Source organism: Semicossyphus pulcher, unplaced genomic scaffold (genome assembly GCF_022749685.1).
Source record: "Semicossyphus pulcher isolate SPU_LCO1_2020_fin unplaced genomic scaffold, fSemPul1.0.p SCAF_10, whole genome shotgun sequence".
Lineage (NCBI taxonomy): Eukaryota > Metazoa > Chordata > Actinopteri > Labriformes > Labridae > Semicossyphus > Semicossyphus pulcher.
Window position 1 is genome coordinate 31,909,814 of NW_027211604.1, and position 101,948 is coordinate 32,011,761.

General features: G+C 41.4%; 1 protein-coding gene across 9 annotated transcripts; it reads right to left on the minus strand.

Moving 5' to 3' along the window:
• Window positions 1-2,545: 2,545 nt before the first annotated feature.
• picalma (phosphatidylinositol binding clathrin assembly protein a) lies at window positions 2,546-66,890 on the minus strand. Of its 9 annotated transcripts, none has more exons than XM_069667375.1 (22): window positions 66,807-66,890; window positions 66,389-66,630; window positions 36,880-37,022; window positions 36,638-36,713; window positions 36,421-36,523; window positions 31,560-31,653; window positions 31,311-31,422; window positions 30,761-30,867; window positions 30,605-30,646; window positions 29,624-29,635; window positions 29,368-29,453; window positions 28,455-28,578; window positions 27,955-28,088; window positions 27,469-27,554; window positions 22,244-22,324; window positions 20,411-20,521; window positions 18,257-18,355; window positions 14,867-14,897; window positions 14,688-14,787; window positions 12,487-12,546; window positions 11,953-12,054; window positions 2,546-3,864 (listed from the first exon to the last, which is right to left on the minus strand). In XM_069667375.1, exons 2-22 carry the CDS (start codon window positions 66,516-66,518, stop codon window positions 3,850-3,852), a joined length of 1,848 nt encoding a protein of 615 aa, XP_069523476.1. In that variant the 5' UTR covers window positions 66,519-66,630; window positions 66,807-66,890; the 3' UTR covers window positions 2,546-3,849. The 9 variants fall into 9 exon arrangements, with proteins under 9 accessions (XP_069523476.1, XP_069523468.1, XP_069523451.1 ...); XM_069667367.1 differs by having other exon boundaries at window positions 18,257-18,376; XM_069667350.1 differs by having other exon boundaries at window positions 18,257-18,385.
• Between the last annotated feature and the right edge of the window lie 35,058 nt (window positions 66,891-101,948).

Genomic DNA, 101,948 nt, shown 5'->3' on the forward strand with positions numbered 1-101,948 from the left:
ATGACATGTATATAACGCAGTAAGATGACAACCAGGACGAAAGGTATAATGACACAATAAGACGACAACCAGGACCACAGGTATAATGACTTCTCTCCACCTCAATTCTCTGTTTCTTTTAACAATTTTTCAGTTGCTTTCTCTCTTTCTTCTTCTTGTCTCCTGCGCTTCTCCAGCACTTCTTTTAGCTCCTGAAACAGCCCCTTCTGGAGCTCTCCTCTTATCTCCTCTGGGCTCAGTTTCCTGTGACTTTTGACGATCTCCATGTCCTTTTATTGTGGCCAACCTAAGGCATACATGTGCAATAATCATGCTGTCTAATCAGCATCTTGATATGCCACACCTGTGAGGTGGATGGATTATCTCGGCAAAGGAGAAGTGCTCACTAACACAGATTTAGACAAATGTGTGAACAATATTTGAGAGAAATAGGCCTTTTGTACATAGAATAAGTCTTAGATCTTTGAGTTCAGCTCATGAAAAATGGGAGCAAAAACAAAAGTGTTGCATTTATATTTTTGTTCAGTGTAGTTTGCTCAGAGTTTGTAACATATCCCGATTAGCTGACGGCAGACTTGCCCGTGTTTAGATTGGTCACACGATCCAAACAATGCCCCTTCTATGTGAACGCACTCATAGAAACCCCGGGTTGACTTATTGAGTTGATAATAATAGCGTGATCACCTTTGTCAGGGTTACTGAAGCCAGATAACCAGAAGATACCCTGGGTATCTTGAACTCGCTTCCTAGAATAGGCCCAAGCTCATTGTGTCAGTGAACAAGCTCAGCATCAGTTCCCTTGTTCCAAAACATTTTGTTTTCATTTTGTTGTTGCTGTTAATACATGGTGTAAGTAGACAGAAAACTGAAGAGTGAAAATGAGAAAGGAAATGCATTGCTTGCCGCTAGTTAGCTCCAAGGCTAACCCAGTCCAGATAAGATAAGCTTTATTGTTCCCCCACAGGGGAATTGTACTTCTAACAAGCAGCTCACACAAAGAGGTCAATTAAAAATAGAGATAAAAAAATATAAACCTTAAGTAAATATAATATGAGGAAAAAGATATGGGGGCAATAAAAGGATAAAAAAACATGACAAAATAAATAATAACAGTGACAATAATAATAATAAAAATAAAAACTATACATACCTTTCCCTTGTAGATAGACACCCTGGGGTTACTAGCACAGAAAATTGTAGAGGCCATAACAGTTAGTTATAGCCCAATCAAAAATCCAAACCAAAAACACTGCACACACAAGGCAACTGTCGCCACAATCTGATTCATTTTCTGCTACGTTGTCTGTTTTTTTTCCTTATAAATGTTCAATCAATCAAATTTTATTTGTATAGCACCAAATCATAACCAAAGTTATCTCGAGACACTTAACAAAGAGTACGGTCTAGAACTGCTACTTTTGTAATGTCAGTTAAAAAGATGAACATGAATCACCATGAGTAGCACTTAGCAACATTTGGCATGTGACAGTGAAATGTTGACAGCAAAGGTTTGGTAGTGACTTTTTTTTTACTTGCATAATTTGTGTATTTGTTTCCTTTGTTGTATTTTTTAAAACATAGTTTCAGAAGTCACAACCGTTTCTCCCAATCAGAACCTTCTGGGCAGTTGCAACATGTGTGGCCTTCTTGGCCATCGTAAAAGATGCCTCAATTCAACAGTAAAGCTTTCATTAAAAAACAAATTAATTCTGTCATGAACATCAATGTCTCACACAAACACACACTTGCATCTTTCTACTGCTGCATCCAAAATAAGGGGAAGTGGCAGCACCACAAAGAATCTTCTTGTTGCCGTTTGAGAGGCTTCGCCAAGCAGGATGTGTCTTTTAAATCAAGATCCCCCCGTGTGTGGATAGCACATAGATGAGCTACTGCACCTGTGGGGACAACAGCAGAAGTATCCAGAATGATGAAGGGCAGGACTCTGAGTCTGAGGACCCCTCAGCACTAATTACCCAGAGTTGACGTTTCACAAATTTAATTCCACTCCAGTAATTAAATTCGTTTGAAAACAGTTATACTGTCCACTGTGGCTCTGAAGCAACTTATGCACCATTACATCTCTATGGAGTTTTTCACAGATATGACACTCAGGGTTAACTCAGCTGGGGCTGTGAGGTGACAACTTCAGAACGGATATAAGTCATGAAATGGGGTGTAAAGTGAATGTGGGCGGGAGTTTACTAGCCTGGGTATTGCCTCACAAAAATATGCTTTAAGTTGGATAATGGGAATTTTGGGATTCAGGGTTTCTGCAGGTGGACTTATACCAGTCAGACTCTGCTCCTTAGACTTTTTACCTCTAGTCTTTTTTTAAAAACAAAACAAAAATCTTGTCTGTCACAACTTCCCAAGCTTTCTATGTATAGTTACATCATGCAAAGTACAAGTCATAAATATTTTCTTCATTATAGTTCAGATTGCTTTTCAAAGGACAGTTTCCATCAACAAGTCAAGGCAAGGAACAAATATTGCGATCTATAAAGCATATATATAACTATAAATAACCACAGGGCCAAGGAAGTGTGGAAGCTTGCACTTTATTGGAAAAATCAAACCAAACAAAAATATAATCTGCAGGGACGATACAGCAAATATGCTCAGTAAATGAAGTAAGGGCCACTTTTATGTTCAGACCATATTCCTGCAGTCCTGTAAATGGCAGGATTAGTTTTATATACACTAAGCACCGATCAACAGTGCTATATTCTCCTGCACATTCAAACTGCCCCTACTCCTATGCCCCCCACATTGTCCTTAATGCCCTCGTGCTCACCTATGGAAACACGATCCGAGCATGAAAGGGACCCTGCACATTCACGTGGGATTAGGGCAGCCAGGAGCTTTGTAAATCCAAGAATCAACGGCACGCCAAAAGCTTCAAAGCATAAATGCAGATTCCTTTCCAATTTAATGCTGCCTCAATCACAAAATGTAGTGCTTCTGCTGATGTGAAAAATTATCCAACGTGTTATTCGTAGAAACCCACCCCACCAATTTGACTGTTAATTATTATGTTCACACACATCTTCAGTCTGAGCCCTTGAGTCACCATCCTGCAAGTACAGAAAATATTCAGTCCCCCAAAACAAAACATTTCAGCTCTTTAAACTTTATATTAAGTTCTTTTTCAAACAAATCGTCTCACTCAAAATCCAATTCTACAAGCACTCATACCTATGTATAAACCTGAAGACCTTCCAGAAGGAGAAGGTCAGTGACCAGTCATATACCTGTTTTTAAATGATCCTCTCTGTTGGTAATCATAAATAAATACAAACAATACACAAGGAATGTACTGCAAACAATACATACAAAAGAAAAAAGAAAATTGTGTGGTATAAAGAGAAGCTGACATGGTTTTCCTACTCTGGGATACGTTAATCATGATTGATAATAAAAAGAAGTGACTCTCGTAGCCTCACCTGGAGAAAGAGGAACATAAGGCAACTCGACAATTTGACAACAACCCAACTTTTTTTTTTTTAGGTACATAAACAGGGATGTCAGAAAGCTCTCCCTTTGGGTGTTGTGTTCCTCTTAGACCAGGATACAGTGAAGGCTAATCCATGTCCATATCGTTTTGAATGGCAGCTCACACTCTTCTCCTTCCATGACTTAGACATGACTAAATGGGCACAATGTCCACTGTGATGCCTCTCTGAGATGGTCACAGCCGCTCCTAGTCAGTATGGTTTATTCAACACGTCTTGTTTGGGGTATCCTTTTTCAGAGAGGTGAGTTCATTAGAAGCAAACAGTAGGTTTGCCTGGATATTTGACTTTGTTGTAAATCATCTTCAGACTGGAAAGACTCCTCCCCCACAGGTTACATAAACTGCATCTGGTAATAAAAAGAAACAACAGTGTTAACTCTTTTTTTTTGGCAACTGAATAAAGTTGCAGGCCAAGTAATGCAAGACCAGAATCTAGAGTCTAGTATCACTGGTCATTTTGGTTACTGTCCCACATACTCTGTAGAACTTTTTCTGTGAATGTTGAGTAAAAATTTGTCTGCAGCATCATCCGGGACTGCCTTAAACAAAGCATTTCAACCAGATGACCATGGTTTTGCAGGACTTGGCAGTGCAATCAAGCGTGAGGTCACCTGTAGGTGAATCTGTTGGATAAAGGCAAAGGTTATGTAAAATATATTATAGGTTATGGTTTGGCTAGCATTTCCAAATAGTGACGACATGACCCAATACAAGCAGACAAGAATGCACATCAGACACCAACACTGTATATGATGCAGGAGTAAGGCTCCACAACTGTTAGGTTATATACTGTGTTTTAATTGAGTGTCATTTGATGAATCCATTGTCACCAATCATTTCTTTTTTCAGACAGTGAATCAGCCATTTTGGTTTCGTCCTGTTGCTACGTACTGTGATTGACATGGCATACTACCACTTAACTTGCATATGTCCATGGACACGTCAAACACGTCTGTGTGAAAATACAGGTATAATTTAAGCCACAGCCTCAGGCTGAGCTGCAGCACCAGGGTGTGCATGAGCCGCAGGATGTGTTGCAGCCACGGGCAGAGACTGTCATCATACATGTGAACTTTAAAGCTGATAAATCGTATATTGAGAGTTCTCTTTCAAACATTTGTTCGGTATCTCACTATGGGGTACGCCCCTCTGCGTAGTCCTCAGAAGCCCAATAACATTACGCCAGCCACATTGGCTGGCAGTCGTGACGACTGCATCAAGAGGAGGGACATCCTCTCCCTACAAAGGGGCTGATGCAGTCTCACCAGATCATCCAAACACCTCTTCTCGCTTCTATCTCAGGAAGCCTTATCTCCCAACACGACTGCCAACGGGATCACTAGTTTAACGGTCCACAGATTGAGCTAACCACTCGATCGCCGGGCGCTAATTTTTCCGTGTCGTGTACGGAACCCCGATTTCTTCACCATAGAAATCGAGGGTTTCACGGAGTAATAAAGAAGCTACTTTTACTGTCTCCATACAGCTAACTGTAGCTCACCTGTTAGCCTGTCACCAAACAGTAACACCAAGCACCTTAACCAAGCTAGCCACCTTCCTAGCATTAGCTAAGCCTGCCTCCACATTAGTCACAGCAACGAGCTAGCCTCCACACTAGCACCCCGCGTAGCTAATCACTACTTCGGCTACAGTTCTGACATCGACCCGCTCACCATGGCTCAGTCGAAGCTCACTGTACCGCCCGACAGCGCACAAGCCACACAGTTATTCACGCCTGTGCTAGCAGCTAAACCCCCTCCACGGGACTGTGTATGCGGGGCTAAGATATCGGCTATGGACACTCACCCAATATGCGTTGCGTGCCTCGGAGTGCAGCACGCCCGCTCAGCGCTGGATATACCGGGCTCATGTGAGCACTGTAGCTGCTTCACTCTTAAGAGTCTCGCGCCAGGCAAGCCTCGGTATCCAGGACCCGCTGTTAGCAACGGCGGCGCCCGTTATGATGATTCATCTTTCTCATCGGCACAAATACCGCAGCCTACAGCGTTAGCTGCGGGAGGAGTGACGGACGGGGCTTCATCCCCGCTCATCAGAGGCATGGATCTGCATGAAGTATGCAAGAGTGCAGCTGAGAAGCTGGATATCCCATGGCCGAAGGTGCAGGCTGAGACCTCCTCATCTCGCTATGAAGGGAAAAGGTTACCAAAGGCAAAACGGGCAGCCAGACAGCTTCTACCCATTTTCCCTGAATGTTTGGAGGAGACAATGTGTTGTTGGAAAACTCCATTTTCTGCTGTGAACCTGGTCCAGGGGGGGTCAGCCTTTGACTGCGTGGACATGAAGGAAAAAGGCTACAACATGCCCACAGTTGAACCCCTGGTTGCCTGTCACCTGCACCCAACTCAGGAGTTATCTATGTCTTCCTCTGGCCCCACCCTGCCCGCCAAGGCAGATCGTCTACAGTCCTCCATGACTGATAGAGCTTATAAGTCAGTTGCCACATCTGTTAGGGCTCTCAATGCGTCCTCTCTTCTCCTGGCTTATCAGGCTGAACTGCAGGAGCAGATGACTGCTCTACCAGCAACTGAGTTATGGGAGGAAAGTCAGCGGGGAGGGCCATGTCCACCATGATTGCCCAGGAAAGGGCCCGGTGGCTCAACCTCTCTGACCTGTCTGACAAGCAAAAGCGTGACATCCTGGATGAAAGCGTGGATCCAAGTGGGCTGTTTGGCTCGGCTGTTGCGACCATGCAAAAGCAGTGTGAGGAGAAAAAGAAAGAGACACAAGCCCTGCAGCTTTGCCTTCCCAGGAAAACTCAGGCCTCTGTCACTCCTCGCCCAGGCGCCCAGCCCCCCAGCCTCCAGCACAGAGTCAGCCAAGGCCACCAAACAAGGGCCAAAGAAATCCTTCGCCTTGGCGGCTGCTCAGGGGGGTCCTCCTGCCCCCGGCCCCTCCCAGGGAGCAAGGAGGAAGAAGCGGGCCTAGCAACTCACTGATGCCATGTTGCCCTTCTTCAGCTCTGTTCCTGAGCCCGTTCCAGAGTGCAACCTTCATGCAGCGTGCAGGGCCCAAGTTGGCGTCCACAGTTCAACGCCCCATGAAGAGAAAGAGAGACTGTTCACCTGTGGTAGCTGTTCACATGCTCCCTGTATGTCTCACAAGCACTCACATGTGTCCCACATCCATAAAGTTGCCCCCGGTGCAGCCAGGCATGTTGCCAAGGGCACTGGGGAATACAATAAAAAATACACTGTTTAAAAACAATGTAAAAATAAAACACTGTGTGTCCCCTCTATTAGAGGTGACAGGCCATATAAGCACTGCATCAGTGCAGGCCTCCCACAGTGTTCCCCTTGCGGTCTGCCACACCGCTCCTCCACAGGGGGGCGCAATTGCACCCCCAGTGGCAGGAGCTACTGTGACAGCAACTCTTTCTGCAAGGAAAGAGAGCTGGCAGAGGTGTGGAGCATCGGCTTGGGTCCTCGGGACAATAAACAGAGGATACAGGCTCTAGTTCGCCATTGCCCCGCCCCGCTTCACAGGGATTGTCTTCTCCCGTGCGCAAGGGAAAGCAGCACTGATACTCAAGGAAGAGATATCATTGCTGTTGAAAAAAGGAGCAATACGAATTGTGCCTCAAGAGCAGAGCCAATGCGGCTTCTACTCGAGGTATTTCCTCGTACCAAAAAAGGGGGGGACAGGGCTCCGCCCTATCCTCGATCTGCTGGCTCTGAACAGACACCTAAGGTCATACAAGTTCAGAATGCTGACACACGCTGCACTGCTGCGTTTTGTGCGCCCCGGCGACTGGTTCACTTCAGTCGACCTGAAGGACGCATATTTTCACATACCAATATATGCTCCTCACAGGAAATTCCTGAGATTTGCCTTCCAAGACACAATCTACGAGTATATGGTTCTACCTTTCGGGCTTTCCCTAAGCCCTCGGGTATTTGTGAAGTGCACAGAGGCAGCTATTGCTCCTCTCAGACAACAGGGCATACAGCCTTGTACATCGACGACTGGCTTTTGGCTGCAGAGTCCCACCAGGGTGCGCTAGAGCACACAAAGTTACTCCTGCAACACCTGGAGAGCTTAGGGTTCAGAGTGAATCAGGAAAAGAGTGTGCTGACTCCAAGTCAAACAATCTCTTTCATTGGTCTGTCTCTGAATTCGGTTTCACTCAGAGCCCACCTGTCAGCAGAGAGAGTGAGGGCATTTTCAGCATGCCTAGCCCTCTTCCACAGGGGGAAGTTGTTACCCTTCAGGACATGCCTACGTCTTCTGGGACTGATGGCATCAGCCATAGTGGCTATACCATTAGGCCGTTTGTACATGAGGGGATTTCAACGCTGGGTTGCATCCCTCGGGCTGGATCGCTCATTTCACAGAAATCGCTTTGTCAGGGTTTCAGTGGAATGTATGGCAGCACTTCACCAGTGGAAACTCCCCCTATTTTTGACACAGGGGAGTCCAATGGGACCTGTCCTATCCAGGAAAGTGGTCACGACAGACGCATCCCTGCAGGGGTGGGGGGCCACCCAAGAGGGCAGAATTGTGAACGGGGTGTGGGCTCCCCACCTTCGTTTGACCCACATAAATTCCCTGGAACTCCTAGCAGTTTCCTTGGCACTGAAGCACTTTCTCCCCTTTATAAAGGGTCATCACGTGCTTGTAAGGTCAGACAATACGACTGTGGTCGCCTATATCAACAGACAAGGCGGACTGCGATCCCTTCAGTTGCACACATTGGCTCACAGACTGATTTTGTGGAGCAATGTGCATCTCCTGTCGTTGAAAGCCACCCATGTGCCGGGAGTACAGAATTGTGGGGCAGACCTACTCTCCAGAGGCAACCCTCATTACGGAGAGTGGAAGCTCAATCCAGAGGTAACAGAGCAGATTTGGGCGCTTTACGGTCGCCCGGAAGTCGACCTGTATGCCTCGAGAGAGAGAACAATCAGTGCCCCAGGTTCTTTTCCCTGAGAGACCAGGAGGCACCGATGGGGATAGATGCACTAGCCCACGAGTGGCCGCAGGTTCTGCTTTACGCATTCCCCCCTCTGGCTCTGATCCCACCCACGCTGGCCAGAGTGCAAGAGAGAGGCTTAACACTCATCCTGATAGCCCCACATTGGCCGGGGAAGCATTGGCTGGCAGACATCAGCCGACTTCTTTACGACCGGCAATGGCCCCTCCCTTTACGCAGAGACCTACTATCACAGGCGCGAGGGGAGATAGAGTGGCTGGCGCTCTGGGCTTGGCCCGTGAGAGGCTGAATCTGGATGCAGTTGGACTTCCACAGGATGTCATTAAGACCATCAGAATGCTAGAGCCTCTTCCACCAGGTCACTATATGATTGCAAATGGCGTGTGTTTGAGGACTGGTGTTCAAGGTCACAGGAGGTGCCTTTTCAGGCCTCAGTTCCTATTATTCTCAGCTTTCTGCAAGATTTGCTGGATAAGGGAAAAGCCTTCTCCACCGTTAAGGTTTACTTGGCTGCTATTGCAGCATGCCATGTAGGTTTTGGTGGTAAGGCTGTGGGACAACATCCCCTTGTCAGCCGTTTTATGAAGGGTGCTCGTCGTCTGCGTCCGGTGTCCAAACAGCTGGCCCCATCATGGGATTTGCCAACTGTTTTGGATGCGCTGTCTCACCCCCCCTTTGAGCCTTAAGATCAGGTCGATCTTAAGGTTTTATCACTAAAGACAGCCGTGTTATTGGCACTGGCGTCTGCTAAGCGGGTCAGTGATATCCATGCATTTTCAGTGCATCCTGACTGCCTTCAGTTTGCCACAGGATAGGCACGTGTGGTGCTAAGGCCAAATCCAGCTTTTGTACCAAAGAATCCTACTTTGGTGTGTCTTCCACTTGACCTAGCTGCCTTTTCACCTCCCCCTTTTTCCACCTCGGAACAGGAGCGGTTACACAAATTGTGCCCAGTGCGTGCCTTACGCATTTATGTGGACAAAACAAAAGGTTTTAGTAAAACTGATCAGCTGTTTGTGTCATGGGCAAAACCTCATACTGGTAAGCCTATTACAAAACAACGGCTTTCTCATTGGATAGTCGGGGCCATTTCTATGGCCTACAGCAGCAAGGGGCTTCAAGCCCCAGCTGGTTTACGCGCTCACTCCACAAGGGGGATGGCAACATCCTGGGCCCTGTTTAGAGGCGTGTCTATCCAAGATATATGCTTTGCGGCCAGTTGGGCTTCACATCATACCTTTGCAAGGTTCTATGCACTGGATGTCACTGCGCTCTCTCTAGCGCATACTGTGCTGAGTATGGGCTCCTATGAGGGCCGTGAGTCGTCAGCCTAATTATTGGCAGTCGGTCTTCAAGATAAGCTTGTCTGGCAATACAGGAGTCAGTATATCCCCATAGTGAGATACCGAACGAATGTTTGAAAGAGAACTTTAGGTTACAAAGGTAACCCCGGTTCTCTGATAACATGAGTGAGGTATCTCACCAGACCACCCTCCTTGCCTGAAGCGAGGAAGAGGTGTGCTTATTTTGAATGATCTGGTGAGACTGCATCAGCCCCTTTGTAGGGAGAGGATGTCCCTCCTCTTGATGCAGTCGTCAGCCAATGTGGCTGGCGTAATGTTATTGGGCTTCTGAGGACTACGCAGAGGGGCGTACCCCATAGTGAGATACCTCACTCATGTTATCAGAGAACCGGGGTTACCTTTGTAACCTAAAGTTATTACTGGCTCTTACCAGTAAGTGGCGCTTTGACTATGTGCAAGTAAAGAAATACAGATATGTTCGGGCGGGGACCCTGGTCACACATGGGAAATTTGGAGAAGATTCAACAAAGCAGATGAGAGTTACAACAACTTCCTGTTTTAGTGCGAATCATCAAACTTTGCCGTCCTGCTATGGCAACCCCCTTTGAGAAAAACTCTGAATTTGAGTAACTTTTAATCGCCAACGTCTTGTAAATACAGACCAGGTTTGAGGAGGATCAGATGAAAGGCCTAGGAGGAGTTTGTTAAAGTATGACCCCTGTAAAAACACGCCATAAATAAAAATCAAAATGGCTGACTTGCTTTGGGTTATGGGTATGGGTGAGAGGCTTTTTTGTAGGTGTCTACATGCTTAATATGCAAACCAGATTTCATACATGTAGGATGCTGGTGCTACGGGAGCTAAATTAAAAAAAAAAAAAAATTTGTGGCGAGGCACCATCGCGAATGTTGTATTCACCACGAAGCCACGGACAAGCCTTCAGACAAAAACTCTAAATCAACATCTTAAGGCTTTCCTGACCAAAATTTAAGGTTGATATGTTTTACTGACGAAGGGCACTAAATCAGGCAACATCTGGTTCTGCTAAAACACGGTCAATATAAAACATGCACCTTGTTATCACACTCAGGAGCTGGAGTTGAAATTAGGCACACACAGAAGACAAGCTGTACCTAAAGATACTCTATAAGAAATCCTGCAGAAAGAGCTGCTCAAAGGGGTCCTTCCCTGGTGCTGTGAGGGGGCTGAGACTTGAGAGAGTAGAAGTTGTGGGGGTCTGAGTCACAGAGGGGAACAAAAGAGACGATGAAGCAGAAGCGGAGAGAAACAGAGACCCAATGATGAGAGGACCTCCAGAAAAAAAGGTATAGCACAGCTGATGAGAAAAGGAAACTAATGTGACTATTATTCAGCAATGCACACTGATAATACAGTGGTAAAGTCAACACAGCATCACAGATCTCATAAAAGATTGTTACTGAAAGGTGGAGGAGGATAATGCATTACTAAAACTGAAATCTTGATCTCATCCAAGAAAAAAACGATTGAAGTAAACTTTTCATTCATAGCACAAATTTAAACCACATTTAATGAAAATCAGCAAAAACAGTGAATTAATGTTCGTTTCCACCCACTCAGATTAACTGTTGGTAGAACTTATACTTAGGGCGATGATGGTAAAATGATTGGGAGGAAGTGGAAGGAGACAATGAGATGACGATGCCATTAAAAGAGCTCCAGGCAAAGCAATGGACAACCATGTGAAAAACATGGAAATATGACATCTGTTAGTTTCATGTATTTATGTTAGGAATGTTACAGTCTCCTCTTCTCTGCACACAGATCTGACATATTCATCTCTTCAGTGTAGCCAAGGTTTAAAGAACAAAACAGTCACTTTCTTTATTGATGGCACAATTAACTCATGTAGTCTGAATTACCTGAAGCAATTCTAAATCTTTTGTACCTAAAAGCAACTCAATGTATTGCAAGGTCAAATTTATGTTTCTGTCAGAGGAGTCTGGTGTCTTTGAAGAGAGTGATGTTTCTGGTTACAAAAGGATCTGTAACAATCTGAGCCTCTCAGTAACAAAAACAAGCACTTTTAAAGGATGTACTGGATGGGGTGCATTTGTCCTGAAAGTTTACATTGCAGGCAGAATGTTGCTGGCTGAAGCAAAATATGGAGTGGGATATTGCAGATGAAGACATCCATTACCTGTGCACCTGGATTTGGCCCAAATGGGTTGGCTGGCCTCATCACAGGCTGGGTGTACATCATAGTGGGCTGTGTCATCATCATAGAGCCCATGTGAGGAGGCTGGTTGGAGAGAAAAGAAAACACAGCAGGGTGAATTCATGCCAATTCCATCTGCTCTAAAGAAAACTTGTTCAGTGATGGTGACACGACTGAGTGTCATCACTCATCACCCAAATTTGACCCGGCTGCTGTTATAGGTATCCCTCTTCAGCCTGTTGTGCTTGCTGGGTCAAGATCAGTTTATTCCCTTTAGGACAGAACATGAAATGAATTATACCCACCTTCCATGATACAATATTTTTGATGAATGCCATCCATTTGGTTCAGCTTTAAGGATTAGAAAGGATACTGCAAACCATGTTGCACACCAGTATTTATATAGGTAAATATCCCCCCATCTCGTCTTCTCGCAGAGTCTGTGTGTGTGTGTGTGTGTGTGTGTGTGAGTGTGACAGGAGGTGAAATCCTGAACACATGACCCAGCTGGCTTACCATTGCATATCCCGTCATGCCCGTTGGTGTGGTTGCAGGGAAGGCCATGACAGATGGTGCCTGAAGTGACACAAACAACAAGATGATCTACAAAATCAGGACACAGCCATACACAATCCACCCGCTAAGGACTCAAAAGTGTTTCGACCTTAGCATACATAAGAGAGGGGAGTTACTTGACACATCTCGTCTTGTCCGGACTTACTTAGCTTGCTGATGCCTTTCACGGATTCACTCAAAAGTCAATACACTGTACTCTGTACAGTTTTTCTTGTAAATCAGGAATGCACATTGAATGGGAGAAAAATGTAAGAGATTCAGCCAATATGGGGATTCATGAAAAAAGTGTTTTTGATTGGAGTTGACACAGCTGATGATCAATATAATTCTTACTAGTGTTCACCTCAAAGCCTGAAAGTGGACAGAGGATGAACAACACTATTTATGTAAGGAGGCTGGGCAGCCCCAAAAAGGCCAATGATTCATGGCATCAGTGTCAGCTGAACCTCTGCACCTCTGCATCATTTCACACAGAGCGATGCAGAAGCAACAGCATGGCAGGCTGTAAACTTCAGAAACTAAGTCTAAAAATCATCCTTCAGTGTTTACTGTTCCAAAAGGTTATACTTGAAGCTGAATTGATCGGCCAAACAAAATTGGACTGACAAAATTCTGAGTCGAGCACAGCCCTAAACGAGTACTTTCTACTTATATGTCTCAGATGTTAGCAAAGAGTACATTACAACTAGACTTAAAGGGCTTACTTCTGATCTTATTAAAGGAGATTTAAATTCTATAAAAGAGGTTAATGACAGTCAGAGGCAAAGGAATGCTGAAAGAAGAGAGTGTTGAGTCCTAGGGGCAGGGGTTGGTTCCTGGCAGGTGCAGAGCTCCTTGTGGAAAAAAAATCAAAGAGAAAAACAATGTACAGACTCTTTCTCCGAGCACCCTGCTTCTCCAACAGAGCCCGCAGTGATAACAAACCCAGATTTGTCTAACGCCTAGTCCTCTCTGGAAAGATAAGTTTCATTAACTATTCAGTAATTGGCAAGGGAGGCACAAGTGAGTGAGAGTGACACTGGTGCCAAAAGTGGAGCTTTCATCACAGACCGTACCTCTTTCATTGCATTGGGAACTGTGCTTTTGATCTCGTCCTCTCTGACATGGAAATCCAACTCGACAAATAAAGCCTTGATTTTGCTTTATAACCTCCTTTTAATGACCAATGGATGTTTAAGTCCTTCAAGTATCAAACTCTCTTTTTCTGGCTTCGTAACAGAACACTAGCCATCTTTAGATCAATATCCAAAACACTTTATCATTAACCACTCATGTGCTTTCAGCAACAGGTAATGAGGAAAAGTGGACAAATTATTTTTAGAGGCTCCAAAGTGATACTGCAGGTTAAATATTTAATGTAAAAACATCCAATTCCAAAAAACATAGTCACAACAGAAGGTGACAGGTAGAAAGTCTGCGGTTCGGCAACAGGGCCGTAACAGAAGCATAATAATCCCGCCTTAAACTAGCAGTGTATAAGGGGCTAATCACTCAACACCTCACTGGCAAGTCAGCAAGAAGACAAGAAGACAACTGACATGGAAAGCTTGGCCTTCCCTTGGCATACACAAAACAGACTCGATTTTAAGAGTAACCTCACGTTGGTTTAAAGCTTTAAAAATATTTCCAAACAAGCCTGTGGTGAACTCCATGACTAGGTCTTCCACACAGAACTGTGGGCTGAAAATGGGCTAAGCTCAAACTGCTGCTGTACAGACTGGATGCAGCTCCATTAATTCTGTCCCATACTGTTAACCTGCTACTGAGGGTGGGACTGCCCCAGTAATTTACCTAGAAAAATGCACTCAGTTGATTAAAGAACTACTAAGTATGTTAGAGCATGCTGTGATGGGGGCCAGCACCTTCCAAACAAAGAGGAGTGAAACCTCACTTATGTCCCTAGTGGTTCCCTTACATTCAAGATGGCAGCAAAGATATTGCGTCTTACTTCACTTAGTGCTTCACATACTGTCTGTACTTGGAAGGGCCACACAGACTTATTAAGCCACCAATATTTTCTGACTCATTTTTAGTGCTTAAAGGATCTGGCAGACAACAGCTGCTAAAAAGAAAGAATCTGCTTTTTTGGGGTTTGTTGGTGGGGAAATAAAAGCAAAACTTTCTGTTAGGTAAAAACATACCATGGATGCAGGGTTCCAAGTGGTAGAAGGAGCTGTCTTGGGTTGCCAGTTGGTTCCACCCGTCAACTTCTTCTCGCCAGGCTGACTCCAGTGAAGATCACTACAAAGATCAAGTCAAAATGTTACTTATTTTTTGTATGCAGTGCTTGAGTAAGTAAATATTACTTATGTGTACTTACTTTTTTAATGTACCATTGCCAATACCCAGATCTGAAAGGGACAGAGGAAAATAAATCTCTGTTTTATACATTATCTCTTTATAGATAGATGGAAAAAAGCACATGTACAGCTAATGTAAAGCCCTTTCCACGCTTTGTTGACTTTGTCTCCGTCATTTAGCTTTTATAATCAGATCACTTCAATTAGAATTCTCGTATTAAATCATTGTGTTATTAGAGCAGGGTATAATGGGAGATTGGTGAGTGTGTGTTCTAGCCTGAGAGGGGTTTGGCAATCGTTATCACTTTGGATAACAGCCAATAAATGAATGTGGCCTTGTTGCAACCAATATCAGATCCAGTAGCAAGCGATAGCTCTTTTGGTAATTTTTTTGGGTCATATCTGACTATAAAAAAAATAAATAAATGCTCAGCTGTAGAAATGACTATTAATCTCAATTTAGCATACAATGTAAAATAAAACCTATGCCAACGTTCCTCTCCCCTCTCAAATCGTCACTATAACTCCGAGCCTGACACAACCTGTCACCCCAGTAGCAGGTGTCTGGTAGTGCGCAGTGCTGGCAGGGCGCATCCTCTTATCAACAAACCTACTAGGATAACCAGTACATCCGCCACCTTAATCGTCAACATATTTACAAATTATTTGATAATTTAATAAATTCTGGATTATTGTTAACTGACATTTCTGATCATTTTCCAATATTTCAATTTTTTTCATCTCAAACTAGTCCACAAGGAAAACCTGTTGAGAGGATGAAATGCTGTAAGTTCACTAAAAGAAATGAGGACTTATTACAAACTCTGGAGGAGGAGGTTTCATGGGAGGAGGTGCTAAATCGTCATGATGCTGAATAGGCCTATCTTACATTCATAAATAAATTTACATCGATATTTGACAGATGCTTTCCATTTGTTCAAATTAACAGGAAATGTAATTCTACAAACTCTAAGCCCAGGATAACTCCGTGTCTACAAAGATCGTTGATTACAAAAAATAAATTATATTAAAAAAGTGTCGTCAGCCCCACACCATTTAATATTCAATTTTATAAAAAAAAAAAGAATAATTTCACTTAAGTACTGCAAAATGCAAAAAAAAATGTACTCGTCAGAAAATTTTGAACAATCTCGTAATGACATAAAAACTACATGGAACTTAATGAATGAATTGTTGAACAGGAAAAACACATCCTCTTCTATTCCATCTCAATTATTCGATGGTTCAGATGTTTCTCATGTCCCTCTGAAATTACTAATGGTTTCAATGATTTTTTTGTAAATATTGGTCCTTCCTTGGCTAAAAATATAGTAAATACAGATGAATTCCTCCTTGCTAATTTCAAAGAGCAGTATCCTTGCATAAGTCTGTTTGATCCTCCTACCTCTAAAGAAGTGCATGACATCATACTGGAACTGAAAGACTCCTCTGCAGGTCATGATGACATAAGATCTAGCCTTGTAAAGAAAGTAGTTTTTCCATTATTGAGCCCCTCACCCATGTATTAACTCTATCTCTTAGAACAGGTGTTGTACCTAGTGACCTAAAATAGTATATATCAGTTTTACCTTGTTTTTCCAAAGTTCTCGAGAAACTAGTATACTCTAGCATAATAAAACATATGGATGAAAGTAACATACTGTATAGCCATCAATATGGTTTTCGTAAAAAATGTCAACTGAAATGGGTCTTTTGCAGCTTGTTAACAAAATGTCTACAGCCTTAGAAAATTCTTTAGGTATATTTTTGGACTTGTCAAAGGCCTTTGACACTGTCAATCACAACATCCTTATTGCAAAATTACAAAAATATGGCTTTCATGATGTTGCTTGATTATTTAAAGGACAGGGAACAGTTTGCATCAAACAATACGACTAATTCTTACAGAGCCAAAGTCTGTAAAAATGTACTGCCAATTTTATTTGCTGACGACACGTCTTGTTGCTTCACATGAAAACTTTTGCACACTGATTCGAGAAGCAAATGAGGAGCTATCATCTATTTCTAAATGGTTTCACATGAACAAACTCTCTCTTAATATAAATATATCTAATTTTATGATTTTTTGTAATAAAAAAAATATATATACAAAAGAACAAGCTAAAATAGTCATAGATAACATTGAAATGACTCAGGTTCCTTACATTAAATTCCTAGGAGTCACAGTAGATGAAAAACTAACATGGAAATACCATATTGAACTGGTCTGTAAAAAGTCCATGAAGTCAATTGGTATCCTGAGTAGAGTTTGTTCACTGATGAATCATTCCTGTATGTTAACTCTTTATTACAGCTTAATTTACCCTCATATTATGTACTGTAATACTGCTTGGGCTGCCTCATGTCCAACTCATCTTAATAAGATCTTTCTAATCCAAAAGACATTTTTGAGAGTGATTAGCTTTTCTAAAAGGTGTGACTCATCTGCTCCTCTCTTCAGAAAATATAAACTTCTATCAATTTTGGATGTGAACATATACCAGACTTGTGTATTTATGTATAAATATGTACACTTAAGGCATGACTTGCTAAGCTCTTTCCAGAACTTTATGATTTTGTCGGATATTCACTCATATTCCACAAGGCACTCAAGTGACTTTCATCTTCTGTATTGTCGGACTTCTCTTAATCAATATTTTTTGAAATACAGAGGAGCATCTCTTTGGAACAACCTACCTCCATCACTACAATCAACATCTACATTATCATCATATCAAAAAACATCGGAAAAGGACTCCAAGACTAGCCAAGACTTTTAACACTTTATGGATATCATTTTAATGCATCCCACTGTGTTAAAAAAAAACCTTCAGTCAAGTCAATATATATTTAATAATGTTGTATTACTACTGCTTAGTCTCAAAATCACTTAGGAAACAAAAAAAAACCTAAATTTTTTTTCAGCCCATCCAGTCGAGGCAGATGACATGAGTCTGGTTCTGCTCGAGGTTTCTGCCTGTTAAAAGGAAGTTTTTCTGCCAATGTGCCGAATTTTGCTAAGTGCTACTCATTGTGATTCATGTTGGGCCTCTCTTTAAATAAGATAACAAAGAGTCGGTCTAGACCTGCTCTTTTTGTAAAGTGTCTCGAGATAACTTTGGTTATGATTTGGCGCTATACAAATAAAATTTGAATTTAAGGTGCTCTCTGGTAACAGCTTGACACCTGAAGAAAGGGACTTTAACAAGCTGCAGGGCTGACTTGCTCTCTCTCTTCAGTCTAACATTATACTTGATGCACTCCCATGTACCAAATTTGGCACAGCTTGATTTAATGTGAATTAGCAGTCAGTAGTCCAGATTTACTTAGATTGATACCCTACCCTAAGTATAATTCCATTAATCAAATATATGGGTCATGTTTGCAAAAAAACAGGAAAGGGAACTTACTGCCAACAAGATTAGCCAGTGACGAGTCCAAGTCATTGGACACCAGTTTGTGGGGCTGCTGGCCATTGGGGGTCAGGTCCTGACTGGGTGAGGATGTCACTGTTGGTTTCAGGATGCCGCCTAAAACATCTTAATCAAAAGGGGGCAGGACAAAGGGAAAGGAGAGGAAGGGAAGGGGAGGGTGAGAGGTTGGGGGTCCCCGTAACAAGTGAGGACAAAATAAAAGAAACAATAACACAGTAACGCACAGACAACATGACAGTACACACAACGCAGACACATGGACAGGGAGAGAATGGTGAGCATTGATGAGGCAGGAAGCGGGGCTGAGAGCTCACAGAAACAAACTACGACTGTGTGAGGTGTGTGCATCAACTCACCCAGTCATGCATATGCCATGCAAAAAGCCAACGCCCCAGGGAGTTTGTGTAACCCCAGGACAAGGGAAAAGAGAAAAGAAGTGTTTTGAGATTGTGAGCATGGAACCCAGTGAGGGTTTAAAAACACTGGGTGTGGACTGGTTCAAGGTGCTAAGTGGAGCATTAAGAAAAAATCAATGTATGCTTTCTAAATAATGATACGATGGTATAACTACCAAACACTAATGAGGCCAGGGTGCAATACTTGTTAACCTCAGTCACGCTGTAGTGTTGATGTAACTGAAGATGTTTATAAAATTAAGACTTACATTTCACACTTATCTCATACTGATCACAATTTATGTGATTTCCAGCAACATCAATCCGCCAATGTTTCCACAAATGGGTTTAGTAATTACACCTCTGTCTGCATACAGAGAAATGTTTACAATTCAATATAAACTAAAAACTGCATGCAAGTTACTTTTGGCAACCTTTTCGTGCCATTAAGGGCAGGTTTTAATTGTCAATAAGTAAAATCAGTAAAGCCAGTCTGGATAACCCTCTTTCTAGGTGCTTATTTCTTCCTTCCACAGTTTAATTGTACTCTCTTCTTCACCTTAATTCACATTTTAATTCACAATCTACTTTAATCTGAACACTTTGCTTTGCTTCAGTCCCCACAACACACCTGCACCTCTGCTCTCTGCATAGCTTCGCGCCCCCTCTTTCTGTCTGTCTCTGTCTGCTTTGTTGACTGTCATCAGCAGTCTGTTTAAGTCACAAAATTTATATATTTTCTCAGTCGCAATTCAGTTGTCACAGCACGTGAGCCGCAGGTGCACGAGGGAGGTTATTAATGACGTAAACGATCGATCGTTACCGAATGACATCTGCACCTTTAATAAGCTTTATAAACAGCTATCCGATGCATTTAAAATAGGGACATACGAAGATACACAGTAGGAGTGTTTACATTGCGTTACAGAACTGCATATGATTGTGTGCGGACAGAGAGCGTCCTGATGTCCTGTGACTCCTGTCACTGTTTCAATGCTCCTCCTCAACAAGGAGAGCCGGTGTGCCAGATTAACTGGTGCTAGTGTTAACACATTAAAACTGCCATGGCACAAATATAAAAAAGACAACATGAACAATGTTAACGTCGTTAACATACTTTGTTTCTGAGATTTTATTTTGGTACGATCAATCATTAAAATCAGTGAAAAGATTTCCTGAAGTGCAAAGTTTTCACTGTTGTCTATTGCACTTTTATTGACAACTAAAACAACAAAAAATGTAAAGCTTCTATGGTTGGATTTTAAATATGCAAGTGATCACAGTGAAATATAATTATAAGTAAACAGGGAGGCTTTCTTCCAACACCCTCTCTTTTATATTGCATAGTTCTAAACAGATTGACAAAGCAGGCTCTGCTGCTTTTGTAGTCATTATCAAGATAATTTCCACATTTGTTCGTCCAAATGACAAAAGCCCAATGAAGTACCACTGAAAAAACACCAAAGATAGATTATCCTGTTGTCATGTTAATGAAAGCCACTTTCATGGTCAGATGAGGCATGCACGTTTGATTTGGGATACGCTCATAACATTAATAGTTAACATAAACCACACACAACAAATGAATGTCCAGCTGTTGGTTCATAGCCACAATATCATCCAACATGCAATATGATCCCCAAACCTTCAGGTGGCAGCAGAGTACATTAGGTCTGCTGACTCCAAATAGGGACAGGAAGAAAAAAATGCCAGTGTGCAGAAGTGCAACAATTACCTGTACAATCCAGATTGTTGGCATTGGCGTTGTTGCCGAATACTGAGTCAAAGTCGACATTAAGTCCTTGGGAGTTCTGTGGCTGCTGGGGTGTTGTGGAGGCTGTAAACCCTAGTGAGGTAAAAAGAAAACTTTTAGGGTCCAAATATTAATAAAACAATGTATCTGTCTCTCCCATCACAACCACAAGCAGGTAGAAAAAACAGTAAATATATGGAAGATTCTTCTTTTACATCCACACTTTCAAACCACTTGTTTTTCTGTGTAGAGGTATTTCAAAGTGCTATCTGGCAAAACCCCAAAACCACTCCATTTGACTTACAATAGTAATCGCCACCCACTGCTCTTCCACTGCTATTCTACCTAAAAAATTGAACAATGTAGTTCGTCTGTAGAGTACATAAAGAGGGAGGATGATGCAATATCACATAGTCAATTTCTCCTTTACATCTCAGTACACCATTACATGTTTGCAAATGGCATACCAAATGGCAGAATCATGCTCATGAAGGTTTTTCACTGGCCCTTGTAGAAACAAAAATCAACTAATAAAGATAGTACATTTCTAAATGTAGGTGAATTCTAACATCTTAAACTTGGTCACTTTTTAAAATATTTTGGGTTTGGGGAATCCACTAAGAATGGAAACACTGACACCGCTGATAACATAAATTGAGCATCATTTGCCAACACTATCTGCCACTCTCAAGGTCCGATACCCAAAGAACATTGCACTAATGATATAACGGTACAAACAAGGCCATAAAGTTTTGAAGATCTGTGAAATCTGCTTTTGTTTTGCGTCTGATTGTGGAGAAAAACTGTCAGCATGTCGGGTCTTTGCTAAGAGAGCTGCGCTTAATTTATTGAGCTTCACACTGACGGAGCTCAACTCCATTCACAGATCGATGATGAGCAGGGAGAGGAGAGGGCAGATCACTTTACTGTAAAGCCCAGACTCGACAGGTGCTTTACTACTTTCAGTATAGCCAGATATAATAATCACAATCATGTGTAACGGCTCCAGACCGAAGTGTGCCCCAATGCACCAAGGTTGAGTCTCAGGAAGCCCATTTTTCTGATTATACAAAAGGTGGCATTGTGTTCATAACAATGGAAACTCTGGGTGTGACAGCCCTTATAAATGCGTATAATTCTGCACAGTTACCACCAGCTCTCTGCAGACTGCAATATTTGCTGCGTTTGTAAATTGGACGTTTCTTGTAAAGAGGAAAATTTGCATAGAAAGGGGCCAAATTTGCCCTGAATTTATACATGATGACTCATTTAAATAGGCACAAACAGCACAAGACTGAACCATTTTAACTGGCAGGGTTCTACAATTGCCAAGCCGCCTCCTCATGGCTATAAGTTGATCAAGCTCTTTAGCCCCTCCTTCCACCATACCCTCTCATTATGGGCAGGGGAGCTCCCAACTTCAACCTCACCCAACCCCTTCACCCATTACCCTCCACACTACAACAAAAACACACCACTACATCCATAGATGCAGATTTATACACGTAAACCCCTCTCATTTCACTTTTCACCTCCTCAAAGACCATTGAACACAGTTTGCATCTACTTTTTTTTTCTGTTTTAGGTTTTTGGATTGTCTAATCTCCGCCATATGTCTGATTATTTTGTAACCGAGTTTCTCGTCATCCATGTTTTGTATGTTTCCATGATGTTGCACTTGTGTTATTTTTTTTCTATTGTGCAAAACTGCGAAAACAATATAACACAAAACAACAAAAATAAGGTACATCATGTGTTTGAGGTTAAATATCTGAGCATGACTTGTGACACCTGGATCAGCCTCTGTGTACCTACCTCTAAATACACCAGCTACAGCAGGGGGCTCAGATTGGAAGAGAGGAGTGGTGTTGTAAGGGCTTGGCCCACAGAAGGTGTCTGACACAGCAACAACAGCAGGCAGGCAAAGAATCAGGGCAGAGAGAGAAGGGGAGGAAGATAAACTATGAAGGTATGAAACCAGAAAAAATATTGCAGTGAAAAAGTTAAAAAGTGACATAGAAGCCAAGCAGCGTTGGAAAAGACTTTAACAGAGGAAAACAAAGGTCAGGATTTGCAGGACAAATGTGTAGGAAGCTGACATTCGTATGGCTAGACTAAATACAGGGCAGATTCAAGGACGTGCACAACTGGTGACGAATGTCAAAGCAATGCGGGGTAACACCAATTGGCAGGGAGGAAGCAGGGAGGGAAACCAAACAGCAGCAGGAATGCTCCGATTTCACTGGCACACCACTTCAATCCAGTTGTACTCTTCACAATTGATACACATCTCAATGCTGTCATGTAAGTCTACCAGCAATTCAAATGTCCACCATAGTACCTGTGGTAAATGTCTCTATCTGTGCAGCAGTATCAAGATCAGATGCCAGAGATGAGCCTAAGTCAAAAAAAGGATCGTAATGATCTGGTGAAAGACAGAAATGCCGCTGATAAAGATGGACATTCAAGGCAAAGACTTTGAGCCTTTGAAAAGGGAAGACAGACAGCAAAAATAACATTAAGAGCTGATATAATAAACATTAGGAACTTAGCCCGATTGTGGAAGGAAACTCAATATTTGGAGTAGAGCAGCATGCCAGATCTTGGGTGAATGTGACAAGTATTTACTGACAGTGACCCTTAATCCTCCTCTTCTCACTCTGTTGCTCTGCAACATCTTTGATCTGTTCATTGCATACTTAATTTCACTTTAAGCTGTTGTAAATCATCAGCCAGAAGTTTACCAGACTTGTTACATTGGTACACTAACTAAGCAACACATTATCATGTTGCTTAGTTGCTATATCTAGACTAGAAAAAAGCAAGCAGCAAAACAATCCCACCAAACACTTCATGGCTACGTGTCCTAGAGGACATGCTGCTAGTGTCTGTGGAGGCCGTGGACGGCTGGACAGGATCGACAACAGGTAGTGTAGAAAAGGGGTTTGAGTTTGGAATGGATTTCTCCACAGCCTCTACAGCAGAGGTGAAAGGATCTAAGTGGACAGAGGGGAAGACAAACAAAGAAGGATCAGAAAGATTACGGTGGAGAGCGTGAGAATGCATGAAATGCATGTAGGGTGACAAATGAAAGTGCTGTAGATGAGAGGGATTAAAAAGGGCCCACATTAATGGACTGATGACCAGCTTTGTATCTGCTTTCAGCATAACACAGGTAAACAATCACTTTTATTTGAATGGCGAGAGTCCAGCATAACAGTGAGACATCTAACACATCTGTGCTTAAAACAAACAGCTGCTAATCATTGTGATATTGTGTTTAGTGAACACATTCACAAACAGGTGCAACCACAAACAAGGTAACCATTTATGGTAACAAAATAAAATACAATAATTATTAAGAACTTTGAAGCACATGAAAATTCAGTATAATGAGAGCTCTTATATGTATACTTATAACCTTGCAAAAGGTAAACAAGGTTATTTTTGTCAGGCCTGATTGAGGAAAAAAATCCATTGTGCCCTAACTGTTTACATCAGCTTTCCACAATACAATAAACAACTAAACGACTTGAACAAACAAGAAGGGACCGTATGTTTTAATCTAAAACCACACTTTTATTTTCCTCGCTATTATGTACTTTAAATGCAAATATTGATTTCAGCTACATTATTTGAATAATATGAGATATAAGATGTAAGAGTTTGCAACTACAACTAGGAAATATACAAGTAAAAGCTTAATTATATTCTCCTGTGTTTTACTTATAAAAATGTAAAGTCTGTGACATAAACCATTCAGCTTTACACAAACCCTGCATCACAAACAGAGTCAATCACAGTTTAAAGTACAGCTTTGTGAGTGCTCCTCAGGCCTTGAAATATCTCTAAATGTGTGAAAATATTTCGTGTTAAATATTAAAATAGAAATCTGACATGGAAATTTCAGGTAGAGATAATGGTCCTCATTTATCAATCTTGCGTGAAAACGGGTGCAGATCTGAGCGCAGAATTGGTCTTACGACAGGACACACGTGTGATTTATGAAACGTTCGTATCTGACCAATCCCAGCGTACGAACGGTCGGGTCTTGATAAATGCGGCGGCTGAATTCGATCGTCATTAACATGTTACGCCCTTAAATATTCCTGGTTCGGAGGCCTCGCCCACTGAGGTCAAACATGGAGAGAAGAAACACTGGCAAGAAAAGAAACTTTCCGAGATGGAAATCGGCATCCTCACATCTGAGGTGGAGCAAAACAAAGATGTGCTTTTTGGCAGTCTGAATACTGGAATTAAAGGAGCTCATAAAACGCTGTGTGGAAGAGGATAACAGAGGCAGTCAACAGCGTTGCCGAACAGGAACGGACTCCGGCTGAGGTTTGATTAAAATTGTCAATAACTAACTTAACCTATGCCTAATGATGATTTAAATTAATCTTTTATTCATCCACAGCCTAAAAGCTTATGCCATTGTAAAATCTATCAATTTAACTCTGACTGTACACCATTTCTTACAAATAATTAGGCTTACACATGTTACATGGGTATACATTTTTATTGTATATCTAAATGTTTCAGAGCCAGGCACCAGCTGTATGTCGGCCAGGTCTCCTCCCCAGAGCGGTCCCACTGAGTCAGACCCACCGAGTCAGGCTGCCGAGAGCAAGAGCGAGCCCTCTGCCCCCCGTGCTGCGCCCCCTGGGCATTGGCTCCTCTGGCTGCGCCGGCACATGAAAAGGCACTTCATTTACCAATGCAATGTTGTGCAAAACTGAACAGGCCAAAACAATGTCGCACACTTTCTCTGGGGTACACAGCAGCGTTCCCCCCGCTGGTCCAAGACAGAGCCACCTGCCCTTGAGCAATTCGAAGTAGCGCTCCACTGTGACCCGTGTGCGTGTGTGCGCACTGTTGAACCTGCGCTCAAAAACAATTACACAATTTTGCCATAGGCTATTTTGAGTTCATTTGCAAACACAGATTTCTGCTTGTATTTATTATTTCAAATTTTAATGTGCAATAATCAGTTGTCATGTTTAGGCTATTTAGCCTATCATATTTTTTTTTATTTTACAAAAAAGTGGTAGCTCATGTCCAAATTGATAAATGCCGAGGCTTGCGTGGAAATGGTCGTACGCACGGTTTTCAGCCGTACGTTCGTTTGATAAATGAGGGCCAATAAGTGCGGTATCAAAACTCTCAAGATTGCTCTGAGATCAGTTTCCAGGTCATGGACAGGAGGAAAGAGGACAAATAAGGAAAGAAGGCGCAAAATAGACAAACTAGAAAACTCCTTGGCTGAGTTCTACAGATTCAGCAGCAGAGACAGTGAAATAAAGACAGAGTGAAAGACAGAGGCAGAGGGGCTACAGAAAAGAGACAAGAGAAGACAAAAGAAAAGTAACACTGCGTCTTTGCTTGCTAGCAGTGCTGATAAAAAAAGAGCCCTCCGATGGGCACTATGTCCTGGGTTTGCAGTGATTTAGGAAGATTCCCTGGAGGGAATCCACGTTTCATCTCCACCTTAATTACTTATTGTTGCTGAGGAATAATGATGGAACAATATTTGTAGCCTGGGTTTGTGAAATATTTGTACACCTCCACCTCTCAGCATGCAGGACATGGATTGTAGGGCCAGTAGTTGATGAACCAACATGTTGATGAACACAACCCATTAAACACAGGCTACTAGAAATAGTACTTGCGTTTTATATTCTCAGCTTGTCTTTAATTCTGTTCATCTGTATCCATCTATAAATCTAACTTCAATAGTCATTCTGTAAACCTCAATTCTAAATTGTTATAACAGTCAAAAATAGTAAGGAATCACAGAACTCAATGGGTCTCATTCATGAAACGTGAGCAGAACGAATTTGTGTGTAAACTGTTCGCAGACGGAAATGTACGTGCATTGCTTTGATCATTTGAAAGAAACCTTTAATAAATCTGATTTGAAAAACGTTTAATTTACATTGGCTGCAGACTGACTTATTTGGAGCTGTATAAAACAGAGCTTTAGGCTATTAAGATTCAAATAATTTGAAGACGGTGCATACAAAACTGCTGTGAGCTATATGTTATCTGTATCCTTTGTTAAAATAAATGTTAAATAGCTCTACACTCGACAGCCATCACTGATTCAGATTTTATCCATTACGCCCAATATTACATTTCTGGTTTCCTGTTTCCACTTCATTCAATCCGGACAGAAAACCCCACAAATGAATCTTCTGTTTGTTTGGTGGGACTGTACGACCTAGGTTAAACTATACTGACCACTAAGCTATCAGTGATGGTTTAATGTATTATGATACAACACTTATCACCTTACCATCTGGGTTTGATGTTGACTCCAGTGGAGGCATGTCGCTGTCTCCGTCAGGTATAATGATAGTTGTGACTGTGAGCCTCCTCCTCCTGTGGCTGATGTATTTTTTTTGTGGGCACTTATGCGTTTCTTTGCCTCCAGTTTCATGTCAAACCATTTACGCTTCACCTCGGACATGGTTCTTTGGACTACAGAGACAACATTAACGGCATCTGTCACCTCCCTCCAGGCCTTCCCTTTGCCTGTCACTGTCACACCACTGCCAACAGAATGAAAATTCTTAACACCACTTCACCCAAAATTATTTCTATCTCCGCTTCGGAAAAATTATTTTTTCTTTCTCTCTCTCTCTTTGTTTGCGCCATGACTGACAGGTTGACTGTATGCATCTACACCTCCTTATATGGTGGTCATTGGCAATTCATGGGCGTGGATTTATGCTATTAGCTGATTACCGGGAGCGCGCTGTCACTTTACGATGGACTGGCATTCATGATCATACACACGTGTTTACGATCAGATCTGAGTTTCCCGCGGTGTTCATGAATCCGGAGTAGGTTTTTAGTAGCGTAGGCTTTTATGTGCAAATCTACGCACACATTTACTAACGTTTCATGAATGAGACCCAATGTGTGTACTGTTAAAAATGGCTAAGAGATGTGTGCTTGCTAATGAGTATGACGTATTTACGTTTGAAGTGTGGTAGCAGTGGTGACTAAAGTGTTGCCAAGAAGAGCGGAGCCCTCACCTCCCCATGAGTTGGTGTTGGAAAGCGGCAGGGGCTGCTGGAAGGCCGGCTGCAGGTCAAGCAGGTCGTTGGCTGCCTTTGAGTTGCTGGAGAGAACAAGCAGGAAAACAAGAGCATGGATGATAAATCAGTCACTCATTGACAAAATGAGAGGCTCTTTCCTCTGTTCCAAGGTTGCAGAATAGAACAGCAGTTTATCCTCAGCAATGTAGGAGAACAAAACCATTAGCAATTCTGTGTACAAATCCTTGTGTTCAAACAGTTGACAGTGTAATGCTCCTCTTTGCATGGGCTTATTTTTATTTTACCTTTATTTCACGCGGAAATAATCCCATTGAGATACAAAATCTCTTTTACATGGGAGTCCTGGCAAAGACAGCAGCATAAAAAGTTTCACATGCAGAACAGACAACAGACTAAAACAAGCAGAAAATTAATCTATCAATAACTTAACAGCATTCGGCAATAGGACAAATTTGGCCTCACCTGTTAGTGGAGCTGGGGGAGGAGAAGAGATCAATGGCAGGGGTTGAGTTGATGGTACCGCTCCCATGAATGCCAGGGGGGGAGTCTGTGGTCACTGTGGCATGATTTTTCTGGAGCTCCTTCAGACGCTGCTCCTACAATTATTAGGAGGCTAGTGTTAGCAACATTTAGGCTAACATGTATCCAACGCCTCAGATAGACAGTATGTTGGTTTAGAGCATTTTGCTTTCATTTGGCAGTTCACAGTAAGGACAGAGGAAGTATCGGGAGAGAGCAAAGAGGGTGACATACAGATAGATACAATGTCTAATAACATTGATCATATCCAAAGCCACTTAACAACACAAACCCCGCCTACTCACAATCCTTAACAATTATTAAGCCAATCCATTAGATAGTTCACCCTAAGGGAGTCTTAATGGTATGAATGGCATGACCACGACAACACATAAGCAAATGCACTTCACTTAAAGGAATGGAGCTGTGTGAGGAAAATGTACTTTTAGTGCTTTTAAGCGAGCCTGCTCTTCTTCAAGGGCTGCCTGTTTTTCCCTCTCGTCCGCTTTGGTAAAAGAAATTCCAGTGTTGGCCAGAGAGGAAACCGCATTGGAGAGGGTGCTAGCCCTGAATCAAGGGACAGACAAAGAACAGCAAGTTACCAAAAAACATTTTACAGCTCGGTTAAACACTGCAGAAAATTGCACGTCTGTATTTTAACAAATGGCATTGTATACAATGGTTGCTCTGGTTTCAAATTTCATTCCTACTGTGTTCTGAATTGTTACACATAAGGCCCCGTGTCCATGTAGCAGCCAGGGCGCTGGGGAGTGCTGGGATGAAGCGCTTGTGTGGTGAGAGAAAAAAACGCTGCACGCAGGTTTTGTTTCTATGAAAACAGCTAACAATGAGCTTACAACACGTAGGGCGATAAAAACACAACACTTACCAGCAGCACTTAGTGTCCGGCCGATCCGCTCCCACAAATGGGCTTTTCTATCTCTATTGTGATACTGTTAGTTTGTCACATGTATAGCTCCGGGTAGACAGAAAAGGTCAAAAGAAGTTGCTCCTCCATATTTGGTGGTAACCAGGGTGATGAGTGGCGCCCCATCTGATTGGTTGCCTGAAAAAGCGCGGTGACGACACCAGCGACTTTTTGAAAAGTTCAGATTTTCAACTTGAAGTGCTCGGAGCGGCCGCACAAAAAAGGCGAAGCGCTCTGAAAAAAGACGGTACATGGACACGGGGCCTAAATGGATAATTAAACTCAGAAGAAAAAAATGCAATTTTTAAACCATCTTCCATCCTAATAAAAACCAGTCCAGTCTATAATGTTGTTCAAGCAAACATGAGATGCTCTGCTCTGAGCCAGCAGCGAGCCAGATCAATTGAACAGAGATGAAGCAGACTTACCTGCTGGCTGCCGTTGAGTCTTTGACTTTCTTTCCCTCTAAAGAGGCCAAGTGCTGCTCCAGGGCATCCAGCAAGCTACTGGGGGCCTGTAAATATCATTGACATACATTAAGTTACAAAGGCTGACAAAAGCCCAATACAAGACATCTTATAAAGACAAAAGAAAAAAATCCAACAATGAAGCATGCAGAGCTCCTCCACAAACAGAGCTAATCACAAATGCAGACTAAGGGGGAGAAAAGGTGCAGATACTTACACATACTGTAAACTGAAAGTGGAGAGATAGAAGGAAGGGGGAGATACAGAAAATAAAGGTGGTAAAAGTTAAGATCTAATCTTGGTTTATCTGCTACAGTAACAAAGTTCTACTAAAAACATAGTTAACAAATGATCCTCTAAATAAATGTATTTTGAAAACAACTTCAGCTGGTCACTGTTCTATAAAAGAACCCTTGATTCACACCTTTATTTGCTGTAGGATGTGCAAAGTCAGGAGTGAGTGTCATTTGGAAGGTCATTTGAAAGTGCAATAGCTGGCACGTGCATCACCTGCCTAGCATAGCGCTTGTTGTGAAAACTTGTTAGTACAGAACCTGCAGGGGTTAGCAGCCTGTCAAAGACAGTGATAGCCAAATTTTGGAAGTCCATATTATGAAGGTCACTAAACCTTTCGAAGCACAGATATTGACCAGGGCCCAAGACTGCACACATTTTTTCCAGAGTGAGTTAGAAATTTTGTGCATTCACATTGTGTGAGTGACCCAACTCTGGCAAGTCTGTTACTTACGCTAAATCACAAAACCATCCATTGAGTTATGACTGTGTTGAAAGAGTGTAGCAGATTATTTGAAAAAGCAAACGAGCAATGAGAAGGAGGCTGGAGAGGAAGTAGAGCCAAGGAGAAGTTCTGATTTAGACGCCACCGCTGAGAAGAGTGCAGCCATCAATCAAAATTCACCAGATCACACTGATGTAGAAGAAGGGGTTTAATCTGAATTCTACTTATGCTCAAAATGTGTTCAGTATCCAGTTACTACAACAGCACACTGTATTCTGTTTCTCAGGGATTACTCCATGATGCATTTTCTACATACATAATGTTATCAATAGTAGTACGTCCCCAAAATCTGGCTGTTGAGCTATTTTTAGTTAGCAAAGCCAGCAAAGAGGTGATGAGTGTCAAGTCAGGCATGTTATTCAAATATATCATATCTTTAGAATTTGCACATAGACTTACCTGAGACAGATCAGGGATGTCTCCACGATCAATTCCCACTTGCTACAGAAAAAGAACAAAGAGCATGAGAAATTGGACGAGAAATATAACGAGCCCATCCAAATGAACACAGAGCTCTTTTTAAACACTCATTAGATTATCTGGGTCCTGACTTACCTCTGCAACTTTAAGGAACTCTGAGATTCTTGTCATTCTTGTAAGGAATTTTTTGTAGATGTCAAGTCCTTCTTTGCACTGGACCTTTTTCATGTCAAAGTATTTCTCTGTTAACAAAACAAGACAATAAGCATAACAAACAGAACATGAGAAACACTATTATCATGTTTGAACTACAATCGATCTGCACGGTCTTAGAAAGCCTTCCTGTTTCACGTTATGCAAACAAAACTGCTGAAAACAGGAGAAAGGAAGGCTTGCTGAGGCTAGGCTTGGTTGAGAAATACATAATTCGATCTGCAGGAAAATAGTTGCAGAAAACTCCCTGTTTATTTTTGTTCAAAAAAGCGTGCAAGATTCTGTAAATTAAAGACATAACATTATCTGTGGGGGAATGTAAACGAGATTGTCAAAGCAATACTGTTCTAAACGCTGAGAGCAAAGCACTATCATGTGTAGTGACCCCTTCATTTGTTGTTCATAGGAACTGTTAGGAATAGACTAGTTCAAACTAAGAATTTGCAAGGCTTATAGCAATAATTGTTTTTACCCAGGAGGTTGATTATGCCCTCATTGTATGCAGCAAACAGTCGGATGGCATCTTTGAACAGAAGCATGAAGGCTGCATTGATCACACCATTTGTCAGTTCATTGGCATTGACCTGAAAGAGACATGGAGGTGTTAAGAACATCTGCTTTTAAATTATGACAAGAAAACAATTTGCATGTGATATGTGGTGATATCAGTGTCAGCAATCAATTTAGATGCCAACCAGTGCAGCCAATACTGAGCACTTGCATTAAAATCGAGTAGCACATCCATCTGATTTTGGATGACTGGGATGGTCTTGAGGAGCTTCTCAGTGTTCATGGTTCTCATCATGCCATCAGATCTGTGGTAAGAAAATAAAAAGGAAGTCTTTAAAAAATATCATCAAATACAGAAATCTTAAAGCCTGCCAACACAGACTGGTTTTCTTGTCTTGATTTTTCATTATATCAGGAATTTATACTGCAAATGGGCATGGGCAACATAAAAACATAAGTAGAAGAGCTGGAGCCATCAATGTAATTAATAAAAAAATACATTGATTTGCTAAATGTGTATCAGGGTCTTTGCCTGTCACAACGTCTGCACTTGGTTGGAGCAGCCCTAAAATGTATCAGTGAACAATAAAAAAGTGAAAAATAAACTACACATATGATGATTCTTTTCTAACAACTGTATATTACTAACTCTGTATGGATGTGATATGATACTTTTTGCTATTGAATGGCCTGTCTCGGGTTTAACCCTTTATAAAACATGAACAAATACATAGAGAAAATGAATGCTCTCTTTTATTATCTAGTCTGACAGTCTAAAGTTCATACTAAAGTACTAAAAAAAACACAAGGATAAATATTGATGTAAGTTCAGGTGCATTTATTATTCTCTCAATTCTTTCCTTGAAGGATAGCTAAGCTTGTATGTGGCACAGAATTTCGGAGAGCCAATGACTTTTTAAGTGAACTTGTTTTATTCAGGCCACCAAATCAGGGCAAGGGTGACCAGGCCAACCACAAAGAATTACAATAAGAAAAGTCCATCCGAAGTTATTGTCGAAAAGTGCTCCATTTGCTCAGTTGCTGGTCCCTCTTGTTTTTGCCACTGCTATTATTATCTTTATTCCTAGCAGGAAATCTGCCTTCCCATGTATGAAAACAAAACAAACTTTGCATGTAAGTCAAATCCTACACCAGACATATTTAAATGGCTTTGTGGGCTAATAGTCCTCATACTGGTGATATTGCAACCATCTATATCTTATACCAAAATGTAGGCTCAGCCGAGCAGAATAGTTCATCCTCTTCAGACTGTCCTCCACAGAAGATCCACAAAAATCTTTGATTTATTGAGGATTTTGCCCACAGTGCATCAACATATTTTACTGTAAAAAAGAACTGTAAACTCTTGTGAAGAAATCTCCAATCTCCATGAAAAAAAATTGATGTAGTGTATTCACAATTCTCATGAGAAATATAGCAGTCAATAGGAAAAGAGAATTTAAACTTTTTTATGGAGCGATTCATCTTTGTCAAATATATGACGAACATCTCTATATTGTCAAGAACAAGTACACAAAATCTGAGAATTTTGTTTTGAAAAGTTAATATTTGCCACTTGAAAGCTGCCTTCTTATGCAGTGGTTATCATCCTGGGGGTCGCGACCCCCAAGGGGGTCACTAGATAATTTCAGAGGGTCGCCAGATGGTTGTAGAGAAAAAACAAAAAAACATGTTTTATATAAAATAACACATTTTACACTGGGGTATGGTTTTTCACATTACATCACCTGTGCCAGTGACATAATTTGCCTTAGAACTGGGCTGCACAATTAATTGCATGTTAATCCCGATCACGATTTTGAGTTCTTCAAGATTAAATACTTGATTGACGGCAATATTGACGTTTAAAATGCATGCTCCACCCGTAGAAAACTCTGCTGCAGATCGAATCATGCGCTCCCTAAACTAACAGCCACTCCCCCAGGGGGCGATGTAGGGGTTTAGGCTTCAATTTTGGGCGAGCTGGCATGTCTGTCATGTCATTAGAGCCTACCTTGCAGCGGCAGTTTAGAGTGGAAGAATAAACAACAGAGACGCTGTTTTGGTTCAATGAGTGACCATGTTAACTGGCTACTTTAACCCAATTGCGTCTGTGCTTGTTGTAGTTACAGCAGCTGTTGAAAACGGGAAGAGAATACGTAGCTGTCCTCTTGAATGTCTTTTTGTTGTTTTTCATTACGAGCCTTAAAATATAGTTATCTTTTCTTTGATGATAAGCAAGAAAAAATAATGTGCAAAGAGTGTATGAAACCACTGCACCACAAAGCAACACAACTAACTTGTTCAAGCAGCTGAAAAAACAGCAAGTGCAAACTGATGAGTGTGTGAAGTTCAAGAGGAAGAACGACGCTGACCCCCGTACTTGTCTAGCGTCAAGTTTAGAGGTCGACCGATTGATCGTTTTGGCCGATTAATCGGCCACGATAGGACTTATTAAAAACTATAATCATCAGCGGATCTGGGCTCCGATAGTGGCCGATGGCTGTGCAGCCTCAGGCGGGGACGTACATCGCGTGCATTGGCCTTTTTAATGGAGTCTCCATACGTGACATACAGGTAATGCAGGTACCTGGGATAATTAATTAAAGTTAACTTTATAACACAGCTTTGTTCACAAATTATGATCATGATAAGGTTGTTGTTTATAGTATTGCATTATTAAGGAATTAGATTATCGTTAACTTTCACTGCTTTTCTGCCGAGCTCATGCTGCTGTCTCTGTTTAGCTAGCAAGCTCGCTACAATTTGGCTAGCAGTGAGTGCAAGCCTAGCACAACTAATGGGATCATATCTGATCATTTGAGGGGCACTTTTGCTGAAAATATAAGTTTGCGTGTGCAACTCCCGAGGACACTCTGAACAACCGTTAGAAAACCATGAAATCCCACTCGTACGTGGAGACCGTGAGAGGGGTGGGTGGGGGCTAAACCTTTGCTGTACCGGGGAACAGCTGACAAGTGGTACGTGATTCATATTATATCTGACTTGTTTCAGTTTATTTTTCCCCTCAAAAGTTATCTCTGGAATGTAACGTAACAATATCAGATCTCCACGATACAAGACAGGCAGGCAGGGAGGAAAATAAATCATTTAACTGTTACTTAAATTACTTATCAATTTGGCGTTCTCTCTTCTAAGTAATCCAACAACGTAACGTCAACTGTCCATTCATGACATGAAATCACACTTTTTATGATCCTCCTCAAACACTAATAGTTTGTAAGAGTGGTATTTAAAAACGTAACGGGAGGTGCAGCATCTGGCCTGATATACGCCACGGAGCGCATCGCCATGTAAACAACATTTTTCCAACGATGTAATCCAGCAGATCACACTTCAGGATACTCTCCGTACTTATTATCAAAGTTGAAGTGGCAAAAAACGGGTTTATTAAAAACAGGCATTTGCATAAGGCTGCTGTAGAAGTAAAGCACGTCACGGCGTCAACACAAACTGTTGTGAACAACAACGCGTAGGTAAAGTTAAACGAAAAGAGCGAGAGACTGACGCAGGGGCGATACATTCGCTTTTTATATAAGATTCTTATGGTAACTTCTTTGATGCTACTTGAGCTGTGTCTGCTGAATTAGTGTTTCTATTTTTTTCTCCCAAATATGCCAGAAAGCTTCAGTTATGATAATAACCATTCATTTGTAACTTTAGTAAAACTTTACTTTATCAGAAAAGTTTTATTAAACCAGCAACTTTAAGAAAACAACTGCAGTATCGTTTCAATTTAAAAATGATTAATAAAGTGCAACTTAAATCATTCATGTAGATTGAAATAAATATTAAATATATAAAAGTAAATAATAAAGTTATATATATATATACACATTATTTATTTGATAGCCTATTTAGTTGATAGCTATATTGAATTGATTTACATGTTTCTTGTTTCTTACATTAGATGGCAGCTGGAGGAAACACAGTCCCTCTATGGGACTATTTTGCTGAGGAAAGGCACAATGTGGGCACAACAATTTGACTTAGATGTTCATTTGCAGATTAAATTTTCTTACTACTTATTTTATTTATTTAGGTATTCATTACTCTTTGAGATTCATGTTCTGTTCCAGATTTCTGTTTCTATTTTTTATTTATTTGACATTGACTTTCAGTTCAACAGTTATGTGTAAGGATGTGTAATACTAATAATAAGATAAACATTGTTCATTTAAATTAGTTTAATTTTTTTTTCGTGGGGTAGGGAGATATCGGCCGATTAATTGGCTATCAGCTTTTTCCTCGTACAAACTATCGTTATTATATCGGCCTTTAAAAATCCACTATCTGTCAACCTCTAGTCAAGTTAGACATCCATAACCCTAACCTACCAACTCCCAAAGACAGACAAAAATGACCAATGATGCGCCAATAAACACATAACAATAATGTGGTCCTTAAAATTAATAAATAATGTGACAGCACACGGTCTAAAGCACATGGCACTAAGTGATAGTGTGTCTGAGGGCAGGCATGTTGCTTAAGGATTCTAGCCTTTGTTCTTACATAAAAATGGATATATAGATTACACTGGGGGGTCTTGACTCTCAAAAGTTAAGAACCACTGATCAAATGCATGGACAGCTGTTGGCACAGCCCTGGTGGTTGGCCAAGTCTGTGTATTAAACCACCTTTATGTCTCATGTCTCTCTGGGTAGCTTAAAATAATCACATTTAGCCTCTGGAGTCCAATGCTGTAAGTTTAAGTCCCAGATTAATTAAAAGAGTATCTTACACATACACTGTGTTGTGGAAATAAGAGATGTTTGACTATAAGATTGAATGATAAATTTAATCTGGATAGTTCTGCTTAAAATACTCAACTCACTGCTGCTTAGCAGCTGTAATTATCCCTCTTTTTCCACATGAACTTCCACCGTAACTGTAAAAATTTACTGAAAAAATATTGCAATGTTATTTATCAATATCATTCTGTCCTGTCGCAGAGTTGAAGGACAGATGAGTGTCAAACAGTACATCAAGCTTTGTGGTTCAAGTAAAAGTCTGCAGAAACATTCCAGTCACTGACAGTGAAAGCTCCTTACCCTCGTTTCACTTTAGTGAAGTCAAAAGCCACTTGTCTGTAGGACACAGCCTTCTCATTCAGGTAACGGCTATACCTCCTTATGAACGTTGACATATCATAGCCTACACCACAAACAAAAACAAGTGAGGCGGAAATGTTAAATGACACACATTACTTTTTGGCTGAGCATTGCTTATAGGCTTATGCTGTACAATGTTTACAGTGCCTGTACTGACCTTGTAGACCACTTTTGTCCAAAAAATTGCTGAGGTTGAATAGTGTGTTCCTTGAAGCCAGATACTGTATAAATCTCTGCATGAAAAAATAACGTATGTTTGAACATGGGGTATTAATCAATAGGAAAGTTTACTACTACAGTGACATAAGCAGCTAGCTCATACCCTGTACCAACATGCAGGGGTAAAACCTTTATCAGATATATCCATCCATTTCAGCAGAGACAGAAGACAGTACTGACCTCATTGCCGTAGACCATCAGATGGTGTGTGGTGGTGAGAGACTTAAAGACAACCACCCAGCTGGTGTTGGTGGTCCTCTCGAACAGTGTGTCAGCCAGCTGAGGGATGTTCACATTCATCTCATTTGTACACTGAATCAAGTCTGGAGGAGGAGAAAAAGAGAGCACAGGATGAACAAGTGTTTGCTTTTCAGTGAACACTGACATTTTCTCCATGTATCTGTTTCATTCCAGAAATGATAAATAATTTAAGGTCAATGGAACGCTGGTGAGTCGGAGTTAAGGTAAACAGAAGTGGATCTCATCAAAACTGTATGAGATAAATTATTATTAAATACATTTGTAAGGTGGTGATATCAACGTTCACTTTTAGCAGTGGGAAAAGAGGGAAATTTCAGAAAGGGAGTTATCAGTGCATTCATCAGCGGTGCAACGGTTCAGTGATCATAGATTCATTAACATTGATCCATAACATCATATTTGGAATATTACACAGCTGAGGCATTGTTTTTATCCAAGCGCACCTCTAAGTGTCAGGTTGATAATGCCGATGCATTTGCAATGTAGACATATTTGGGATTTTAGAGAAAGGAAGGGTCAAAAGACAAAACACATGCACAGGAAAACAATAATGGCTTAAGATAAAATACCCAGTTAATACAACAAACCTTAACGTGAACTGAATTAAGAGACACAGCATGGACCATAGTGCTTGTGCATGTTTTACACTAAACATAGGGAAATGTGGCACTTTGTTTTAAATATAACACAGGATCACTGTTATTCTCAATAAAGGTCATGCTGCCCATGCTCCCTTACTACTGGCCCACATACACACAAAGTTGGGTATGCATCTGATTTGTGGACTGACAGGGCATACAGACATTCTTAGCCTGGCTGCAATGGCAGAGTGCCATGTCCATCTGGTCCAAACTGAAAGCAAATGCCTCCTTCTTCCTCCTTCCATGAAGAGCATGGGACTAATCAATGATGCTAGACCTCATCAGAGTCCTTGAATGTCTTCACAAAGAGCCCTCTCTCTCAGTGATCTCAGCCCATTCTTAACTGCACTTCTTGCAATTGTACTTGATAGTACCCTATATTTTTGATGATTCCTGGTAGTTTTCTTCCATACTATTCCTGGTAGATAAGCCTGGGTTTAGAGAAATACATTTTTCCGATTCGAAAGGATTCTACTTTGAATGACCCAATATCGATTAATAAATCCATGTGTAAAAACGTGTCTGATCACTGACGTTTCTAAGTGTCCCTGAACACAACAAATCAATATCGATTGAGTCGGAAATCGAATCGAATCTGGACCTTGTGAATCGGAATTGAATCGAATCGAGAAATCCTTATCGATACCGAGCCCTATTGGTAGATGGATTATTCGGCATTGGTTTCGCATAAAAATGATCGGTGCAGACACAGAGCTGTCTCAGTGTTGCGTGTGGAGTGTTGGTGTTTACATTTTTTGGATCTTGCCACCACTCTCTAACGTCATTATCGCTCAACAGAACTCGGTGTAATCTTTTAGGTCAACAGAACACTCTTTGTTTAAACAGTCCAGAAAAAACAAGCAACACAAGCATCTAACAACTTTGTTTTGAGTTTGATTTCAGTCGGTGCTAGCTGCAGCACTTTCTGTCCCCACTGTGAACTTTGTTGTTTCCATAATATTGTATTTTCTTTTATTTCTTGTCTCTCAGAGGCTCACATGCTGTGAGAACTGATATTTGGGTATTTAAGGTAATAAGGTGAAGAAGAAAGTACAATTAAAGTGTGGAAGTAAGAAATGACCTAGAAAGAACATCTAGAAAGACGGTCTACATGTGATGTGCTTCTCACAGAAATCACTGATATGAGATTTAGGGATGCACGATAATTATCGGACAGATAAATTATCGGTCGATATGGGGGGAAATTACGTCATTTTTATTGCTCCGATAAATAAATTTAATCCGATAAATAGATCCGATAAAGTAAAGGAATTGGTGAAATTGCTTGCTAGACATTTAGCGCCTTTTAAAACAGGCCGTGTCGCGCTCGTGATGTCATCTACCGCGCTTTACTAGCAGGACCCAAGGCAAGCTGGCCCTGTGTCTGCCTGACTGGCTGCGCTAACAGCAGGACACCGGAGCTAGCATGTCTTCGCCAGTTTGGTTGTTTTTCTCGGTGGCAGCAGATGACAATACCATTGCTATTTGCAAAACATGTTCAACGAGGATTCCGAGAGGAGGAAAGAAGACGGCAAGTTTTAACACAACAAATCTTATATCTCACGTGAAAGGTCATCATCGCGGCGAAGCTATATTAAAAGAATATGAAGCAGCCGCGGCAGCAGCTACTAGCGCTAAGGCTTAAACAACATCACGGACCGTGGACGTCCCCATTCAGCAGGCATTTGAAAACTGTAAAAAGTTTTCTAGAGACAGCGAAAAGGCTAAAGCCATAAACGACAACGTAATGGAATTCATAGCGCTTGACGACCAGCCTTTTTCTGTGGTAGAGGATCCGGGTTTTCGCAAGTTAGTAGCGCATTTGGAGCCACGTTACACCCTCCCAAGCCGCCGCTTCTTCTCGGATGCGTCCCTCCCTGCCCTGTACGATTTAGTCGCCACACACATTCATAATTTGATCGACAAGAACGGACTAAACATAAGTTTCACCACGGACATATGGACTTCTGACGTTAGTCCGGTCAGTATGCTTAGCTTAACGGCGCAGTGGTTGGATGAAGACTTTAAGATGCAAAAAGCCTTGCTGCACGCACAGGAGTGCTCCGGGTCTCATACAGCGACAATGATATGCCAAGCTTTTGAAACCATGCTTGAACGGTGGAGTATAACGAAAGACAAAGTGCATGTTGTGCTCAGGGATAATGCACGCAATATGTCCAAGGGCATGGAGGAATGTGGGCTCTCAAGCTTGGGCTGTAGGGCACACACTTTACAGCTCGCCGTAAACGAGGCTGTGCTGAGCCAAAGAAGCATCATAGACTGTGTTTCGATCAGCAGGAAGATGGTAGGTCACTTCAAACCCTCCCAACTTGCCACCTCCCGTCTTAAAGACTTACAGACACAACTAGGCATGAAAGACACAAGGCTTCAACAAGACGTGCCCACGAGATGGAATAGCACGTTCTACATGCTAAGATGTTTGTTGGAGCAGAGGCGAGCCCTTGCAGCATATGCAGTAGATTTTGAATTACCTGCTTTTCTGAACGCACATCAATGGACTTTATTTGAAAATATGTTGACTATACTTAACCCGTGTGAACAGCTGACAAAAGACATTAGCTCAGCGACAGCCACAGCAGCTGACGTGATCCCCTCCACTGAAGCCTTAAAACGTCTGTTAAACAAGACTGTTGCAACAGATCATGGAGTTCAAACTTCAAAGAGCACCCTACTGCAAGCCATAGAGTAGCGATTCAATCACATCTATACAGAGCCCCTGTTTCATCTTGCCACAATCTTGGACCCTAGAAATAAGGAGTGCTATTTTGACCAAGCAACCAAAAGGGAAGCAACAGAAATTTTGCGGGCCAAGGTGAGCGGTGCATCAGCAGAGAATGTGGATGAGCCAAAAGTGAAGAAAACCAAGGCAGATGGCAACAACAATGTTTCCTTGCTGGCCATGTATGAAGAAATCCTTCTAGAAAACTACGATGTCACAAAAGAGCTGACCCAAAGCCAAACAAAAGGGCAGGTAATTAATTTATTGTTTTAATAAAGCTTTGAATGTCTCTTATAAAATAGACCAACACCTTTTGTTGAGGATGCACTTTATGTTTGATTTTTGTAGTTGAGGTTGACATATGTCAATGCATTTAATTTATTATATATTTGAAAAACCTTTGACTTAAAAACTACACAAATACCTACCTCATCCTCACGCGCTAAAGGTTGAATAGATGTATTCCTTTGTTATGCAAAAATACTTGAATATGATGCAGATAAATCAGTCATAGTTCTGTTAAACCCTTTTCTTGAGGGATGCACTTTTTTGTTTTAATTGTGTGATTTGCAGTTGATTTACTGAATTAATATGTAAAATTTATTTTGCTGCTGTTCTTTTTTAATCACCACAGGCCTTAAGATTACGTTTTGAAAAGCCTATACTAAGATGCACTGAAATTCACTGTGTGCAATCACAGTAGATTTTATTTTGATTTAATTTTTGTTTCAACTACTTGATTATGTGTGTGATATGACACATCCCAAGTGTATCCAAAAGTTTTTTATTTTTTATGAAGTATTGTGGTGCCTTACACATACAAAAAATAAATGAACATTTGAAGAGCCAGGACTGTTATTTGCTGTTATAGTAAGGCCAGAGCTACTAAAATATGAGTTTTTCATCACTTTTACATTTTTTATTTTCCTAGGTGCACAAACTGCAGATTATATAAAGATTATATTAAATATGAACTTATCGGTTATCTGTATCGGTATCGGCCACGAGAAGCAGTTAATTATCGGTTATCGGTATCGGTTTACATTTTTCATATCGTGCATCCCTAATGAGATTGATTGCAATTAATTAATGACAAAGCCTGTAATTAATGAGATGATTTTTTAAAATTACTCGCTACTTTAGAAAACACCGGGGAACACCGGTGGCAGCACCGTGATGCCTGCACAGTAAGCATTAAAAAGTTTTCCCAATACTCCACACAGACGTTTACACGCTTAATGATTGAACAAATCCATGATTACCTTTATATAGCCTACATTGCACTTTACAGCAAAGAAATCTCTAAGATGCTTTACAAACAGTAGGCAATACTGTAGCCTGTTTGTAATTTTTGGTAATTCTATGCCTGTTGCTTTTACAGTGGATAGTGCTGTAGTGATCACATGTGTCCGGGTGAAAATGATAAGGGGATGATTTCCTCTTCATCACTTCTCTTGCAGATTGCCTACTAATTGCAATTAGTAGCATAGCCATATATGAAGTAATTAAATGGTCAGCTTCGCTATTTACTGATTTAAACATAAATTGCACAGTGGTGGTCCTCTCCTCTTCTGAGCTGCTGGTCAGAGACAAGGAATCACACCCCACTCATGCAAATACTGCTGTGTAAACAATGTGGTAGTTAGGGCTCTTCAATTTGACCAGCTTGAATTTCAGTTTCCTTTTGAAGTTATTGATTGGCTCGATGAGCTAGTAAGATTACTTTCAAAGAGCAGTGCACATGTACATTTCCTCAACATCTGGGTAAAGCGATCCTATTAATTAATTCTAATTTGACTTCTACATCCTACATAACTACAGAATTTATGCACATTTATGCACCCTGATTGAAAATTGCAACTACCATTGGCCAACTTTGAGACTCATCTGTGCTGTAGTCGCAACTGGTGTAGATTGCAAAATAGATACTGCCGGGACGCTTACGTGGCTGCACAGTCGTCTGATGCTACAGTGTCGGTGTAGAATTCCAGCATAAGTCCCAAAACGCAACCAGAGCGGGAACCAAGGCATTTAATTCACTGAGACACAACGATGTGAGTAAAGGAACACTTCACATGCACACAGCTGGCACACATACACACCAACGGATACCGTTAACTTTTATCACGAGAGAAGGCAGGGACGGTTGTTACACTGGCAGGTCAAAAACCTATTATCAATAAGTAAGAAGAGAGTCTAAACATATGACAGCTTGTTGTAGCAGGCTACAACAGTGTACGTGTTTGTGCATCTGTTGTCATGTATTAAAAGATGAAGAAGCGGACGGCTGCTACTCAATGAGTTCTGTTTACATGGGGGGTTTATGAGCCTTCAGTGTCTGCTGAAAACCACACAAAAGGCTTTTTGCATTTTACATACACAATTGACCACCCATGTGACAACAAAAGCCTTTTCAGACACAACTCAAATGGCAGTGGGGAGTGGAGGCCCAGCACCAACCTTCTCCCGTGGTGTTCCTGAAGTTTGTTTTGTATTAGGACAAATAAAATCAACCCGTGACTGTGTACATACTTGTGCCTCCCACTGAATTTATTGTGTACAGATCAACCGGAAATGTTGCAGATGGAAAGGTTTGTATGTATATAGAAGTATATTATTAAATTATATGTAATTTAAAACTAAAATGAACTCAATTCATTCAATGTATGTGTATTTAAATATGATTGGAACAAAATGAGGAAAAGCATGCATAAAAAAGAAGGAAAATGACTAAAAGTGGCTAGTGAAGTCACTTAAGAGTTTATGGTAAGTCAGTTATTGGGAAGGTAATTGTCTCTTGTAACATGAGAACATTATAACAATTAACAGTGTATATGTTCATCAATGGATCAGATAAGAACGTGTGTGCTTCTTTTAATTTTAAAGCCAAGAAGTAAGACACACAGTAAAAAAGCAGCTTGCAAACAAATGGCAACATTTACCAGAAAGAAATTCAGAATGAACAGTTACATAGTTCAGGGCTAGTTCAGTCATTTCTTTTAAACATTGCTATAATTGAATGTACATTATGTGAAACCAATGACTGTATATATAGATGGACAATGCGACTCCATCTGCTCCCATTGTATGAAATTGATGCCAAAATAGCCCCTGTGATAGGCGCTGCCATCTTGTGATGGTGACGTCATATGGAGCCAGAGTCTGCGCAGTACAGATCGGCGAGTGAAGCGGCCGTAGCCACTTCCGCTAACCCAAGAACACACTTAACTTACCGAAAAAACAGTAAGGATCCCGCACACCGGCATGTTTAACAGCAGAATAGCTTCTCTGTGTTGGTCTGAGGTTAACGTTCACAGGTATGGAAACTTCAATGACTGTAGTGATTGTTTTAGTTACGTTTCCACTCGCGGATCATCCTCTACTCTGCTCTGCTCATCCGGAACTGACTGGCTGGGGCGCCCGAATTGTTTTGGCTTCACTTTTAGGGAGCTGTCATGTCGTCCATCTTTTTATACAGTCACTGGCTGCTTCCCAAGTCTCTTAAATTGCATCCATGCTTCCTTCACTTGCGTCTTTGCGAGTAAACCAAGAGAGGAGAAAGGAAAGGAGGGAATGTTTTTTAAGAGACATGAGATGTCCTTTCAGATGAAGCATCACGTGCTGCAACGTCCTTTTGTGAAGATCGCGTCAGCTGATCACCGCTGGATCAGCTGTCAGTCTGCTTTAACAGCTGTTTGTGTCTGCACACATGTGCACTGTATTCATTCTAATAAAACACACAGTAACAGTGTTTCCTCTCTGTAACCTGTTACCTGTGTAACAAACACCTGCACATAAAGAACAGGCTGCAGTCTGTGTTCCTGCTGCAGAGCCATACGGACATTTCCTACAGCACTATGCCTTTATATTATTTGTTCATTATTTACATTTTTGATCACAGATAATCTGATCTGAATTAATTATTTAATAAGCCCAAATACTGTCGGTTCATGAACTATGAAAATGATTTATTAGGCTAAAAGTTTCCGGATAAATAGAAATCAGGTCACACTGATCAAACCCGACCTCACTGATGATCAGTCTCACACATAAAAAGTGTTACCTACTGACAGAGAGACTCTCCTGCTCCCTCTGAATTCATTCATTCATCCGTAATAAAAGTTAGCAGGAAATAACTGATCATGACAAGAGGTATTTTTTTAGATTAAATTTAATAGAAATTAATCTGTTTTTACTCAGATGTTGACTCAGAAAACAAATCAAATCTGCAGTTATTCACTGCATTTTATATATTTTACGACAAGTTATGATCAATATTTCGTTCTAAACGATCACAGCTTGTCAAATACGAACTCATTATACCGACGTTGATTATAGACGGTTTTAAGGCGCCCTGTAAAGTCTGTTTTAAGGTCTGCTTTTTCCTCTCTCCGATATGAAACTCCGGTTATGTTGTGAAATTTCACATAAGTCCGATCTGCTACAGCGTCCAATCACTAACTGATCTGTAATAAGGGGGCGTGTCGGCCAGTAAAAGACTTCCGTGGAGGCTGCTCTCGTGTATCCTTGCTGATCGCTCCTCGGAACTCCCTCCTCTCTCCTCGCTCCTCTCTCCTCCGAGCAGCGATAAGAGCTTTGAGACGGTCCTCAATATGGCAGCTCCGGAACTACTTCTGGTTCGGGCGAGGAGCGAGGAGCGAGGAGCGAGGAGCAAGGAGCTATCAAATAAGAGACTTGGGAAGCAGCCTATGTGTGAAACCAAGCACAACAAACTACTCATAACACCAGTTCATCCAAAGCTTTTCAAGCCTGTCATCTTGCATCACAGATTGTGGTTAAAGCTCTCTCTCTCTCTTATAGAAAACTGTCTCTTCTGCTAAATGTCGCTGACTGGGTAGAGCTTCCTTGTGGGATTCTGAGAAGGTGCCAAGCAGATGCTCCTCCCCATATGAGAAGCAGCCATTGTGTGGATTTTTTTCAAAACTCAGACTTCCCTAAATTCAATTGTTAATACAGAACTGAAATTGTTAAAAGCCTATGCAAATGCATGTTCTTTGAAGGCAGCTTATCTGGGAAAAAAAAGAGGGGGAAGAAAAAAGTAATCATCAACCTTGCACAATTGTTTCCAAGGACAACATTAGTACAGCTCTTGGCAAACACTTATTTGAAAGTCTTCTGTCAGCAAAATTCCTGACACACAGTATGCCAGATGAATAAGAGAGAAATTATTCCTGCCTTCTGTTTTTATGAGTTGGCTTGGTCACTATGATCACACACTAAAATGTCATTAGATTAATTCTAATAAGAAGCTTATAGAACCCATACTCTAGAGTGCTGGAATAGCCTGCATATATTTTAGTGGGCGCAGGGTCATTTTAGCAGTTATGCACTGTACAGTGCATGCGGCAGGTGTAGAGAAGCATAAACCTACAAGTCTAGATTTGACTTTAATTGCACTTTTTTTCTTAACATATTCACAGAAAAAATAAAATAAACTGTGGTATACACGCTTATTTTGGGCAATTGATATTACTAAAAAGATCATTCACAATTAAATTAACTAAAAGCATAAATCTCCTCCACTCCTGCCACATACCTCTCTCCTACCATTGTGCCTGAGTCAGTCACGGCTGCAGTAAAAAATGTAGGAAGCTAAATGGGAAATGCAACAGTGCTTGGCCAAGACTTACAGTATGGGGATAAAACTATTAATACAACATTAACATTGAAACATGAATAAACAATAATAATGTCATTATTGTAACAAGTATGGCAGAGTGATTACAGTGTTTTAAGCAGCTTGGGATGGCTACATTATTATAGCTCACAAACAGTACACTGAGAACAGGAAGTCATGAGTAAAGTCTTTTGTAAAGTGGATATACCGTAGGAGGAAGTTCTACTGTGCAATGGATTCCAAGCAATTGCGGGTAAATTACATACAAGAAAAATGTCTCTGTTAGAGCAGTTAATTCTGCCTTACAGCATGTGACATGCTGTGATGGACTTTGCTCAGGGCTCAGGGCTTATGCGCAAGCAGCAACCTCTGGGGGTGAATTTCTCACCCCTTTTAATTATATTAAGCCTCAAATTACAGGGGCAGGGTCACTTGAGTGACAGGTGGATACTGCTGGCAGACACACAAACACACCCACAAAGTCACTGAACTAAACATGGCCGTGTTTGTGTCATCGGTGCATTTTTAAGCATTTTTAGGAAAAAAAATCTGCCAAATAATCTGTCTTGCTGTGTGATTAATGGAACTATATGGCTGTCCAAGAAGTTTGTGATTCAGCTTTTTGTTAAATCTAGCTTGTACAGTGTTTATCTTTTCGTCTTATTCATTTGTTGGTCAGCGCAGCAGTTAGGATTGGTACGTAACAACAAAATGTTTCTTCTTTGAGACTTTTGAAATCTGTGTAGAATTGTTGAAATGATGACAGTATCATATTACCTAAATCCATGACTAATTTAATTACCTGGTACTGGAGCTGCTGATCTTCTGATAGACCGTTTAAAATTTATGATGAATTTAAACTGCTTTAGGGGACAGAATTTAGCACTTCCAAGTTTTTTCTTTTGCAGTTTTGATTTGGACATCAATTCTCAATTAGAGGCAGCTAAATTTGGTGAAATTTTAATATAGCATGATTGCAACAGGTCTAGGGCATTCCAGAGGCCACATGTTGTGGATGGAATCTTGTATGCTTGTAATTAACAGCATAATTGTTATTTATATATTAATATATATTAGTTATATAATTGTTACATTTGATCAACTCAGCTCCCCTGTGCTGTGAAGGAAAACAATGTCCTCTGGTCCCCACCGTGACCGGCACTTTGTCTTTTCCATAATATTGTATTTTCTTTAGTTTGTTGTCTCTTCTACAAACCGCTGACACCAACAGCTGATCCGACACCGTACGCTGCAGGCGTAGTAACACGTATGTGTTGTGGTCCACACAAAGTAGTGCCAAATAAAGAGGCTTTCTTACTGAAAAGTGAAACGCGGTGAAATATTCAAATATAGTGTACAATTGAAACCACTATTGATTTGTAGGTGAGACGTCCTTATAAGTGGATAAATTACGTGTAAAAGTGATCTGCCGCAGCATATAGCCTGGCCTCCATGCCCGGCACTCCTGCCAATTTCTCAATACACGACTGTGCTGACCGCCATCCACTGTAAGTATCTGTAAGTATCTCATACAACCCCACTTCAAACAAACCAAACTATCCCTTTAAGGGTTGTGTGTGTGTGGCACGGTAAGGGAATACCTCTGCTCGACAGACAGCAGCAGTACCTAGTAATTGTACTTCTAATGAAGAATGCAGTAAATAGAGTAAGTCTGTACATGACAGAGAAATGTAATTCCAAGTCTAAGTCCCAGATTGCCAACAATTAGGCAGTGACATAAAAGGTGTCACAAGACTTTTCCACTATTACTTTGGGCTCTGGTTGGTAACAGGAGAAAGCACATTGTGGTAGCTAGTTGTGCTAATGAATCGAACAGGCCTTTCACAGTCACAGTGGCCTCCATTCAGCCCAGCTGGTAGACCGGGTTATAGCACTCTTTTTTAGGGCCATCACTTGATGCCACTGCATGCTCCTTGGGCAGAACTAAGTTCAGTGTGGGAGCAGATATATTTATATACTGTATACATGTGTGTCTGCAAATGTGGCTCTATATTTCAGTACATTATTATTAAGAATTATTATAGAGCAGGGGTCTCCAACCTTTTGTCACCTGAGAGCTACTTTGAAAAAATCAATTGGCGTAGAGTTACTTGCATTACATCGATGTAATTGCTGGTGGCGCCCCATGTTGATTCTTTTGTCAACTTAAACGTTGGTTTCGCAGATGAGGCACAAACTTGCTTTCCCACTTCCTGTGGAAACAGTATGTTTTCTGCTTTTTCTTGGCATGGCCACCTTCATTGTCCATCATAAATCTGGCTAAATGGGTAATAGGCTAATAGCACCAAACTCCTCACTTTAGCTCAACTAGCGTACAGCATAACTGATCCAACCTATCGATGGAGGTTGCTGCAAAATTGCTGTGATTGGTTAGGTTCAGACGTTTACAAACTTGCCAGGAGCATCACTGTTTTTTATTGACAGCTGATATGCCTATCCTATTATTTTGTATTGGAGGGGACAGGACACCTGTGTATTTGATTGGATTGAAGAGGCTTTCAAGCTGCATTTATTGTCATCAGATTTTTTTGTACAGAGTTTGTGAACCTCTTAGCAAGCTACTAAAATCCTGGCTGCGAGCTACCTGTTGGAGACCCCTGTTATAGAGTATGTGCAAAGAAAGGAACTGGTTTGCCAACTGCCTATCCCTGACTTTCTTCAAGATGCCAAGCTCCTCAGCAGCTGCACTGAGGTGGGCTGCCACGTTATCTGCTGTGTGCCGGTTACTGAAACTGCAGGTCTGTCGTACGATAATCTTCAACTGACATCTCTGAATGAAATTCTTCCCCCTCTCGTAGCTTTTGTTTGCTGCAATGGAATCTTGACCTTTAACTTAATGAACACCATCATTTTGCGGAAGCATTCTTCTTCCCAAAGTTTTACACAACATATCTCCAATCACTATTTTCAAGTTAAGCTGGCTAATCTTCTAGGTATAAAGGATCACATGCTAGCAGGTCTCTCTGCTGTTTACTACTTGTGCCTGATAAATAGTTGGTCATGAAACTACTTGTTTTATTATAAGGGGTTTGACAATAAATAGGTTGCAATGCATTTTAATTTCCATTATTTCTATAATAATACGTCGAGTACTCATGCTGATCCCTAGTTTGGAAGAAAAGATATTATAAGACTGGGTCTAAGATCAGATCTGGGGTTTCACCTTCTAGCAAAAGCATATTCTTACTACATTTTTCTCTAGAAATTTCCTCAGGAATCATGGATGTTGGCTTATCTTAAAAAGCAGCTGAAGGAGTATGATGAGTTTGAAAAGTGGTAACAGGATGAATGACAGCATATGGGGGTCAAACTGGTCACTTTCTAGAGACTGACATTGGGCAGGAAACAATGATAGTTGGTAGCAGTTGGTACTCAGTACAGCAGTTCAAACTTGAATTAGAATCTGTCTCCACATCGCTTTAGTGACTGTGGTCACTCAGATCTCATTTCCTGAACTTTTTATTTATTCTTTCTTTTTACAAGTGCAGACTCACAGCAAAAAGTGAGAGAGGGGGTTAAATTGGATGGGTGAGAGAGAGGGAGTGTGCATTTATGGACAGAAGTGTAATGGATGTAAAAACATTGTAATGTTAATTTAAAGTTCCGTTTTTTCAACAAACTGTATTACATTGCAGGCTGAAGTATCTGTTAACGGTGACAGACTGAAAGACTGATGTGTGTTTGTTTCCTGTATGAGACGTCTTTCTGTTCACTGCGCTGCTGCATTATTATGATGAACTGTTCATGGGTCAGATATCTATCGTGTGTAAAAGTCTGTTCTAGATCTGAAATTGAACTTGAGGTAAATTCCCTGACGCTGTGTCACAAAAGCAGCGTTCAGATTTCCCCGACTTCCTCACATGCATCAGAAATGATCGTTCCAACCTCCGTTCAACAAACGAGCATTTTAAAAGTTATTTTCTTCTCCTCTTGAGGACAGACCCGAAAAAGCTGTGTTTGCGTTACAGTGCTGACCAGATCATCTTGTATTGAAAAAAATAAAATGCACTGTCCTTAATTGAATGAATACAAGACAGTATTGCCCTGTATGTGCAAGCACAGCGCACTTTAAAAAGGCATAAACTACATTTTCCCATGTTTCGAATGACATGAAAAATATTGAAACCAAGGTAGGCATTCACTAAACTGTGGCACAGTATTATAAGGGCTGTCACGAGTTTATACTGATCATGATGAAAAACTTTTGTGTGATCAAAAAATTTGTGTGTCTGTAAATACAATCTGATAATAATATTTTGTCATTAATATAATATATGCGAGGCTCAACCCCGGCACACAGGCACAGACACGGGCAGACGGTGTGGAGCCGTTATGCAGGACGGGGATTATTATATGAACGAGCAGCTGTTGCGCGCTCGTTTAAAAAGTAAAGCTGTGGTACAGACATTGAAACTAGAAAACACCTGCTGCCTGCTCCTCTACCTTCTCATCATCAATCTGTGCATGGAGTTGAGGTCTGTCAGTGTGGAGCTCAGCTGATGCCTGAGAGCGCAGCACCACGCAGCAGAGAGTGGAGGTGCAGACAGCTTCTCTCCACAATCAGACACAAAACAAGGGCAAACGGCACAGATCTGTGAAACTTTATGAGCGTGTTTGAGCTTGAATATCATCAGTGCAAATTGCTTTGTGAATCGGACCTTGAGACGGGGCAGATAGCAGGGGCAAATGATTCGCAATTTATGGAGCTATCAGCGGCCGCAATTCATTCTTAGTGAATTCCCCCCTAAGAGTTTAACAGGACTTAACAGAGAAAAATTTTATCAGACAGGAATGACAATATCGTGTTTTTTCACTCAACTTCATGGTTGCCCTCTGGTTCACCTCTAAATGTGGTCTGAGTGATCTGATCTCAATGGGTCCTCAAGGCTTCCTGGGTCTATGTACCTTGAACAGGTCATGTGATCGGATCACCCTGGAAGCATTTTTATGTGAGGTGTAAACAGGGCCAGTGGCTTGTAAGGACTTAACTTTGGGATTTTTCAACCTAGACCCAATTTTCCCATGTGTTTGTGTGTAAGTGACTAGTCTTCTCTCACTCCTCTCTCCTTCTTCCTGCAACAACTACGGTCTCGCGGGAGATTTCAGCGTGAGACTTCTCCGTGAGCGAGACTTGGTTACAGACAACAACAGAGAGCATAACGTAAAGTAGCATGGCTGCCACAGTGTTGTCAGACACTTATTATAATGATCTGAGCCTGTCAGTAGCAAAAACAAGCACTTTTAGTGGCTGTATATTGGCGTATACCCAGTGCCCCGTTTAGTTATATTGTATCTCATTTCGAATTTCTGACTACTGGAGCGATTTCAATAATTGTTGTCTCCACTAGTCACTTACACACATACACATGGCAAAATAGGGTCTAGGTTGAAAAAACCTGAAGTTATCCTTTAAGTAACCTTTAAAAAGTACAACTTGTGGAAAATGATAAACAATTGGATTGACTAAAGTTGGAAGAAGGCAGACTTTCTCACCAATGCTTGCTTAGAAGTACTCTTTGCTAAAATAAGTTCAGCCACTCAAGTTGACTAAATGTTTTTATAAAAAGCCCAACAATATTAGCTTCTAAACTTTGTCCTCTGTTTGAGTCATTGATGACAGTCAGTTATTTAAGGAATAGTTGAGTCTTTTTAAAGTGGGGTTGTATGAGGTAGCAATAGTGACCTACATACAGTAGATGTTTGTCAGCACAGCCCCTGTTTGGAGTAGCCAAAGCTAAGCTATGTACCACTGTACATGGGTTCACAAAAACATTTCAGTTTAAGTGTACACTATATGTTTGCATATTTTGACTGCTTCACCTTGACGTCAGACAGCCCTTTCCTTCGTTACTATGATTTATCTGCACAACTGTTCTCTATGTATTCATATGCATTCAGTGCAATTTATTATGCAGTGTGTCTGGTGTTTGGAACACAAAGTGCTGTGGCCAGCACAGACTGAAATCAAACTTTTCTGAAGACATCACAGTTTTAATAATAATAATAATAATAATAATAATAATAATAATAATAAAAAAACATATAATATAATAATAATAAAACACTCAATGTCACCTTACACAGCAGAGTTAAAAAACTAGAAACAATGCAACAATAAAACAACAAAATTAACAAGACAAATTTACAGTGTATAAAATCATGTGCAGAGGTTTAGTGTGAGGGATCAGACTGAAAAAGCAAGTTTAAAAAGATACGTTTTGAGCTGGGATTTGAAAACTGAGATAGAGTCAGTGTTACGGATGTCAGGTGGCAGGGAGTTCCAGAGGTGGGGGGCAGAGCAGCTGAAGGCTCTAGACCCCATGGCAGTCAGGCAAGCAAGTGGTGCAGTGAGGTGAATGGAAGAAGAAGACCTGAGAGTGCGGGTGGGTGTGTTGACGTGCAGGAGTTCAGAAAGATACAGAGGATTTGTGTTAAGGATGGCCTTAAAAGTGAGGAGCAGAATCTTGAAATTGATGCGATGTTTGACGGGGAGCCAGTGAAGCTGCTGAAGGACAGGTGTGATGTGATTAATGGAGGGGGTTCTGGTAATGATTTGAGCGGCAGAGTTCTGGACCAGTTGAAGTTTATGGAGGGACTTGAGAGAGAGTCTGAAGAGAAAGGAATTGCAGTAATCAATGCTGGATGTAACCAGGGTGTGAACGAGAATGGAGGTGCTGTTGGGTGTGAGGGATGATTGGAGGCGATTAATGTTACGTAGATGGAATTATGCAGACCGAGTGACATTATTGATATGAGCTTGGAATGATAGTGTGCTGTCGAGGATGACACCCAGACTCTTAACATGAGGGGAGGGAAAAACTGAGGAGTTGTCCATGGTAAGGGAAAAGCTGTCAGATTTTGTTGGGGTGGATTTGTTACCAATGAGGAGAACCTCTGTTTTATCACGGTTTAGTTTGAGAAGGTTGCAGGTTAACCAGGATTTTATTTCCTGTAGGCAATCAGAGAGGGAGATGGGTGGGAGTGTGGAGGTTGGTTTTGTGGACAGGTAGAGTTGGGTGTCAACCATGGAAATGGATGTTAAATTTACGGAAGATATGGCCAAGAGGAAGGCCCCAGGACAGTCAGTGATTCCAATGGAGGCTAGTCTGTCAAGGAGGATGTTATGAGAAATGGTGTCGAAGGCTGCACTAGGATCAAGGAGGATGAGAATGATTAACAGTCCGGAGTCCGGAGTCCGGAGTCCGGAGCTGCCATGAGGAGGTCGTTAGTGATTTTTACCAGGGCTGTTTCTGTACTATGGAGGGGTAAACACCAACACTGCATGGGCAACACTGAGACAGCTCCTCGTCTGCAGTAATCGCTTTTTCCGAAGACAACCATTTAAAATCTACACCACATAATTCAGCTAGACTCTTGCTAAAGAGTACTGCTGTAACCAACCATGAGGAAAGATAGCAGTAAACAAATAAATAAAAAGAACTTAGCAAACAAACACACAAGCTTTCCTCCCACTCTCCTTTAGCTTGTCTAACTCCAGAAGGGTAATTCTTTTGTGTTCTCTGGTTCATAAAAAAAACCTCTCCACCGTGAACAGCATTTCGTTGTTTCCATCATATTGTATTTTCTTTATTTGTTGTCTCCTCTATAAAAAGCTGACCTGAACAGCTAATCTGATCTACATAGTGCACTAACTATTGACAAGAAACCAATACAACCCCACTTCAATAAACCCTAACTATCCCTTTAATGCACCCTTGATGTACCACTGGAAATAAACTGTCATGACATTTGCACACACACGCTCTATCAGAACAGCACAGTTAACCAGCCATCTGCATCCTTTAAAAGGAAGTTGTGCAAATGTCTCCGTGGTGGTATATTACCTGTAACTGTTAAGCAAGTGTCATTATTATATGGCTATTTCTCTTAATTGAGTGAAACAAAGTCACAGCATTTCAAAAACTGAACAGGACAGCTTTACAACATCATAGTTTGAGTCTTACTTTTGTGTCAATTAATCTTGATTAATTAATTTGAACCTAATGTGAAAGTACTGGAAACGAAAAAATAAAATTTGACACTACAATTTTTAGTCATTTCTGCTGCTTTTACACTACATGTCACATTCACCCATTCACACACTGATGGAAGAGGCTGCTACATAAAGTGCCCAACTGTCAATCAGTTATCACATTCATACCCGTTGGCTATGCCACCAGGAGCAGTTTGGTGTTCAGTGTCTTGCCCAAGGACATGTAGCCTGAGGGAGCTGGGGATCCGACCAGGAACATCCGACCACTGAGCCACAGCCACATTTCTGGGAATAGCCATATTCTGCATCATCAATGCTGGTGTCCTGTACTTACACTTCAGCAGCTTTCAGCAGATTGTTATGATCTTTACATGATGGCAATTAACCTAGACAAAACAGACTCTATTCAACAGTAACTGTCAGTGAATAAAATGCTATACATAACATTACCGGCCAAGCTTCAATGACCACATATCCAAAAGTCCTCCACTTTCATAAACAATGAAACATAGTGGCCCTCATTTATCAATCTTGCGTGAAAACGGGTGCAGATCTGAACGCAGAATTGGTCTTACGACAGGACACACGGGTGATTTATGAAACGTTCGTATCTGACCAATCCCAGCGTACGAACGGTCGGGTCTTGATAAATGCGGCGGCTAAATTCGATCGTCATTAACATGTTACGCCCTTAAATATTCCTGGTTCGGAGGCCTCGCCCACTGAGGTCAAACATGGGGAGAAGAAAAACTGGCAAGAAAAGAAACTTTTCCGAGATGTTAATTAGCATCCTCACATCTGAGGTGGAGCAAAACAAAGATGTGCTTTTTGGCAGTCTGAAAACTGGAGTTAAAGGAGCTCATAAAAACGCTGTGTGGAAGAGGATAACAGAGGCAGTCAATGGCGTTGCCGTACAGGAACAGACTCCACCTGAGGTTTGAATAAAATTGTCAATAACTAACTTAACCTATGCCTAATGATGATTTAAATTAATCTTTTATTCATCCACAGCCTAAACGCTTATGCCTGCTAATTGATCAAGACAATTCTTTACATTTAGGTCAAGAAAAAGTGGTCGGATTTAAAGCTGGCCACCAAAAAGCGCGTTGCTGCACTTAGGCGCAGCATCAGGCAGACTGGAGGAGTCCAACCAGACTCCAGCCTGATCCTGAAGGGGACAGAGGAAAAAATTGCCTTGTTAATTTGGTCTGAGTCGATCTCTGGCATAAGTGGTGGAGGAGACACGGACGCACTCGCGTCAGAGCCTGAGCAGAATGGTAACTAACAACCCCCCTTTTGCTTGCATTGTAAAATCTATCAATTTAACTCTGACTGTACACCATTTCTTACAAATAATTAGGCTTGCACATGTTACATGGGTATACATTTTTATTGCATGTTTAAATGTTTCAGAGCCAGGCACCAGCAGTATGTCGGCCAGGTCTCCTTCCCAGAGCGGTCCCACTGAGCCAGACCCACCGAGTCAGGCTGCCGAGAGCAAGCGCGTGCCCTCTGCCCCCCGTGCTGCGCTGCCTCAGTTGTCGGCACACTTGAGGCAATAAATAACACATTAAAAGAAATGAACGAAAACCTAAAAAAGCCTTAATAAAATGTTTAAATGACTAAATGTTGTCCATTGTCTGTGTTTAGTATGCCTTTAGCCAATTTCACCTAGGATACTTCATCACATTACTGATTAAATACTGCAGCGCGTTTGCAAAAGTTTAAGGTATACTTTACATTTTAAAAGCGATGGATGAGGTCCTGTCTCCTCCGTATAGCCCCCAGTGGAGGCTGTGCTGGCCACGGTTCCCTGGGCATTGGCTTCTCTGGCTGCGCCGGCACATCAAAAGGCACTCCATTTACTAATGCAATGTTGTGCAAAACTGAACAGGCCAAAATAATGTCGCACACTTTCTCTGGGGTACACAGCAGCTTTCCCCCCACTGGTCCAAGACAGAGCCACCTGCCCTTGAGCAGCGCTCCACTGTGACCCGTGTGCGTGTGTGCGCACTGTTGAACCTGCGCTCAAAATCAATTGCACAATTTTGCCATAGGCTATTTTGAGTTAATTCAGTAAAAACGTGGGCTTTTTTTAAAATTCATTTTGTTTTATTCGTTTTAAGAATCTGTTTGATCTGTTCTGAATATGTGGCTGCGTATGCTAAGATGACAGCTGAGGTTTGTTTAATAATTACTTTCAGACTCAGCCAGATTATGCTGTGCTGCACCGCAAATATGCAGACTCAGATTTGTGTACACAAGCTCAGACCTGACGTGAGATCTGATCGTAGCTTCCGCTCACGTCCAAATTGATAAATGCCGAAGCTTGCGTGGAAATGGTCGTATGCACGGTTTTCAGCCGTACGTTCGTTTGATAAATGAGGGCCACTGTGAACAAAAAAAATTTCCACTTCCCAAGAACTCACCTCACATTTAAACATGTAAGCAAAGCTGAAGCTGGTAAGTGTGCACCCCTTCCCCCTGTCTGGTTTTGCACAGTCCTCTTAAAAGGTATGTGACTTGAGTTTATCTAACATGTCAGTGTTACAGAATGTGAACCACAGCCCAGTGTAAGCTCAATGGTGACCGTTTAGAGGTCCAAATCTAACTTGCAATCCCAGGATGAGGAACACGGGGACCGTAGCTTCACACATCAGGGCTATATCCAGCTGGTCAGGAACTCCAAACACAGGTGCACTCTTCAGCCCTCTTTACGTAGCTACCTCAAAGCTCAGTGTAATACCTACTGGGTCTGCAGTAGGTCTCCAGATTGACTGGACTCCACACTGTACCAATCGGCTGCTAGCATTAAGAAATGTACAGTTTGTTGCTGAGCCAGTTTATACAATAGCTCAGAACAGTGTGATAAAACACACGTTTAAAATCATCCATTCATTGATTTTCTACAATTAGCATCTCAACGGGTCATTTACTTATAGATTGTGTCATCATTTATACTACAACTAACTTCCATTAGAATACTTAAAAGCAAATATCTCCCTTAAGGACAGGAATGTCATTTACAGATGTTACCATACCAATGGGATAAAATATACATATTTTTGAAAGTTGAACCTTAAACCAAGTATACAAAAGGTTGACTGATGGCTGCATGCCCAATTTGCACAATAGGTGCACTATCTCTTTGCCATATGGACCAAGGTTTTGGTGCCTGGTGTGTCTGTCCACATGAATATTCATAATAAAATATCTCTGTGCACACAAGAACACAAAAACGTTACAGACATTTCAACAAGCATTCGTGGGCCAGGTCTAGGGATACCGGTTTTACTATTAACCACGCTTTACAACGTCACTTTTAGTTAGACGTAAAGGCGCTACATTAGCTTTACGATCACAGAGGGACCACACAACCAAGCTTTGCATCCACCGAAGTAACGAGTGAAGTTAGCATTGTGGGGGCACTTCGGGTACACCAAGAAGGACCTGGGATTTATTCAAGATGACAGATCCCCGTCGCCTGTTGGCTGATTTTTATGTAAAACACTTAGGGCGGTTTTTCTGGTAAACAAAAGGATGTGACGTATCTGCACATTCGCGAGTGCCTCTGCCGAGAGCTCATTCTCCGCCACTACAGTCGACAGTGTGCAACACGAGACAACGCAAGCTGTGAAATGGAGACGGATAATGCCAACTAATGACCAGCACCCATAACAACACACAAATTACACACAAGAATAAAAGACAACAAAAAGTTTTATCTAGTGAAGCCCATCTGACCAAACAGGAATGTGACTAACATCAGAGGGAAAACTAGAGTCAACATCAGCAGGGCATGTGAATCATGGAGACCTTCGATTGCTTTTGGGGATCAAAACAGACCCGCGACTTATTGTTGTCATAGAAACAAAACCCGCGTGCAGGGTTCCGTCACCGGGTGTAGCGTTTTTTCTCTCACATTTCAGGTGCTTCATCCCAGCTCTCTCCAGCCACCCTGCCCCGTCTGGCTAATGTTCGTTAATACTTACTTCGTGATGATTTGCGGGTTCGCCGTCGTGATTTGCCATTTATTTACGAAGCACAATGCTGGAGTCATGCAGTGTATTTATGTTAGAGCTAGTTGGCTTACCTTAGCAATGCTAACATTATGACTACCAAAATACTATCTGAGTGTGTATGTCATACATATATATATCTAGCTTGACAAATAACTTCACCAGCTAACATGACAGTGTTGATTTAGTAAATTATGTAGCAGAACAAAGCATATGTGTATAACTACAGAGTGTTTTCTATTAGCCAATATCATTACATTACCTGCCTCGGCTAAGGTTAGCCAGCCAGCTGTAAGCTATCGCAGACGATTTGCCAGTTAGGCAACGTAGCAAAACACCGTCGATAACAGTAGATCAGCTAACTCAAGCAGACTCCCAGGGCTAATCTGGCTGGTAATTGAGTAATTAGCCGTTTGGTTACGAAGCACAATGCCAGATCCATGCAGTGTAGTTATATTAGAGCTAGTTGGCTAATCTTAGCATGCTCGCTAAAGTTATGACAACCAAAATACTATCCAAGTGTGTATGTCAGTGTTGTCAGTCTAGCTTTACAAATAACCTCGCCACCTAACATGATATTAGCTTAGATATTATAACAAACAGTATTGAACATGATACCGGTCAACATGATACCGGTCAATGAACACGTCTCGCCAGTGAAAAGTAAACAGAGCCAGTGAGTTCCGAGAATGAGCATGTTAAGTTTCGTGTGTCTTAGGCAAAAACCCCGGATGCTCATTCATGCATGCGAGTTTCCACGCGAGCGCGTACAAGAAGGTTGACTGCAGTTACCTCAATGGCTGACCGAGCCATAGGAAGGAAGTGTCGCTAGGAAGGAGGATTTTCTGAAAGCTATATAGCACATTTAACTTATTTTCCTTTTGCTGTAGTAACTCAAAACATGCAAACAAAAGTAGCTTAACATTTATTTGGAATTATTTGACATTTCATAATTAGACCTAGCACTGCTAAGCAAATGTAAAGAAACCGGTAGTCTGCCACTGTCGTTGTGGTGTGAGGAGCATGCTCATCACAAAAAGCAGCAGGGAACGCACAAATTGATGTGATGTCATTGTCTCCCAAATGCTCTGTTCCCGGTCTACAAGACAACCCTGAAATATGAGTTTCTGAACTGCTACACCCTGGACTTTCCCCAAAAATCAAGTTAGAAGGAATTCAATGTGATATGGAATTTGTTCGAATTAAATCCAACTCCAGGGGGGGTTCAGGTACTTAGTAGGACATTACATATTGGGTATGTAGTATATCACTAGTGCTGAGATGATCAGTTCTGTAGCACAGTCTTATACTAGAAGCATAGCTCTGTTTTTTATTTATTTTATTGTATTTATTTATTTGCACATATACACGCATACAAAAACAGACGATAACAATATTAGTAAAAAAGATTAACATTGTGCCGGACAGGTTAGAAGCCAAAAAAAGGCTTGTGAAGATTCCTCCCCTAGTAAATATCCCTAAAAGATAAAAACAAAAATTTTGATCAAAATTTTGAGACCAAGCAGTAGTAATACAACATTATTGAAGATATATTGACTAGACTGAGGATTATTTTTACAGAGTGGAATGCATTGAAATGGTATCCATAGTGTTAAAAGTCTTGGCTAATTAGAATCCTTTTCAGATGTTTTTTGAATGATGATAATGTTGATGTTGATTGTAGTGATGGAGGTAGGTTGTTCCAAAGACATGCTTCTCTGTATTTCAAAGAAAATTGACTAAGAGAAGTCCGACAATATGGAAGATGAAAGTCATTCGAGTGTCTTGTGGAATATGAGTGAATATCTGATTAAATCATAAAAAAATTCTGGAAAGAGCTGGGCCGGTTATGCCTTAAGTGTACATATTTATACATAAATACACAAGTCTGGTATATGTTCACATCCAAAATTGATAGAAGTTTGTATTTTCTGAAGAGAGGAGCAGATGAGTCACACCTTTTAGAAAAGCTAAAAACTCTCAAAAATATCTTTTGGATTAGAAAGATCTTATTAAGATGAGTTGGACATGAGGCAGCCCAAGCATTATTACAGTACATAATATGAGGGTAAATCAAGCTGTAATAAAGAGTTAACATACAGGAATGATTCATCAGTGAACAAACTCTACTCAGGATACCAATTGACTTCATGGACTTTTTACAGACCAGTTCAATATGGTATTTCCATGTTAGTTTTTCATCTACTGTGACTCCTAGGAATGTAATGTAAGGAACCTGAGTCATTTCAATGTTATCTATGACTATTTTAGCTTGTTCTTTTGTATATATATTTTTTTATTACAAAAAATCATAAAATTAGATATATTTATATTAAGAGAGAGTTTGTTCATGTGAAACCATTTAGAAATAGATGATAGCTCCTCATTTGCTTCTCGAATCAGTGTGCAAAAGTTTTCATGTGAAGCAACAAGACGTGTCGTCAGCAAATAAAATTGGCAGTACATTTTTACAGACTTTAGGTAGGTCATTTATGTAAATCAAAAACAGGAGAGGTCCAAGGATAGAACCCTGAGGTACTCCACACAGTAGCTTAGCTCTGTTTGAATTAGTCCTATTGATTGATACATACTGTTTCCTGTCCTTTAAATAATCAAGCAACCATTTTAGAGCAACATCATGAAAGCCATATTTTTGTAATTTTGCAATAAGGATTTTGTGATCGACAGTGTCAAAGGCCTTTGACAAGTCCAAAAATATACCTAAAGAAATATTTTTGTTATCTAAAGCTGTAGAGATGTTGTGAACAAGCTGCAAAAGAGTCATTTTAGTTGAGATTTTTTTATGAAAACCATATTGATGGCTATACAGTATGTTACTTTCATCCATATGTTTCTTTATTCTAGAGTATACTAGTTTCTCGAGAACTTTGGAAAAACAAGGTAAAACTGACATAGGTTGGTAATTTGTAAATATGCTTGGATCACCTGATTTAAACAGAGGTATTACTTTAGCTACTTTCAGGTCACTAGGTACAACACCTGTTCTAAGAGATAGAGTTAATACATGGGTTAGGGGCTCAATAATGGAAAAACTACTTTCTTTACAAGGCTAGATCTTATTTCATCATGACCTGCAGAGGAGTCTTTCAGTTCCAGTATGATGTCATGCACTTCTTTAGAGGTTGGAGGATCAAACAGACTTATGCAAGGATACTGCTCTTTGAAATTAGCAAGGAGGAATTCATCTGTATTTACTATATTTTTAGCCAAGGAAGGACCAATATTTACAAAAAAATCATTGAAACCATTAGTAATTTCAGAGGGACATGAGAAACATCTGAACCATCGAATAATTGAGATGGAATAGAAGAGGATGTGTTTTTCCTGTTCAACAATTCATTCATTAAGTTCCATGTAGTTTTTATGTCATTACGAGATTGTTCAAAATTTTCTACTAAGTAGTTTTTTTTGTTAGCATTTTTCAGTAATTTAGTGAAATTATTCTTATATTTTTTATCAAATTTAATATTAAATGGTGTGGGGCTGACAACACTTTCTTTATATAATTTTTTTTTTGTAATAGACAAATCTTTGTAGACACGGAGTTATCCTGGGCTTAGAGTTTGTAGAATTACATTTCCTGTTAATTTGAACAAATGGAAAGCATCTGTCAAATATCGATGTAAATTTATTTATGAATGTAAGATAGGCCGATTCAGCATCATGACTATTTAGCACCTCCTCCCATGAAACCTCCTTCATCAGAGCTTTAAATAAGTCCTCATTTCTTTTAGTGAACTTGCGGCATTTCATCCTCTCAACAGGTTTTCCTTGTGGACTAGTTTGAGATGACAAAAATGGAATTATTGGAAAATGATCAGAAATGTCAGTTAACAATAATCCAGAATTTATTAAATTATCAAAATAATTTTGGAAGAGCTAAGTGCGTGAGAGTGGGGTGGTAGAGCGAGTGAGAGAAAAGGGAAGTGTGTAAGAGTTATGTGAAGTGTCGGGGACCAGCTGTAGGGCAGAGAGAGTGATCGGTAGCTGTATAAACAACAGAACTAATGTACACTTTAGGCTGTGTTTGTGCATAATAAAGCCTAAGACTCAAGTTGCGCTTCTGTGTCTTACTTGCTGCATTCTGCTGGTGTATAAGAGCAGTGGCTCTCAAACCTTTTCCGTCATGCCCCCCTTTGGAGAAAGAAAAAATTCCAGGCCCCCGCCCCAACAAAATTGTCACAAATGGGTCAAGTTTAACTTTTATTGAAAGAAAGTCAAGATTGTGACCATTCTTTTCACTTTTCTGAGTAATTTGCTGTGCATAAAAAAAAAATATTTCAATTGCTTCAACTTTTTTAAATAGAAATATAACAAAATGTGAAATATCTTTTTCAGAACAATTACAATTAAGTTCAATCTGTGCTAAGAGAAACAACACATTTTTGATGATTTTTGATGCAGCTGCCAGACTTTTCAGACATATAACAAAGACAGGTCTCTCTTCATCTCCTACCATATTCGCTGTAAATCCAAGAGCAAGATAACCGTCGTCATATTTTCTTGACTTTTTGGATTTTGGTGGTTGGTCAGCTTTAATGTCGTCCGATGTCGTCTTGTTGGTATCTGACACGTCAGCGGTTTTTGTTTTCGCCCCTGTAATATATTTGTCCATTTGCAATGCTAGACTTTTTCTCTGTGTTTGTCTGAATGTGAAATCTGTCATGGAAATCACCAGGGCAACACGTTTGTGTTCTGTGCCACCCGAAAATGAGTCCGGGTTGTCCGACGTCAAAACATAGTTCCGCCTGCTACATTTTCCAAACGAAATTTAAAAAAACACAGGAGCGGTGACAGTTTGAGAATAACTGTATAAGAGTGACGGGAGTTAGCCCCGAAGCTAGCTACAGCTTCCACCCTGGCGCAGAACAACAATAAGTCTCCCCTGTGCTTTCTGACTACTGTTGGGACAGTGGAGCAGGAAAGGTTAACAACAGCTTAGCTCGGTAGTTTTCTCCATTAGTTTGTAGCAAGCAGTGTATTATTGCCATCTGTTGGAATACAAGGCACACTACTTTAAACGTGAGCGCATTCTGGGACTCTGGAAAGCAGATTACTAATTTGTTTGTGGGAAAGCATTATCTCAATTTTGAACTTGATCACATCATTACAGTTCAAAATATTAATATTTCACCAGGTTCGAAAGTTATATCAAATGTTGATTGAAAAGTAACAGCCCTAAAAGCTGCTATTTACAAAACACTTCTGTTCGTGAGGATGAGGTCAAAATATCAAATCATTATATTTATTGAACATGTTTTTGAAAGGCACGGACTAGTTTTTATGCACATACAAGATCTCACAGCTGATGCTGCATACCAGGGCATTTACCAAGACATAAGTTCGAGGGAACTGCCTGCATGTAAGAAATTAAAAAAACAAAAGAATTTTGGTTTACCAGCCATAAAAGTGAATAAGCTATAAAATCTTGAAGTACTTTACTTGAGTATTTCTTTTACTTTATGCCTTAACTAGAGACCGACCGACTTATCGGTCAACCGACTTTAACGGCCGATATTCGCACTTCCCAGATATGTCGGTATCGGCGTATATGCTCCAATATGAACACATTTAATTTTGGCAGTGCTGTGGGATAAAGCCATTTCACCTCCTGACAAGCAGAGGGCGCAGTTTTAAATTCCATAACATGACAACCAAACTCTCAATCTGTCCTACACAATACAGCTGAAGTCAAGAAATTACACAGCCACCTCACTCATGGTTACAACTATAAACCAGCACAAAAATGACAATTACATACATATGCAAAACATATGTTCTCAACAGACACAGTAAAAGACACATTTCACAGCGGTTACACTCTAAACAACAAGCTTACACATCTACACCTCCGTACAACCCCGCAGGAAGATACAGGGTTTGGTTTTAATAAGCCATCGTCGCGCTGCTGCCAGGTGTGTGCGTCCATCTACTCCGCCCTCCGTCACACCTGCAGCCCCTTACAGCAGCAAGACACAGGCGCGCAGACTGTCCTCATTCACAGAACGGCAAATGAAGACGTTTTGTGAAGTCCCTTTCACGTCTCATAAAGATGTTAAAGTTACAATGTTACGGTGCTAAAGACAGACAGAGAGCAGAGCAGAGAGACAGCCATGTCACCGTGATACTACGTTTTGATTGAGTCCCGACCTGCGGACTGTTGGCTGAGCTCCAGACCTCTGCCCCGCGATTGACAGTCCATAGATCGTCCAAAATGTCCCAAACAGAGCAGAATAATAAGAATAGAAACACAGACGAAGGACAGATCCTCTGCAGATACAGACACCAGCTCACACTTCTCCTGGATTATGATGTTGATTAATAGGGAATATTTAATATGGAAAATCCTGTTCATTAAGCCTTTTATTACTATTATTAACAGTATCAGTCTGTCAAATGAGCTGGTCTGTGTTTAGTGACTTTTATCTTCAGCAGCACTGTGTGAAGGTGGGAAAAACAAGAAAATCAGGTTACTGTTTTGGTAAACCTAAATCTCAAATTGAAGTTTGATTCATTTAAAAAAAGCCGGATTAAAGATCCTTTCAGGGGGTTTCCAAGTTAGCCTTTTAAACCTTAAAGTTAACTCATTACGCTGATAACAAACATAGCCTATTGCAGTTAGTCACTCCCCAGGGCTAGCACACAGTTTAACACTTGGAATAAACTATTTTGGTATGTGTACTGGCAGAGGAAACACTTTCTGTTTACAGCAGATGTTATCAAAGTGGGGTCCTAGGACCCCTGGGTGTCTGCAAACCATAGCCTGGAGGTCAGTGGAATAATTATAATAAATGTATAATAAATTATAAAATTGTGCTGTATCATTATAAATTGCATGTCTACAGATGAGGACCATTTGCACCAATGAAACAACCTTGTGTCTATTATTCCCACCCACGTTAGCTTTTGACCAATAGAAACTGATATGATTGAGACATATCACGTCAATCTGTCATGAATAACTCAACTCACTCAGGTCCCAACAAGCCGTTCCTGTGGCTGTTAATTTTCTGAAAGCTTTTAAGATCAATGACTTGAAAAGTATAAATGCTGACACACAAGCAGTTTGAATAAAATGAGCCTCTGTTTTAAATTATATAAGTGGTATTAACAGGATTAAAATTGAAATGTTTTTTTCTGTTCATCAATATGAAGAAGGTCTGAAGTATTAAGGTTGATAAGTTTTACAATACAAATAGTTCCAATGGCATCTAAGATGGTAAAATGGACTGTACTTACATAGCGCTTTTCTAGTCTTTGCAACCACTCAAAGCTGCTTATACACTACATGTCACATTCACCCATTCACACACTGATGGCAGAAGCTGCTACGTAAAGTGTCCAACTGTCAATCAGTTATTACATTCATACCCGATGGCTATGCCACCGGGATCAATTTTTGGGGTTCAGTGTCTTGCCCAAGGACACTTCGACATGAAGCCTGAGGGAGCTGGCGATCGAACCTCCGACCTTCCGATTGAAAGACGACCGACTCTACGACAGACCCACAGCCGCCCCAAGAGTGCAAAGGATAGTAAGCATATGCTTAATAGGTGTTACGATTATGAGGGGGTCCTTGGAAAATTGTTGTAAGGAGTCCCTGCCCCAAAAAGTTTGAAAACCCCTGGTTTAGAGGATGTGGTTAATAATTTAAAGCTCGGGTGAGTTTTTTTACTGGTTATGAAACCGACTGAAATTAATTCTGATTACTCTATACAACCTACAAAAGCAGACCATCAACGACAAGACTGATTATGTATCTGTAGTTATGTTAATGCCTTTAGGATTAAGTGCCCACTGCCTTTGTTTACATTTCCCAGGGCTAAACTTTAAGTGAGTGATACATAGGCCTATGACTGTTAAAGAAAGCAGGATGAGATGTGTTGTTAAAAACCACCACTTAAGCATGTACAGGTAAAAATCAGCAAAGAGATGAGAGGTACAGATTTGTCCACAGGAGTCACCAAAATCAACACACACCGAAAGTTCCTCACAGTAGCTTTAAAAGAAAACTGTTAAAGCCTTAATATTACAACAAATTAGCTTTGATTCAAGCTGCTACCCGGATCCCATGTCACAGGTAAACTGCTCTTCAGTTATCAAAACGGTTAGACTTTCTACTACCTTTAATAGGCAATCTCCATCTATTAAAATGGCTGCAGGAATGCGTATATTGTGTATAATAGAACACAATGGCTTTATAATGAAACGTTAATGTTACATGTAATGTTGACGTTACGGGCAGGCCTCACAGCCACATACACAGCAACCTGATTCGGACATCAACTAAAAACAGCCAACTCGCTATACAGCTATATCAGTAGCCAACAAATAGTACACTTAAAGGATACTTACAATCCAAATGTTTCTTTTTTGGCCCCATTATTTCATGCGTGGTCGCCTTGCACACAGTTTTGGAAATCGCCGACCCGGTGACACTGTGCTGAGCGGCGGTGATCCTGTCTGTGATACTCTGTCCTGACATCCTGTGTCGGTTAAATAAACGGCAACCTTAAGAAAAAGCTTTCAGATCCAGCGAAGCAGCCCAGGGTTTAAGGACGGTGTCGGTCTCCAAGGCTTGGTGCCACCTGAGAATACTGAAGAGAAAGAAGAAAAAAGAAAATAATAAGACGATGGCACTTCTCTTGTAGGCTAACCTAGTGGGCTAACTAAAGAGAAATCATTTCACCAATAAAACTTAACTTAAAGACACTGACTGGACATCGAGAGCTGCAGCAAGAATAACCCACATTTATGGCAATGATATACTAACCTGGTATTTTAATCGATCCCTCACGGCTATGTTGTCTCTTCTCCTCTTCCCGTATAAGTCTCCCTCATATACCGTAAACTAGCTACAAAGTCCAAACAAAAGTAGGTGTTGTTTCCGGACAAACCGCTTCACAATAAAAGCTTCCTGAAGGGAAAGCAAGAAATTAAAAATTAAATACCACATTAAACATTTAAGGCAGGTAAACCTCATTATCTTTAAATGTGTGCTTTCTTAAAACACACACTGTTATGTTGTTGGTATTATTCTGTTCTGTAAAATCCTTCCTTTAACATGAAGCCAAAGATTGATTTATGGTAAACAATTGATAAAGAAATACATGACGGGTAAAGGTTAGTCTAAATGGATTTATACATTTAAGACCGTGATCTGAGGATAATAGAGTTCAAGCCTTTATTGTGGAGTCCATTTATGTCAGTTCTGGTGTTCACACGGTTAACTACGTCTAGCTTTGATACGGCTCTCGCTTCCTTTGGTTCCCACGCTTAACGTCGTCGAGTGTTTTTTTTTTTTTTTTTACAGCGCCCCCCCTTGCTGGGTTTAAATCATCATTTAAATGGACACTGGGTTTTGACGGAAAATGGCGAGTGTACTTCCTGGCCAGTCCTAACTTGAACTTTTGCACGTAATGCACCAAGTGCACGTAAATGACATCCACTTATGCACTGCACTTATTAATGTGAGAGCTGGCAACTTTAATGTTTTGGAAACAGATGTGTAAATTTAGAGGAATCAGTAGTGGAAAGATGTGGTTTCTCTTTGGTAGCAATAGGTCAGCAGCTGTTTTTCAAGGGAAGTTTAAAAGTCATGTCATTAACCACCCTACAGATACAAATGGTAGACGGACAATTTTTCTAGTAGATATTGACCACATTTAGTTTATTCTTGTGAACATCTATACCTCAAATAACAAACAAAATTATATGGTTGTATTCTCAACAATAGAAAATAAAGTTAATCAGTGTTATCAACTTTTCCTTCAGCCAAATTCTTATATGGAGGAGACAGTCATGGATGACAGCATGGATAGATGGCCTCCAAAGGATAAGAAAATGAGTGAATTAGAAAATGTATGTGACAGAATGAGCCTAATTGATATGGAGACATAGGCACTCAGATGAACAAACATATAGAGTACTAAAGAGACATCTCAACAATCTGTCTATCTGTCAACCTAACCCCCCACTCCCCCAAAGGCTATTAAAGTAAAGCCTATTAAAATTACAATAATAAGCTACTTTTAGCGAAGCAAAGTTTTTAGTCTTAAGCTCAACACAGGTAATAAATGGTACAACTCCCAGACTTAAATGTGCTTACAAAGTGGAAAAGCTACCTATAAAACTGTCAAACTTTAATAAACAAGCTCTACTTGCCTGGAAACTGATTAACAAACACAACTTTTCACCAACTAATTTATACATTTGGAACAACAATATTCTCTATAAAAACAAGTCATTATATTACAAGAAATGGGTTGACCATGGTGTTATATTAGTTAAATAACTTGCTAATGCTGAGAGGCAGTTACTAAAAAAGAGTCTAGAGTCCCTCTCTAAATTTTGAAAACCAGTTACACCCAAATATTATGCCGTTGTTTTTGATGCTTTGCCGTGGGGTGTGGTGCAGCTTCTTGGAGGCTCAGACATTGATGTTTCAGTGGTTGATTCATTTAATATTGGTACTTTCATTGGAGAAGTTGATGTTACCAAGAAGAGATGCTCAAATAAATGCATTCGAAATTTCATTCAAACTGTAACTCTGCCCTCAGGAAGATTGTTTTTGGGGCTTCGCTTTATGAAGAAAATTCACTGGCATTAAGTATGGTTGGTTGGTATAAAAAATCTGTATCGGTAATAAATTGAAAGAGATTTCCTTGAAAATTTTGCATTGGAATTTACACACAGAAAAAAAAAACAATAGAAAGATTTGAAATAGATATTGAATATTCCTGTGACTTCTGTAGATGTGTAGAAGAAACAATTTCTCATTTGTTTCATCAATGTATCCATTCTAAAATCTATCATAAAAATAATGGACGTAGCCACCTTAATGTCCTCCATTGGTTTCTCAACTGCATAACTGAAGTCAGAATTTGGCTGTCGCCATGTTGGCTTTCTGGAGCCAAGTGACCATATTTGGATGAGAGGGTGGTGCTAGAGAGTAGCAAGGGGTTGGCAAACACCAATACCTCTTTCCCACCGAAATTAGCGCTTTGACGCAGGTTTTTCATATCCGGGAGATCTGATGCCAATTGTCTCTTTTCCCATTGCCAGTGGACTATACTGCTTTCAGTCTCTCTTCTGCTGTGTCACCATCTGACTTCACAAACATGCCTGAAACAGGATTAGTAAACAGTGAAGATGTTATGGTGGTTAGGTCTTTGTTGTATGTATTACTCATTCAGTCTGTGTATCGAACTCGGCACCAACAAATTTGGAACTATGTTCGAGCGCTGCTGGGACAGAGGCAGGCGGAATTTGTAGCTGAGATCACAAGGATTCACAGAAGTTACCGACAGAGCTAGCATTGCTCCGAAAGGGGGTGGAGATTAGTGTGTCGACACAGGTTTTGTGTTCCCATCAATGCCGATTGGAGCCGAGACGATAATTACCAGGGTCTACTGCAGAATCATTTCACCCGGGTCTGAATGCTGATTGTAACCTTATAAGCAAAAAAGCCGAGTGTTAGTGGGTTTTTTGACCAGTGGAAAAAGGGCTCAAGATATCAGAATCAGAGATACTTTTTTTTTAATCCCCGGGAGGAAATTTGGGCGTTACAGTTGCTATGACACAGGGAAGCATAGAGAAATATATGGCATACTAGAAGTGAGAAAAAAGTCAAATATGTGCATTATATACACAATAAAATAAGAGATAAATGAACAGCATATGCAGTATTATATCAACACATTGCAGAGTTTAATTATTGCACAATCATCCGGCATATGTGCACTATGAGTTCAGTGCACAGTTTAAAATAGGTGTCTGTGTGTAAGACACTCAGAGGGAAGAGTTGTAGTGTCTGATGGTCACAGTAAGGAATGACTTCCTGTGGCGTTTTGTGGTGCATCTCCGGGGAATAAGTCTTTGGGACCTATTTAGAAGGCAGAAGGCACACAGTCTAACCCCTCGATTCTACAGGATCCGGCGCGTTCCGTGTGTGCCACGACCTCCGGAGTCCATCACGCCCATTCAATTCACTGATCGTGATTCGACAGCACACGCTGCAGTCCGTCTCCGGCGCGTCCCAGAAGCGTGTCTCTGCTCTGCTCTGCTAAAGATACGCCCCAGGTCTATTTTTGACGGAGGCAGCTTCAAACACACGTCAAGCTCAACAGAGCAGATCGTTCCAAACAGGAAGTCACACATGAAAGCAGCATACATGGTCCTTTACATTTGTACTTGGAAGTCTGAATTCTGAACTGGGAATGACGTCACACCCGAGTTGAGCTAGCTCTAGCCATTGTTAGCAATACCAGTGGATAACAACGCATTATGCGGTATTCTGTGCATACAAACGCCATAACAACATGTCCACAGATAGAAGTTGGATGTGTGAGTACGGCTGATTTAATTGAGACACAAATTAGACAGAAGTGATAATAAACAGTTAATACTACAGCTTTCATTAATGTTCAGAACGGTACAGACTCACGTTTTTTTCCATTTGTTTTAAGATCAACACACTGAAATCTTAAAAAAAGAACACTTTTAATTAAGTAGTGTACTCCTCCATGGTAGAAGCACAAAAATCACGGAATGATTTCCAAATGAGCAGGTAATCAACATCGGATGTGCAAACTGAATTGTAGTTTATGTGTTTCTCTGTTAACACTGATGTTATTGCATGATTCCTAAATTCTTGGCGATAGTGTAGTTCTCCCGCGACCAGACATGCTTCCTGTGGGTGAGGGCTCGCGCCGTTGACGGACCAGAAAAGCAGCACAGACGGAACGCGCTGAAGACGGATCCTGTGGAATTTAGGGGTAAAGCGCATGGCGCTAAGTGATTTAGGGCGTGTCTGGCGCTCTTTTCCTAGTTAAACGGCGCACAATCTGGGCGCAAACCGAGGCGCAAGGCGTAAAGAGGTTGTCTTAAGTCCCTGGATTATCCATAGGCGTGTGTTCGGCATAACATGAATCAAACCAATCAGAGTGTCAGCTTTCAGTGACAAGAGCCCGGTGCGCCTGCAGGCAGGCGTGTTGCTGCTTGACGTAAATATCGAATTAACTGTCAAAAGCCCTGAATAAAATGTAATGATAAAAATCGGCTACTTTCGCCTGTTGTCGAGGCAAGCCGGCAGTCATCTCGAACAAGCATTTTGATAGCAGCCTGAGAGACTGCTCAGCTCTGATTGGTTGTTGTGTTTCAGGAAAGTTGGATTCTTACAAATGCCATTAGGAGCAGTAGGAACATGAATTATTTTTTTTTTTTAACAGATTATCTCTCTCATGTTCTGCTGCATGTTTAAAGTGAGAGTTTGAGCAAATATGACAAAAAGTGAGCCTATTAGCCATGGTTTAAGCTGAAGTAGGTAACATTATTAAAACTATCTGCTAGGTGGCTAGCAACAACCGCTAACGTTACCAATCACAGATGATCCAAAACGCTTGGATAAAACATGGTGACTCTAAAATGCACGTAAATAAAATTGATAGAGCTATTCAAATATCAACCTCAGTGATTAGTGACATTTTTAAAATCACAGACTCACTAAGTTAACGTTGGCTAGACAGCTTGCTGAACATCAGTTTGATACAAATATTAATTTTAGTAATGCAACCTTTTGAACAAGATACGAGTAAAATAAAATTGGTGTTAATTACCTCTATCTAATTTGTAGATGCACAACCTGATAGATGCAGCTGAAGCAGAACAACTTCTTGATGTGTAGCACGTCCTCTGAAGCGTGTCCTCTGGAAAAACTGCTTTCCAAATGACCTGATTTCCAAAAAATACTGGAAACTTATGATACTTGTGGTAACAAGAACATATGTTGTTGTTGCTCTCTTTGCCTGTCTCTATCCTGCATCTCCTTCTATCCCATTTTCGGCCCATCCAGTCGAGGCAGATGGCTGTTCAACATGAGTCTGGTTCTGCTCGAGGTTTCTGCCTGTTAAAAGGAAGTTTTTCCTTGCCAATGTGCCGAATTGCTAAGTGCTACTCATGGTGGATTCATGTTGGGCCTCTCTTTAAATAACTTAACAAAGAGTCGGTCTAGACCTGCTCTTTCTGTAAAGTGTCTCGAGATAACCCTGGTTATGATTTGGCGCTATACAAATAAAATTTGATTGATTGATTGATTGATAACAGCAGCAAGTCGGTAAATACCGCCAGTTCCACTGGCAGGTCTGGGTAGCCACCACAAATGCCACTACAGCCCTGGCAGGTCGTGGAAGTTCAAGGTTGCTACTAGAAGTTCCACTTGCAGCTTCCCGTAGCCGGAACGTGCCGTGGCAAGCTACCACTACTACAATTGCGATTGCCCCTTCTCTAACTTATTTAGACAATTTCATGTGAAAAATTAAAGATCAAAATTTTAAACCTCAAGGGGCACAGCAGTTACATTAGAATTGTATCATTTTACAATTCTGTTGTAATTCTGAAAAAGAAATTTGATAAACAAGTAGCACATGTGCATGACATATCCAAGCTTGGCACCAATAGCACCACCCTGTGTCTGTTAGTAAGCAGGGTTTAAGGTCATATTCCACAGTGACGAGTTCAAACCCCAGGCATGGCGGGTTACAATTACAAACAATGCAGTTTACTTATGCATGTGGTATAATATAGAGTCCTCGTTTAGGCGAGTGCAAGATCACACACAAGTAAGACCCAGGGGGCGCTGTAGTAATAATAAAACATGATAATTATACAATTCAGCTCATATTCTTTTTTATAGAAATTTGGTCAACAAATTCTCTATGAGCATGTGCATGACATATTCAAGCATGGGGCTGTTAGGCCCACACTGTGGCTGTTAGTAAAATATTCTTTAACGTGATATTCCATGGTACAGAAGAGGATTAGGGCCACTGAAAAAAAAAAAAATTAAGGTCCAATAAAAAAATTTTTTTTAAATTTTATTCTGAGAAAAAAGTCAGAATTCTGACTTTAATCTCAGAATTCTGACTTTTTTTCTCCGAATAAAAATAACAAAAACATTTTATTGGACCTTAGAAAAAAAGTCAGAATTCTGAGAAAAAATTCAGAATTCTGAGATTAGAATTCTGACTTTTTTTCTCAGAAAAAATTTAAAAAAAAAAAATTATTGGACCTTAGAAAAACTTTTCTCAGAATTCTGACTTTTTTTCTCCAAAAAAACAAACAAAAAAAAAACATTTTTTTTATTCCAGTGGCCCTAATACTCTTCTGTACCATGATGACCAAACTCAGCAGAGTTTAACAGATTAGGATAGTGACCAAGTGAGTGGCAGTTGATACTTTTCAGTAGGTGGTGCTAAAGGACTAAAGGAATTCTAGCAGCAGCTATCAGGTGGCAGATGCCACAGTGGCTGCAGACACTGCAGCAGTAGAAGCAACTCACAGCTTCCAGCTCTAACACGAAAATTTCTCCAGGAATGAGTCTGAGAGTAATACGTTACACATGGCTTATGTTTTCCTTTTTTAAAGATATTGGATCCAGAGACACTTGTCTGTTGTTTTATAATGGATGATTTAATAACGAACAAATACAAATCAAATACCTTTTGAAATTCAAAGAATCATTTGCAACAAACTTTGTTTTGTGTCACATGTGAAAATCATAACAAATTTATTCAGGAATGAAATTATTTTCTGCTAAAGGCCAGTGGAGGTCTGCCTGCAACTGAATTAATTGACAGTGTGATGCTAACTTTTGTTAGTCTTCTGGTGGAAGCAGTGTACATCATCCCCAGTTAAACCCAATGATTTATATTGAAACATACTGTATATCACCCGTGTCTGACCAAATCCAACAGGTTGATACTAGACCAAAAGAGGGACAAAGATACTTTAAGTGATGTGCCTTCTTTATTATTTACTTATGTCTTTCTTTTACATACATATCATGACCCTATATAAAACAGCTTATTGCATTATGTGGCAGAGACAGCCTCGCTAGATTGAGATTTAGTGTTACAGTTCAAACTACACACAAACATGCTTTCCTTTCCCACCGTCACTACAGGTATGTTTGAGGACATCTTGTGGTCAACTGCATGTAGCCTATCAGTACATAGACCTCTTCAAGTCACCACCAAACATTTCAGAGATTACTGAGTATGATTAAATCAAAATTATTTTAGTTTTATTTATGTTGACCGTATTCATTTATGTGTAAAAATATCTTGTGGCTCTCAAACATCAGACTCAACTTTCAATTCTTGATGCACTTGATATCGAGGATAACATATTCCTCATAAGGATACTCTCACACGGTTGCACATCACCATTCTGGGATGTTAATGTTCTAGCTGGTAGAACAATAACTCTTTCCTGAATGACTCCGAAACAGCACCACATACAGGACTTAAACTTGTTTAAGTTGAAGTTAGCTTCACATTTAAGCGGTAGGGTACTGTAAGTCTGGAATGTATTAATCTGTTTGCATTTGGCTTTCAGTTAAAGTTCATACATATCTCTAATCTGTGTCTGTTTATGTATCTGTGTGTCATTATCCTCTTGGGTCTCATTTACCATGGTGTCCCTATACTTAGACCGCTAACTCAAATTTACTGATTTATATAGCATCTTTCATACAAACATGCAGCACAAAGTGCTTCACAGAAGAACAAACAGACAGTAAGAACAATAAAGTGTTAGAAATCAGTAAATAGTTAAATACTAGAGATAAAGCCATTGTAAAAACAACTTATAATAATAATAACTTTAATAAAATTACTCTGAATTAAAAAACAGATTTAAAAGATAGGACTTCCTTTTAAAAATGGAAAGAGAGCTTGCTGATTGTTCCATTCTTTTTTCACATTAAGTTTAATGGTAAAGTGGGTCACTTGAGAGCAGGTATCATAGGTGAATAACTTTACTCAGATGCAGCAGGTACAGGAAAATCAGGCAGGTAAGTAAACAGTTCAGTATGAGGCAAAAGCTGTCAGTCTCTGTACTGGGCAGGAGAAAGGTGAGTGTAGTAAGGAGAAGTCTGACATACCAGTAGGGAGCACGCAGAAGGTAAGTCAGGGCCAGGCGGAGTTTCGAGGAGCCAGCAGGTAAGAGGTCACAGAACACACACACAGTGACGAGTGTGCCGACACGGTCAGAGTCTCTGAGCCACTAATCCACAGACAGGAAAAGAGTCAGTCTGTGGTGTCCTTTTAGGGGAACACCAAACAGCCAAGGGGACAGGCAGACAAAAATCAGGAATGCTGAGGCAGAACCCATGGTCAGGGACAGAAGGCTGAGGCAATTTCTGGGATAAGGTCAGAGGCAGGCAGGGTTAGCAACAGGGAATCAGTCTGGGAATGAGTGCTGGAGAGTCCCGCATGAAGGCAAAGAACAATCTGGCAATGAGTGTGAGAGCAGGAGAGGCTTATATAGTGGCTTGATTGCTGATCATAAGCAGCTATGTGCCCAGGTGAACTGAGTGAGCTAATGAGTTGGGTGTGGCAAGCAGGCAGAGTGGAGCAGATTAGGGGTGAGTGGGAAAAAAGTTTAAATATTATACATACTCATATTAATTAACATCGCTGCCTGAATGTCTACAGCGGGACATTTGAAATGAAAACACCTCATCATCAAAGCGTGCCTTATCAAATGTCAGGTTTATCAGTTATAAACAATGGATGAAATAAAGGAGAAAACCTGTTTGCTACAAATACCAGTTTCTGAGGTGGAGATAAAGAGACAGAGATTGGAGGTCATATATGAAAGTAATTTCTTTTTTTTAGTTCACTTGACTTGACACAGTGTCACAGGCCTCTTTTATGATTGCAGCCATGTTGGTTTTCCTCCTTTTATTCCCTTCTGCTCCGCTTTCTTGCACTATCAGCTCGTCCCTAAGACACCCTACGTTCTTCTTGAAGGTGTCTATCGCCTGGTTGCCAGCTGCATCGATTTCACATTTTTGCAACACATTGTACAGAATGTCCACTTCTGGCATGAGCTGCTGAAAAAAACTGCAAGAGCTGTAAGAACTCCTGCAGGTGCATGGACAGACCATAGGCCTCACTGATCGTCACCCTATCCCATCCCTCTTGTGTGCAGATGTTTTCCAAACACTCCTTGATCTCATTGCAGCTTTCTCACACAGCATGAACAGTTTTGCTTGTGAAATACCACCGCATGCTCATCTGCCTGCACAGCAACAAAAGGTGCATTGCCAGCTGTTGAGCAAACTCATCCTTATAAACATTGCACACGCAATCCAATAGTTCATATTGAATAACTGCTGAAGGGCCCTTAAAATAGGGTTAAGCATTGTAGTGGTTCCTAAGCCTGGAGTCTCCCTTGCACATTGTCTGTAATATTCTAATATTCTAATATATCTAAAAGTGGCAAGATTTAAGGAGCTGGCACACTCATCATGTCCACGCAAGGCAATTTCGCATTTTCCACAAAGTTTTATAGAGGTTATAATTCTGCCAGGAACATACCTGTTTTCTTCAGTTTGTCGGTTGTATTGTTCAATGCCACGTCTGTACACACTGTCTAACTGAGGCATTGTTGGTTGTTCCTAGTAAGCCTAACTTGATGGCATTATCTACATGCGATGTACATCTCTTGTGTTTTACCAGCCTTTCTGAAAGATGTTTCAAATCATTAAATCCACTCATTTTTCAGACAGTTTCCCCTCCGAAAAGAAGACATGGAAAGCAGAACAGGGATTTTTTTGATAAGCTAGCAGTTTGCCAAGTTTTCCTTTTGAACCGCTCATGGTTAAATTATTATTTTTTTTCTCTTCCTTGTTGTGAGATCATTAAATCATCTGGTGGATGTGGTCCCAAATGTTTTTTTTCCAACTTTTGCTCAAGGGGTAAAGTGATAAATCGTACTGTGGTTAAATAATCTACATTCATGATTCATGCTGTTGTAACATATCTACAATATCTGTCAGTTAGCTAGCTAGCAAGACGTGCACGCCCCTGTGTCAGTAAAAATTAACCAATGGGATGCTTCAAAGGGCCATGGCTGTCAGGCCCCACTACCAAAACTGAAAGTTCATGGTGAACATCCACATACATGTGCATTTGATTTGTCGGTCCAGAACACTGCAGGTGCAGTAGGGCCAGCCCTGCTGTGCCGAACCAAGCAGAAACAGAAGAAACTGCATTCAGAATATGATGTTTGAAGTACACAAAGTTGAGTTTGCAATTAACCTATGCTCAACAAATTATTGTGTCTGACATGTCTAAAAGAGAGAAACCAATGACCCCTTCTGCACAGCGCCTCTGGTGGGTGGGACGTTGCCCCTAGGACCCTTAAAGCAAAAACGCCATTAACTCGGAGATATAATGATATGAATAATCATATTTTAAATCTTGCTAGAAAAAAATAAAATTAAGTAAATTAAAAAAGTTGCTTTCCCCACCAATGTTACAATGAAAACTACGCCCTTGACTGGAGATATACTTGCTGCTTAACCTTGCGTTCGCGTACACAACTAGCTGCATCATGACCATAATTGTTCACATACTTGACTTTGTACTATGTTTAGATCACGGTTTTCTCTACAATTTTACAAAGGAAAGGTGAATTAGAAATGGGTCTATAATTGTTTGGCTCTGAGTGAGATTAGTTTTTTTTTAGGAGAGGTTTTATCAATAAGGTCTGGAGAGCTGTGGGGAAGATACCTGAATAAAGAGAGCTGCTTATAATTATAAGTAATTAAAGGTCTTGGGAGAGGCTGTGGAAGCAAGATTTAAATGAGTTGGGATGGAATCTAGAGCACAAGTGGAAAACTTCATCTTGCTAACTTCATCCCCTACGGCATCTTCTGTTATCAAAACAAAGATGACATTGTGGCTGGAGGCACATGCCAGGGAGTTTGACTTACTGCATTTTCATTACTGTCTCTAATAGAGAAATGATTCATGGGAACAGGTAATGGATTAAATGTCTATCAATTGTGAAGATAAGCGCTTTGGGATCAATTTGTTTTTTAGAAATGGGCTGGTCTCTCCTTCCTGACTACATTATTGTAAAGAGAAACTTGATCTTTAAAAATGTTAAATTGAACATAATTTGCTTTCCTCCATCGCCTTTCAGCTTTTTCCGACAAGTTCATGTAAGCTGACACATAGCAGTTTTCCACGGTGATTTGTGGGTTGATTTTCTGTTTTTGATTTGTGCAGAAGCGACTGTATGTAGTAAGAGTCTTAATTTGTTATTGAAATCATTAAGAAGGTCATCAATGAAGCCAGAGGCTGATGAAGGAAAAGTATTCACCAGATTTGAACATTTTTTAATAACTTCGTCATTAAAGGATAACTTCGGGATTTTTCAACCTAGACCCTATTTTCCCATGTGTTTGTGTGTAAGTGACTAGTGGAAGAGGGAGGCGAAGAGGGAGAAGTGCCATTTGTTGTGTTGGAGTACAGAAAGCGTTGGTCAGTGCAATCTAAAAGATTGTCATGGCTGAAGATCCTCTCTCCCTCTTCTTCTTTGTCTTCTCTCACTCCTCTCTCCTTCCTGCAAAGTGCCCCATTTAGTTCCTGCAACAACTACAGTCTCGCGTGAGACTTCTCCGTGAGCAAGACTTGGTTACAGACAACAACAGAGAGCATAACGTGAAGTAGCATGGCTGCCACATTGTTGTCAGACAATTACTATAACGATCTGAGCCTTTCAGTAGCAAAAACAAGCACTTTTAGTGGCTGTATATTGGCGTATGCCCGGTGCCCCGTTTAGTTACATTGTATCTCATTTTGCAGCTGCCGGCCGGTGCTCCCTCCCTGAATACTGGATCGATTTCAAAAATTGTTGTCTCCACTAGTCACTTACACACAAACACAAGGGAAAGTAGGGTCTAGGTTGAAAAATCCCGAAGTTATCCTTTAATGTTACACTTCACAACAACAGTCACTGGGCAGTAATTTAAGGCAGGAAGTGTGGTATTAAAGAAGACATGATCTGAAACAGGGACCTTGTCAATGGATGAAATGTCCACATCAATGCCCCTAGTAATAACAAGATCCAATGTATTTCCATGAATGTGTGGGGCACTCTATATATGCAGAGTGAGATCAAGACAAGCCACAAGGTCCATGAAAATGTCTAATATAAAGCATTTTGCTGGAGAGGGATGTAGTGATCAAAAGCGCTAACTTAACGGGCATGGGCTGGGCCTCACCAGGCTGGGCTGTGTCAGAGCAACTTTCATTAGGTTGTGTGCGTTTCTGCTGTAATAAATGGTTAACATTAATGTGCAACACAGAGCTACAATGAGGACTGCCTCTGTATTTTCTATTTCTATTACTGCAACAGCTTATTATGACAGGAATGGAAGTTTATCAACTGTAGTGTGGTAGGAAAATGCAGGTATTTTTATGGATTGATGGGATGAGATGATTGAACTATGACCGACTCCTACACAACCTGGATGACAGTTCGTAGGACTTCAGTGTAAGCTCTATATTGTAGGCTATTAGTCGTTTACCTTGTCTGTTGAGATTAAGGGTGCTTTCACACCAAAGTCCATTAGTTTGGTCTGAAGCAAAGTTCAAATTGTTACAATGTTGCATTTTGTGTTGGCAGGAACTGAAACACGCTGTCGTATACATCGATCCAGAGCATCCCAAACATGCTCAGTGGGTGACATGTCCGGTGAGTATGCTGGCCATGCAAGAACTGGAGCTTCCAGGAATTGTGTACAGATCCTTGCAACATGGGGCCGTGCATTATCATGCTGCAACATGAGGTGATGGTCGTGGATGAATGGCACAACAATGGGCAGCAGGATCTCGTCACGGTATCTCTATGCATTCAAAATGCCATCAATAAAATGCACCTGTGTTCATTGTCCATAACATACGCCTGCAAATACCATAACCCCACCGCCACCATGGGCCACTCGATTCACAACGTTGACATCAGCAAACCGCTCACCCACACGACGCCACTCACGCTGTCTGCCATCTGCCCTGTACAGTGAAAACCAAGATTCATCCGTGAAGAGAACTCCTCTCCAAAGTGCCAGACGCCATCAAATGTGAGTGTAAGCCCACTCAAGTCAGTTACAACGACGAACTGCAGTCAGGTCGAGACCCCGATGAGGACGACGAGCATGCAGATGAGCTTCCCTGAGACGGTTTCTGACAGTTTGTGCAGAAATTCTTTGGTTATACAAACCGATTGTTGCAGCAGCTGTCTGGGTGGCTGGTCTCAGCCGATCTTGGAGGTGAAGATGCTGGATGTGGAGGTCCTGGGCTGGTGTGGTTACACGTGGTCTACGGTTGTGAGGCTGGTTGGATGTACTGCCAAATTCTCTGAAACGCCTTTGGAGATGGCTTATGGTAGAGAAATTGTCAAGGCTCGTCATTTATGTTAAGTTCACACCTTTCAGTTCAGTCCTGTCTTTTGTGTTTCCCATCCTGTTTTATTTTGTAGTAATGTCTCTCCTCTCGTTTCAGAAAACTTCACTTCCTGTCCTGATTTGTTTCCCGCCTTTGTGATTGTCGTCCCCGCCCTCAATGGGCCTCATTCACTAATATCTGCGCAGAAATGTTCTTACTCTCCGCAAAAAATAAGTACTTGCGCAAAATCACCGTCGGATTTATGACACGTGCGTACCGGCCACTTTTGTTCTCACCACCGTGCGTATGTTGGTAAATCAGAACCATTCTAAATCGACAGGCGCGTGTCCGTGATCTGCAATCAGCATACTGCCACGCCTCTATTTCTCTATATAAGGACATCTGTTTGGTGCCGCATGAAGAGAGCGGTGATACGGAGAAGCTGAAAGAACGTGAAAGATGGCCTCAAAAGGTAAAAAAAAAAATTTCACATCAGCAGAAATAGAAACAATTGTAACAAAAGTGTTACATTTCAATGTGAACATTTTCATATGGTCTACTCTATTGTAAACTTAATAAACTAACTCAACTGAATATTGCTATATATGCTATTATTGAAGATTTTAATTATATGACAATAAATTATGAGGATGACACGGCATTTCGTTTGGTCCATACATTAGTAAATTCAATTATTGTTGTCTATTAAAGCCTTTTTTTTCAATAAATGAAGTTTTAATTTAGTATGCATTTAGTTAAAAGGGTGTGTGTTAACATTTCCTAGGACATTTCTTTCATCATTTGTGCGTACGCATGGTCTGAGGGAGTTCTAAATTTGTTCGCAGAGTACGAAGAAATTTAGGTAAGAACAAATTGATGAATCCAAGATTTGTTCGTCAAACATGCGTACACACAGTTCAAGCACAGATTTGTGCGTACGCACTGTTCGTAAATGAGGCCCATTGTTTCCACCTGTGTCCCATTACCTGGTGTGTGTATATATAGTCTGTGTCTCCCTTTGTCCTGTGCCTGTTCGTCTTGTCATGTTAAGGGATTTTGGATCAGTCAGGTTGTTTGTTAGGATTTTTTTGAAATTTATCTAGTTCGTCTTCCTTTACTAATTTTTCCAGCCTAGCTGTGATTTTGTTTTGTTACTTTTGCCTTTTATGCCAGTTTCATACTGTGATTTTTGGTTAATACTTTGGCTTGTTTTTTTACTCAAATAAAGAGTATTTTTTGTTGAACTTTTGAGTCGTGCGCCTGGGTCCTTTACTTGGTTCTTGTCAGTACGAACAGGCCAGTTATGGACCCAGCCAACTCTGAGGCTTTGAGGCAAGCCCTGAAGAAGCAGGGAAGCCATCTGCACCAGCATGAGGAGCAGCTGAGCTCAATCAATCAAGGAGTGATGAGCCTTCACAATCGTCAAGGAGAGTTCCAGGCCTCGATTACAGAGCAAGTAAGCGCCTTGACTGAACAACTGCACCGTGTGCTTGCTCACCTCGGATCCACCACCACGCCACCCACCTCTACCACACCACCTGCCTCTGCTGCTGCTGCTGCACCGGTTCCTGCTGCATGCTTCTCCATGCCTGCTCCACGTCTGGCTGCCCCAGAGAAATTCTCTGGCGACTCTGGAGATTGCAGACCTTTTCTGGTGCTGTGTGATCTTCATTACAACCAGAACCCTGCTGCCTACCCCACTGAACAATCCATGGTGGCTTTCATGATTTCCCATTTAACAGGAAGAGCCGCAGCTTGGGCAACAGCCGAATGGTCAAGATACTCACCCATGTGTAAATCACTGAAACAATTTACAGACACACTTCGGAAAGTTTTTGACCACACGACTCCAGGTCGTGAAGCAACCCGAGCATTAGTCCACCTAAAGCAGAATCAGCGACGAGTAGCAGACTATGCCATAGAGTTTCGGACACTCGCAGCAGACAGTGGGTGGAATGACTTAGCACTTCATGACGCCTTTTTGCACTGACTTTTGGAACCAATTAAAGACCAACTGGCCCCGTTAGACCTCCCAACGGACTTAGACTCCACCATTGCAATGGCCATCCGCATTGACAATAGATTCCATGAACGAATGAAAGAGAAGCAGATGAATGCTCCTTCTCTGCCTCACCACATGGGGCGCCCCATCCGTCCTCCCTCACTGCGCCCGTGTATTGATTACAGCCCATTAAACAACATCACCATCAAAAACAGGTACCCCCTCCCACTCATGTCATCAGCTTTTGACCAGTTGCAAGGAGCAAAGATTTTCACAAAGCTAGACTTAAGAAATGCATATCATCTTATCAGAATCAGGGAGGGGGGCGAATGGAAGACAGGCTTTAACACCCCAACGGGTCACTATGAATATTTGGTCATGCCCTTCGGCCTCACAAATGCTCCCGCTGTGTTTCAGACCTTTGTAAATGATGTTCTTAGAGACTTTTTGAACCTGTTTGTTTTCGTTTATCTGGACGATATAATGATCTTTTCTTCGTATGAAAGAAAGTTCAACAATTTCTTGGTTTTGCTAACTTTTACCGGAGATTCATCAGACACTTTAGCTCAATAGCAGCACCTTTGCACGCACTCACCTCTGTTCATGTTCAGTTTAAGTGGAATCCACAGGCAGAGGCGGCCTTCCAGAAGCTCAAGACCATGTTCACCACCGCTCCGATTCTCACCGTCCCTGACCCTCACCGCCAGTTCATGGTGGAGGTGGACGCCTCCAACGAGGGCATCGGCGCCGTCCTATCACAACGATCTGCCAAGGACAACAAGCTCCACCCCTGCGCCTTCCTGTCACGTAAGTTCACCCAAGCTGAGAGGAATTATGATGTGGAGAACAGGGAGCTGCTGGCAGTTAAGGAAGCGTTGGAAGAATGGAGGCATTGGCTGGAGGGGGCTGAGCACCCGTTTCTAGTGTGGACAGATCATAAGAACTTTGTTTTTCAATAGATTTAATTTCACCTTGTCATACCGGCCTGGGTCAAGAAATGCCAAACCTGATGCTTTGTCTCGCCTTTTTCAGTCTGAGCCTGTCGCCAAGGAACCTGAACCCATCCTTCCACTGAACCGTGTGGTCGGAGCGGTGACTTGGCAGATAGAATCCGTGGTAAAGCAAGCAAACGGTTAGAACCCAGCACCTAGGGACTGCCCACCAAATCTGCTATATGTGTCTGAGGCGGTGAGGTCACAGGTCATCCATTGGGCTCACACCTCCTTGCTTACCTGTCATCCAGGGGTGAAGCGCACTATGTTTGTTATTAGGCAGAGGTTCTGGTGGCCTTCAATGGAGAAGGAGGTGAAGGACTATGTGGCGGCCTGTCCTGTTTGTGCCCGCAGCAAGACACCCTCTACATCGCCAAGTGGATTACTGCAGCCTCTGCCCATTCCCAGCCGGCCCTGGTCAGACATATCCCTGGATTTCGTCACAGGACTCCCCTTGTCACAAGGTAACACCACCGTCTTGTGGATTCTCTAAAATGGTTCATTTTATCCCTCTGCCAAAGTTGCCGTCTGCAAAAGAGACGGCAGAAACCATGTTGTATCATGTTTTCCGAGTTCATGGATTTCCCAGGGATATCGTGTCTGACCGGGGTCCACAGTTCGTGTCTCGGTTCTGGAAGGAATTCTGCACACTGATTGGAGCCACAGTAAGCCTCTCCTCTGGCTATCATCCGCAGTCCAATGGGCAAACGGAGAGGCTAAACCAGGAACTTGAGACCTGCCTACGCTGCCTGGTCTCGCAGAACCCCTTCTCCTGGAGCAGACACCTCATGTGGGTGGAGTTTGCTCACAACTCGCTTCCTACCTCAGCCACCGGCCTGACTCCATTTCAATGTGCTTATGGATACCAACCACCACTGTTCCCTGACGGAGAGAAGGAAGTAGTGGTTCCCTCAGCTCATGCTCTGATCCGTCGCTGTCATAGAGTTTGGGCTGCTGCACGCAGAGTTCTAATGCGCAGCTCGGCGCGGATGAAGAAAGCAGCTGATCGGCATCGAGATCCGGCACCAGCATACAAATCAGGGCAGAGAGTGTGGCTGTCCACCAAGGACTTGCCTCTCCATGTGGCATCCAGGAAACTAGCTCCAAGGTTTGTGGGTCCATATCCAATATCCAAAATTGTTAATCCTGTGTCTGTCCGCCTTCGCCTCCCCAGGTCCCTCCAAGTGCACCCTACCTTTCATGTATCAAGGGGGAGGCAGTTTCTGGCAGACTGGAAAGGATATGGACCAGAGGAACGATCATGGATGCCAGCAAGTTTTATCGTTGACAAGGACCTCATTAAAGACTTTTTCTCACGGAGCCCTGGGCCGTCAGGAGACGTCCCTAGAGGTGGGGGTACTGTCATGTCTCGTCATTTATGTTAAGTTCGCACCTTTCAGTTCAGTCCTGTCTTTTGTGTTTCCCATCCTGTTTTATTTTGTAGTAATGTCTCTCCTCTCGTTTCAGAAAACTTCACTTCCTGTCCTGATGTGTTTCCCGCCTTTGTGATTGTCGTCCCCGCCCTCATTGTTACCACCTGTGTCCCATTACCTGGTGTGTGTATATATAGTCTGTGTCTCCCTTTGTCCTGTGCCTGTTCGTCTTGTCATGTTAAGGGATTTTGGATCAGTCAGGTTGTTTGTTAGGATTTTTTTGAAAAGACCAGTTTATCTAGTTCGTCTTCCTTTACTAATTTTTCCAGCCTAGCTGTGATTTTGTTTTGTTACTTTTGCCTTTTATGCCAGTTTCATACTGTGATTTTTGGTTAATACTTTGGCTTGTTTTTTTACTCAAATAAAGAGTATTTTTTGTTGAACTTTTGAGTCGTGCGCCTGGGTCCTTTACTTGGTTCTTGTCAGAAATGAACATTCAATTCACGGGCAACAGCTCTGGTGGACATTCCTGCAGTCAGCATGCCAATTGCATGCTCCCTCAAAACTTGCGAGATCTGTGGCATTGTGCTGTGTGATAAAACTGCACATTGAGAGTGGCCTTTTATTGTGGCCAGCCTAAGACACACCTGTGCAATAATCATGCTGTCTAATCAGCATCTTGATATGCCACACCTGTGAGGTGGATGGATTATCTCGGCAAAGGAGAAGTGCTCACTAACACAGATTTAGACAAGTTTGTGAACAATATTTGAGAGAAATAGGCCTTTTGTGTACATAGAAAAAGTCTTAGATCTTTGAGTTCAGCTCATGAAAAATGGGAGCGAAAACAAAAGTGTTGCGTTTATATTTTTGTTCAGTGTTTATATAGAAAGAAAGACTTAATAATTCATATTTCTCTATTTAAATTCCAGCTTTTACTTCTTCAATGACCTGAACTGTGGGCCTTTGGGGCACCTCAGAGTCTGGGACTAGTGGGCATGTCACAATAAACATAAGCCCAACAAAATAGTTAACACACTGGTGTGTTCACACAAGAATTACAAAAGCTGTTTTGTAACTACTTGATATCTATGTTCCAATTCTGTGGCAAGATGAAGCATACATCATGTTACTTCATCTCCCCAAAGATCATTCAGACCAAGTCTAACTTAGTTCTAACATTTGATCAGTGAGTTGGTAATGGAGGGGAATTTACAGCTAGCAGGTCTGTGAAGGCAGAAAGCAGTAAGTAGCAAAACAGAGGAATTGTTTTGTTATAGAATGCAGCCACACCTGATATTTCTGCTTAAGAGTGTATTTAATGCTTTACAAGTCTAATTGATGCAAAAGATAGGAAACATTTACCTTTAGATTTAATCATTATACCTTCTCAGTGTTAGGATTCACTGTAGATATGTGTCTCTTTCCTGCAACAGCTTCAATGCTCACGCAGAGAATGCATACTCCTCTGTAGAATGTGTTTGTCATGTATATAATGGCTATGTCAACTAGAGGGAACAAGCTCATACAGGATACTCTCTGAGGGACACTGAATGATGCAAAGACTTGGCTACTTGTATGTCTGCCAAGTGATGACATTTTAGCCAACAAAAGCTGAGAGGCTTGGCCTTTCATTGTGTCAAAGCACAAAATGATGTGTGTGCCAATCAAAGTGTTAAAGAAGGCTCGGTGTGACAGCACCAAATCTGGATGGATTTCACTCCATATAAAGAATTCCTTGCTGAGAGAGATCATCGCTAGTTTAGTCATAGTTTGAACCAATACAGGAGTTGTAAAAACTAAGGTGATTCATCGTCTTCTGTTACCTTATTCAAGTCGTATTTTGCTACCAAAGCTGAGGCCCTCGATTCAGTTGATCTACTAACACTTGCATCTATAATCATTTGGAAAGCACAAGGACTTTTCCTCACTCTGACCTGTATGTCACACCTTATAGTGGTGTAGTGATTATGAAGTAAGCTTTGTTTCCCTGGAAGATTAAAGCAAAAACACACTGAATCTCAATCTTATCCAAAATATTATAGCAATTCACTCAGACAGAGTAACAGAAAATTGCTTCTTCACTATTCAACAGTTTAATGACTCACACCATAGTGGACAAGAATTCAATACCAAACGGTGCAAACTAAAGACTCAAATAAAATGGCATTAAATAACATAAAACAACATTCTCTGCATGCACACATTATTGACAATACTAATAAGTACATGTTAACAACATTAACATGCTCAAAAGACGTACAACAACTGACAAATTCAGTCCAGCACAAAGCATAATGGGAAGCTAGGCATGATGGGCCATTTCTACAATATAAATTAATGAAAAAGAAACTTAAAACATCTTGATTACTGGTGAAAATATTTCAAACCTGGCTATTTAAGGTTATTTGTGATTTATTGTCTTGAGTAGTCACAATTATACAAAACTGTAAATAGTTGGCTTTATTTAAGCCGGATGTGTCGTTGGGAGGGAGACCTGAGAAGAAATGACATTTACATTTGATACAGAAAAATGAGTCAGGCATAAAAAGCAATCCTCACAGATAGAGTTCACTCACTGTTCCTCAAACTCAATCAAATTTTATTTGTATAGCGCCAAATCATAACCAGGGTTATCTCGAGACACTTTACAGAAAGAGCAGGTCTAGACCGACTCTTTGTTATGTTATTTAAAGAGAGGCCCGACATGAATCCACCATGAGTAGCACTTAGCAATTCGGCACATTGGCAAGGAAAAACTTCCTTTTAACAGGCAGAAACCTCGAGCAGAACCAGACTCATGTTGAACAGCCATCTGCCTCGACTGGATGGGCCGAAAATGGGATAGAAGGAGATGCAGGATAGAGACAGGCAAAGAGAGAAACAACAACATATGTCCTTGTTACAACAACAACATATGTCCTTGTTACAACAACAACATATGTCCTTGTTACATGAACAACAACAGACACATACTTATGGTTACAATGCCAATAATAGTGGTAGACTAGGGTGAAGATTAGCAAAATAAATAAATTAATTAGCGAGAGAAGCAGAGTAATGATAAAGGCTGAGGTAATCGTAATTGTAACAGTTGAAGTCAACAGGTCTACTATTAGCATTAGCAGCAACAATAATGATACTATAGGGAAGGCTGATGTAAGTAGTTGTTGCAGTCGAGCAGGTCCACAGCAGCAGGTGGTCTGCAGCAACGATCCCCAGGAACCTTCAAGACAAGGGAGCACAAGAACTCCCGGGAAGATATGTGGTTAGTAATGTTAATGGGACCAGAAGATACAGAGTTAATGAGCTGCATTAATATGACAGAGAGAGAGAGAAAGAGAGAGAGAGAGAGAGAGAAAGAGAGAGAGAAAGAGAAAGAGAAAGAGAAAGACAGTAGGGCCTGATTTTGGACTTCCTCAGAAGCTACACTCTGAGAACACCATGATTAAACAGATTGTGAGGACTCCCCAGTCTTTTCTGAAGTGGCCTTGCTCATTGCCCAAGTTACAGCACAAACTGTAAAAACATTTGGGTGTTGCTTTGCACAATCATCCATATTTTCAATACACTTTCAATACCAGCGATGATGGATCATTTTTTCAGACTCTTGCCCCAGCCAAGTCATTACCACTGGCCTGAGAACCCTGATAAGCCCCATCAAATTTGCCTGCACTAAACTTCAAATTCTCTTTTTTCACACCATTTAAAGACCTGCGCCATTCTGAGCCACAAGCATCGGTCAAAACATACTCATCTGCCAAGACTGCAGCCGCTGAAGCTGTATCGACCTTGCTCTCATTAATATGCACTGCAATGTGGTGTGAAAGTGAGTTTTTAAATTGTTCCAATACAATGAGATTACACAAGTCTCCATAGTTATCTACCCCAGAGGCATTACACCAGCGTGCAAAATTAGCTGAAATATCACCTACAAACCCCACATGAGACTGTCTTTAACCTTTCCTCCAGCTTCTAAATCTTTGCCTATATGCCCCAGGAATCAATTCAAAGGCCTTCAACACTGCAGCCTTAACCTTGGCCTAATCCATGCTATCAAAATAACTAATAACTATATTAGTTATAATATATACCATAGTTATACTATAACTATACCATACTGAGGGATACTGGCGCAAAACAATCCCTCATTCTTGGTGATGGCCTACCCTTTTCTACGCAGTCCCACTGCGGCTCAGATGTGTTAGTGTGGGGAGTTAAAATGAGTGTGTTGCGCATGCTTTTGCATTTTATTCAGTTGTCGTCTAAAGTGGTGTCGGGTAAATTCAAAATTGCTGTGCGACCCCAGTTACCAGTTACTGGTTTTGAGCTTATACTCGGAAACGATTTGGCTGGTGGTTTTCCCGTCTCCCGAGGTCATTGAAAATCCGAGCGCGGATGCGTTTGTTTCTGACCCCGCTGTGCTAAACTTGTTTCCCCTGTGTGTGCCGTTACTCGTGCTCAGGCATGTAAACTTGGACACTTGGTGGATCTTAGTGACTCTTTTATGAGTACCTCTGATCCAGCAAGCTCACCTTCAGAGTGTAATGAAAATGCACCTGTCTCTATTGAGCTTCAGTCTGATGATACAACTCTGACACTTTCAGTAGATAGAGAACAGCTGATTAAAGAGCAGAAAATTGATGTAACTTTGTCTTCTTGCCTGTTGCTTGCAGAGAACCCGATCTGTGAAAAGTCTGTGTCTTACCTGTTCGATGATGGTGTTCTGATGCGGCGCTGGTATCCTGGCTCTGGTTTTACGCAAGAGTCTGTGTCCCAGGTTGCAGTGCCACATCCGTTCCGTTTCAAGGTGCTGAGTTTAGCACACGACCATGGTATGTCTGGCCATTTAGGAATTAGAAAAACGTACAACCGTGTCCTTCGTTATTTCTTCTGGACGGGTCTTAAGTCCGATGTCGTTAAGTTCTGCCATACCTGTCAAGTCTCAGGTAAGCCAAATCAGGTAATTCCTGCTGCTCCCTTAAGACTAATCCCTGTCGTTGGAGAACCGTTTGAGAAGGTTATCGTTGACTGTGTTGGTCCTTTACCTTAAATAAAGTCCGGTAACCAGTACATCCTCACCATAATGTGTGCTGCTACACATTATCCTGAGGCAGCTCATTAAAAGCCTGCGCCATTGTAAAAGCACAGCAAAAAAGCAAAGTTTTCCTCCACATTTGGCCTCCCTAAACGCATCCAAAGTTACCAGGGATCAAATTTCTTGTCCAAAATCTTCGCTCAGGTCATGTCAGAGTTGAGTGTCAAGCACCACACCTCCAGCGCGTATCATCCAGAGAGCCAGGGTGCATTAGAACGATTCCACCTAACTTAACTAAATTCTGTACTGAGTCAAGCCATGAGTGGGATGAAGGGTTGCCACTGTTGTTGTTTGCTGTGAGGGAAACCTTGCAGGAGTCTTTAGGGTTCAGTCCAGCCGACTTTTTTGTTGAGTTTTTGGCCACACTGTACTTGGCCCGTTGCGTCTGTTGCGAGAGAAGTGGCTCTCAGATAAATCCAGTTGCAAAGAAAACATTTTGGACTTCGTTAGTTCGTTCAGAGTACGACTGCATCACCACTCCAAAATGAAAATCTGTTTTGACAAAAAGTCTGTTGCCCGGACATTCCAGGTAGGCGACCGCGTACTAGTTCTGTTACCCGTTGTTGGTTCTGGCCTACAAAGTTTTCTGGTCCATACGTGGTGGACCGAAAACTTAATGAAACTGATTATGTAATCCGGACTCCTGATCGTAGAAAGAAAACCTGTGTGTGTCACATCAACATGCTAAAAAAGTACATAGACCGCGAAAGCTGCGTGCTCCATCTCCTGTAATGGCATAGATTGCCTCTGTATCTGTCGCGCCGCCCTCTAATAGTCCCAGTGATGACGGACTGAGTGACAGACGCAGTTCTGTGTCCTGTGTGAACCTGGAAAATTCTGGAATATTGTCTGATTTGGATGTATATTTGGTGCATCTCTCCAATTCAGCCCGGTCTGATATTAGCAGGCTCATTCAAAACTGTCTGAGCCTTTTCGGTGACATTCCCACTCAAACCAACGTGTTATGCCACGATATTGATGTTGGTGATCACAAGCCTATCAAACAGCATGCCTATCGTGTCCATCCGATTAAACGTGCTTTAATGCAGCAGGAGGTAACGTATCTCCTTGACCACGGTTTCGCCGTTCTGAGTAGTAGTTCCTGGAGTTCGCCTTCGCTCCTGGTCCCTAAACCTGATCAGACCCCATGTTTCAGTAATGATTTTCATAAGGTTAACGCCATAACCAAACCTGATTCGTTCCTGCTTCCACGCATGGATGACTGTGTTGATCGTGTGGGCTCTGCCAAACATGTTACCAAACTTGATGTCCTTAAGGGGTATTGGCAGGTCCCACTCACATGTCGCGCCTGCGAAATTAGTGCCTTCGTCACCCCTGACCATTTTTTGCAGTACACAGTCATGCCATTTGGTTTACGAAATGTGCCACCCATCTTCCAGGGGTTGATGAACACAGTTTTGTGCGGGGTTAGTAACTAAGTCTATTTGGATGACATAGTGGCTTATTCTTCCACCTGGACTTAACATGTGAAAACCCTCAGTGAGATTTTTGACCGGTTGCGTTCCGCTTCCCTTACCCTCAATTTGGCCAAATGTGAGTTTGGGAAGGCTGTCGTTACCTACTTAGGGTAACACGTAGGGCAAGGTCAGGTGGCATCGATCATCCGATCTGTTACTTTTCCAAAAAGTTCAAAATACACCAGCTTCACTACAGCACAATTGAAAAAGAGGCCTTAGCCTTGCTATTGGCGCTACAGCAATTTAAAGTCTACCTTGTGTCCAGCCCTATGCCAACCGTATTTTTTTCTGATCACAATCCCCTCGCTTTTCTGACTCAGATGCAGAATAGCAACCAGCGTCTCATGCGCTGGTCCTTGTTGCTCCAGGACTTCAACATAGAGATTTGTTATAAGAAGGGTTTGGATATGTCATGGCTGATGCTCTTTCTAAATCCTTCTGAATCAAACATTTCTTGGGGGGAAATGTTTGATTTTTTTGGGTGGGGAGGTGTTATGACCCTGGGTCATTATATTGTATTTTTGTCCTGTCAAATCTCTCTCTTCTCTCCTCTGAGTGTATGCATGTGTGTGAGTGAGTGTGACGAGATTCAGGTGGTGTCCGTTGACTGGCCTATTCCGACTGATTGCTGCTGCTGGATTGGACCAACAGTTGACTGCAGGCCCTTTTAAATGCCAGCTGACAGAAGCTCTCCCCCCTTTTCCTCTTCTGTTCCCATCAAAGAGTCAGCATGTGATTTTCTGTGACCTGTGATTTTTGTGAGCTTAGCAAGTAACAGAGTTATACTAGAGTGTGTTCTGAGATGGTGATAACCCGCCATGTTGGCCGGCTATAGTTGATAATAATTGTTCTTTTGTGCATGATAAATTAAGCTACTGAAAACAGCAGTTTGGTAGGAGTGAGCAGCCCTTTTTGTTTGATGTTTGATCTATATTTCTCTTGTTTTGTGGTAGGAGCTCAGGTAAGAGACTCTTTTGTTTAACTGTTTGTTTTGTTGGTTAGGAAGATTAGGGACTTTTCAAGTTGCCTTTTGTGTATTGTTTTGGACGTGGCTCACTCTGAAGCTTAAATAAACTGCTTTTGTGAAATTCAGACATTCTGTAACTGGCTCTTCTTGGGAGTGGGAAGAGTGGGGGCCACGCATCATGCTATGTCTAGGTTCCCCTAGACCCGGGACGTAACAGGGCAGAAAATCCTTCCTGTGCCTTACTTGTGAACACACACTGCAGCATTAAGGTTCTATCCGCATCAGGCCAACCCCTGTCATCTGCAACCCGTTCAAACAAAGAAAAGACTTTGTCTGGGTCCTTTTCATTGAACTTAAGCAACAAGTGCAAATTTCCAGCAACATCAAAACCAGCACAACCACCAACAACCCCCCCGTTTACTTAGGTAACCTGGATATAGACTGGTTTACAGAAGAACTGAATAGATGCAAGAAAGGATTGTTAGCGCAGAACTGAGAATTGCAATCTTCAGTTTGAAAATGTTATATTTAATAAAAGGGGTCTAATATTGATCATTTTAACCCTTGGGTAAATTGCCTTTACAGCTGTCATCCTAATTTGTATCGAATTGTTCTCCAACTGTCCTTCCTCATTGTAAAATATAATACAACTTGTAGAGGATTGTCAGGCACACGGGGACGCACAGCAGCGCTTCTACTCATAAGGTGCCTCTTTTAATTTTTGTTTCTGTTGGGCAGTCGGATCGCTTCAGTGGCTTTAACATCAATCCGTGCTTTGACATGTATCGAACAAGCGGCAACCTCCCGTGTTGAAAAATTAAGCCAATGCGGAAGTGCAAAAACCTACAGTTCCTCAAGTGGCCACTTGAGGCTCCAGAAAACAAGAAATAACATTATAGCAGGTGGGAAAATGCCAATTTTTACAGCAGAAATATACATAATTAAAGCCTGGTACAAAAATCGGTTGTGTTATAAAAAGCTAATTTTATTGTTCACGATAACTGTACGGTGGGTGTTTTTTTAACACACCCGTTTTAATTATATTAAGCCTTAAATCATAGGTGCCGGATCACTTGATTGACAGGTGGATCCCGCTGGCTGTCTGCTAGACGTCAACCCAGACACACAGACACTGACCTTAACTTCACCTGTTTGTGTTGTTGGAGACTTTTGGGGATTTTTTCATTCAAAGTTTGGACAAATAATCTGTTTCTCTGTGGGATTTATGACACTTTATGGCCGTGCTAGAAGTCTGAGCTCCAGCTTTTCGGTGAGTTAAATGCTAGTGTTATTATATTGAAATATTTTAGCACTAAGTAGCAGGTATACTGTGCCCGCTTTAGCTGCTTGTTAGCCTGTTCAGTGTTTATCAAACATTTATTTAATCGTCGGCCAGTAAATAGGAGTCAGGAGTTTTTGGCTTTTCCCCGGAGAGATTACAGCGGACCGTAGTGATGAAGAGACCGGTTATTTTACGTTTCCCATTACAAGTTGGCTCGCTGATAACTAAACATCTGCAGTCAGTCACCAGTTCAAATAAGTTGAATATGCCAGTCGGGGTCTGGTTTATATACTGTAAGAAGAAAGACTGAAATCCAACGTGTAATAGCAACACGCCTGCCTGCAGGCGCACCTGGATGTTAAAGGGAATGATTGGTTTGATTCATGTTATTCTGAAAACACGCCTCTGAATAATCCAGCGATTTAAGCCAACCTCTTTGCGCCTTGCACCCAGATTGTGCGCCGTCTAACTAGCAAAAGTGCGTCAGACACGCCCTGAATCACTTAGCGCCATGTGCTTTAGACTGTGCGCCTTCCGCTGCCAAAATAGGGCCCTTGGAGTTTCAGCAGCAACAGCAGTGCCTTTCTTAACACCTATTGTTGGAGTGGCCAAACACAACATTCTTAGTGCTATGGTGAATATGCTGCTAACAATGCTTTCTCTCTAGGAGACCAAATGCTGCTGCTTACACTCTCATTTGGAATGATTAAAAATAGATGCTGGTGCAGAATAACAGGCATAGTCACCTAACCATCTCGCTAACCTTGGAACAACTGCTCTGGGGTCACTAGCTGCTGACACTGCTTGTCCACTTTCTGTGGATGGTGCCTGAGATTAACTTCTATTTGTACTCCCTATGTCCAGAAAGATAGTCCATGAACCAACTAGAAAGCTAGTGTAGTATCTGACCTGGCTCTGGAATGTGTTAAGTAGGCAGAAGTAAAACAATGGTATATATCCTGTTTTTAATGACGTCTCAGTGCTTTTCAATCTGAAGGACAAGGGGTCCCCGCCCAATGTAAACAATATGAGAGAAACATGCACTCACCTCGAAGATATATAAGTGCATGTTGAACTGTGATTCGGGGAGACACTAATTTGGCCGAGGGTGTTCTCCCAGGTATTCTTGGAAGCCTGACCGACGCTGATACTTTGTAATAAACCTATTCTTATGCAAACAAGTCGGTTTTAACGGAGGATCTTTCATCAACTGCACATCATCAATGTCTGAGAAACAACAAGAAAATTGGCAAAGAGAAGATAAGGAAAAAGAGAAGATAAAGGCCTCTTGTTTTTGAAGAAGCTTGGCCAAAGTGAGGAATTTCGATAAAGATAGAGGAAAATTGTGAATGATTCGACTTTAACATAACAGAGATGGGAAACAAATTCAGATTTTACATATAGGATTAGCGGATAGATTGATTGATTGGTGTATGGTTTCTCTCTCTCTCTCTCTCTCTCTCTCTCTCTCTCTTTTCTTTATGCCTGCCTGTGTGTGTGTGTGTATGTGTGTGACTGCATTTGAAGATAATTTGTCTGTTCAAAGAGCATAGAGTCTTATTCAAAATGAAGGAGAATATAGGTTTAGCTGCTAGAGGATAGACAGAGAGAGGGTTAGCTCATGTTGCAAGGGGGGAAGTTAGGAGAAAGATCACGAAAGAGTATGGTTTTTGGGCACCGTACTTGCTTGAACAAATTGATCATGTCATAGGCAGGTGTACTATCTGTCTAAGAAATAATGTTCAGAGTGGTGTGACGGTTCCTCTCGGTTACATTCCAACTCTGACAGGTCCCATGCGTAAATTGGTTGTGGATTTTGTTGACATGATAAAACCAATTGGAGGCAAAAGATATATGCTAGTTGTAGTAGACAGATTTTCACGATGGCCTAAGGCATGTCCAACCAAACGGAAGGATGCTTAGTCTGTTGCCAAGTTTTTGTGTCGTGCGGTCATAAGCAGATGGGGATTTCCAGATCGCATATCCTCAGATCATGGAAAAGCTTTTGTGGATAAAACAGTAAGATTTATTTTACAAAAATTGGGAATTAAACAGCGTCTAGGAGCCGTTTATCATCCTCAAAGCCAAGATTTTTGTGAAAAAATGAATGGTGTGTTGAAAAACCACATTGTAAAAATGTGCCAACACAAAGGTCTAAATTGGGTAAAGGCGCTTCCGTTAGCATTAATGGTGTGTTGTTCGAGTGAGCTCCGTGATCTGTGCATGACACCCCATGAGTTGGCTACGGGTAGACAGATGCCAACACATTGTTTGCGCACAAGAGGAAAAGGTCAGAGTCTGGCCCTTTTGGAAGACGAAATGCAAGCGTACGTTAGATATATGGTTGCTCTACATAAGAAAATATCTACGTATGTTTCTGACAGGCAAAAACAGGAGGAGGTGCAAGAAAGGCTTGATGAGCAAAAGAGGAACACCGTGCAACCGGGAGACAAGGTGTTCGTGAAGGTATTTAGAAGGAAGTAGTTTAACGAACGCCGCCAAGGACCCTTTGAAGTTTTTCCTAGTACTGGTACTGCAGTATAGGTTAAAGGGTCTCCGACGTGGTATCACTTATCGCATTGTGTTAAAGTGCCAAGGGAAGAGGTGCCACGCTCACAGAGACAAGATGTTGAAGGCTCAAGAGAGCCAAAGGAAACTGCAGAGGTACATGAGGACCTCCACGGTCAAAGTTCAGAAGGAGGGATTGACCATGTTGTGGAGAATCATGATGATTTTGAGTGTACTCCTGATGATGCCGGAGATGACATTTCAGTCAATAGGCAGGAAAGAAGATTTGGTGACATTGATTTACAACATGTCCCAGAAACAAAAGAGCCCGTTTCCCTGGGGTGTGAGTCGTCCAAGATTCCAGAGAGCTGCGATGCCTCTCCAGGAGAATCCACAGGTCCAGTTGACCAAGGATTCCAAGGCCAGTTTGAAATAGGATCAGACCAAAACGTTACGAGAAGTCAGGGCCAGTCTACAGAAACAACATTGTGACTTTGGTAGAGATAAATGTTACGACAATGACAATTTCTACTCCTGTTACACCCAGGAATTTTACAAGTAAGGTTTTGAGGATAGGATCTTCTACCAATAAAACAATGACGACGTCTTCAGTGCCTACAAAGTCCGTAGATACAACGTCGCCAGCTGTTATGGCATCTACCACATCATAGGGATTGGTAAATGTAAACCAGATGATAGAGTTGGAGGATAGTTTAAATAATAGCAGTTAGAAATCTGCAACTTGAATGTCGATAGCTGAAAAGGATGATACAGATTCATCCGCAACATTCCAGAGGACTATGCCGGATGTGGACAATGATTTTTTTTACTTGGACTTGGAATCAAAAGATATGACTGAACAATGTAATGCGCTACAGAAGCGAGAAACTAAGTGGAAAGCATTTGGGTTTGACTCCGCGATGTTGCAAATCGCAGATCCATGGGCGAGTAGGAATTTGTGGTTTCAGCAGTTAGCTCACTCTGTAAGATTAGCTAGTAATATGAATTGTCTTGTGTGGTGAGAGTTTTAACTCCGGGCACATGGCCTTAAAGACGGTACCGGAACCGCTGTCTCCCGACTGTCAAAATTATGCATTATCGTGGCTGCTGTATAATCAACAAGCAGCAACAGACATTTGGATGGCTGTGTCATTGCATCTATTTAGACCTCGAGGTAATTGTACTTGGATGAGGGAATTACCATATGTGAATCTACTTGGTCAGCATGAAAATGCTATAACAGCAGTTCCCGATGCTACGGAAGTGTCACCTTTGAAAGCCATAACCTGTTTTTGTTCAAATGATACCCATGGTGGGGCTGATATGTTTATGGGAATATCAGAATGTGATAGCTACATGATGCAATTTGGAAGTAGTAATTGAAAAGTTGCTAATGAGATGTATACAGTGACCTTTCATGCACCAGATCGCCGACAGAGTAAAACTTTAAGTGTGAAGAATCAACTTTTGCCAGGAAATGTGACTATAAGATATTTGTTGAATTTCTGGTAATAAGGCATACATATTTCTACCTTATGGGTGGACCGGATGTTATTATTATATTATTATGATGTTTTTGTTGTCAACAAGGGACAGGGAATTGATGAGTCCTACCATTGGAGGATAACTTTGGGAGAGAAATGGGGTATTATTTCTGTGGTATGGTATGAGGTTTCGAATATTTGTCAAATGATCAGAGGAGTCACAGATTGACGCTGCTGAAACATGACATGGCTCTTGATTATATTACAAGGTGTAGCTTTAAATCTAACTGGGGATACCTGTTGTACCTTGATTCCTGATAGCTCTGACAACATATCTAGTGCCATAGATGCGTTGCACCTCATTAGGGATGCGTTTGGCCCATCGGAAGGAGCTGGATGGTCTGCTAATGCTTGGTTGCAAGACAAATTAGGACCAATGGGAGCTATATTGGTTCAGATTATGGTGGCTGTACTTCTCTCACTGTGTGTGATGTTTTGTTTTTGTACGCTGATGTTAACTTTTGCAAAGGCTATGATACTGAGATGGGTTGGTGTTGTGATGCCAGGAGATAACGTCCAGATGCCGCTACTACGTAGAGGTGACCCGAGTGAAGATGAGGAGGAAGTGGCGATAGAAGACGAAATGGTTGAGGAATATCCATTTTGAATATCTGACTTCATTATAATCTCAACATTTATTTTTGGTGTTATCTTAGGATTTTTTGCTGTTAAGTATTGACGTATGGGGATCAGTATGGTTAAAGGGGGGAAATGGAAAAGTGAATCATAAATTGGAATAATGTGAAAGTATGAGAAAAAGAAAAAAATACCTGAATTTATTACAACATACTGAATTTGATGTTTTTCCAAGATACTGGCTGGTGATTTCTTTCTTCCCAGGACAACACGTGGGAGACCAATTTGAGGGTGACTGCTTGTCCAGGGATCCCTACAGCCTAAATGGACTCACACATTCAAACATCGACAGTGAAAATGGAGAGAGGACCCTTAACAAGGACTATCACAACACACCCTGATTTAACATACCATTGAGAGTGCATTACACTAGAAGCTGATGTTGCTGAGGAGCAACAGTTTGATATGTTTGCATATTTTTTTACACATTTTTATAGTATTTGATCTTGTTTTATTATATTGTAATCTGTGATATTGATGGATACTTTGTACTTTTTTATTATACACGAGTGCATGCGAAATGACAATAGGACATTTATGTTAGTGATAATCCTAGTAACATATAATGCTTGGGTTTAGTTTTTGAGTTTTCTATAACTGCAGATACCCAGGTCTATATTTCTATAAAAACCCAGGTAAAATAACGGATGAAGCGGATTAAGCAAAGTAGGCCAAAGGTTTATTCAGTAATGTAACAAAACAACTTAAAGCGAGTGACAAACTGAAAACTAGTTTCAACACAACACAAAGAGTAGGCTAACTAACAATAAAGAAGAAACTAAATCACTGCAGGCTTCACTGCCACTGCCGGCCTGCTAGGTTCACACGCTGAACTTTACCCCAGCCACACACTGGTCCACACAGGCTTGCTGAGAAGGGAGGAAAGAGAGAGAGACCACAGCTCTCTTCTCTTTCATATAGCCTCCTACTCATCAGCAGATTAGCCACACCTGCCACACCTCTACTGCAGAGCAGGAACCTGCAGAGAGAGGGAGAAAACACACACACACGGCACGTAACACCCCCTCCCATAAAAACAAACTAGTAATAACTATTTGTTATTAAGGGACTACCATTATAGATACATACATTCACAGTATAGAGTATCACTTAACATTATCTTTCTATGTCAGAATTGTCTTTACCCACAGAAACACACCAAATGCACATTTTGCCTTTTCTCACCCACGGGACAGTGCATCAGCCACCACGTTTTCAGCTCCTTTTTTGTGTTGGATGTCAAGGTTGAACTCCTGGACAAGGAGTGCCCAGCGCATCAACCGCTGGTTGTGGTTGTACATTTGCGCTAGGAACACAAGAGGGTTATGATCTGTGTATACTGTGACTGGAGAGGAACCAATATACACTTCAAAATGCTGAAGGGCTAACAGCATAGCCAGGGTCTCCTTTTCAATTGTGGAGTAGTTCAGTTGATGCTTCTTGAACTTCACAGAGAAATAGCACACAGGGTGGCACACATCACCCTCACCATCCTGCAGGAGCACTGCACCAGCTCCCATGGCACTTGCATCCACCTCAAGTTTGAAGGGTAGAGAGAAGTTTGGTGCAGCAAGTACAGGAGCACTACACAGGAGAGATTTTGCAGCACTAAATGCACAGTCACATTCCTTTGTCCACACAAAAGGAACCACAGGACTACATAACCGAGTCAAGGGAGCAACCACGACGGAAAAGTTCCTACAGAAACACCGGTAATAACCCACCATCCCCAGAAAGCACCGAAGTTCACGCCTTGAAGTGGGGGCCTGAAATGACAACACAGCCTCCACCTTTGCATCAACAGGACGGACCTGACCATGTCCAACCTGCTTCCCCAAGTAGGTAACACTAGCCTTACCAAACTCACACTTCGCAAGGTTGAGTGTCAAGGACGCATTTGCAAGCCGCTGGAAAACTGCAGCTAGAGTAGAAACGTGACTCTCCCAACTACTCGAGTACACCACTACATCATCCAGATATACATTACAGTTTTGCACATCCCCCAACACAAGGTGCATGAGGCGCTGGAAGGTAGCAGGTGCATTTCTCATGCCAAAGGCCATAATTGTATACTGCATGAAGGCATCAGTAGTAACAAATGCTGAGATGTCAGACGCACGTGGTGTTAATGGAACCTGCCAATAACCCTTAAGCAAGTCCAGCTTTGTGATGAATGTGGAAGGACCAACACTGTCAATACAGTCCTCCATACGAGGCAATGGGAAAGAGTCTGGCACAGTAACTGCATTAACTTTTCTAAAGTCTGTGCAGAAACGAGGGGTTCCATCTGACTTTGGTGCGAGCAAACATGGAGAGCTCCAGGGACTACTGCTGGGCTTAGCTAAACCATTTTCAACTAAGTAGCGGACTTCTTTTTTCATGCTCTCTCTCTTCTCCATTGAACAACGATATGCATGCTGTTTAATGGGCTTTGCATTACCAATATCAATGTCATGCTCCAACACAGTGGTGCATGACGGCACATCACCAAATAAGGTGGGGTAAGAGCTGATCAAATCAGTTATGTCACACCGCTGGGCTTCAGGGAGGTATGACAAGTGACTATCTATGCTAGACAACAACTCAGAATTGGACAGCCTACCACCACAGTTACCATCAGACGGACCCATCAACCCCTCAGATTCAGCTGCGACACAGATCAACGAAGGGGTGACCACTACAGGGACAGCAGCTTTTGGCTCCTCCTGACTGGCAACTGCTCTGGAATGAAAAGGTTTGAGCATGTTAATGTGGCACAAACGTGTTTTCCTCCTACGCTCAGGTGTGTGGATGACATAATCTGTATCCGAAACTCTGCGTTCTACCACATAGGGACCAGAGAAGCGAGCAGTGAGAGCAGAACCAGGTGTAGGCAACACAAGAACCTTATCACCAGGCTGGAACTGTCGCTCAACCGCTTTCTTATCGAACCTCTTCTTCATACTAGCCTGAGAGGAAGAGAGAGCTTCTTTCGCCAGCAAGGCAGCACGGTGCAGACGCTCTCTGCACTTGGAGACAAAATCAGAAACATTAAGTTTAGGAGAAGCACTGTACACAAATTTCTCCTTCAAGACTTTCAAGGGGCCACGCACGTTGTGACCAAACACAAGCTCAGCTGGGCTGAACCCCAAAGACTCCTGTCTGGCATCACGAATGGCAAACAGAACAAAAGGTACACCATCATCCCAGTCCTTACCCGTCTCATGACAGAACTTGCTGAGCATGGACTTTAGTGTTTGATGCCAGCGCTCAAGTGCACCTTGCGATTGTGGATGATATGCACTAGAGACAGAGTGAGATATACCCAAAGACTGCAACATCTGCTTAAAAGTTTTGGATAGAAAGTTAGTACCTTGATCAGTTTGAACCACTTTGGGGAGACCAAAGGTGGTGAAGAACTTTAGCAATGACTTGCTAACTGCTGGTGCAGTGATCTTGCGCAGCGGAATAGCTTCTGGGAAACGGGTAGCAACACACATCACTGTGAGCAGAAACTGGTTACCAGACTTAGTTCTGGGCAAAGGACCAACACAATCAACAATGACATGCTCAAAAGGTTCTCCAATTGCAGGGACAGGTTGCAGAGGAGCTGGGGGCACCACTTGATTAGGTTTTCCTACAACCTGGCAGACACTACAGCTTTTACAGAAAAGCACTACATCACCTTTCATTCCTGGCCAGAAGAAATGTTTTAGGACACGGTTGTACGTCTTCGTTATTCCCAAATGTCCAGACCATAGGTGCTCATGTGCTAGTTCAAGCACATGTTGCCGACAATTGACTGGCACAACTAT

What these genes read in the sequence shown, in the direction of transcription:
- picalma (XM_069667417.1), bottom strand. Translation starts at nt 66,518, where the DNA reads ATGTCAGGACAGAGTATCACAGACAGGATCACCGCCGCTCAGCACAGT. An exon ending in AAAAAAGAAACATTTGGATT is followed by an intron (nt 37,023 to 66,388) that starts GTAAGTATCCTT and finishes CTCCTCCTCCAG; the next exon opens with ACTTGATTCAGTGTACAAAT. An exon ending in GGGCATAATCAACCTCCTGG is followed by an intron (nt 30,868 to 31,310) that starts GTAAAAACAATT and finishes TTTTGTTAACAG; the next exon opens with AGAAATACTTTGACATGAAA.